At 38.9% G+C, this 144,179-nt stretch overlaps 1 protein-coding gene across 2 annotated transcripts; it reads left to right on the top strand.

Moving 5' to 3' along the window:
• The first annotated feature begins 33,045 nt into the window (after window positions 1-33,045).
• On the top strand, window positions 33,046-138,063 carry Vcan (versican). Of its 2 annotated transcripts, XM_051182942.1 has the most exons (15): window positions 33,046-33,563; window positions 43,923-43,998; window positions 49,698-50,072; window positions 54,970-55,144; window positions 55,224-55,351; window positions 70,653-70,946; window positions 77,014-79,947; window positions 92,349-97,478; window positions 100,560-100,673; window positions 101,242-101,355; window positions 106,711-106,869; window positions 108,087-108,169; window positions 130,700-130,844; window positions 135,632-135,814; window positions 135,959-138,063. In XM_051182942.1, exons 2-15 carry the CDS (start codon window positions 43,929-43,931, stop codon window positions 136,084-136,086), a joined length of 10,032 nt encoding a protein of 3,343 aa, XP_051038899.1. In that variant the 5' UTR covers window positions 33,046-33,563; window positions 43,923-43,928; the 3' UTR covers window positions 136,087-138,063. The 2 variants fall into 2 exon arrangements, with proteins under 2 accessions (XP_051038899.1, XP_051038900.1); XM_051182943.1 differs by lacking the exon at window positions 77,014-79,947 and having other exon boundaries at window positions 33,052-33,563.
• Window positions 138,064-144,179: the final 6,116 nt, after the last annotated feature.

Raw genomic sequence — 144,179 nt, 5'->3', positions numbered from 1 at the left:
CTACAGGAGACACATCACATTTTGAAATAATATATGTAGCTATAGCTTGCTATTTATACTTCTCTATTATTCTATACAGAAACCCACAGAGACAGCTTACCTGAACAAGGGGGAGCTCATGGACCCCCAGACCGATAGATGGGAAACCAGCATTGGTCCGACTCAGACCCCCTGAAATGGGTCTAAGTTAGAAGGCCTGGGCAGTCTAAGGGACCTCTGACAGTGGAACCAGGATGTGTCCCTGGTGCACAAAAGGACTTTAGGAGCACATTTCCCATGGAAGGATACTCCCTTAGCCTAGAGATAGGAGGGAGGGCCTAGATCCTATTCCAAATGACTGACAGATTTTGATGATCCCTCCTAGAAAGCATCACCCTTTCTGTGGAGTTCAGGGGATGGGATGGGAGGTGGGGTCGAAGGGAATGGGAGGGAGAGGGAACTGGGATCGATATGTAAAATAAGAAAAAATAATATATATATACATATTAAGAAAAAAAAAGATTGTGATTGTTACTTTCACCAAGTCTACTTGGCACGACCTACTAAGCAGTCTTCCAGAACCCACATGCTCTTTTTCAACTTTATTTCACTTTTCAAACACATTGATTTTTAATTATCTTTCAGTTATTGAGATTACAATATAATCATATCATCTCCTTCCTCTAATTCTTCCCATATATCTGTTCTTAGTGGAATTTCAAACAGGTCACATTTTAGTTGCCTTACCTCAACCTTGCCTAAATTCTCTTATACATTTACATTGCTCTTAGAATAAAAATTAAAGTGTTGGTCTAAAAGTGAACAAAATAGAACCAATTGCTGCTGTGGTAGTCTTTTCACTATGCTGAAGAAGACTGGTATCACTGTAATAATCACAACAAATGAGAGAAGCGAGTGCTTCATGTGCTTACACTATTTTCTGCCTCACAGCTGTATCTCAAGCTCCCAGCCGATTTCTGCCCTCTAACTATACTGACTATTTTAACCTCCTACAGCAGCCCTCAAACCATTCTGTATTTGTGCATACTGTTCCCTTTGTTTGCTTAAAGCTCTTGCACTCACTCAGACAATCTATTCATCCTTTGGATCACTGATTCTTAACATTTTCCATCTCATTGGGGGCATTCTCTTACATGCATGTGTATATGCAGAATTCCTTATATGTAGAATTCATGTCTCTATTTGAAATTACACATTATTTCTTTTGATTATTGGGAAGCTATTGATCTTCCTCAAATAGAGTACAGGCACTGTAAAAACAAGGAATGCATTTGATTTTGTTCACTTTTCTAGTATAGAATCATATCACCTTGCATGCAAATAGTTGATTTGTAAGTATGTGTTGAATAGTTGAGTAACCTAAACTCTACATATCTCCTTTATAGTTAAAAGACTATACCATGTATTATTGTCCATGAACTATAATTATCTAGTACTGATAAACTTCTACCTACAGAAAGTAATGTCCCTTTGAAACATTAATGTTTCTGAGGTTGAAATATTTATTAGCTCCTACTGTCACATAATGAAAAACTTCCTCCTTTTAATCATTTGGGAAAGGTTTCTGAACATATTATATTCATTGGAATTCCTTGGGGGGGAGTCTCTTTGATTTTATGAAATGGCTATCACAATAGTTCATAAAATCAACTTTGAAATTGTTAACAATGATGAATGATACAACAATGAAATTTTTCTGCCCACAGTTATTTTGGGTAAGTCAAAAGTGCTCCATTATCTCAAAAAGAATCAAAACCATTTCTACACCAAGCATGCCATCTGATGGAATTAACCTAAAAAGATTGTCTCAACAAAGCATCAATCAGGCATATGACTTAACGTGATTATAAACTTTCAACTCAACTGTATTTCTCTTTGATCTGTGTAGATCTTCAGTTGTAACGTTGCTGAAATAGTTTGACTATAATGAATTTTGCAATCTAAGATTAGGCTTGCTGGGAAGAAAGAATAGAAATGCTGTTGCTTGCTGTCTTCAAGTTTTCAGGGCATTGATTTAATTTGGAGGCAGTATTTACCCTAACAGTGTGCTGAAATGAATATTTCATTTCTATCTCAAACCACATGCATAGTCATGTTAAAAATTAGTCTCAGTGGCTGAAAAGATGGATCAGCAGTTAAGAGCATTTGTTGCTCTTACAAAGGACCCCAGGTTTGATTTCCAGCTTACAACTATCTGTAACTCCATTTCTAAGGGATTTGTCAGCCTATTCTGATCTCTGCAGGAACCAGGCATGGATGTGGTACACAAACATGTTTGGGGACAAAACACTCAAACAAATAAAATAAATCTAAAACTAGTTATCAAAATCATTCTCAGTGAATCTGATTATTTTTGAATTTACAAAAATGTATTTGCTATTTGAAAATGCTACAGCAGACTTTCACAAGTTATATACCTGTAGGGCATGATTAAGAGAAACTTTCAGATCTATGTACTTGATATTAATTCAATTTTTGCATAATTTGAGTCTGAACGATGAATGCGTAGTGTATAGCATTTAGCAAAAAGTTAGTGAAAGCATCTTTAACTGACCTAATGTACATGCTCGTGCAGAATATGAAGGCTAGAGTCAGAGCAGATGAACATGAGCAGCTCCTGAGCATCTCCAGGTCTTCCTTGCGGGCAAGGCAGCATCCTCTGCAAGGTCAGAGTAGGGTGAATCAGTAAGGTAAGTACCTTTCAGGTATTCAGAGCCTCTGTGACATATATCATCTCAGGCCTGAAAAGTCTGGAGTTCAAAATCTTTGGGGATATAGAAATGCAATAACCACACTAGATAGAGAGAACAAAGGAATTTTTAAGAAGCTAAGAACTGGCTTCCAAGGCTGGTTTGCTGGAGTGCTACACGCTGCTAAGGAGACATTTTCTATATTCAGAAAGCTGGAGGCCAAGCAACAAACCCAGAGACCTTGGAGGTTCCATGAAGGTGCAGACCTCAAGTTTCACAAGGGTCAAAGTCTGGGTTCCCCCTTCAAATCATCTAGATATGGTGTTGAGCTGAGTCACGAGGTATGACAGAGCAGGGTGTTCCATACTCTAGGTGTAGAGGTAATGCTGGTCTCCACTGACAGTTACACATAACACTGGACATGCAGTATGGACAATTGAGTCAAGATTGCTTGTAATTATTTCCCCCAGAGTCAAAAAGAGAAATAATGAATGGGCTCAGTAAGATTGCAATTTATTTGTGTTTGCCTCCCTCAGCTCTACTGCAACCATCTCTCCATCTCTAGCTCATTACTCTTTGGAATCTGTCCCACAAATTCTAACTTCTTTGACTCTGGCACATTCTCTTCTCTGTTTCCTTTACTCAGATAAATCCAACATGGGTTTCAAGTTTCCCTTTTGTCCTCTCTCTGTAAACCACTTCCAATTATAAGCTCACTCCCTTGTATTGCTTTTGCTTACCCCCCCCCCCAGTGGAGGGCAATAGTCTTACAATGCTTATTGGCTAATGTCCAAGAATTATTATTTCACCAAATGTTATTTTTTCTACATTTGTTATTGTGTGTGTCTGTGTGTTTGCATTCATACACGTATACATACATGTCCATGCTATAACACATGTATCAGAGAGAGGATAACTTTCATTAATTGATTATCCTCATCTTCCGTGTAGGGCCTGTGGATCAAACTCAAGTTGTCAGGCTTGGCAGCAGAAGCTTTTAGCCACTGAGCTATCTGGCTAGCCCCCATTGCACATATTTTTGTGCACTTTCGAATTGTTGAAGATGAAAACATCTATCAGGTTTTTGTTAGTCATTACAGCTAAAATCAAAATCTGCTGTTGTTTTTCACAAATAAATCTAAAGCATGCTGTTGAACGAGAAGATGTATATAGAGTGATATGATATGATCCCATCCTTCGGAGAGAATTAAATGGAACCTGGAGCTTATGATTCTTACACACTTGGGAGCATCTGATAGCAGCAAAGGAAAAAAAAGACATCCCTAACAGAAAACTACTGCCACATGCCCTTCCCTTTTCTTTCGGCTAAAGCAGAAGTCAAGCTTCCCTGGAGGTAATCCACTCTGCTATCTTTATGATGAAAGCCGAGTGTGTCCAGAAAGGTTCCTGGATGCCAATGAACCCTTTCTACATGTTCTCAATGAACTTAGGCTAGGCATACCTGGGCGTGGTATCCTGGTGTTCCTTCTCAAACTATGGCCCTAAACTGAGCATGCTCAATAATATACATTTTAGTCTGAGTGTGCCTTGGAATGTGTCCTCCATCAAAGCGATTTCCTATGTAACAGTATAAGATCTGGAATAACATTCCCATAATGGTTTGGAGAGGGCACTAGTTTTGAAATAACACTGGTCCTCTCCATAGCTGCTACCAGTAGGGACCCTTTCTCTATTCTTTTATCATCTGGTGTGCTTATTTGCTTAGCCCTTATCAAGAGAATGATGAGAAGAACCCACTATGCTCAGTGATTACCTCTTTCACTTTCTTATTCTGTGCTCAACATCCCCCAGGACTCAAACACTTCATTATACTGCTGTAGCCAATTGTCAGTAACAATATGTCACAATGGCTTTCTTTCAAGTGCTGTGGAACTAGTATTAGGATTACAAAACTCAGAACGGACCTTATTCTCCATGGGGTATCAAGAAGGCAGATTTTGATGATGGGAAAGCAGGCTGATTGCAAAGGGGTGTGTATAACTAACAGGCAGAAAACAAATGAATAATGTTGTTGCTAGAACTGTAAAATCTAACCAGGAGCAAAAATAACTCCCTTTGACTTCCTAAACAAGTAGGAAAAAAAAATTCAATTCCATTTGAAATTGAGTAATTACATGATAAGCATGTACAAGAGAAGGAACCTAAACCCTGTTTCACTTATGTCCGTGCCAAACACACTTGGGAGGCAGCAACAAAACAATGGAGCTGGAACCTGGGTTTCTTGGAGCCAGGACAAACTGTCCATGAGTGATGGAATGTATTCTCATGTGTGTAACCTTCACATTTTCCAAAGCTCTGCCTCTGTCTTCTGCCTAATTTGCAACTTTTTGGAATAAAATAAAAAGGCACTAAAGAGTATATGAGGGAATTACTTAGCTATGAATAGCTGTTAAGCAAATTGACAGCAGAAGAAATTTTGATCTATGTGTCCTGACTTCCAACTGAAGGTTTTAAAAATTTAAGTAAAGGGTGTTTTGTAAAGTTTTTGTTTTGTTTTTTGTTGCAACAGAACACTTTAAAGGTCAGTGTTGGGGATTAAATTTCACCTTTTATTATTGTAAACATATAATATAATGTATTTTAAATGTTTCAGAGTTTTGTTAAATGCAAATAGTTTGGTCAAGAAAAATTTCTTTATAGTTCTTTGATTTTTCCAGGCTTTATTTCATTATCATGAATATTCAACCAAGAAATCCACTCCCTAGCTCTCTAAGAACTATTAGATGGGCAAGAAGCCTATGAACCTAATAATAGTTCATTCTTTGAAACAGGAAGCAAAATTTTGCCAAGATTAAACGAGCCCAAACACCAAAGGTTCAAGGTCAGGTTGAAACAGAAACCACAAATTTTGATTTGATCTACACTTGGCAGGGTAATCCTCACAGGATTGTTTCTACTATTGAATAAAATAGATAAATATTCACAGTTGAACAAAGAGAAGCGGGGAGACCAGTTTGAACTAGCAGGATGCTCAGGAATGGATTAAGAGCTCAGGTCTGTTAAGTGATGTGAACCTGAGGACCTGTGCTCAAGTCCCATTCCCAATACACCTGGAGAAAGTTAGCTGGGCGGTGAATGCCTTTGAGAAGTCAGCCAAGCTTTCAGAAGCAAATGTGCAGCACAAACATGTAAATATACCAAGTGCATAGTAATTCAAAGAAGGAGCATTCAAAACTGAGGGGTCCAAAATAAAGTTCAGATGTTAAAAAAAAAAAAGTCAACTTTGAATTACCATTTACATCACTGTAGTTAACTAGTTAATGTGGTCAAAATTCCTTCAGCTGCATATCAGAAATCTAAGGAAAGAAAAGTGTGTAAAATGTTTTCAAGTCACTAATAAACACACATACACACAATGATTTTTTTCTTTCTTTTTTGGGGTTTTCCAAGACAGTTTCTGTATATAATAGCCCTAGTTGGCCACTATCACAGTCTGGCCTTGAATTCACAGAGACCCACCTGCCTCTGCCTTCCTAGTGCTGGGACTACAGGCATGAGCCACCACTGGGCTCTTATATGTCATTATTTGACACTGTATATCAGCTTTCATATGTCATAGAGCTACAGACTGGCATTGCTAGGTCTGTACTCACTGTGTTTTCTGAAAGAACTTCCAGAAGCGGAGTCCAGAACGTTTCCTAAAACATTTACATTGAGGCTCTGAAGTGCAATGTAGAATGCAGGTATAAAACCTAAACACAATGAAGTATTATTTCAAAAACCAACACAGCTATCACATGAGCCAGGAACCAAAGTCATGTCAGTAATCCCTAACCCTTCTCAGGGTCAATAACTATAAACCCTATCTTCCAAACGTAATGTTCCAGATAAGTGACTTAAACCAACTTTATCTGAAGGTTTCTGACAAATGATTTTTTTAAAGCCAGGATTGATGTTCTGTTACAGTGAGACCATCCAGGCAAGAATACAATCGCCTCCAACAGAAGCTCAGCCTTTTCCATCGACGCTTTGCATGATATCATGCTGCACAGTTCTGACTTCCACCCAGAGGACATTCACTGCCTCTCTGGAGTCTGAATTGGTGTAGGAGTGGACCTGACATCCAGTGTCTAAAATTAGAAACCCTGGTTTCCTCACAGGTGGTTTCTTTCCTCTGTGTAGTTTCCTTCAATACTGCTGTTAAAATTTTGATAGGATAATATCATAGCCAAATGCAATGGCCAGAAAAGTGAACTCAGTATCTGTCTTTGGCTTTACTAGGAGTGAATGAATGAGTGTGATTCCACTATGTCTTCCATCAACAGATCCTTGGATACGCATACCTTGAAAATACCCCTCCTGCAGGTGAGATGTGTTGGAAGCTCTCTGAACAGGATAAATAGAATTCCAAACCAGATTCCTAAATCCTGGCTGGGTCACCTGATCAACCACTGCCCAGCTTCTCTGGTGTAGGGTATGAAATGTGCTATCCTGCTGTCTTTTTTGGTTAAAGGGTTAAATGAGACGGATACGATTTTATCTTGAAAGAAATTGTAAAGGTGCTATTTGACAGCAATCCCTCATGAGTCAGCACAATTCTAAAAATCAAAATATATGCTTTGGTTTCATGTGTCCTAGCAACTGCATAGTATTAAATTAGGCAACTGCTACAAATGTGCTTCTGAGATCTGGCCACTCCCAGTGAGGCATTGGACTCATTGTGGTCAGTTTTGAAAGATCCAAGGGATCCTGCTTAGTGTGCTGAGTTGCTTGATTTAACAAGGTTAAGCCAGTATTTTATTGAGTATTTTTTGCATCCGTGTTCATAGGCCCCCTGAACGGGGGTGTCAGTTAAGGAGGCCTTGCCAGTGTATGCGGCCTCTGCTTATGGATCAGGATTTATCCTTAGTGCATGAATGGACTTTGGGAGCCCATTCCACATAGAGGGAAACTCTCTCAGCCTAGACACACTGGGGAGGGCCTAGGCCCTGTCCCAAATGATGTGACAGACTTTGATGATCCCCATGGGAGTCCTCACCCTCTCTGGGGAGCAGAAGGGGGATGGGATGGGAGGTGGGTGGGGACATGAGAGGATGGGAGGAAGAGGGAACTGGGATTGATATGTAAAATAACATTATTTCTAATTTAAACAAAAGAAAGAACAAAAAAAAAAAAAAAAAAAAAAACAAGCAACCAAACAAAACAAGTCTAAGCATCCTTCTGCAAAGTCAAACCTTCTGTTTTTGCTGTACTTTGGGTTGTGTGGCACCAAGGAAAGCTCTCACAGCAAGCCTGACCCTTGGGTACTTGGGCTTTGTCAGCTTGTGTGACTCAAAGGTGAATCCTGGAGCAAGCCTGCTTATTGCATAGCCTCGTTTTTCACTTTTCCATTTTAAAGGCCCACTGGCACTTCGTTCCCAACTTTTGCCTTGTGTGATTCCCTGGGCAGCTTCTGATGCATTCTCCCATGCATGTGGCCTTACCTTGCTTCTCCCAAGACCTGCCCTGGCGTTGTCCCACTGAACAACCTGTTCTGGGCCTCAGGTAAACCGCATCACAGATTGCTGCTTGGTGTATGGCCCTTAATATCTGTTAGCTTCTTTCCCTAATTCTACCAGATGGCTTGGCTCCATGCATGTATCTTCCTGCATTCCCAGCCACCAGCTTTGTGCTCAGAGCTTTACATGAACACAATCCAGTTTGATGGGAAACTATTGCTGTTTTGAGTCTTGTTTGGTTGACTTGATTTGTTGATTCTGGAATCGAACTCATACCCCTTGGTCATGCTTTGCAAGCCCTATAATTAAGTTGTACTCACAAACCTTTTAGCATAAATAAGATAATTGAGGTGGCAGAGTGTCTAATACTGGTTCCCAGGGTTATTAAATTCTTAGTTATCAGTGTCTTCATCAGGAACACTAGGCTGCAATGATCTTTAGCAATGCTTTCAGTTCCCTATATCATCTTTGCTTTGGATTCACTCTAGACTAGGAATTCTCCTGGACTCATTGGATTCTGTGTTCTCTTGAGAAAAAAAGATGTTTACTGTCCTCCCTACTACTAAAATCTGTGCCTTAAAAATACATTTTTTTTTAAGTGAATGGCTTATATTTCCTTTTTCACCACTTAGCAAAATGCTTCTTACTGATGAGTATTTTCTAATTACAAAAACAATCTCAGATATGAAACGCCACCTGGTGGACATATGCTCAGGCAGGTCTCAGCCTTGCAAGAACAAGAGAGAGCTTTGTTCTCTGGCCAAGACATCACACTCTACTTTCTCCTTCCTTTAACCAAATCTCAGCTTTGAAATTGCCTTTGCTTTCTGTGAATCACATGAAAGTTTTACTTGTTAAAAGAAAATATATAGGTTTGGACCATGCTTATTTGATATTTATCTGCTTGTTTCACATTACAGTGTGCTAGGCACTATGAGGGAGAAAAGAGAACTCCAGAAAACTAAGACTGGGTGTTTTTAGTCTCTTATCAATTTGGTTTGAATACAATTCTTGAGCATTCAAAGATGCCTTGGCTAGACAGACAGACACACAGGCAGTCAGTCAGGCAGGCAGACAGACAGACAGCAAGGGATAGAAGAGTCCACATGTCTTAGAGCAGAACATACAATAGAACCCAGCCTTTTCTCTAGTGCCTGGCACTGGCTCAGCAGTTTACAATTTGCCTTGTTTCAAAGGGAAACCATTTAGAGGGTAATCTGCGGCCCTGCATTAGCAGAGTTATTTCAGTGTGAAGTGGAATCTTTGTCTGGATAATGTTTTCACTAAGTTGAAGGAAATCTAAATGACCTCCACTTAAAAGGAACTAAAGCACGTGATTATGCTGGTTTCTTTCTCCACCTCAGAGAAAAATATCCATCTGTGATGTCCACTGAGGTTCAAAGACGCTACGAGAAGGTGGTCATGGTTAATTAATGAAGCATCAAGAGGATTGCTACCAGCCTCCAGCCCTGCTTATGATGCCTCTAAGGTACTTTATTTAATTTTCACAGCAGAAACTCATTCATTTAACCAGAGCTAATGATTCTTTCCAGCAGCCCCAGGTCAGCCAGCTATTCATATTGTAATTGCATCACTGTCTCCCTGTATTTCAGCCTCTCACAAACACATTTTTCCCCTTTTCATTAGTTTTTCTCTGCCCTAATTGCCATCAATCAGCTTAGGACATTAAGATATTTCAATTTCTAGTTCCTGTGTCTACCAGCCTAATGCAGAATACGTGTGCTTCTTTGCAGGTTTTCACTTGATTTTCCGCTTTCAGACACTTCTTAGGATGTCTCAAAAGTTTTGAAATCTCTCTGAACCTGAAAAACAATTCCTCTACTGGCATAAGCACTCAAGTTGAAATTGCCTCCCTTCCTCGATCTTGTCTTCCTTCTTCCTTCCGCATAGCTGGACTGCAAATACAACCTCCTTGAGTTCTGTAAACACAGGCATTTCTGTATGGCCTCTGTCCTGAGACCCTCAAAATAGTGCATAAAAATCTCTTGCTCATATTCTTGTTTAATAAGGTTTTACAAGGTTTAATAAGCTGCCTCTTCTTACATGTACCTTTTCAAAAGAGGGCTTGGAGGTCAATCCAAATAATGTAAAGGAAAACTCCAGAGGAAAATGTAGAGATTTGCAAGCTTGGTGACATTTCCCTATTCTCTATCCCCAAGGTGCACTACAGTGTCATGAAAAACTGTCTTTATTCCTACAAAATAGTTCATACCTTTATGGAAAGCCCTACGGAGGTCATTCACAAATACTAACTTCACTGTCATTTGTATCAACAAATAAGCATGAAGTAACTATCTACCTGTATGTGTTAATGTATCTTAGGTATTGAGTAAAAATATGAATAAATATAAGGCACAATTTTACATTGTAAGGATTTAAGGTATTATTGGAGTTGCAGGATTGATTTCAAATCAAATTCTGACTGAGGGTCTAATGCTAACATTTTGTAGAGCTGATCACAAACAGCATGTAGAATGGCACAAATGTTCAGTTATTAGGAGCACAAACAGGGAGACAGTTACAGTTGGTGGAATGGTAGATTGACTGAAACTATATCCACATATTCGCCACTAGTACCTCTCAATATGACCTTATTTGGGGAAAACAAAGCACTCACAGATATAACTGAGGAGCCTAAGATGTGGTCATCCTAGTTTACCTGGCTGGGCAGGCAGTAAATCCTAAGAGAAGGCACAGATGCAGTGAAGTTAGTGGAGCATATTCAAATTATGCAATCACCAACCATGCAATTCCTGTACTCATCTGAAAGAAGTGACAGCAAGCCCCCCCCCCCGCCACACCCACAGCATTTGAAAGGCAGGTGGCTCTATTAATACCTTGATTTCAGGACTTTAGACAACAGCTGTAGAGAATACATTTTCGGTTGTTTTATACTACCAAGTTTGCGATACACAAGCCGTTAGTCTATTTGACTACTATAACAAACTACTACAGATGAGGTATTTTACAATAATGGGTTCATTTATTAGATTCCAGAGACCGGAAGGGCAAGATCCTGGTGCTAGTCATTTTGGTAAGAGTTCAGGTTCATTTCTGCTTACAAGATGGCACCTTGCTGCTATGTCCTTGAAAAGCCTGGATGCTGTGTCCTCACTTGGTTGAAGAACTACTAGAAGGGCAAATGGGCTGGCTGGTTCCTTCTAACCTTTGTATCAGGACATTAATCACTCTAGTGAAGGCAGAGCCCAAACATGCTACTTACTCCCAAGTGCCCTGTGTTAACACCATTGCCTTCCATCATTGCCTTCCACCATCATCTTCTGCCATTTTCTGCCTTCCACCATTGCCTGCCTTCTATCGCTGCCTTCTTGCATTGCCTTGGGGGTTATATTCACACACATGGATTTTGTAAACATATTGATACCACAGAATCTGGCATAAACCCCTTTCAGGAGGGAGTCTGGGTTACCTCAACTGTAATTGTGTTGAATTTTGAAAGACATTCTGATAGAAAAATAAACTTAATAATGTCTACCCAGAGTATGGTGACATCATTGACGTGATCTGAAGGTGGTGTTAAGGAGATGTAGCAAGTGTATTTATTTTCACCTTTTCCCTAATTTAACAACAATTCTAGGTACCACAGACATTAGGGAATCTGTTGCCTTCAAACTAATGTCTGGCCAACTTCTTGATATGTATCTACTTTAAACATTTGTTGTTTTTCTCATATGTAGCACAGTTGAGTAAACAACATCACAGATCTTTAAAATATTCCAACAGGTCCCTTTGAGTACTTTGATCTCCTGCAGTTTTACTTCATTCCTTTGTAATCCTTAAAGCTGAGCTTAGACTGGAGACTAAAGGCAATCATACATTGTTTAAATTTGGTTCTGAAAATGGATAATCAAAAGCATTTGTATCTTACTCCTAAGACAAACTTCTTATCAGATTGCAATTGTTTGAGTCATTATTTTTCCTTATTAGTCATCTTAGGAGAATTTTGAAATGCAAATATATAATAAGTTTAAGTCTTAAACAATGCCTATCACACAGAAGGCACTCAACAAATATTTGTTTAATGAATGGAATCTATTCACCCATGAATCTAACTTTATGTAGGTTTTTTTTTTTTGCTTGTGATGGGTACAATTCACATAAGCCTTCTGAAGTGGAAGGTATCTATAGAAAAGTTGAAGATAGCTATGTGTTAAAGGCCATATGATTCCCTTATACAAAAGAAACAGCTGTAACTCTCTGAGGGTATTGAACAAGTGAAACCAACCTGGACTTGAGAGAAATATAGGGACTGGACTTCCGTAGAGACTTGTGACCCATATTAAGACAGTAGTCACTACACAGCAGCAACCAGTTTTTGTCATGTAGAAATATGAGGCAAATATTGCTACTTGTCTCATATTTTTAGGAAACCCAGAACATTTGACATTTTAAAAGTTTTCAATGACCAGATGTGTGCTGAGTTTGGGGGTAGGCGGTGTTCATTCTGTGATGATCAAACCAAGCGCATCTGCTGCCAGAGAGGTCCACGTCCCACAAGTCTAGATCTAGAGGTCTTAGCATCTTTAACTTTCCTCTGATTTCCTTGAATTTCTTTCTTATTCGCCTTGGTTTATTTCCCTCCTTAGAAATGGCACCTGCAGTGACAGGATTCAGGAAGAATCCTGAAAGACCAATTGTGAGGTGCACAGTAAAGCTTCCCTTGAATGAGCCAGAACACAGGCTGTGAGCAAGTGAACCTAACCACAGCAGCCAGGCACAATGGATCTTTTGCAGAAGATTTGCCAGCAAAATATCTTCAGGGTTTTCCAGTGGGTATCTGTTGGGAACCAGCAGTCTGCTGACCCCACCCCCGACAATGGGCAGGATGCTCATGGCCATGTCATTGCTATGTCAGGCTTTACCTGGCTGCTCAAGCTTTACCTGGCTGCCAGAGGACTCAGTTATGCATATGCAAGCCCCCCTTTTAAAGTAAGTCTGCCAAGCACGCCTCCCCCCTCTTGCCCTCTCTCACTTGCTCTTTCTCTCTGGCTTTCTCTCTCTGCTCTTTCTCTCTCTTTCTTCTCTCTCCTCTGCTTTCGGTTGGCCACCAGCTACCCCCTTTTCTCTCCCCTCTATCAATAAACTCCATGTGGACGCTGAGTCTCCTCTTTGTGTTTCTTAGGCAATAGTTGTATCAAAAGAATAACAGTAAGTTTCTGAAAATCAGTTATGTGTTATAATACATAAGGTAAATTTTAGCAGTACTCCACATACCAAACTGATCTATTAGCACAGACACCAAAATGACACATTTTAGATTAAGCATTTCAAAGAACATTAGGACGCTTTTGTTTTAAGTATTTTAAACTTGTTTGCCATCAGTAGCATTCTCTTCAGTCTGAAATGCAGTCATGTTGGAATGCAAACTATAGTAATACTTTTTTATATTTGGTTCTTTGCTATAACTAGCAGCACTCTGCTCTATCTTGATGTCAATGACCCATATTTACAACTGTGTAACTAGCAGGTCTTTATTCCTACCTAACAAACACTAATTTAAGTTGAATTGTTCTTCACCTGAAATTCTTGAGAATTAAGATTTTGGGATTTTTTTTTTCTCTTTTGGATTTTGGGATGTTTTCATATACTTAATGAGATACGGTAGAGGTGGAACCCAAGTCTAGGCAGGGAATTAATTTATATTTCTTTTACATTTCAGACACATGGTTTAAAGAAAATTTTATATAATATTTTAGTGCCCTGACTTTTAGCTGTCACCTTTCATGAAGTTAGGCATGGAAATTTTTACTTATGGAACTGCTTCATGTTTCAAAGAAATGTAGATTTTGGAGTTTGTGGCCCTGGATGCTCAACTTATAGTCCTGGTAAAGGACAATGTATAAATAAACACATAAAAACCAACAAAACTCTGCAGAGATCAGATTGGGAAATCACATTGGTAAGTTGAAATTGTGCTTGTTCATTACCAATACCATTACACAGACAGACAGATATACAGAAACACACACACACACACACACACACACACACACACACTAGAATTTAAAAAAACAAAACAGTATAAAGAAAGAAATTATCCACATTAGGAGTATTTACACTAGGAAATCAAGAAATGCTTGAAATGAGGAATACCTCTCTAACCCTGAGAACTGAATGCTAAACAGCAGCAAAAGCTCTTTCTATCCATGCTGTTTATTAACCCCCAAGGAGTTCCTGCTGTCCACCATGCAGTAACAGAACGTTCCTTTTGCCTCTACCAGTGAGAAAATGCTCAGTTTGAATTAAGTGTAACTTGCCAAATGTTAAGAAAAGGAAACACTGAGAAAGACAAGTTTGTGACTTCATCTGCTATATGCACAGGGGATACTTTTCTCCACCTCGACTCCACAAGCCCTGTTGTCTTGTCCTTATGATTGTAACATGACTTAGGGATAGGGAAGAATTCACCATCTTGAACTATTTCCAACCTGGAATCACCAAGAACAACTAATGAAATATTTCCATTCCTCTTTTGTTCATTCTTTATGAATTGGCTTTTATTTTAGATTTAAGTTATTTATGTACCCAGAGATATTTTGGGTTTCAAATTGGTATTTTAGGAATACATTGAGGAAACACCGATGTCATATCATGTAAAAGTCCTTGACCTTTACTCATTGAGTTTCCTTTTTTTCCCATCACCCTTTGCTGTTGCATTCCTTTGCCTTCCCTGAAGGTCTTGGGCATTCAGAAAGCTAATGTTTGAAGCTCTTGTGAAGGAGGTGCATTTACTTACAGGCCTTTTATGCAGCAAGGATATTTTACTTAATAATTCCTCCTGCAGTTTGGACCTGCATTAGTGAGGTTTACTTCATCACCCTGGAGTGAAGGTCTACTCTGCCTCAGGACACTGATCCATTGGGGAGAGGCTGCCCCAGGAGTTGCCCAGGCTTCAGTGAACTGTTTCATTTCCCATGAAAGTGGCCCACTTTCCACCCCCAGTTCCTTAACTGCATACCTGCCAAATGTTTCACCAACTAGAGTATAATTTTCTCATCTAAGTTGACTTTCATTTAAAGTGTAAAGATGGAAGGCAGACCTGGGGAAGTAAGCACTAATTAGAACACACTCAGAACTAGGAAGCTGGTCTGACTTCTAAGGCATCCTGAAAGGGATGAGGGATAGGCAGGAGCTCCCATAAGAGTTTCAAGGGATAATCTGACTTTTGGGCCTGGGCTGTGGGCAGCTTGGTTTTTTTGTTTTGTTTTGTTTTTGTTTTTTTTCCTTGCACTGATTCCATGAGGCTAAGAGATATGCTCTTAACAGATGAAGCACCCACTGCACCCACTGACATCAAAACAGATGAAAACTGTAGCATGGCATGTATTAGTCATCCACAGAGTGCCCAGGGCAAGAGAGTCTTTACAAACCTGCTTAATGAGAGAGATGCTTAGTGAGCCTCATCAGAGGAGAAGTGGAATAAAGTAAACAACATTTCTCAGTATTTGTTGTGTGCAGCTCATATGTAATTGAGTTTCTACCAAACTATTCAAACGGGATCGATAGTTTTCATTTATTAATTTCTTGTTATTGAACCCATCCAGTGCCAAGCAATTATATTGTCCTTCTCTGGTGCTGATGGAAGTGATATGAAATCAACTAGCTGGCCATGCAAAGATGATCTTTCCCGCTTTGCTTTTCTCCAGGTTAACAGTTGAAAAAATTGCAGTTTGTTTATTTCTAATCTATTACACAGAAAGGAGTATTTAAGTGTAGCAAATATAAACAATGGACTGGCTATTTTATATTCATTGCAAGATGTGATATAATTGCAAACATAACATGTTTGCTATTCCAGTTAATGATTACATGTTTATCAGATTACCTGATAAATTTAACTGTTCACAACCCAAAAGCGAGGACACAGAAGACTTGGATGGAATGTTAAGGGTCTACTTCTATTCTCTGATCAGAAACAACGAGAAAAATGGAGAAAATGTCTTGGCAACAGTTTAACATGTTTTTTTGAGGGGTTTTTTCTTGTTTGTTTATTTTGTTTATTTGGTGGATATTTTCTAATCTCATGTACCAAGAGAGTGGAAAAATTTTCCCATAAGAAGACCGAAGTAATGTTCACAGCATCATTACTTGTAATTAACAAATGAATGGAAACACTGTAAATGAACATGAATACTGAATGGATAAACACACTGTGATATAACCCGCGCAATGGAATACTACCTTGCCCACCCCTGCACCCAAAAAAAATAAATAAGGGAATGTTCTTTTACTACAGCAGGATAGCTAAACTTAGAAAGGAGAAAGGAAGGGAGGAAGAGAGGGAGAGAGGGAGGAAGGGCGGGCGGGCGGGAGGGAGGGAGCAGCGCAGAGTAAGTTTGGATTCACTGACAAACATTCTAGGAAATATGTATTATTTTGTAGAGACAGGTTAGCGGTTGAAGTTAGGGGTGTGGGTGGTGAAAGGGTGGCAGATGGATAATGGCCTGAAGCAAAAAGATACATTGCATCTTTTGAAGATAATATACTCATAACTACTGTGTTGATGGTAATACAAGTGCAAACATACATAATGTGGACCAAATAGTGTATACTTTTGTGCATTTGATAATTATGGCATGCCATTTAAAATATTTTCTAAAATTTGAAAATTATGATTATAAAATTTATTATTTTAAATATCTTTTGTATTTATTAATATGTGCGTCAATACATACATGCATGCATATGCATGTGTCTGTGTGTCTCGTGTGTAGAAGTCAGAGAACCACTTTCTGGATGTTGTTCTGTGTTTCTACTGTATAGATTTCAGGAATCAAAATTCCAGTATGTGGAATTTGGTGAAGTTGCCTTTACCCTCTGGACCTTTTCACTAGCCATTATTTTAGTCCTTTTCTAAGGTTAGAGTTCAATGGGATTAAGTATATATTTCTGTGTATGCAGACATCACCACCATCCATCTCTAGAGAATTTCAGGCTTATCAAAAGTAAATGTATTTGCTATAGTTAATGAACTATATGTGAATCTAACATCTGAGTAGATGACGATGTATGCACTGCAAGTACCACTGTCTTTTAAAGATGAAGCCACAAGATAATGTTTCCCTTCTCTATCAAGGAGAACTACAGGTACAGAGTGGAGCTGCCCTAACCCTAAAAGAAAAACTATCAAATGTAGGTAGCAGAGTTGGAAGGGTGGGTTTTCACTTTGGACCCCAGAAGATTTTTATCATAAGACCCTGATGTTAGACAACAAAGCTTCAAGATTTGTTGTTCTCCCTACTAAAGTTTGGTTCAGGTTTGGTGTGACTGTTCAATTGCTCTGCCTGTTCTCCCCTTGTGGAGTGAGAGTGTGTATTCTGTACCATCTTATGTTAAAAGCACCTAAACTATTTTTATTTGATAGGATTTCAAATAAAAGGATTTGGACTTTTAAAAAAAAATGATGTTTCCATCAGGTTTAAAATACAAAAGTAAGTTCTTAGACTACTCTGATAAATGATTTATAAGGGAGAGCTACTAGGTGCTCAGCCTAGGACAGAACCCTGTGTGTATTTAAATCCTTTGACCTTCAGGAGAGCTCTCTGTAGTGTATAACATGGTGACCTCTACCTCACAGACCAGTAGATCCCAGATCCTTTGAAAGAGAAGGAGGAATCAAGTACGTATTTAAAGTATATTCACCCAGCAAAATGATGAAGCCAGAGTTTAAGCCCAGATGGCTAAATGAAGAAATCCAGGAATAATTTTCAAATGCCAAAACGTTAAGTGAACTAAGTTCTCTAGTGGGAAGTATCTCTGACATAGATAAGCCTAGGTGTGTTTTTCTCATCACTCACTTGATGGTGCCATTCTCAGTTGAACCCAGGACATCAAATGCTGCCCCAGAAGTTCAGTGTACAAGAAGAAAAACCTGCCCACAACCACCAGGCCAACAACTTAGAGCTAGGCTTTTAGAGTTCCACACAACTTGGAGATTGTACTACAAGGGGTGAGCTTGGAATGGAAGCTGCTCCTTATAAGAGATGCTAGTGGTAAAGTCGAAGGGCCTCAGGAAATGGGGCTAGTGGCCATTGACCCAACCTTTATCAAATGTTACAAATTTCACTCACGTCTGGAAGTCTGAAGTACATTTATTTTTCTAGCTGTGTAAAGGTGTGAAGCAAAGGAAAGCTCACAGACTAGAGAAACAATTTTTACGGAGGCAACCAGAAGACTCCCAAGAAGCAGCATGTGAAAATTTCTAGAATGTGAAAAGTATTCATTAGAATAATATAATTTCCGGGAGTATTTAAACATAAAGACCATTTTCTGCTGTGGCCTCTGCTAACAAAATCAGATGCACTTGAAGTTTTAATGTGTGACCCAGGATCCTATGGGCTCGGCATCTCTTTGTTTCTGAGTCTGTATTAGACTTTATGGTGGTAAGAAAGTTTACATGCCAAAAGAGCACCTTGAAGTTCCCTTAATAGAGAGTGGAGGTTCAGAAACGTGCTTTGCAAGGTTCACACATGTGCAAACTTGCCACGGGACCACTTTCCTAGCTCTCCAACTCTTTACAAATGCAGAGAACTTGAAATACCAATCCTGGAATGCTGATTCCCCTTAAGGAGTCTTACTCTTACCGGGGCATTTGTAAGGATATTTAAGCCTCTAATTTTTAACCCCCATAATTTACAGGTTTCTTAGCTATCCGCATAATCGATCCCTAGTTTTACCTTTATAGATCACTGACACAGTTTATAAAGATGGCATTAGCGTAGGAGAAAGTCTCACAGACTGCTTTTGTTTGGCTTTGACGTTAGAGGCCAGAGTTGCCTGAAGATTTTGAAGTTGCACTTTGTGTTTGTTATGACTACCTCTGAGGATGATAAGCGTCTGAGAACATGGGCAAAGGTCTTACACAAAGTCCTACTGTGCTTACTTCAAGACCACATCTATCTATGGGGACTGGTTCCAAGGCTGGGGCTATCACGCTGGATTACTTTGAAGCATACTGGGGCAGGGGGTGGAAAAAGCAGCACTTGATTGAGCAAGAGAAATGGAACAAGACACCAAGCAATTTTTTTTCTTTTTACATTTGTACATATAATTGAATGACATAGGAACAAATTTATCAAAATCCAAACAAAATCTTCCCAGAACAGGGTTTATCAGTGTGTCCTGGAGGAAGGGCTTACAAGGCACTCAAGCAGGCTGAGACCACTTGGATGTGATAAGTAGTGAGGCCACCAACTGCCCTTTCTTTTCTGTTAAGAGGGAGAGAACAGAGCTGTCTGGTCTGGTCTACTTCACTGAGGATGTGACGCTCCATGAAAACAGTAATAGCTTTCATTTACTCTGAAGACTCAGTTGTGACCTCTCCTTGGGAAAGGTCCAGGTCTTTGATCCAGAGGATGAGGGAGAGAATGTTAGTTCTATCCTTTTATTTTTTACTTTTTTTTTTTTCACAACATAGATGAAATTGCTTGCTATACTCTCACTTCTGCTCTCCCTACCCCTAATCCTTTCCTCTTAACTTCCCTTAGAACATGTAAGTACACACAGACGTACAAGGCATATAAAGTAGCGGTGCGGATCAGTCTGATCTCAGATGGAAGTAATTTCTTTCCTCTCGCAATTTCAATGACTCCTGGTAAAAACCAGGACAATAACATCCCCTGCTATATTATCATGAAGATTATGCTTGCCTGTGTTAAGTGTTATGTTTTTATTGTTATCGTTTTCATGCTACCATAATCACATTTGGAAAATGAATGAGATTTAGCGCTCATCTGAGATGGTGGCATCTTTTGCAGTGTTTTGGACAAGCGTGACCCCCAAAAGAAAATATTTTGGTTTTGATAAGAAGGAGATAACGTGATGGGTTGATAGAACCAAAACGGAAGGGAGAAATCAATGCCACCCTTGTGTATTTACTTTAACCAATTACAACATCCTTTTAAAGCCCTAATGCTAGTTGCTGTATCCAGCTTAAAAACTAGGATTGGCAGCAAACATTTCAGCATTTTAGGTCACAGTTGTCGTCAAATCATCATTGCACTGTTGTTAACAATTACTTTCCTATGAGAACCACGAGCAGTGAGCTTGGCATGTCCCAGGGTCTCCACTCAAGCACACAATCTTCCAGCTATTCTGCCTGCTCCTGGAAGGATAGGAGATCATCTTATGCTTACTTTTTTTTGTAGAAAATAAAATTAGACCTTAAAAATAATGGATCTTCCAATATCAAATATTTAAAATCTTCACTTTTTAAAAAAATCAAAATTGGACCCCCTCCAATAGAAATTCATTTAAAAACCAAATAATTACAATTAGAAATTGATCTTAGTAAGATCAATCACTGTGCTGGTACATATATGTGAAATATGCATATTCAGTTTCCATTTTAATAAATGCAAATAAATGGCTCTGCGTGTATAAATGCTGTCTACACAGCATTTAACCTTGGCCTCTGAGAATGCCAAAAATCTTTCAATTTAAGAATTGTGGTGGCACACATCTTTAATCCTAGCACTTGGGAGACAGAGGTAGGTGGATCTCAAAGAGTTCAAGTCCAGCCTTTTCTACAGAGTGAGTTTCAAGATAGCCTGGGCTGTTACACAGAGAAATCCTGTCTTAGTAAAAGCAAAAAGAATTGTTTTCACTTTTATATTTGTTTATATTTCTTACTTTTGTTTCTGATACCTATTTTTTCCATAAGAATATTAAGATATTATTGCATCTCATTTTATGATGAAGAAGCATATTTTAGTCCTCTGAGACTATAATCAAGTGAGCGACACATCTTTGAGATGTTCTGTTCTGAGAATTGGACAGAATTCTGTGAGGCCATGCACATACAGAAGTTACCAGCTGAGCACTGTGAGAATTACCTGGCCTGCACAACTGTATGTGCAGTTGAATCTAGACTAACTACTATGACCCAGAGGAACTCACCCATCATGAATCAATTTCTCTCTTGTGGAGTGATACATAGTTGCTTGTGAATAGATTAAATTGACATGGATGACTCATAGCATCAGGGATCTGGGATTCTTCTCTTCCCTTTTTTGCGATTCCTAAGGTGACCTCAGAAAGAAGATTCAAACCACAACCATGTATTTATGGCAACAGAATGGGTGAAGGAGAGAGGAAGCCTTACTGTCATTTTGATCTTTCTGATCTGCTTGCCACATTGGTCAGGATTTAGTTGTCTGATTCTTTCTTTTTTGTTTTTTAGTTTGTTTGTTTTGTTTTTCAAGACAGGGTTTTACTGTATTGCTTTGAAACCTTTCCTGGAACTTGCTCTGTAGACCAGGCTGGCCGTGAACTCTCAGAAATCTGCCTGCCTCTGCCTCCCAAGTGCTGGGATTAAAGGCATGCACCACCAATGCCTGGCTTCCCTGTCTGATCTCTATTTTCCTAGGAACTATGATCCCACTGTGGAATAAAAGGAGGAATGGCTGATTTGGAGAGGAATAACTAGCAGTGTCTGCCAGGGGTGAGAAGAGCCTCTTCCACAGGGAGAGATGCTCCTTGAGTTGTAAGGGGCTGTGTCCTGGTAAATGTATAACAAGTTGAAGGGATCTAAAGGAGAAAACGTGCTGAACACCCCTAGCCTCCTGAATGTTTCAGTCACACAGGACATTAACCATCCCCGTGTAAAAGTTGAAAGACAGACTGTTGCACACGGCTATTCATAGTAACTACCAAGAAAAGAATTCATTTTTATTCAAGCATTTCTTAGTGCTGTGTTTCACAAACCATCACTGTAGCCAGAAAAAATTGTAGCAGAAATTAAAATAGATACTTGGTATAATTTGTTGTATAAACTAGTTGATGGTTAGCAAATGATCACTGGGCTACAGAGGTCACTCAGTAGTTAAAGGACATGCTGTAGAAGTTTCAGAACTGAACTGGAATTTTGATCACCAGTTTTTCTAAATGCCAGGCCAGTGTGGTGGAATACATATAATTGCAATGCTGGGAGACTGCTCTGTGCATCCTGGAGCAGGAAAGTAATACTAATTGAATTGGCCAGCTTGCCTTCAAGAGGGAGACTAAAAACATAAGGGGGAAAGTGATGAAAGAAGACACTAACACCAATCTCTGATCTTCCTATGTATAAGCATGAGCATCCACATGCAAACACACATGCCATAACATGCATGCAAGCATAAAAACAATTAAAAATTACTTATGTGAACTTATGTATGTTGAATATAGTATAGCTTATTCACTGATAATTCTCATTTTCCCACAATTTTAACAGGAATCTCAGGTCATTTTTCAAAAGTACACACTCCATTTTCTGGTAATGCCATTAAGCAACATAATTCACATGCTGTACAGTTTATCATTTAAATTATACAACTAAATGAGTTTTAGTAAATTCACAGAGCTAAGCAACTGTCGCTGCTAATACACAGAATCTGTTTATAACCACACAGTGAAGCCTCCTGCCCATTAACAATCACTCTGGCCTGTCCTTTGTCTCCCAGCATGAGTCAGGCACTTTCTATTTGTATTGGCATGTCTATTGTCATATAAATGAAATCATTCAAGATGTGCCCTTTTGTAACTGGTTTCTTTCCCCTAATGTATTTTCAAAGTCTGTTCATGATATAGAGGGTACTAGCACTTCATTTCCTTTGAACACTAAATAATATTCCGTTCTCTAGATTGCATTTTATTTGCCCATTCATCAATTGATGGGCTTTGATTTGTTTCCAATTTTTATGTATTATAAGGGATGCTGCTACAAACTTTCATGATCGAGTTTTTATGTTCTCATTTCTTCTGGGTAAAACAGTCCCTTCTACACTGAACTTTTCAAAAAACTTCGCAATTGCTTTTCAAATGGGCCATAAGATTTGCACTCCACCTGGGAGAGGAGGCTCAGTCCCACTACTCTGAATTCTCATCAGCCTTTGTTATTATCTGACATTTTGACTTCATTTATCCTAGTATGAGTGGAGTAGAACCTCACAGCAGTTTTGAAGTGTGTTCCCTAAAAACAATAGTGAGTGTTTTTCATGAATTTCACAGTAATTTAAACACTGCATGCATGCACTCACACACACACACACACACACACACACACACACACACACACACATACACACACACACACTTTAAGGAAATGCTCACTTTAATATACCACTTTAAGATTGGGATTATTTGTCTTCGCATTATTAAGTTGTAGACTTCCTTTTATTTTCTGGGTATAAGTTTTTTTTAATCATATATGTGATTTGCAAAACTTTATTGTTAAATTCCATAGGAAACTTTGGAATTTCTTAAAGCTTCATTTTGAAATGCAATAGCCTGGTTTGAGAGAAGGCAGTGGCAGATTATGTTATTCCACAATCTGTTATGTAGATAGGAAGGCCTTAATCAAGCTGATGGCATAATCCCCCCAACTTCCAGACTATGAGATGAGTAAACCTCTTTGTAAAAAGACCTAGTCATAGAGAGTCCTTCATTAAAACAGAAAAATACTAATGGAACAAATAGACAAATTCAATAAGATCAGAGCATGCAGAATCTACATAAAAGCATCACTTATGGACTGGAGAGATCAGTCATTTGGTAAAGTGATTACTTTGCAAGCACCAGAACTCTAGCTGGATCCCCAGAAGCCACATTGAAGACAAAAGTCTTGGTGTGGAGTTTGTGCTTTAGTGCTGTGGAGGTGGAGACAGGTATATATCTAGATGCCTCCAGCCAGTGAAGGGCCATTTAAGAAAATCAGTGAGTGGCTCCTGAGTAATGGCTCCTGACATTGTCCTTTGACCTTACACGCACACACACATGCATAATAGCCCAATTTCACACACGTTTACCCATACAAATGTGTACCTGCACACTCATGAAAATGCACATTCACACATACAGCACAAATATACAACATCACTTAAATATAGTATATACATTAACAAGAAATTATCACCTATAGAGTTAATGCAATATATAAAAATATAGCAGATTAATATCTTTATTAGCTCACAGTTTGGTGACATTTATTTGCCTCTGCTGAGAGCCTTTTGGCTATACCTCACTGAGACAAGGTCGCATGTTGAGACTAGAAGCTTTTGATGGAGCCATCCTTAGATCCATGCATTACTCTTACTTCCTGTCTGTGTATATAGACCTCCAGACCTTATGGATAACTAGTGGCAAGCTCCATTCTCTGTTCTTCAGACAGGCTTTATCTGTACTAGCAAGATACCACCACATATACACATTTATAAGTCATGCCACTTACAATAACACAGATGAAACTACACAATTTTACACCAGCTGAAACTGACCAGCTATAAGAAGGCAAATGTGGCTTGATCTTCTATGCATGAAGTCTACAGAAGTTGAATTCAGAGAAGTAGAGAGGTGAAGGGTTGTTATCTAGAGTCACAGGGCAAGAGAAATAGTCAAGGGGTAGAGAATCTTAACTGTCTAAGGAGTGTGTTCCAGAAGCATGTCAACAACAACTAGAAAGGCTGCAAGCTGAAATACGCTAAATGGGTAGATCTTACACATATGTGCATATTAACTGATTTGATTGTGATGATAGCCTAATAACCTATATCAAAGTATAATGTATATTTTGCATATCTAAAATTTTTATTTGCCAATTAATCTTCAATAAACGAAAGAGGATAGAGATAGAGAGAGTAAGAGAGTAAAAGAGAGATAGCTTGAAAACAATAAGAATTAAGGATCAAGAGCAGTCCAAGCTGGTTGCAGCTCCTTTCCAGGGGGAGAGAGGGCAAGGGGGAGAACAAAGCACAACCAGCTAGATTCCCGCTCATTCTGTTTCATGTTCCTTGAGCAACAAACATGGGAGCTTCAGAGAGAAAAGGCTGTGACTAGTGCATGATGCCCTTTTAAACTAGGTAAAGACAGAATTTATTAGTTAAAAGTATACAAAGAGCTCCAGAATCTATTTAAGATTAAGGATTCCTAATCTCTTGGTGAGGTTGGGGCATCCAAGGACTTCGTTCAGTCATTTCCAGGTTCTCACTGAGTATAGTTTGTCAAATAACTGGTTTAAAGCAACAAAATCTTATATGCATCTTTGTTCTTTCCTACTCCTCCCACAGCTTCATCTGTCTCCAGGTTAATACTCTCCTCTTTCAGTTTCTGCATTTGACATACGTACCTTCAATCTTGATGAGACATCTGTGGGTATTTCAAGAAAGAGTGTCTTATTATAAGTAACTTTCTGGCTTATTCCCCAGGTCCATGCATTCTTAAAATCTGTTTTTCTACTTCTTCCTTCCCTATAAAAATACAATTATATTTCCCAGAGTGTATTGAGATTTTTGTTTTATTTACACCATAATGTGCCAGTCTCTATTTATAATGATTGGGAAACTGTTCTTTTAGTTCTGGGAATATAGTCTCAGGATATAAAATCCTGGAAAGCCTATTGCTTAAGACTGTCCATGAGAAGTGCAGAGTTAGCAGTGTTATTATTGAAGACTCCCTTAGAGAAATACAACCTCGAATGCTTTTTGGCTGCTACAATGCTGGCCTCCTCACTGCAAGGATTTTGTTGGCTGCCAGACTCAGAGCTCTGTAAAGCATAGCTGCTGGTAGCAATGGCTGAGGTTATGTGACCCCAAGAGAGGGAACTGGGCAGAGCTGGGACATCTTCTTGTCCTTGTCTCATCAGAAATGATCATGCATTGGTGTCTTCTCTAGCTTGAACTCCTCTCTCTCTCTCTCTCTCTCTCTCTCTCTCTCTCTCTCTCTCTCTCTCTCATCCTTTACAAACCTCTGTGGAACATACTATCCTCTTGGAGATAAAGATGTTTACTGATAAGGGAAAAAGATGGGGACTAATAAAAGGAGAGAATGAACAAGGGAAATAAAACAACTCCCTGCTCTTTATTTTCATATCGCTTGTCCCTGGATCATTTAAATTTGGGATTGTGCTCTGACATTTCTTAGGTAGGTGTTCCCACAATTAAGTTTTATTTGATTTGCTTAAATGTTTTAAGATCTTAAAGTCCTGGAGCAAGTGCTCCCATTATCTCCAGCTTGCACTGTGAAGCTTGCCACACTCCTCATGTTTCTGTTTTACTTCTCTTCCTTGTTTCCCATATTATACAAACCTTGTGGCCTCAGCTCAGCTGGGTATTGGAGTCTGCAGCCCTCTTAAGGCAGAAAATATGTTGTATTCCTATTGTCATCCCTATATCTAACAAGTGTCACAGGGCATAGAGTATTCTCAATTGATCTAGCCTTTCTTCACACACACACACACACCCACACACACACACACACACACGGGGTGGGGTGTGGAGAGAGAATAGAAGTGATTCCAAAGACTGTATATGATGCCATTCTATAAGTTGAGGTTGACTAAGTAAGAGGGAAAAGGGAGAAAGCCAGTCCCCAATGGCAGTTTCTCTTTCTGCTTCAAAACAACCAAAAGGTGGCAGCTGACCCTCATCACACACTTCTGTAGTCATAATGCTGTGCCCAATTGCATGAGTCTAAACAACCGTAGACAGAGCCCTCAGAAACTGTGAGCCCAAAGGAAACTTCATCGATTGTTTGTATCAGAAGCACTGTTACAGTGATGAGAAAAGTGTTCTTGTGTGTATAACAGGAGGAGGAGAAGGACAGGAGACAGAATATATACCCACTGTAAGAATCCAGGAGCAACATTTAAAAAGTATGCTTACAATTGGACATCACAGTATAAAAGACCTGCTTACAGGAACTTATAGTCCTTGTTTTTGTGTCTATGAATTCAAGATTCACTGATCTTTTCCAGGATAGTTTTCATGTGACAGCTGAATTGTTTTCCAGAATTGAGACACCTGGGTGTCAAGGTCTTGGTAAGGACTTCAGGCAGGGAGAGATTGGCCGAGTCTCAGGAGGTATTTGCCAATGATGTGCCTAGGTATGATTCGAGAACGGTAGCTAGAGGGAAAGTCCTTAAGTAGGGGGAAGATGGCTTATGCTAGGAGGAAGTAGCTGATGGATTTCCCTTCCTCTCTACTTATGCTAGGACTTTCTATCACAACCTGCTCCAACTGAATAAGAAACTCATTGTTGTTAGTTCTGCAACATTCTCAGCCTAGGTAGTGATGTTTTTAAAAAATTGGAATTACAGAAAATATAATTCACACTCTACTCATAGAATTTGCCCTTTGTCATTTCTATGTACATCAGCCTGGCTGCCTGCTGCAGCTCAGTATCCTCTTGCCTAGGGCACTGCCTAGTCCTTTTCCCTGTGGAAATAAAACTACAGCCCAGAAAGCTTTCCGCACAGGGCAGAAGTAGTATAGGATTAACACCCCTTGGAGAAGCTTTTAACCAAGTACACAAATGCTGTAGGCTATCCTCCCTGCCAAGCAACATTTCTGAGTCATCATCCCCTATGGACTGTATGCCTGTTCCCTGTAGTAAAAAGCCCATCTTCCCTCCCTTCCCTGCTGCCAGACTTTATCAATGTTTGGTGACCTCACCTCCTCATCTCCAGATTTTCTGCTGTGGGAATCCAGACTGAGATAGGCATTGTTCTGTTGAGGATGTAAAAGGAAGAGGTATATGCAGGCTCCTAAGCATAAAGGACACAAAATATCCCAAAACATTTGTGGGAACAGGGGGATGAGAAGGACCATAGCACATCCTCAACTGCATTTTGTTTTGTTTTCTTTTGAAAGAAGCTTTTAAAATTGATTTTTTAACAATCACATTATTTTAACTGCTTGATAGTGGGGTGCCCAGCAAGTTTCTTTTTCTTGTTGGTTTGTTGTTTGTTTTCCTTGTCTTTAATGCCTACCTGACCCTAGGAGCCCAGGGACCCTTCCTGTGTTTACTTCCTCTGGCCTTCCTTTCTTGTTAGCATGATATTTAGTGCTTTTCTTTCATTCCTTTTCTTCTTTCACATGCCACAACTGTTGTAGCATGTTGATGAAACTGTGATTTATCAACTATGGGAGGAGACATTCAGAAGTTTAAATGAGCCTTAAAGCTGCGTCATTTAACTGTTTTCCTTGTGCGCAAATAAGAGAAATGGCTCATGGAAGACAGTTTCCAAGAAAGGACATAGTTTTCTTCAGCAGCCATTCTTCCCTAAAACATGTATAGTCAATGGAGTGCTATTTATTTATTTTGCTTCTAAGTTAACTGCATAATAGAAATAAAAAACCTGTATTTTCTAGAACAAAACTGCATTAGAAGAGGTAAATGGCTTGTCACGCTGAACAAATAAAAGAGTGTTGTGAACAGTCTGTGACAAGTGTTTGCTGAGTCTTCTAATCCTCTGCTGTTTGCTTGAATTATTATAACTAATATTTGACTTCCATTTATTTGTGTATTAGAATGTGACTGTTCATATTTTGGGACAAGAACCTAAAGTCCATGGCATTCAACTAGTTCTACAGTTCTGCTATTCAATAGATTAAAAATAGGATACCTGGATTAAAAATGGGATACCTGTCTTTCACTTCTCTGTTCCGATGCCCACACTAGTATTCTCCAAATGTCCCTCTCTATATATAGAAATGTTTCCTGCTTTACCTCCTGAATCACTTATCATGGACACCAATGAAGCTCTCTCTTGTGGTCCTATCAGTTCAGTAGCTTTCATTAAACTCCTTGTTTCTGTGTCCATCTGTGGTCTAATTAAATAGCTAGAGATTGGTAGCCACTGAAAATAAACAGCAGTCACCAAAGTTTTGCCTCTGAAAACCTCTGCATTGTTCTCTGCTTGCCTCATAGATGCTAAAGTCTCTATGGCATCCTTGTGTTCAGTAAACAACTCTTCATTTCTTGGTCCAGTCAGAAAACCTTTTCTGAAAACTGACCCACATTTTACAGAGGACTGGGAAGGCAGGGAAAGAGTTTGAGAAAGTGAGTAAGGAGGGAATGAAGATGGAGACTAGCTGTGATTTCATTCAGTTGGACTGCTTTCTTAAGGTCTTGATCTTTCTCTTTGTAGCAAGGACAGTGTTTTTGATGCTTTGTCTGGGGCAGCCTCCCTGGGTGAGTGCAGATGTGCTGAGCCATTTGGCTGCTGTGTGGACAGACTCAGTCTCTCTTCTCTTTAATGAAGTCATCTCTGCCTGCAGCCCAGCCTCTCCCATCAGTCCATGCTGGAACTTGGCTTTGGCCTGCATAGTTCTGTTGTGATGTAGATGGCCTTCCAGTTAAGTTCTAGAGAAATCTATCCAGCCTTGCACAGAAAGTAAGAAAATAACTTTCTTACATTTTAGTTATTTCAAAAAGTTATCATTACAAAGTGACTGGCTTCATTATGACTTTTATGTATTTTGTTATTTAAAGTGGCATGGAGAAGACAGATTAAGGAGAAAAACTATTGCAAGACATACTTTACTGAAATGTCTGATTTAGGAGCTTCAGGAGACAAAGGCTCAGTACCTTTTTTTTTTTTTCTTGTTGTTTTTGAAAAATTGTTTTCTTGTAATAGCTGCTTTCTCAGTATATTTGTGCTCATTATATTTGAGTTCGCACACACACACACACACACACACACACACACACATACACTTTTTATGTGCTCCTATAAAACTTTTGAAAGGGTAGAAATATAAATGTTTGTCCTTAATGTAATTTCTTTTCAAAAATTCTGACAATCTTGAAGAACTGGTTTTCTTCTTAGAGTTAAAAAAAAATCACTGAGGTGTGTTTATAGTCTGTAGCTTTATTTAATGATCTAGGCACAGTATACTTGGTCTGGTTGTGCCTAAGATCTACAGATCAGGGCCCAGAAACCTGAACTCTTTGTTTTTTTTTTTTTTTAACTTGAATAGGACAGTCTGATCCAGAGCCCAGCAACAAATACTGTCATGTCTAGAAGCACTTCACCCAGTCAACAACAGGAGAACCCTGAAATGGGATCTCAACAGACCTTGGCAAGGGGTGAGGATGAAGATAATGGAACTCCCTGGAGGCACACCTGCCATCTATCCATATCTTTCTTCAAGTCCTTGGGTGACTGCTCCCAAGCTCAGCCAAGTTCCCTAAGACTAGATCACGGCAAGGCAGCATGGCATAGTGCTTCACGCTTTTAATTTCTTGTAGACCCCAACAATATGAATGAATACCTGGGATCCTGGAGTTTACATAACCAATATTTCCTGTACAAGGACATGACCTCAAGGGTCACTCACAGAATGAGATTTTTAATTACCATTTTATTTAGAATTGAATGTGATATAAGTGTAAATCTATTATCAGCATTAATAATTATAAAATAATATTTCTCAATTTAAACGTTCTGGTAATCTTGTCAGACGTTGAAAGAATCAAAAATAGTTGCTTTCTAATTTTCTCTAAAGGAAGATGCCCTTCAAGAACACTTACTTAGGGATTGGGACAATGGTTGAGCCACTGAAGTGCTCTCAGGACACAAGCAAGAGGACCTGAGTTCAGGTATTTGGCACCTAGACGAAAGAGCAAGGCACTATGGCTGTAATCCTAGAAACAAGAGGAATGACTTAGGGAGATGCCAGGTATATTAAGGTTTGGATTCCACTTATACACCTGAACATAGGGAAACACTAGCACACATATTGACAGCACACATTCACACATGCAAACACAGAGATAGGGAGACAGATATATGCACAAAGAAAGCACAAAGTTCAATATATTTATAAAATATCCCAATTATACCTGTTTTTCCTTTTTAACATGTTATCATGGTATTTTACATAGCCATAACCAAAGCAGGGGATCTACCCCCCAGAGAAATGAAATAGATATTAAGGTATGTTTCCCACTTTATTTTAGTTATTTGACGGCATAGTTTTATAAATGATAATTTTGGGAGCCAAGCAGGTGAGAAGTCATGCACCATAAAGCAGCTTCTCAGCATTGTCCATGCCTTGGTAAGGTCTGAGAAAGCACCTTTGCCCTGTAGACCAGTAAAGGATATGAAGAACTATAGATGGTGGCCAGCTAATGAAACACGTTTGGTAAGATAAAGTAAAACATCTTATGATAAAATATATCCAACTAATGACTTCTTATGATGCCCTATCATGTATGTTTATAGAAGGTGCTTGTAGTGAATAGTGATCGTTAGCATGTTTGGGAAATGGGTATCAATGCATTACCAGTGGCTTGCTTCTGTTCTATATCTTCATAGAATTGTTAGCTTGACTGTATTAGGAAGGGAGAGTAGCGTAACAGAGAGATGATAAGGCTTTAGGCCAATGATCTGTCATAAAGTAGCACTTCTAACTCAAACTAGATCCCCCCCCCAAACTTAAGAAATAGATTAATGATACACATCTTGAAGCATTTCAGAGAAAAATCTACCCCAATGCCTGGAATATAAATTCCAGTGAGAATTCATTATGTTTTATTTCTCTTCATTCTGAATGAATTCATGTTGACTCCAGAGTTGTGTTCTGATAAAAAAAAAAAAAAAATCTCTGGTTTCACTCTGTAACCTTGGGGACATCACTTTCTGTACCTGATTGTGCTTGTGTTAAATGCAGTGCTGAAGTCTGACTCCAAGCTGTGAGATTTCAATTTTAGTAGTGGCTGTATAACCATGGCCTAAATGTAAATAATTCACTGATAGCCAAACTGACTTCCAAGTGGCCCATGGGATAGTTATGTCACTCCTTGTTATGAGTGATAAATAAAAAGAAATATGAAAAAACACACATTTGAGAATGAAATCACACTGATAAATCTACCACACGTTTATCGCTTAAAATCTGTGGCCAGATTGAGTCTATAAATTGTAGAAGAGGAATCCACATTCTGAGGAGTCTAGATTACAAATTTAGAACTGTGAGATGAAGCCAATCTAATTAAAGAAATCCAGAGTAAAGACAAACTTTCTGTGGTAATCACTACTGTTTCTGAAGTTCTGTGCTTGATGTAATTTCCTAAGCAAAACATCCAGAGCCAATAATTACAAGGATATTTCCATATTAGCGTAGGAGGAAAAGTTAGTAATTGTTTCAGTACCCCTAGAGTTACCTCGATGTGCCTTGAGAACTTATTTTGTCCCTAATGCATAAAATCATACCAGACTTCAAAGCAATGGAAAATTCAAAGTCCTTCTTTGGGGGGCCAGAAATCCTTTGTGCTAACTGGTTGACCCTTTGCTCTTTAAGGTCCTAATGGAGGTCTTTTGTGACTCAGTGGAGGGTGCACTTCCCTGTATTGATGTTGTTTACATCTCTGGGTATGCCTGAGTAAAAGAAAAAAAAAAAAATACAAGCATGAAAGATTCCATTTCCTGACAACATGGAAGGACTGATAAGTGCACAGATTCTGTGTGCTGTAGAAAATTCTTTGAGAGGTCCGGTAAAAGACAGGGAAGGAGGAGGAAGTAAGAAAGCTGAGTGCCTTTAAGTAAAGATGCGGATTTATGTCAGAGAAAGGATTCTCTTTGAATGGGACAAGGGATTGCCTGGGGGATTTCCTGTCCAGCCCTTTATTGCCAGGGTCTTTGTGTAGGGCCTGATGCCTCAGGCTCCCCATTGGGCAGTTCCCTAGGGAGGGCAGTGGCAAATGCTCACAGTCTCTCTGGAGCTCAGGATCTCACTTTCTCTGTATCTCTTTCAGGTTGGCAGGAGCCTTGAGCCTGACACCTCTTCAGATGGGACAGGCATGCTCCGTGGGGCATTAAACACGTATTATGCAAGTTCTTTGCTGGTTTTATAGAGTCCCGTCTGCTCCTAAGAACTGACCATACTATACTTAATTGCTCCGTGCTTGCCTGCTCTCCCAGAGCTTGGGGACTCCTTTCCCCTACTTCAGAAGTGGCAGCACAGGGCGGGGGAAGGGGGTGGGGTGGGGGGACGATGGGAAGGCAGTTGTTTGAGTGCGCGCAGCGAGATAATACTGGGTGGCTGAATGAGGAGCGCAGGGTTCCCCCCAGCCGATTGGTACTTCTTGTCAGGAAGAACCGCTGAGAGGTGGGAGTGCCAGGCGAGGGAGGCAGGCGGTCCCCTCGGAGGGCGCTGGGAGCTCCTTTCCGCCCCTCCGCCTGTTTCCAAGCCTGGGCTCTTTGGAGTGGCTGAAGCTGCGAAGCGCTTCTAGAGCCTGTGAATGAACCCTCCTCCTCTCCCTCCTCCTTCTCCCTGAGTCTCCTCCTCGGCGCTGACGGTACAGTGATATAATGACGATGGGTGTCACAACCCGCATTTGAACTTGCAGGCGAGCTGCCCCGAGCCTTTCTGGGGAAGAACTGAAGGCGCGCGGGCGCAGCAGCCGCGGGTTATTGGGTGCTGGGGACAGACGCTGGGACAGGGATCTGCGGCAAGCAGCGCATCCTCCCTCACCTCCAGCTCTGTCCCGCACTCGCCTCATCTTTCCCCAGGCCACCGCGCTTCCTATGTGATCTGCCGGGGCAACGCGGAGCCCATCTTCACAGCTCAGCAGTGAATTTTCTCCCCCAAACTGCAGTACGCCGCCTTTCAAGGTAATCACGTTTCTTTTGTTCCCCATTTAAAGGAAAGAGGGTAAAACTTGTTGAGAAAAGAAAAACCGCCGGGCTTAGTTGGGGGTGGGGGGTACACTGCAATTGGAAGAGGGCTTTAATTAAAGCAAAGAGGACTAGCTGTAGGCGAAGTTAAGCAAATGTACACACTTTACAACATGCAGGTAACTTTGAAGAGGCTTGTTAAAGAGGAATTCAGACAGACCTTGGTGCTGAAAAAGATCTAGACAAAGAAGCCAGGGGTGGGGTAGAGGAAAAGGATGAACGGAATAGGGGGACAGGATTTTCAAGAGAAATCCTAGAAAAGTCATGCTACCTTGAGTTGGAAGAATAGGAGAGGCTCACACTTTGGTATTTTGTTGCGTTTTAATGATTGAGGCAAAAGTTTGAATGGGGACTCCCCAGACTTGTCCAGATACAGGTCCCTGAAATCACCTAAGGGCAGACCACCTGGTTTCCTGGCTCCTGGTGTGTGGTCAGTATCTATGGTTCCTGGAAAGCCACCCCTGGGTAGCTCCTGACCAGGCAGCGGGGTACTTTAACTACCAAGGACCTGAGAGGACAGGACCCCTGCCCCCCCCCCGTAGCCCCTCGCGCACAGACTAAGTGCAAACCTTTCTGACAGGGGTTGGGCAGGGTACTGGGGTTAGGTTTCTTTGATGACTTGGGGGCTGTCAAAGCTCCCTCATGTTGCCCCTGTATTCTTTTGTCCTGCGCGTGGTGCGCCGGAGCCAGCCGGGAAGGAGCAGTGGTTGGGGGTGGGGTTGTTGGAACACCCTAGAGGTCTGGGAGGCTCCTGGGCGGGAAAGCTCCCCCTGAACCAGAGAGATGTGTAGTGTTTTTCGTCCTCCCTCTGGAAAGTGAAATGGGGAGTTGTCGCCCTCGTCTTTAGCAGCAAACCAGGACCCAGAGCGCTCTCTAGACAAAGGTGGTGCAGAGATCCGAGTTAGGGACCAATTGGTCCAGTCTTGTCGCTTGAATTACCAAAGTCCTCTGTTCCCTACTACATCTTCACCAGCTTTCATTTCTCCACTTGAGTTGAGCAACTTTACCGGCTGGTAGAGTGGCTGCGGAGAGCGCGTGCCGGGAGTCCCCGGGGATGCCCTGGCTGAGAGTGTCCCATTGCCCCGAGTAAGCGTGGGCATCGATTGCAGAGACTTCTCTGGTGCCTGCAGACCCGGGACATCCCGGTTGTCCCGGCTTGTTCTCTGTGTCAATGGGCGTGGAACGGTCATGGGGTTAGACAGAAGAAATAGGGGTAAGAAAATAATGTCATAGCCTAAACTATTTACTCTCGGATCCAACTACGTACGCCTCCGCATATCCAGCTTGTTCTTGGGATCCTTCGGAAAGGGGAAGAAATCTCCCCTACCCCAAGCCAGGCGGCAGTGCTATTCTGCCCCGAGTACAGCTGCAGCAGAGTGTCACTATCTGTGTCCCCTCATCTTTGTGTCTCCTTCTCTGTCTCCATCTTCTCTGCCTTCTCTGGCCCCTCTCTGCCTCCTGTCCGCGTTTGCGTCCCCTCCCCCATGGCTGACAAATGAATGGCTAGTGTGAAATCCCTTCCTTCTCGGTCAGAGGAGGCAGGCCCAGAGGGAGGAGCAAGGGGGGCGGTGCGCTCCTTAAGATCTGCTTGTAGTTGGGTGTTTCCGACTAGCAGAACCCAGATGTCTAGGAATAGGGAGTTTTGTGGTAGGTGTGAGCTCCCCCTGATGGAGGAATTCGGCACAAGCGGAGAAAAAGAAGGAAAGTAAACCGTTTTCACATCCCTGTGTATACATCATTTGGTTCAAAGAGAGAAGATTCCGGCCCCCTTTTAATAGTCAGTTTTCCACTTCAGAATCTGGGACATGAATTTTGGGGTTTGGAGGAAAACGAAAGAAGGGATTTTGGCCGTCCCGAGAGCAGGGGCTTCTTTTCTTCAGTCCTCCTGGCTTCACGCGGCGCTCTGGGCGGCGCCTGCAGCTTGCTGGACTAACAACGCTGGCAACTGAGCCAGGTTTGAGGTTTCATGACATGCAATTTGCTCATCTTTAAGAAAAGTAATAGACGTACTTGCTTTGGCAAAATTAGCCAAGGTCCTTGAACACAATGCTGGGGCCCTGTTCCATGCTGTTGTAATAGAGTGCCTCCTAATCCAACTTCTTCAACACTGGGACACGCGATGCACGTGGAAACTGGGGAGAAGGTTCCTAGGGGCAAAGGAAAGGAGTGGAAAAGATAGGGAAGGAATGAGGACAATGGAGGATAGGCGGAAAAAAGAAAGGAAAGTAGACGAAACGGATGAATGGAAGATAGCCAGGAGCCGGGAGGACTTGTTTCGAAATATCGGTCTCAATTTCGTGCCCATTATGTTCACTGCGATAACAAGCGCATCTTTGCCTGGTGCTGGCCTAGGAAGTAACTACACAGCAGAGGTGGTCCCGCCCCGCCTACCTGAGTTTGTCCCGCTTTTGGGGAGGGACCCTGCTAAAAGCACTGCCTTCAGCAGCTGGGCTTTGCCATCCGCCACGTGGGCTGGAGCTTCAGCTCAGGGCGCGAGACGGGTGTGACTTCCTGGGCTCTCAGACAGCTGCACAGCTGTTCCGGCGATCCGTTCAGCCTAGGTCTCCAGTGGCTGCGGCCAACTGGGGCGGGTCTGGGCTGGACCCGGGTGGTGCCTTGGCTGGCTTGCCTCCTAGAGCTCCAATGGCTCTTTGAAGCTGGAGCGGGCCCAACTTCTGCCTAGATGGCACTAAAGGCTCACTTTAAAAGTCTTAAAATCCTCTTTTTCTTCTGTTTCTTGGGAGTGATATGCAAGGTTCGGGGATTTTTGCTTTAAAAGGAGAAATGAAGAATTACTCTTAGTCAACTCTTGGCACGAAAATGAGACAAGTTTGTGATTGCTCCATGCATTCATTTTTAAATACATTCACGTTTGCCTAAAGACCACTTTTAACCAGCGACAAAATTAATTCTGGTGTAAATGAGTATCAACCAGGACCCTTAGAGTGGGCAGGGGGTAGATGTTGGCCAAATGACTAATAAAAGACCTGGGGTGGGGGTGGTGTGTGTGTGTGTGTGTGTGTGTGTGTGTGTGTGTGTGTGTGTGTGTGTGTGTGTGCACATCCCCGGGGGATGGGGGGGTGGCTATGTAGACTGGACATTGCTACTAAGAGCTTCGTATTAAACTCTTCAGCTTCTAATTCGGAGGCTGTAGGTTTTAATGGTCTGCTTTCTCACCTTAAATACTATTTATAATTGGTCCATTCTTGGTTTTGTTTATCTCTAAAAGCTATGGCCAAAATCGTGCCAAGTACTGCTTAGCAACTGTGTTAAACTCGGGAAATATTCACATAAAATCCTAAAAAGGAACATTCTGATTTTAATAGAAAACAACAATCGGATGATTTTCTGAGGTGGATTGGGGGTTCCCATTGTCAGAGCAATATAGCAAGGAGGGGGGTCTTAAAGAAATCTGATCTGAGTTCTAATTCTGAGCACAAAGTAAGAAAGGGATCTTTGACAAATTGCATCTGCATGTCCCCACTAATACTGCAAAGGGTTCCAATGGATTCAGAAGCAATTGAGCAATTACTTCCTCCAGCAGGAAGTCCACAGTCCTTAATCTTCTTGTGGGTGGGGGAAAGAGGAATGGGATTCAAAACCATCACTTAGAGTTTATGTAAGAGTTCAAAGTTTCGGTATTTCTTCGTGGTTTAAAAAAAAATTAAGGTTCTTTATAAGTCTTTTTTTTTTTTCTTTTAAAAAAAAAGTTTGAAAAGAATTTTCTCAGGTTTATGGGTATTTATAATCAGGCTTCCCTCGTTTTTTGCTTTTGCAAATTGCAAGGAAATCCCTCTGCTATTCTGAGCTGTCTCAATCTATATTGGAGTAATTCTGTTTGGAAAGGATATAAAAGGCTAACTCAAAGCTGAAGATGGTTAATGTGAGTGATGCACCCATTGTTCTGTCTCTCCTTACAGGGTTATGCTTAAACACTCCCAGGTTAATGATTGGTCAGTAATGGGACACCCTGGAGCCCTTGAATGCACAAAGACCAACTGGCTCTGTTTTCCACAGTCATGTACTCATCTCTTTCTTTTTCCTGTTGGAGTTCAAACATTCTTGTTGACTTTATTCTTGGACAAACATCCACAGACACTACATTTTAGATGGGATATGACTCTGAGAGCGCAGAACTTCTTGGTGCTTTGTGGCAAAAGAATGGGTGCCCAATATTAGGTGGATTTTTAAAATTGCCTCCACCCACCCCGAGAAATCAGTGAGGAGACAAACACTCATTGTTAGAGGTTACTTGCCCTGGTGTGGAAAAATGTGCTGCCTGTTGCATACGTTTGGAGTCAGAACAAGGGGGAGGAAACACTTTTGACCAAGTTCCATTTGGGTTTGTGAAGGTTTGTCAGTTTCTTCTTATATCCTAAACTCTTTTGATCGACCTGTTATATATGGAAGGGTACATATATAGTCTGCTTGCCAGAAACGACCATTTTCAGCACCAGAGAGATCCGCACCAGCGAGATCCACAGTGGTGAAGTGTGTGCAGTAGAGTGCGCTTCTCTAGCAGAGGACTGGAGTTTGCATGCCAGGCTGCTCACAATCACTTTTAACAGAGAGATTTGACTGGTCTCTGCACTCACATGTAGGCACACAAGTGTGTCCATGCATACATACATACATACACACACACACACACACACACACACACACACACATTTTAAAAATAAGATCAGTATTTTAAGAAAGAAATGATCCATTTCATAGTAAACACAGAAGTAGTAAGTCATGAATCACAGCCTTTATTTTTTTACCATTAAGGCATTGTTTCAACCCGAATGAGACAGCCTGGAGTGACCATTAGACTTGGTAATCAGAAAGGTTGTGCTGCGTGCTCTAACTCGGAAACCAAGTTAAATGGAACTGCTGCTGGGGCTGCAATGTCAAATTTTACTACATGGATAATGTTACAATGTTTAGAAGACCAAATACCTATGAAAAAGCTTTGAGGAATGGAAAACTGCATAAATGAGAGATACTAATGTACTATGCCTACTAAAACCGTTAAATGTCAACTATGTCAAAAACTGGGCAAAATTACAGACTGGTAATGTTGTGAAAAATATGCTTTTGAATTCTGTGACAAAATCTGTTCATCTTCATTCATAGTTATAAACATAATCATAAGGGGCTAGACAGATTGCTCAGTGGTTATGGGTACTCGTTCTTGCAGAAGACCTTGGGTCAGTTCCCAGCACCCCTGTGGTGGTTTACAACCATTTGTAAGTCACATTTCCGGGGCTCTGATGCCTTCTTTCATATGTGTGCATCAGGCACACATATGGTGTACATATATGTGCACAGGCAAAGTACTCATATACATGAAGTAAAGTAAATAAATCTTTTAAAAAGTCACTAAAACTGAAACAACCACTGCTTAATTTTTTCCATCAGTCAGACAAGGAAAACAGTTTGGGAAATGTGTTGGTTGGGTTGTAGAGAACCGAAGTTATAAATTATTATAACAACTTCAATAAGTTCATTTCCTTGAGAAAATAATCAGTAAACATTTTTTTTAATATACCAGCGAGAGATATTGAAAAGTGTGCATTTTCTTTCACCTGAGAATTCTACTTAGAGATATTATGGTAGAAATATAACTCAAGATGGATAGATTCACAAAGAGTTTTCCTTGCAGTGCTTTATTGATGGACTGGTCTGTTGTAGGGAAGAGTCTGCATGTGTGGCAACTCAAGTCTCAGATTCCTTCTGGACCCTAGTTCTCTCCTTGCCTTTTAATCTTCTTGCTTCATCCAGCCTTTCCAGGGCTAGACTTGCAGGTGTGCCCTACTATATATGGATTAAAGCATATTTCTTTGTTTTTCAAGATCAGGCTAGCTTTGAACCCGCAGAAATCCACCTGCCTCCGCCTCCCAAGTGCTAGGATTACAGGTGTGCTTGACCACGCCCAGCTTGAAGAATACTTTTTAATAGTTAAAAACTTTGAACCATCTAAATATTCATTCCAGGGAATTTTCTGAGTAAACATTTCTACTATATTCATGGAAAATTGTATTTGCTGATTTGGAATGTGTGGCTTAAGTGAAGGGAGTAAAAGGGGAAAGTGTAGAGAAAGTGTATTTAATGACATAAGTAAGTACATACTCATTTTTTTAAAACAATTACTGAATGTCCTGGAGATTGTAGCACTCAAGTGAAGAAAATGTAGAGGGTTTTTTTTCCCTTAAGGCTTCTGTGTTGGCTAAAAGAGGAAGATAATTCTCAGATACATAAGCAAAGTGGTGCCATGTGTTACAGGGTAAACAGTGTGTGGAGAGGATGGAGTAATGAAACAAGACTATACCCACAGAGAACAGAGTGCTAAAGGGCATCACTAAGAAAAAATCTTAACTCAGTTCAGGCTCAGGAATCTCGGTGCAGGCTATGATAAATTCCTCTGGTACAGTTAATACTACCAAGTACTATAGTATAATGTTGTAATGATTACTATATCTAATTTGTAACTGAGGTATCCAAGACAACTAGTTGCCAGAACAACTGATTGGCAGGATGGTAGAGAAAGCCATTGTGTCTTCGTCCTTAGATTACCCTTTCTCCTCTAGACTTCCCTGAGAATGAGGGAGAATACTAAATATCTAGTTAATAGAGCCCTGGCAGTCTATCCCTGGTGTGAGGTGCCCCTCTTCTCTGCAAACATTTCGCAGGGATAGAAGTTCCGTTGACCTTGTCTTTTGTTTCCCAGGCAACTAAACAGCTGTAGTCAGCTGGGCCTTGATGGTTCGATGACTTTTTGCTATTTTTGACTTTACTGAAGTATATGGCTAAATATAGAGATGGCTGGCTTCCTTATCTCCTCAGACTTTCCATGTACAGAGATTTTCTATCACTGACAGACCACACAAGACAGACATTCTGGAGCAGAAGAATAGAAATGGGAGCTGGAGGCATGCTGGAAACAAAGAGTCAATTTTCTCACTTAATAGGCTCAAATGCAGAAAAAAGTGGGCTGTAACTTAATTAAAGGCGTAGGTGTAGGTTTCACAAAACTGGAAAAAGGGAAATGTATGTTCACCTATACTGATGATGGGACAATAGAAATACAGTTGTGAAACACCCAATTAAGAGCTCTCGGACATAGTTACCAAAGCCATGACTGACCATCCTTCAATTTGAGGGTAGCAAAGGTGTTGATGAGCAGGCATGAGTAGAGATAGAGGAGAGACCAGCTGGAACACCTGTGACCTCCAGCACAAAGCCCAAATTGGGAGGCTGCTGTATGGTTACTGCTTATGACAGGACAGCCAGAATACAAACCTATCACTGGACCGTCTGGGTCATTTTCTAATGCAGTGGGAGATCTGGAAATTAGTTTGAGAGCTCTTGTATTTACTTTGGAACAATTTATTCAAGCACATTTTTTGTAACTCATACCAGTGAATCCCAAACATTTTTCATCTGTATGTTTTTAAGGCATTGATTTTATTTCTTTAGTTTAGATTCAATGGGCAGGGTTGAATTCAATGCTGTAGAGTTGAAGACAGATTTTTCTCTTTGCTTTAGAAAAAAAAGACATGTTTATAAGCAATAAGCATATATAAAGAGTTATGTTTCTGAGCATTTTCCTGGGCAGGAAATAAGAATGCAGAGGATATACAGAGTCAGGATCACATCATTTTCCTTTGGTTTTATAACATTAGACTGTCTGAATATTGATGCGTCCCATTTTATTATTATGTATATTAATATTCAGCTGGACAGTTTCATGTGTTTCAAACCTCAATTAGCCCTACAGACATGCTCACATTCATAACTGGTACTTCAAAGTGGGAGTATTGATTACACATTTGGCCTACTAACCCTCTCCACATGGTATTGAACTTAGCTCTGTACAATATTGTATGGATTCCTAAGTAGCTTCGCCTTCTAGAAGCCTACTTCTTTGTAGTAGATATAAAACATATTCTATTACATTTATGTTTATTTATGGGTGTATACAAATGTCCCCAGTGAGCATGTAGAAGTCAGAGGACAACTTGAGAGAAACAGTTCTCTCCTAACAAGTAGTTAGGGGACAAAATTCATGTCATCAGTCTTCACAGAAGGTACATTTACCCACTGAGCCACCTCTTTGTAAAATATATTTTAAAGTAATAATTAAAATCAGTGATAATGATGGCAGTTTATTATAAACATAACATTATAAACTGCTATTATAGAGATGACCCAAAGTATGATTTTGGTTTCAAATTCTTTATTATTAGTGACATGAAGCAAATAATAGAGCATCTATAGAAAACTTGTTACTAATTTTGTTAATAACCAATATAGACTCACTATATTAGATATGAGTGAGGCTATTTCATGGGCAATATTTTCAGGTCTTTCAATCATTTCTATAATGCATATTAATGTTCATCCTTAACTATAGAAATAAATTTCAGAGAGGCATATCCATTTACTTATAATCTGAAAGTATAAGTAGAGAATGAAGAATTTGAATTCAAGACTGTTTAATAGTGGAGCCCAAACATTAAAAAATACTTTATAAAGCTTTCCTGAAAAAAAAGAAGAAGACTAAATGCAGAGGCCACTTTTTCCTTAAAGAAACAAAGTATTTAGAAGTATGATTAAGTGAAGGATTTCTATATGGATTAAATTAATATTTATTATTAATTTGGATTAAATTAAATACATAACTAAATATATTTAATATCATTTTATGATCCAAATGCTCATCTTGTCTATGAAATTAGTATCTCTTATTTCTGAACCACTGTCAGGCCATCAAGACACGGGTAAAGCTATAAATCCATAAGCTAAGCATTTTATAGTTTTGTTTTAGTTTGGTATAGCGTGTATTTTGAGATTTATATAATCAGATAAAAAACAGAATATTATTAAAGGAAAATGAGTACCTGTCATGGAGTATTAAAATATATTTGAGCACAAACTGGACTTGTATTCCTTTGTCATTTACTTATTCCAGTCCAGGTTTCCTACGTAATACAGAATTTGTTTTCTAAAGTAGCCAAAGGGGGTTCCATAAGGTACCAACTTACATATGAGCCAGTGAAGATATCTTTGGCTGCAAGTAACAAAATGTTCTTGAATATATTCAAACAACAATATGCCTGTGAGTCTGCTTTCAAGTCTAAAACAAAAAGCCTAGACAATCAACTTAAACATATAAGGGAGGTTTCTTTGACTACAGTTTTGGAGGATGAAGTACATGATTGATTGGCCTTGTTTGTGGGCCTGTGGCCAGGTAGCATATCATGTGTGGGAGCATGTGGTGGAATGAATGGGCTGCTCATGAGAAGCCAGTGGGAAAGTAAACAGCAAGAGGAAGTGATCCACAGTGCACATTCCCTTTGAGGACTCAGCATTGACTATCTGAGAACACCCACTAGGCACCATCTCTAAGTTTCTCCAACTCCAACAAAGCCAAGTTCAGGCCCAAATCTTCAAACTTCAAATTGAGATAGATTTAAATGGAAACACTAACAACCCTCAATCCTGGTACTTATCCTTACTAGGCCAGTTTCTGTAAATTTAGACATGGAAGGGCCCTTTTTTGACTCAGATTGTTAAATGTCTTTCCCAAAGCACACAGTAAATTAGTAGCTAATCCAAGGTCAGTGTTTCCCGACTTCAAGTGAAAAATATCTTCTTTCATTGTTTGCTCTTGAGACTTAAAAGCTGTTGAGAGTGCTTTAAAACTGGTCACTTTTGGAATTAGCAGCTCTTTGGCATACATTTATTTTTGTTTGTTCAGCCAGCTAGACAGTCAGTGGTGTTTGTGTTTCCACTACAACAAAACCTTTTGAAGGCCTCATTCTTGCTGGTGATAACATCGACCAGGGCCATCAGTCAGTTCCTTCTCACCACGGACTTGATGCAAAGTTTGGGCTTGCAAAATCTCCTCTGCGTCTTCGTCAGCATTTTCTCCTTCAGTTCACATCCACTATCCTCATTCTAATTAGATTCTGAGGTTATTTCATCCTCTTTATACCGGCTCTTCAGCATATGCACACAGACACTCATTTCTAATGTTCTTTCTGTGGCCTACCTAGCTCTGGTTATCCTGAGGTTACCTGTATAAGCCTTGGGTTATAAGTCCCCACACCAGGGGCTTGGAATTATCTTGGTAACTATTTTCTGAAGTGTAGTTCAAATTAATAGTTAGAGTGTTGTGATATCTTCTATTAGAAGCCCCTTGTTTGCACAGTCCGCAGAGAACCGCCTCTTTTAATGCACCCAGTGGTTTATGGCCTGCCACCACCATAAATACTTGTGGTATACTTTGTTTTTCTTCATTTCTAGGGCAAGATGTTGATAAATATGAAAAGCATCTTATGGATATGCTCAACCTTATTAGTAACCCATGCACTGCAAAAAGGTAAGTAGAGTAATACTTTCTGTATTAATATGTGGAAAAAAAACCCACTAGGGAATGGAATTTTAATATCGGATCATACAATGAAGAATCATTTTAAAAAATCTATGCATTGCTTAAGATTTTTACTTAAAGTATTAATGAATGTAGTATTTTCAATATGTCAATTAGACCAAAATAACAAACTTGTGAGTGAAGCATTAAGAAACCTCATAGATCACTTGTCTTGTTTTTTTGGTTTGTGTGTTTGTTTGTTTGTTTTTAATTATTTTTTGAGACAGTGTCTCATTATATAGTCCAGCTAATGTCAAATTCATGGTTCTCCTACTCCAACCTTACAAATTCTAGGTTACTAATATGTTTTATCATGTTTAGTCCCCCCCCCCACATTGAACTGTGTAAAAAAGCTCTTTCAAACACTGAGAATACTTAAAATTCTAATTTCTTCTGTATGGTTATTTAAAGACTTCCTTATACCAAAAAGAAAATTAAGCCTGCAATTCTAGAGTTTTAAGTTAGGAAAATTAAACAATGTTGCCAGCGAGTATCCTTAACCATCCCCCTTTGTCTTTGTTTATGGAAAGGTAAATGGCAAGTGTGTGTGCAGGCACTGTACTTCTTAGCTTTAACTTTATACCTAGTTAGTGAGGCTTCTATAATTCTCACTTTAGTTTTTGGTGTAATCAAGGAGACACAATGAAGAATTTGAAGAGCCCATGTCGAGCTTCATTGATTTGCTTCTACTTTGTATACTCTGCATGCTTAATTTCTACTTCTTCTGTACACTGATGCTCCAGACTTTCTGAAATAATTTGCCTACCCACAGACTTTTGTCTTTCCTCCTTCCCACATGTGATACCTTTTGCTTGACACTTCTTCTGTGGCTCTATTTAGTTATATTTTAATTAATTCTTCAGGACTGAAGGTTTAAACATCTCCCCATCATCTGTTCATTTATCCATCCATCCATCCATCCATCCATCCGACAATATTTTTGAATTCCTTCTTTGTATCAGGTATTATCCTATGTGTCGAGGGATATATCAGTGGACACTGTGAATTTTGTTTTTACTAAACTTAAAATTTATATGCACCAGAAGTAAACAAACAGATAACCTTCGTAGATATTTTCTGATGATGAAAACAAAGCAGAAAGACATCATAGAGAATGGCTTTGGTTGAGGTCTCTGAGAGAGTGACATGCAAGCTGAAATAGAATGAAGTGTCACCAACCGGCTAAGATCTGCCCTTAAGTTAAAAAGATAAACTTGTGTGAGCAACAGGAAAAAGTCACTCTTGTTGGACAGTAGAGATCAAAAGGAAAGTAGGAGATATAGGCAGACTGATAAGCAGAGATCAGCTGATATAAATAGAAGCAGCACTAGTCACGTAGACAGGATTCGCTGAGAGCTGGAAGCTATTTGAAGTGCTTAACGTTGGTTAACCAAAACATCCATTACCCATGCGCTATAAAGAGGAAACTGAAGTGCCAAGAAGAACAATTGCTTTCCACATCCAGTAAGTATCAGAGGGAGGGGCTGAAGAAGGCAAGCCATGAAGCATACATAGCCCTCACCATTGTCTCACACTTCCTATCTATCTAGGGCAGTATAAGTTTTTTTAGAAGATAAGATTTTATTCTGTCTGCACAAACATACACTAAAGAATTCCAGTCCACAGAGGACATGTAGCATTAAAGTCTTTAAACCTTTTGTTATTGTTGTGTAAAGATTTGATTATAGGAGAACAGGGATGGTGGCAAGGAATTGATTTGGATGATTATTGTGGCATCCTGAATGTAAAACTCATAAGTAACTTCTGGTGGTGGCCATGTGGATGGGGATCCGAGGCACCAGCATCTGATAATACCACCAAAAAATATCTTCTTAGAAGTTTCCAAGAAAGAGATAAAGAGACCAGCGAGGAAAGAGTAACAGTACTCAGTGGAGTCAGGGGGTAGAAAGGATTCAGAAAGGTTTGGGTGGCTAATAATGGAAGAGGGAGCACAGTGACCGTCACAATAAGATACCCCTTGTTTGAAATAGAGACTCACATAGTGAACAAAACAATGTATGGTGTATTTCCTTCATCGAATTAGGAAACAGTAAGAGCTAACAATATCATGTGATTACTACATTTGAGGCCCCATTATTTATAATATACATAATCAACTTTTAGCTAAAGGGGAATATTGAGTTCTTTCCTATGAGAGGCAGAAACAAAAAGTATACAAGTTTAAGATCCAAATAAAACACATTTCTCTAGTTCATAGCAGGACGGGCAACATCAACTTGCTGAGGTGATGCAGGCTTTTCTGTGTCTTGCTCTGGTAGGCCACAGGATTCTAAAGATCGGTGACTCGCATTAACGAACAGCATGTCATACTGATTTGTTGGCTTTAGCACTTTGCTTTAACAATGCATTTAACAATTGCATTAGCAAATCTTATTAATTACTGATAATTTACCCACTTATTTGAATATTCCTCTAATAGTACAAAATAGAATAGAGTGTTGTGAGGCCATGAATTGAACAAGAATGTAATAAATCCCAATATTCTCAATCTGATATTTGTCTGGGGGGGCCCTTTCTCCCTCTACACAGATGGAATTTACACCATTTTTACTGTGCAGTCTGTGCACAGGATAAGGAGTAATGGCTCATTCATTACACAGTGCTTTCTCCCATATGTAGACGAAAAACCATCTGTGAGAACAGTAAACATTGTTTTTGTCAGTACATTTTTTCCTAGATTCAGACAAGTTCTTGCATGTAGAAGATTTTTTCTAAATGTACATACTTCATCTACATTATATTTCAGACTACTAAAATAACACTTAAAATATTTAGATGTGATTAACTTGGTTCTTGTGACCCAGTGAATTCATACCCAATTCTTAAAGCTCAAAAGTTTTGTCCACATATCTTTTGGTTAATTTTATTCTGAAGATTGGCTTCTATGTAAGCTTATATTCATTTCAGAGCCAAGGTTTTAATATCTGTGTGTTTATGAATAACCAGAACAGTATACATTCCTTGAGACGTTGGCTTTTGTTCCAATGTGCCCTTCATCACAGCAGTAGTGATTAAACCACGTTCCATATTTCAACTCTACTTGATAGGATTGATTGAATCCCATGTCTTCCCCTATGCTTTTATAATTGTGAAAATAATTGTAATTTAGAAATGGCTATTAAGAAATTAGGGATTATCTACCCTATACTATTATAAAATTGTTTCTTTCTCTATTAAAAACAAACCAACATATTTGTGGTAATCTTACTAAATTTTATTTGTGTTAAGTGATTCTTTAGGATGGAAAGTGTGAACTCCTAGAACATACAATAAGTGTAAATTTAATTTTTAGGTACAGAATTCACAAGTCTTAGAATCCCTGCTCTTGATAGATAAGTAAACAAACAAATAAAACAGAAATGTTGGCATCCTTTTAATTGATTCTAAAATGAAGAAATGTGAATGAGTAGAGTCACTTTTAGCATGTCTTCCACAGACTTAATATATGAAAGAGACCATGAAACCACTAAAGGTCTCCATTCTAGCAGTGACTAAAGCAGGTGTCTAGAGAGTGAGACGAAATGAGGGCTGCCCATGTGGATGAATTTAGGGCCACGAGAGGGAGTTAATAAATGCCAGTGCTAAAAAGTTGTTTGGTTAGATATAATAGGGTCCGTGTTCTGGCTCAGGTGTGTTGCCAGCCAGCTGGAAGTTTGCCACTTCCTTTCAGGGGGTTCTCCATCAAGAAATCAGGTTCATTTCAAAGGGTGAACCTAAGTTAGAGCTTTTATTTTCTTAGCTATGGAAATGAGGTTGTTGCCTCACTAATACAATAACAAAAAAAAAATCTTAGCATTTTAAAGGGTAGCTCAGTGCAGCCAATAGCTCACTTCATTTTTAGTATTAATTTTGCTAAGTATCTTTTGGCTAACATATGTATGTATGTATGTATGTATGTATGTATATGTATTGGAATGATAAACTAGTCCTGAAAGTAACAGTCATTATAATTTTGGAATAAATGCATGATATTTATTATAAATACACCAGACATAATATTATATTAATCTTATTTTTGGGAGGAAGAGACAGGGTATCCCTTTTCAGTCCTGACAACTCTGAAATTTTCTGTGTAACATAGGTTGGTCTCCAGCTAATGGAGAGTCACTTATCCCAATGCCTCAAGTCTTGGGATTGCCAACATGAGCCACTGTGCCCACTTTAGGCCCAATATGTTTAAAGTTAAATTTTTGTCTTTGGCAACATAATTTTTTCTCAAAAGTAATAATATATTTCTGTAATTTTAAAAATGACTCAACTTGTCTACATGGGGACACATATTTCTCTGATAATTTGCATGATGTTAAAAAAACAATAGAACAAACATTTTAGTAGTTAAAAGTCACAGTGTCACTTAATTTTGGCCATCATTTTATGAAGTGAGCATTGCTTGTTTAAGAACAATAATGATTGCCCTTTCTAACACCTGGTTCAGCCTAGTTAGTGGAAGCTGGGAAACGGAAGAAGGGCTGGGGTGAGGGGGATGAATTCCAGGAAGCAAGACTGGGTGTTTTCTCTTTCATGCAGCGGTGTTAAATTGTAACAGCATACCCTTTGTCATTAAATGTTTAAGAGCTTAAGCAGAAATAAGTATGTCAGGCAGGTTAGGTGAACAGAAGCTGGTTTTCCCGCCCAGGGATAATGAAAGGCAGTGTTTCTCTGCAAAGTGATTGCAGCTGGAGTTGTCATTATGATGGAGCCCTTGGTTGAAACAAGGGTGTAAAGAGGACTCTTCAAACACTGGACTTGCCCTCACTCCAGTCTCATGAAGTACTGTTTGAAATTCTTCTTTCAATTTTTTTTTTTTTTTATTTTCTCTAAGGTAATGTGGTAGTTACCTTAAATGATTCTCATCTCTGACCTGTTAGTGTAACAAGTTCAGGCTGGCCTTGGAAATGTGCCTGCCTCAATTGCTGGCCTAAGTAGAGGGCTCTTAAAATATGAGCCTTGCTCTTTCTCTAGTCTTCCCAAGTACCGTTTAGAATTCTAACTTTGTCTTCCAATATTATTTTATATTATATTTTCCTAAAGTAATATATGTGGCAGTTGTCTTAAATGATTTCTCCCCCTCTGATCTGTAAACCTAAGTTTCCCCCACTTCAACTGCTTTTCTGAACACCAGCCTAATTTCTTTTCAGAGAAAGGGGGAGAGGGAGAGAGGAGAGGATTGATCTTTTTCATTGTGGTGTATGTTAGACTGCGATGCCCCTGCCTCATTCTCCTGAGTACTAGGATTATAGGCACAAGCACCCACCACCCGAGCTTGGTCTCATCTATTTTAGACAATGTTATTGATTCTAGCCTGCCCTGTTGTTTTCTGTCCTTCATTTTTACTTGTTCTTGCCTCATTCTACCCACCCCCCCACCCCCCGGCCATGTTAAATACCAAGTGACAAATGCTTTCAAATGAGTTCTGCATTTCAGTGTACAAAGATGAACATCATTAACCCCTATCATTGTTATAAAGCATTACTGAAGGGCCATGCTATTTTCTTTATATAAATTGGCTTTCCACACACTTGAGATGCAATGAAAGATCTCTAACTGTTGCCTATCTATTCACACATTCAATAGACTCAGTTTCAGCTTTTCAGGAATATTAATCTGATATGTTGTCTTTCCTCTAGGGAAAATGGAAAAAAGCCCACCTGTTAAAGGCTCTCTGTCCGGAAAAGTGAGCCTACCTTGTCATTTTTCTACCATGCCTACATTACCACCCAATTACAACATGAGTGAACATCTCAGAATCAAATGGTCTAAGATGGAAGCAGACAAAAATGGAAAAGACATAAAGGAGACCACTGTGCTGGTGGCCCAGAATGGGAACATCAAGATCGGGCAGGACTACAAAGGGCGAGTGTCAGTGCTTACACATCCTGAGGACGTGGGTGATGCCTCCCTCACCATGGTTAAACTCCGTGCTAGTGATGCAGGTGTCTACCGCTGTGACGTCATGTATGGGATCGAAGACACTCAGGACACCATGTCACTGGCTGTGGATGGTAAGGTTTCAGATTTGTAAAAACAGTTGGAGCATGATCCCCAAGAAAGGATATCTCTTGTTCAGGATATGAACAAGTGGGAAACACATCAATCCAAGAATCTTTGTTTTTCATTGAAAACAAACTTAGTCATTAAAGACAAGTAACTTTTCGGTTATGGAGGTGCATGCTTGTAGGATTTGCTGAAGGATGAGGAGGCAGCGGCAGGCAGCAGGAACACAAGTTCAAGGCCAGCCTGGGCTATACACACACACACACACACACACACACACACACACACACACACACACACATGCACGCGCGCATACCGAGAGAGAGAGAGAGAGAGAGAGAGAGAGAGAGAGAGAGAGAGAGCTGAGCGATGGTGGTGCACACCTTTAATGCTAGCACTTGGGAGGCAAAGGCAGGTGGATCTCTAGGAGTTCGAGACCAGCTTGAACTGCACAGTGAATTCCAGGACAGCCAGAATTGACTGTTTCACAGAGAAATACTGTCTCACAAAAAGAAAAAAAAAGATAACTTTTTGTGAAGCAGCTTTATTGATTGAGTCTAGGCATATACAATATACTGGAAATAATGAAAACCTCAAAACATAGTACATAGTTCCTAAATCATTATTTTAGTGCACTGGTCATTGCACTAGAATATTTTAGAGGCTATTCTTCACTTTAATTTTGATGTTGTGTATATTTGCTGTCTTAGTTGCTTTTTGATTGCCATGAAAAAACACCTTCACCGAGGCAACTTACAAAAGAAAATGTTTAATTTGGGGCTCATAGTTACAACGGGTTATAACCATCATGCCAGAGATCACACATTAGGCCCACAGGTCAGTAGGCCAGATGCTGGAACTATGGCTGGATGCTTACAGTCTTATCTTCAAGCAGGAGGCAGAAACTGATTAGGAATGGTGTGGGCCTTTGGAGTCAAAGCCCGCCCTAGCTACATATCTTCTCCACCAGGGCCACATTTCCTCGTCCTCAAACAGGTCCACAAACTGGGGGCAAAGGATTTAAACATATAAACAGCTAGGGGACATTTTCATTCTAAGTGCCAGATATGGGTGCACATACCTACATGGATGTAGAACTTTTCTGTTTTTTTCTGAATTTTCTTAGTGTGATATTTGGGTGTGCTGAAGATCAAACCCTATGTTTGCTAGGCAAGCTCTCTGTGAACTACAACCTCAGCCTCCTTACTCTGATCATGAATGAGCACTTCTGAGTTGGCTCAGCAGAAAGAGACTTGCTGCCAAGCTCAGTTTGATTCCTGGAGCCCATGTGGTAGTAGGGCATGGGTTTATCCATGCCTCCATGTCTGCACACACAGACATATTAACTCAATGTAAAAAAAGCCTTTGAGTTCAGTATCAAGAAATATCATTTAAAAGTTACATTGACAAACTATTTGTGATTTATATAATAATGTCTCAAAAAGGCAATCAATATTTAAATTTTCTGTTGGTTCAGAGCAAGAAATCAGAGTTTAAAAGAAATGTAATTTTATCACTAGTTGCTATCCATTAAGCGTGTATTAACACATTTTACCTTTACCCTCCCTTTAATGGTGGTTTATATGTCACATGAGCTTAAGTTAGAAGACAGAGCAAAGAGAAATTGCTTTAATTGGGCACATACACAATGCCACAGCGCTTGGAAGCAGAAAGTGTTGGCAAGTTATTAAGCAAAACTCGAATACCTAGGCATGATGGAACAGATTTTCCTCCAATTCTCAATTTACCTATAAAAATATTTACCTTTCAGAAATACATAAAAGGAGTTTTATTAAAAACTCTTTCTTGTTTAGCCAAAAGGAAATGGTTTAAATTTCAGGTGCCACAAACAAACCCTTTATCATTAATTCTGTTAATTCCTCTGTTGCCTGTTGTCCTTGTATCCACTAACTCTCCGAGCTCTTCTTATGCTTGATTTCCTCATTATTGATTTCAGTTTGCCTAAGATTGTACCTTTCTATATGTAGATGTATGTATATGTAGATGTATATCACACACAATTACTAACATTCTCAGTTTCACAGCTTCCTCCTTTTTTACCTTCATCATTAAACACTTAGCAATTCATTTGCCTCTTACTGCTCAGAAACACTGAATATCCTTCACCTAATCTTCTCAGCCACATGAAGTCATCAGGTTATTTCAACAATTGCAGACATTTACATATGGACTGATGTCCCTTGTCTTAGGCAAGGAGGTCCTCTGCTCTGTCCCTTCTTAGTACCAGTGCTCACCATATGTGGAAGATTTATAATTCCCAAGATTACTTGAAACTTTAGCCACTATAAACCAGTTAAAACCCATTCAAGTTCCTACTTAAAATTTAAAAGTTATTTTAGGGTATTTCCTATGCTTACTAGAAACATTGTATACATGTAATTATACACAATTTTAGAGAGGCCACATGTAAGGAGTATGGTTTTTTTCCGCCCGCCGCCAAATCTTGTCCCGCCGCCGCGCCAGCCCCAAATAATGCACAGAGACTCTGTATTTGATACAATGCTATTGGCCAGGTGCTAGTTTCTTTTCGGCTAGCTCTGTCTTAAGTATTAACCCATTTCTGCTGATCTATGTATTTCTCTTACTGGGGAGCTGGCCGGCATACTGCTTTCTCCAGACTCTCCATCTTGACTCTCCTTCTTACTCTCCTTCTTACTACTTCCTCTTTCCTCCTGGTCTCCTAGTCCCGCCTATCTTGCTTTCCTATTGGCCAACAGTGCTTTATTCATTAACCAGTATGAGAAACACATATACATAATGGCATCTCCCATCATCTCCTCTTTTCTGTCTAAATAAAAAGAAGGGTTTTAACCTTAACATAGCAAAATATATCATATAACAGTTATCAAATAAGAATCACAGTTAACAATATTTAGTCCATTAACATTTAGCAAGATTAAAATAAACTATTCTATCATCTATCCTATATTTGTGAGTCTAAAGTCATATATGTAACTTATCTTTAAGCCTAACTAAGGAAAGCTATAACCATAACTATCTGTCTTCAACTCCATCGAAGACCACAGAAGGATAATTTATAAACTCTAGAAATGACAGAGACAACTCACTGCCTGGTCACCCGAAGTTCTTTTGTAATCTTCCATCTTCAGCCCATAGGCCATAGTGTGTCTGGCAGACTCTTCAGCAAAGCAGGAAACTTTAAACTGTCTTCTTATATTGGTAGTTTGTCAGTCTCTTTTCTCTGTGTCCTGCAGACTGTCTGGCAGACTCTTCCATGAAGCAGGAACGCTGTAGCAATGTCCATCTTGAATCAGCAGTCACTTTTCTGTGGGTCCTGAATGTCCAGTTTATACAGCATAAAGTCAAACAGTCCAGACAAGAGCAGTATCTTGTCCAAATGGCTAGTCATGCCATACTGGAAGTAAACTCCATAAGGAGTTTCTTCAATGTCCATCTTCCTTTTTGATGCAGGTGGTGTTACCAGGAGCAAACTTGTTATACACTGTTTTGTATATAGTTTTGTATTAAGCCTAAATCTTTTCTTTAGACTAAAAGGGGAATTGTAGTGAAATAGTTCTTCTGTGGTACTGACCACGCCCATTGGGGGGTGGAGCCATGGGCAGAAGTGACCTGTGGAAGGAGGTCAGAGAGAGAGCTGGGAAAAGCTCTCTTTTTGGCGTGACTCGGACAGGAGAGCATCGGGTGGAATTCCCTGGTGTTCATCTGTCTAGGTTGTAAGTTATTTCTCCCTGAATAAACATTTGGCCTATTTGTTTATCTGATCCTTATTTAACTGCAATAGCCACATGAAGGTACAGATTGGTATTTGGTGACATTTTGAGACGCAAAAGATCAGAAACAGGAAAAGAAATGCTGCTTGCCAGTTACTACATCTGTGAGATACTATACACCTCCCTTTGTGTGGGCACTGATAACAGGCTTATCTGCAAGATGGCTATTCTGTTCTTCCTCAGTTCTTTTGCTGGCTTGTCTTGGGACAGAGACACAATATGAAGAACAACACAAGAGAGTCTGATAGCTAGGGTGACTGTGGAAGACAGATCTGTCAAATCCAGGAAATGACTAAGGAGTCAGAGAAGCGTGACGGATATCTTGAAAACCACAATTCATTTCAAACAACAATGAAAGGTGGTCTTGAATAGTACTATGACTTGATAAGATTTTACTTACAAAATTCAGTTAGTCCACTCTGTAGTTTGTGGTAACTTCCCCGACATATCAGTTAGACTCATTTTGATGAATCATATTTCTTCCTGATAAAAATGGATAGCATGTTGAAGTGAGAAGAAAGGACCAACGGTTCTGCCCCTTAGCTGCATAGTTTTTAACTGCTTCCTTAGCCGTATATAAAATATGACAAAGTGAAACGAGGTAAACATGCATTGCTTGTACTTGGGGATCGTGGAGAACTTTTTTTTGGACCTCTGTTGGCAAGGAAATTGTATATTTGTATCAGTCATAGCAGACACAAAAATAATATGAGCCAGGCAGTGGATATGGTGCATGTTTGGACAATGCATTGCAAGCTACCCAACCTTCAGATCAAGTAAATATTAGGTCTACTGGATAAGACAGGAGACCAAGATTCAGAGAGTTGGATTAGTTTATAAGCAAAGTGATGAGTGAAATAGGCATTGTCACACATATATCCTGGCATAGTTTCTATATTATCATGCTATCTGTGAAACTAAATGTCATAATGCTGCATGATTCAAGGATGTAGCATGAGGAATAGGACCCCTAGATAAGTGGCATTGAGTCCCTGAATCTACAAATTTTGCATAGTAAAACCAAGTAGCTATGATCATAATAATAATTGGTATGTTATGTCATTCTGAAATTTTGCACGATACAGTGGGGAATTTGAGCACTGAAGCAGTCTCTGGTTTGCTTTCTTTGCAGGAGTTGTATTTCACTACAGGGCAGCGACCAGTAGATATACTCTGAACTTTGCAGCTGCGCAACAGGCTTGTTTGGACATTGGAGCAGTCATAGCAACCCCAGAGCAGCTCTTTGCCGCCTATGAAGATGGATTTGAGCAGTGTGATGCAGGATGGCTGTCTGATCAAACTGTTAGGTAAGAGGCCTGAGCCCAAAAGCTTTTAAGTATTAATTTGCCAGTGTCGGTGCCACTTATGTCTCCTTTGCTTCCCTAGATACCCCATAAGGGCCCCCAGAGAAGGCTGTTATGGAGACATGATGGGGAAGGAAGGGGTCAGGACCTATGGATTCCGCTCTCCCCACGAAACCTATGACGTGTATTGTTATGTGGACCATCTGGATGGTAAGGCATTTAACCTTCTATAGCGTCATATGAATTGAGAAAACTAAGAGAAAACCAGAAGCAAGAGAATGGAGCAAGTCTCCAGGCTTGTTGCGCATCCCACATGGCAGCATGTGTTTCCACGACTGTGTGATGTAAGATAAGTCAAAGGTACAATGAAAAGGGAAGGAGGGCTTTGTAAATGCTTATGCAGGACAGAAATAACTTGGCCAATGGCAAGTTCTTCACAGCCATGTTGCCTTTTCAGAATGTTCAGAATAGAAACCTGTAAGGTGGCACCTATTCTAGAGAGAACCAGGTAGAAACCCTGTGGTGACAATCTGCTGTGACGCCATGTGTAGATAAATACAGCTCCCTGCCAAGGAAAACACTACAAACTGGCAAATGAGGTGGTATCAGATTTCCTCCCACACTTTCTTCTTCTTTGTCAAGTGGATTTCTCAGAAGAGTCATTCATCCGACCATTCCACACACTGAAAATCACCACTGTTGTAGGTGGTCTGCTATTTAGCAGGGTTGTAAAAACCAGTTTAGATAAAAACCTTTTCTGCTCAAGTTGGTAGAACCTGATTAATTTTAGCTCTTTCATTTTTCTCACCGACTAAAGAGTTCACGGGTGATAGTTTCTAAAGGGTTCGAGTAGTTTCCCAATGAAAGGTGCAAAGGTGTTTACCACGCAAGAGAGTAAACCTGGGAGGAGGGAACCAATAAATGAGACAGAGTAAAGTCTCATGCAGTAGTCAACTTTATTCAGAGCATCCGACATTTGATACTCTGAGGGTTAAGAGGAATCACACGAGTTCCATCACAAGGACAGGCTGCACATGATGGCCAAGGTGAAAGAGGCAAAACGTATTTTTACATACATGTATATAAACAAATAACAATAGCTAGTTGTAATGAATAATCTGAAGTAAACTCACTCCTATCTGATATACCTGGGAGGTGCATAAAAACACATTTCAAGAACAATTTCATGTTTTTGAAGAAACTGAGGTCACAAGACACTTGCCTTTTTCTTCTCACAAGCACTCACAATTCTCCTCATACAACTCCATTCTTGGACCGACCGTGTCCCAACAGGATAGCAGCTTGTATGACTTTTGAAATGGATTTTCATTTATAGTGGCAGGTATATTAGGAGTCCAAGTATATAAATCATGATAACAAATTAACTTATTCTTATAATTTTGACTTGGTATACCTTGTTTTATGTGTAATGGGGTTAGATAAGACAGTCCCTTGCAGCATTAGAATTTTGTAATTCTGCTTGTTTGATGTTTTTATTTGTTTGTTGGTTTGAGTCTTCTGTGTCGTCTCATATGCTTAGACTCAAAAGATCATGCTATTCGGCGTCTTATGTAGCCAGGGTCAGATGTGTGCTACTTTGTCAGCCTTTTGTTCTGCAGTTCTATTCACTGAATGAGTAGTTATAATATGTACAAGCTAGAATATAAGCAGCCCACATTTTCCTTATGCATTGATTAATTATACCTTCAAGGGCACTTTAGCAAAATATATATATTTTATTTTAGATATGAATCCCAGTTCCCGTACCCTCCAATCCTCCCCTGTCCCCCCCCATCAACCCTTATCCTGTCCCATTTCTGCTCTCCAGCAAGGGTGAGGACTTCCATGAGAAGTCTTCAAAGTCTGTCCTATTATTTGGAGCAGGGCCCAGGCCCCCCTGCATGTGTCTAGGTTGAGGGAGTATCCCTCTATGTGGAATGGGCTCCCAAAGTTCATTCATATAGTAGGGATAAATACTGATCCACTCCCAGAGACCCTATAGCTTGCCCAGTCCTCCCAATTAACACCAGGTTTCTCCAGCCTGGTGTTGACCCCTTTGCTCATCACTCCTCCCTGTCTCCAACTGGATTCCAAGAGTTTGGCTCATTGATAAGCTGTGGATGTCTGTTTCTGCTTCCCTCAGCTACTGGATGAAGGCTCTAGGATGGCATATAAGGTAGTTATCAATGTCATTATTGGGGAAGGGCATTTAAGGTAGCCTCTCTACTATTGCTTAGATTGTTAGTTGTGGTCATCCTTGTAGATCTCTGGACATTTCCCTAGAGCCAGATTTCTCTTTAAACCTATAATGGTCCCCTCTATTATGGTATATCTTTTCTTGCTCTCCTCTATTCTTAACCTGACTCAGTATTTCTGCTCCCTCATGCCCACCTCTCCCTTCCTCTTATCCCTAACTCCCTCTTCCCTCCACCATGCTCCAAATTGCGTGGGAGATCTTGTCCCTTTCCTCTTTTCCAGGGCACCACATATGTATCTCCTTGTTTCCTAGCTTTTCTGGTGGTGTGGATTTGTAAGTTGGTAATCCTTTGCTCTGTGTCTTAAAACCATATATGAGTGAGTACATACCATGTTTATCTTTTTGTGACAGGGTTACCTCACTATGGATGGTTTCCATCCATTTGCCTTCAAATTTCAAGATTCCATTTTTTTCCCCTGCTGAGTAGTACTCCATTGTGTAAATGTGCCACATTTTCTCCATTCATTCTTTAGTTGAGGGACATTTAGGTTGCTTCCAGGTTCTGGCTATTACAAATAATGCTGCAATGAACATAATTGAACAGATGTCCTTGTTGTATGAATGTGCATCTTTTGGGTATATGCCTAAGAGTGGAATTACTGGATCTTGAAGTGGACTGATTCCCATTTTTCCTGAGGAACTGCCACACTGATTTCCAAAGTGGCTGTAAGAGTTTGCACTCCCACTAGCAGTGGAGAAGTGTACCTCTTTTTCCACATCCTCTCTAGCCTTAACTGCCTTTGGTGTTTTTGATTTTAGCCATCCTGATGGGAATAAGATGGTATCTCAGAGTTGTTTTGATTTGCATTTTCATGATGGCTAAGGATGTTGAGCATTTTCTTAAATGACTTTCAGCCATTTTAGATTCCTCATTTGAGAATTCTCTAGTTCTGTACCCCACTTTTTAATTGGATTACTTGGTGGTTTTGGTGACTAGTTTCTTGAGTTCTTTGTATATTTTGGATATCAGCCTTCTGTCAGATGTGGGATTGGTGAAGATCTTTTCCCATTCTGTGGGCTGCTGTTTTGTTTTTTGACTTTGTCCTTTGTCTTACCGAAACTTTTCAATTTCAGGAGGTCCCATTTATTAATTGTCAACATCAGTGTCTGTGCTACTGGTGTTATGTTAAGGAAGCAGTCTCCTGTACCAATTTTTTCAAGGGAACCTACCACTTTCTCTTCTAAGAGGTTTAGTGTGGCTGGATTTACATTGAGCTATTTGATCCATTTGAACTTAAGTTTTATGCATGGTGATAGATATGGACCTATCTGTAGTCTTCTACAGGTCAGCATCCAGTTATGCCAACACCATTTGTTGAAGATGATTTTTTTTTAGCATTCTTGTTACAGTGACTTGATACCACTTAGTGTGTTTCCTAAGTAATAGATTCCAATGTCAGCAGCTGCTATTTTTGTATACAGGTAAAGGGAGACATAGATATTATCCAAACTACTGTTGATGAATATAAAATTAGAAGCTTTTCTTCCTCTTATTTAACTGCTTATAATATCTTTAAAATAGTTTTTAATAATAGTTTTTTTATATTGGAAATGGACAATTGGAAGACGTGGCTCCAGTAAATAGATTTTGTATTGCTATTTCACTAGGGTGAACATTTGTATAACAGTTTTAGCTTAGAATAAAATCTCTCAGGACCTCAATGCATATATAGGATGTTGCCATGTGTGCACCACAGCCAGAGGTAGTTTATGAAAGGTATTTGTGATGATCAATTTATTGGAAAGGACCTTATCAAATCTTAGTGATATGGTGAACATTCAGATCTTAAGCCAGACTTGTGTACTCAGGGATCCCTCTTTTGGGCTACTATCCAGTGTTCCTTAGAAGGGCTGTGAGACCTGTTTTCTAAGACTGTAGATGTTTTGAAAGTCTGGATGACAGATGTATGCCAGGGATTTCTCAGCCACATTGTACCAGTTGGGTGTTGCCTCGTTGCCTCTCACCGTCTGCAAGTGTCATTTTGGTGTTAAAGAATTAAATTCTGTCAGAGATCAGAGAATAGCTCTCTCTCTCTCTCTCTCTCTCTCTCTCTCTCTCTCTGTGTGTGTGTGTGTGTCTGTCTGTCTGTCTCTCTCTCTCTCTCTCTCTCTCTATATATATATATATATATATATATATATATATGTATGAAACTTACCACGAGGAAGGATTTATTAATCTTTTCTTTATTAAGCATGCTATGTATTCCAGATTGTACTGAAACTATAATCCTTCTGCCTTAGCCTTCCCAGTGCTGGGCTTACAAGCATGGGTTTGTTATTCTTAATAGGAGTCCCTTCCTACCTCTTCAATCATACTTAATTCCAAGGCAGGTGTTCTATGTAAAGTCTGCTTCTGTCCCAGTGGAATCCAACTCCACTGTATAATGTTACTTAGAATAAATATTTCACATCTTTGATGACTACAGACTTGTCATGTGGAATATAGCATGACAAAACCAACAGACGACTTTGAACCAGGCTGTTATAGTACATAAACGTTGGAAGAGAGAGAAAAGAATCAATACAAACAAGAATGTCACACACTGGCTAAAATCCGTGTCAATAGAACAGCAAGACTTTTATTTCATAGATGTTTGATGATTCTGGGGACACCAGCATGTTTATAATGACACTGCCTGGGAAGCCTTTTCACCCTTGTGCATTGCCCTTAGAAGCTGGAAAAATCTTCTGACACTGTTCTTTTCTCTGAGTTTGAAACTGGATTGGGATGTGAGTTAAATAAACGTCTATGGCCGGTGACATAGGTGGGAGGTCACAGTCATTCTTATAAAAGTCTGGCCTTTAACTGAATTAAATGAACAACAATTGGTAGGAAAAGTTGACAACACAAAATTACTTCTGTTTTTTTTCAATTGCTGTTCTAATAAAGGTAATATGAAAGTGAACCAGCATGATTATAGAATATATCTATTGCTGCATTCAAGGATTTAGTAATGTTCACCCATATTTAACTGTGCTCATGGAAGCCAAGTATATGAGAGCTGGTGAAGGCAGTTAAAATTGTAGATCCTGACACTAATTTTTCTTTAAATTTAGTTATTTATCATGAAAGATGCTACATTAACAAAATGTTAAGCATTTTTCTTTCTTAATTTAGAATGTCATATGTACACTGACATTTTTTTTTAAAAGTTAACTAATTATCTACATTATAACCAGTTTTCTGACTTTTCCAAAGTGTATTTATGGCATAGTGTAACATGAATATAATATTCAGTTTTATTTTGAAAAATATAGCTGAGAAACTATAAAAGGGTATATATATGTATACATACATACATATATATATATATATATATATCAACTATATACACTAGTGAGTACTTCAACATTAGTTGTGTTTTTAGAAATGTTCTAGATCTTATGATGTTTTGTTAGATATGATTTAGGATCAAAATGTCATTAAAAAGTCAATGGGAGCTAGAGTTTAAAATAAGAATACAGAAGTTAAGAGTCGTTAAATAATCATTATTATATGTAATCTACATTTTCCTATTAATTGACTTTGGAAAATGTTGAGATGCCCTAAAAGTAGAGCTGAGATTACAGAATGATTCAGAAAAATAGATAAAAGATTGAGACCTCAGAGGACCTGGATTTGTGATGAGGTTACATACCAATAAATCTATTATAAATTGAAAATGAATTTAATATGTAGCCTACAAGGTATTATCACTTAGCAAGATTAACTTGAAGAATACCAGTTGTTGCTCTTATCTGAGAGAATGACTGAATAGAAACGCTGGCTTATGCTGGTTCCAACATGTTGAGAAACTAACCTGCATATTATTGGTTCTATAATATGTCAAAACTGACAGTTCCTATTAAGATTCTGTGGCATACATTTCACTTTTACACCACTGGAAGTCTGATCATCATAACTCAAGCAGTACCCTACTAGGGACCACCAGTACTAAGGAAGAGTGAAGACCATGAAAAAAGCAGACTCAAGAGGCTGATTTGTTAAGAATTGTTTTTCTCTGCTGGTCTGGTCTCACTGCGGTGCCAGCCACAAATAACACACCGAGATGCTCTATTAGATATAAAGCTGTCGGCCAGTTACTAGTTTCTTATCGGCTAGCTCTGTCTTAAATATTAACCCACTTCTATTAATCTAAGTATTTCCATGTGGTCTCATCTTACTGGAGAGAGAGCCCAGTGTTCTACTCCCTCCATCCTCCATCTTGAATCTCCTTTCTACTACTTCGCATATCCTCCTTGTCTCTTAGTCCCACCTATCTTGCTTTTCTATTGGCCAACATTGCTTTATTCATTAACCAATACAAGAAACATATTTATAGAATGACATCTCCCATCATTGATCACCTCTTTAGCACCAAGAAAAGAAGGTCAAACCAGCCATTATATGGTCTGCCTTTAATCTCAGCACATGGAGGCAGAGACAGGAAGAGCTCTCTGAGTTTATGGCCATTCTGGTCTACATTGTGAGTTCCAGGCCAGGCAGAAGTATATAGTGAGACCATTAAAAAATAAAATAAAATCAATAAATGAAATTCCTTTAGTGAAATCCCAATGTTGAAAGGAAGGAGAGCATGAAATCCCTTTACCAGCCAAGGCACTATTGGCATTTATTATCTGCTTTGAGAGGGAAAATCAGACTTTATCAAACTCACTCTCAAGAGTAGCTGGACAACTCAAAGTGTACTTAATGGGAGTAGATATGGAAAGAGTTGGGAGGGAAGTAAATATGATTTATAAGTTCATTATATAACAGTTTTAATAAAATATTATTTAAAAAATAAATACCTTGGTCTAGTTCAGTTCCATCCTGCCATTCACTACTTTTCAGGTCATGGGTAAATGTTGCATTTAAAGCTTTAAGTGGTTAGTTACATTCTTGTGAAATTTAGAACAATTTAGAGTATTTACTTATGAAGCATGGTATGAAGATTGAATGAGATAATATGTGTAGCCTTTACTACATTGTATGGCACAAAGTTAGTGATGAATAAATCATAGCTGCTGTTTCCCTTGATTGGAATGTGGGGTTCTTTATTCCCACTACAGTCAGAGAAGAAAAGCATTTGAAGCCACATCTTCATGTAATAGGGTCAGTAGGAGGTGAATTTTTCTAGCCATGAAGACTGTTAAATGTTGAAAACATCTTTGGGAACTATGACGTTTCATCCCTAGAGATATCTTTAAAATAGACTTGATCTAAGGTGTTAAGAGTGAAATGTTCTGTCAAAGCCAGCTTAAGTCATGGCACTTGAAAGATAGATGAATCTACTGAAAACAGGGCATTGTAAAGACAGGATCATTTTGAAGGTGATTAACTTAATACTGGGACATTATTAAACAATTAAAAAATTATGTAATGGCAAATTAATGGTTTTATATTATCCTTCTGAATTTGTTTGAAATAAATTTACTCTGCCTGGACATTGACTGTCCATATCACAGCATTCAGGAACATTCTGGCCTCTACCTCTCCTCCACAGAGCCATGTACACCTAGACACATTACTATAATCTTGCCATTTGAGGATTTCTAAAGTGCTCTGTGATTTATTGTATTTCTGTGGTGAGGCTGGCAGTGGGTTAGAAGGTGTATGTGCCTAACTGCAGTTATGGCAAAAAACGATTCCCAGATGAGATAGGTAAGCACAAGCTGTAAAGAGCATAATGTAAATATTTCAGCTGAAAATACCTCAAAATTAAAAATCAACCACAACCAATCCATTTTAAATAAAAACATTTGTTTGGGCTTCTAATGGTAGCAAGTACTTGTCAAAAAAAGTTGGCTTATTTTTTTTTAAGCATTATATTTTCTCTGCAGATAATTGTGAAGGCAATGAATGAGATCAGAGAATCTCCCTTCGTGGTTGATTCATTAAGTTTCCTTGCAAACTGATCAATACTAGGCTTGCATTCAAACATGACTGATCATCTCAGAGTTCCTTCTCTTCTAACTGTAAAGACCTGTGTTCTGTCTGCTCATGGACTGTGTTTTCTATCAGCAGGGTTTTACCCACCCTGACAACCTTCTCTTTTACCTGTTGTCTCTTTCCTTGAGTTTCTCTAACCTTTATCATCCAGGAACCTTGAATGTATTATGGTAAATACCCCCTGAAAATACTTGCTTTCAGTTCTTTCTCTTGCTATTCTGTGGGTTCTGAAAAGGGAGGTCTCTCAGCACACAGGAAGCTGTTGAAGTAGTTTCAGTTCTACCTGGTCCCACGTCCACTTTGTCACAAATAAACACACAGAAACCTATAATAATTATAAAGTGTTTGGCCAATGGCTCAGGCTTCTTAATGGCTACCTCTCTCTTAATTATTAACCCATTTCTATTAATCTGTGTATTGCCAAGAGGCTGTGGTTTACCTGTAATCAGGCATGTTACTCCTTCAACGGCATGGCACCTCCTCTTTTTTTTTCATTTTTTAAATTTAATTTATTATTTTTCATGTCAATCCCAGTTCACTCTGCCTCCATTCCTCCTTTTTACCCTCTCTGCCTCCTCACATGCACCCTGACCACCCTTCCCTCCCATCCCCCCACCCCAATTCCACATGTAGGGCAATGCCATCCAGGTGGGGTTATGTAGATCTGTCAGGTCATTTGAAGTAGGGACTAGGGCTTCTCTCCTGTCTCTAGGTTAAGGCAGTATCCCTCCATGGGGGATGTGTTCGCAAGGTCCTTTTGTGCTCTTCCTCTTGACTCCTCTCTGCCTCTCCCCAGCATTCTCCTCTTCTGGTAAACTTGCCTATACTTCCTGCCTGGCCACTGGCCAATCAGTGTTTGATTCATCAACCAATAAGAGCAGCGTATATACAGAAGGACACCCCCCCCCCCAATCAGGAAGCGTCTGTGAAAGTCAGAGTCAGAACGGCATCAAGCTCCTGGAGATGAAGCATAAACATACATGATAGCTAACCAACAAATTCTTGATAGACATTGTATGTTTTCTTTAAATTTTATCCTCTCTCTCTCTCTCCCTCCCTCTCTCTCTAAATTGTTGGTCATTACTTTGTAAGTTTCTTGAAAATATTTCTCCAAATCTGAGAGGTGTTGTTTGAACTTTATTTGCTAGGACCCCTTTGAAGTTAAGAAGTTTTTATTTTTAACCGAATCGAGTTCGTTTATTGCTGCTGTTCTTTTGGTGTCAACAGTAAGAAAACATTGTTAAATCTCCAGTCATAAAAACTTTCCATTGTGTTTTCTTAAAAGAATTCCGTGACTTGTTTGTTGTTATGTTTGGTTTATGAGTCAGGGTTTCTCTGTTTAGCCCTGGCTGTCCTGGAACTCACGTTTTAGACCCGGCTGACCTCGAACTCACATATATCTTCCTGCCTCCTGAGTGCTGGGGTTAAAAGCATGTGCCACCATGCTCCACTGAATTTTATAACTTTTAATTCTCTTACTTTTATTTTGATTCACTTTGAGTTACTTTTTATATATACTGTGAGATGATTCAAAGTCATTCTGTTGCCCCAGCACAATTTCTCACAAGGTATACTTTTTTTCCCTTTCCCATTTAATGAGTTTTCAACCCTCTTGAAAACAAATCAAGAAGAAATATATTCATTTTTGGACTCTCATTGATCCACTTGTCCATCCTTATACCATTGGTATATTGTCTCCTTTCTTTCTGTTGTGATTTTTGAGGCAGAATCTCTCATACCAAAGGCTAGCCACAGAATTCTTCTGTAGTCAAGGGTGGCCTTGATTTCATCTTCATATTTCTACCTACAAGCTGAGCAGGTTATATGTCCATATCTTAATTCTTGGCTTACAGTGCAACATTGCTTTTATTGGTATAGTTTTGTAATAAAGTTTGAAGTTGGAACATGTGAGACCTGTTCTGTTCTTCTTTTCCAATGTAGCTGCTATTCTGAGTCTTTTGGGTTCCTAGATTAATTCTAGAATCCTCTTGCCAGTTTCCACAAGGAAGCAATTCAGTAGAGATTGCATTGAGTCTGCAGAGCAAGTGGGTGTATTTTGCTGTCTTAATAATTGTGTCTTCTGGTCCATGAACATGGGATGATTTTCTGGGGCAGGGTGTGTGTGTGTTAAATATCTGATTTCATGTAAGAATGCTTTTAGTTTTCAGAGTATAAAATTTACATAATCTTGTGTAATTTATTCTTAGTATAGTATTTTTGATGTGAATGTAAATGGATTTTTTTGTAATTGCTTTTTCTCATTATCTGCTTCAAATGTGCAGGAGTCGATTGATTTTTGTGTATTCCTCTGTCATTCAGCATAACTGTACCCGTCTATTAGTGTTAATTAATATATTTGCCTCAACCTCAGCCTAGAACAAGTGAGATTTTGGAAAGCACATGTGTATCTTTCTAGTGTCTTTACTCCCAAATGAGAAACACTGTAGCCTAATGCTGACCCTCGGCTCTGAGTGTGAGTGAAGTTATTCTGCCAACCCTTAGCATTCTTGTCACTGTTTGCAGAAGACTGTTTTTTTGTGCAGGTCAAAAGATCCCATCTTAGTGGAGCTGACACAGGTTTGCAGTATATATAAGTAGTGTCTCTTTAAGGAGTCTCTTAACAGTGTTGATGAGATGCTACTCCAAATACATATAGATAATTGTTACTCAGAGGATAATGAACATCCATTTATTCATTTTTAACAGTCTTATATGTAGGAGTATACATGTATTTTAGTCAAAATATGACAAAGAGTGAAATCCTTTGAAAAAGTTTAAGTCAATACTTCAAAGCAATAATTATGCTGAATTGCTGTTAACACCATGTGCTCTGATTTATTTGGCAAATGGTTTTGACTCATGGGTGCTCAGAATTTCATCTTCTCTGCTTACTTCCAATTTACCCATTTCAGCCAATGATAAGGTGCTCACATGTTTTACCCAAATAACAAAGTTATACATCATCTATAGACACACACATACACACGCGCACATGCACACACATGCACACACACACACACACACACACACACACACACACACATGCACATGCACACACACACATTTCATGGTGAAAGTAAAACCAAGAGCATGGATTTTGCTAGTTTACTGAACTGATAGTCATAACACATAGTAAAACAGGACCAATGAACACATGTGAAACAAAGAAACTTAGGATTTTTGATGCCACCTAGCAAATTCCCTGGTTCAGATGCCATGGTGAGGCCTCAGCCCTGAGCACTGAGAGAAGTCACCAACTTTACTTAGTATCCTAGGATTGCTCTGGACTTTTAACAGTTGTGTTGTGTCTCCTGGGAAGAGGTGTTAACATTGGAACACCAGGGATCATTTTTCATGCTGTAATTTGTTTCCTCATTGCTTGCTGTTTCAGTATGTGTCACCTGTTAGTCTGCCAAAAAGCGTCCTTTCCACCAGGCACTCCGAGGCATGGAAAAAGCACAGGCCTGTTCTGCTTTCAGGGAGTCTTGCCATAGTTACTAATCCAAAGAATAGTTTTCCTTAATATTTTTGATGATGTTAAGTCCCATGATTAAGAAAGTTCTAGTTTGTGCAATGTTAATAGAATATTAAGATCTAAATAAAATGCCTTCTTGTTCTTTCTAGACCAGTGGTTCTCAACCTTCCTAATTCTGTGACCTTTTAATACAGTTCCTCTTGTTATGGTAATTTTCATTGCTTCTTCATAACTGTAATTTGCTACTGTTATGAATTATAATATACATATTTGCTATGCAACATATCTGATATGAAACCTCTGTGAAAGGGACATTTGACCCCCCAAGGGGTTACTAACCACAAACTGAGGACCACCGTTCTTGACCATTCCTGGAGAGGTAATCAAAAGAAAAGTAGGTTAAATAGTGAAGCAATTAGCTTGAAAATGTCTGATAATATGGTGTAGGATACATAGGCATTTTCTATCAGAATACCCAAATTATCTTGTGTGTAAAATCCTCTGTCCTTCATTATATTTTATGCACACACTAATATAAATGTGTATGTATAAACCTTAAAAAATCCACATATCTGTTTTGATGAAGTCACTCCTAGAACTTTATAGTGGATTTTTGTCAAAGTATAAGAAGTCATTCTCCTCCTAGGAGGCACCTGTCTGCTAAATCTAAGGTTATTTTGATTATTCAAGTACATGTGTGTATGAGAAGCAATATAGCTAAGTAAAATTGAAGTTTCCTCCCAGAAGGCTCTGTACCTGTCTCCTGAACTCCAAAGATGGGTTTGGGGTACAAACATGAATGCATTTTCCTTATTTCCTGAAAGACATGTCCCTATTGTATTAAAGAGATAACCTCCTCCATTTGATTCATATTGCTGACTTAGACCTATGACCAGGGAACCCTACCATGGTCTACTTTCTTTACTTGCTGTCCTGATACAACCATGGGAGGCAGCTGGGTACAAGCTTGGGTTTTTTTTTCTTTTCTGCTTTGGTTCTGTATGCTAACTTGATTCACTTGTTCAGTTTCTATGAACAGGTTTCCTAGTATCTACCAGAATTTTAAGATATGTTTACTATATCACTTGTGAATTCTCTACTTCATTGAAGTACATGTATTTAGGGCACAAATTTCCACAATATTTCAAGAGATGAACCCATAAACAGATGTCCTGTCTCAATATTTAGAGACTGTTACACAGAGAAACTGCAGCTTTACATGTGTAGGCAGTGATGTTTGCTATGCATTGAGAATTAATTGCAATTGCAAAATACTAAAGGACAATATTATAGTTGTGTGATGTAGGCTTTGTTATATCATTAGGGCTTCAAGATGAGCAAAGATAATGTTTTTGCGTAAGCCATTAATTTTGGAGCAAAGTTAAAGTTAATATGTTTTCTTTCCTTCTTATTATTCCAAAATAACTATTATGCCACAGAAGATGAGTGACTTCATTTTTATCACTATTAATGATTTTTTTCTATCCTTGCCTTAAAATAAACTCAGACAATATTGTTTAATATTCCATTTTCATCCAAGTCTCATGCAATTCATGTTGATTTTTTTCAATGTGTGTGTGTGTTTTTTAAGTATTCACAGTATCGGGGGCTGGAGAGTTGGCTTAGTGTTTACTAGCACTTGCTATTCTTAAAAAGGACCAGATTCGGTTTCCAGAACTCACATTGTCTTGTCAGAACAACGTGTAGCTCCAGCCCTCAGGGACTCTGACATCTTCTGGGGTCTGAGGGAATTGACATGTACATGAACATTCCGAGAGAAAGACACATACCTGTAAATAAATATAAAACACAAAGTAAGTGAAAGGACACCTTTGTGAGGTTGGAAAACTTACAGATAATGGAGTGGAAATTAGTCAGCCATGGGATCACACAAGTTCAATTAGTTATAATTACTCTTCTGTGGATATCACAGATATGGAGGGAAGTTTTATCCTGCAAATGAGTGAAATCATTGATGTGAGGTTAGATTTGATAATTCTTACATGAAAAGTTTAGTAAGTAGCTCCTCATTGGTGAATAAAAATGACACTTCCCTTTATAACCATTTTTTTTTGGCAACAACTAAACATTTATTCATTTTAATACCCAGCCATATTTGCCCTTTATGATCCAGTTTTCCTGGGGCCATTATTCCTTATTAGCCATTTCTCTGATTTTATCTCTAGAAGTGGAATTATCCTTAATGAATGGGATTCTTTGGCTCAAACTGGCTGGCAGGTCACACTCTTGATAGTCTCAGGGAAGTACAGTTTGGCTTCAGAGCAGAGTGTCTAACAATACAGGACACTAAGATGCTCAGAGTGAGGTCAGATGTGATAACAAACCAATGTGTTCTACCTTTAACGGACAGGCATGGGCATGATCCCTCCCTAAATGTGCATCCATTTGAGGCCCAAGCCAGGTGTGGTGCTGAGGAAAGGGAGGCTGCGCAGGCTGACATCTTCCAAGTTGCTTTTGGCAAAGTCTATAGATGAAATTCAGTTCCATGTAGCACCAGAGTTAATTTTATTTAATTTGTTGCTTGACGAGTATGGGAAAAAACTTGACTTCTAACAAGAACTAGAAATGCCATTTATTGAACACATGTTACTGAATGCATACTGTGTAACTGGTAGAGTGGAGGTAAGGTTGGATATTGCAGAGTAGGGAGGGGGAAGTTGTTCTTCTTGTGTATTTTTGGCTGTTGGTTGCTGTTGTTTGCCAGTCTAGGTGAACCCCATGATGAAAATAATTTTATTTCTCTTTATCTAGCATCTCTTAGTGGGGATTTGGTTTATTTTTCCCCCATACGGATTTTGAATTTAGTAAGAAAAGCTGATATGTATATTTGGCCACTTTTTCTGATGACTAATTTTCTCATAAAATTATCACATACTTACACTAATGGCACCGTTCATCTTAAACAGTTGGCCTGTTCCATCTGGCTTGAGTCTATGGTAGATCATAGATTGACTTTCTAAGAACTCTATTCTTACTGCCTCATAATATCACAGATTACAGATCACCTCTCAGCTGTAGAAAGAGGACTCTGGCTTCTGGAATACTGGCCCGTCAAAATTTTAGCTTCCTCTCCATCTCATTTATTCTCCTTCCTGTTCAAGTTATATTTATTTGTGTGTTCTTCCACGCTTCACCTGACATTTAGCCATTTGTGCTCATATCTGAAACATATCATTTAATTTGAGTTAAATTTATTTTGGCAAATTGTTTATACTAGTTGCGCAAATAAAATACTGGTTTAACCAACTGCTTTTTCCAGAATTTTATTGTAATATGTTCACAAAAGTGAGCAGTCATCTCTGCTAATTGGATCTAGTGATGACCACAGAAAATGTTTAGGATTTGCTTGTTAATCGATCAGCAGGTATGATAGTCTATCCATTTGCCTAGAACCACTGCTGACATTTCTGGTGATCTTGTGAAAATTAAAGCATGTGTCTTCTCTGGGCAGAACAAATAGGAAAAAAAATAAGTGTGTGTGTGTGCTTGTTTGTGTTTGTGTGTGTCTGTGTGTCTGTGTGTGTGTGTGTGTGTGTGTGTGTGTGTGTGCGTGCGCGCGTGCGCGCGCGCATGCGCGTGTGCACATATATGCTCATCCACATGCATACACACATCAAAACCTATGTAGAATGAAACTTGTGTGATGTATTATTTCTATTACATAGTAGTAGTAGTTTTATCGAAGTAATCATTTTGCTATTTGCTTTCTCGCATGAGAAGCTGCCTCCTTACATACGGAGTATCACATATCCTTCCCACATTTATCAAAACAGGAAGAGAACGAATAAGCAAACCTAACGCTTTTCTCTTCCTCCTCTTTTTCCAGGCGATGTGTTTCACATCACTGCTCCCAATAAGTTCACCTTTGAGGAGGCAGAAGAAGAGTGTGAAAACCAGGATGCCAGACTGGCGACAGTTGGGGAACTTCATGCAGCTTGGCGGAACGGCTTTGACCAATGCGATTACGGGTGGCTGTCAGATGCCAGTGTGCGGCACCCCGTGACTGTGGCCAGGGCCCAGTGTGGAGGTGGTCTACTTGGGGTGAGAACCCTGTATCGTTTTGAGAACCAGACATGCTTCCCTAGTCCTGATAGCAGATTTGATGCCTACTGCTTTAAACGTAAGTGTTTGATATCTTTCTAAATAATATAGGGATTGAAAAAGCAAAGAGACTCACTGAGATTCCAGTAGATGTTGAGATGGACTCTGTATCCTGTACAGTGTGCATGGGACAGAAATTGTTCAGTGACTTAGGTGCAACAGACTTAGTACCAGCATAGTGGTTAAAACAAGGTAGGGAGTCTGGGGAATGTTTGTTTGTTTGTTTTGAGGAGATGGGAATGTCAGATTAGAGTCTTAGCTGCACACTGTTATACCAAGAATGTCAGACCACATCCTGAGTCGCCATTTCCTATTAATCAAGGCCTTTAAATGCAGTTTCATTTTTGGTATGACAGTGTTAAGCCAACAGCATTTGAGCAAAACATTTGAGTTCTGTTTATGTTGTCTTTGGTATCATTCTCATTTTAAAAAGCAGAAGTTTAAATTTAAGTCACTGCAGGTGAGTATTGGTGATGAAATTGGTTATGATTATGTTCATTTTCTACCTAAAAATGAACCATACTATCAAGTAATCAATATAATTCACATATCTCATTCTGTTATAAGTAATAGAATATGTGCCTTTTGGGTAATTTTGCTTTGTTTTAATTAAAGTACAATGTAGCCTCTTTGCAACATGTAGCATAAATTAGCTATATTCAGTTAGACTCACCTTATAAAATTAATTTTAAGTAGTACTTGTGCTATACATATTTTAATTTTTAAGGCATACTTAAATTATTTTTAAACATTAGTCACATTACATAGGAGTATAATTATAGAGTGCTTAACTAAACTATAACTAGTCAAAAGTTTTATGGTAGTACTTACTGCAGGGTCTGTATTATGTTAACTAAATGAAAAACACTTGTATTTTAGTGACCTGGTGTAAGTCTGACATTGACTAATATATAATTAAATATCAATAAAACACAGGAAAGTTGTGAACTAGCTTTCTAATTCTTTTTAGAGCAATAGGTAACCAAAATAACTAGAAAATATACTGTTTTTTATTAATTAATTAATTAATTAATTAATATGCAGGCATTTTTTTAGTGAGAAAGACAGAGCTATGAACCTGAGCAGTTGGTTGGAAAAGATACTGGATCTGTGAGCTGATAGAAATATGGGAGGGTTTTATTTCACAGACTTCTGTCTCCCTGCTAGGTTGCCTCTGCCTAAATCTCTGCTTTAGACTTGCTTTTCTGAGTGTTATAGCCGTATGCTGTGTATTAGCTTAATTCAAGCTGCTGATACATAAAAGGCCTAGCACAGGCTAGCTTTCTCCTTGGGCCTTGAAACAACAAAGTCCTCCATCAGCAATTTTTTTTTAGAAAAAATAATAATTATGAAAACATCTTATCCTAAATATATATGCATGTATACATACATGGCATGCTTATTTGTTTATGCCAAATTCTGTCCTTAGTGATATTCTTGTAAATCAGGTTATAAAACTACTTTCACATTAGGTTACCAACATGGCAAAAGAACAGGCTTGGCTGATGGTTAGAAGGGGATGGGAATGGGAAAGTTACAAGGAGTGATAGAGAGGCTGCCCTGACTATCTCATGTCACTAATATTTTCCTCCACTGTATACAATTAACACCAGGAAAAAAAATAACACATTTTCTCCTTGAGGGTAAAATGGAAACCCAAGCTTGTCTGTGGCCATAGAAAATATTATTAAAGAATTGTTCCAGGCAGATTTTGCATTCTTTATCTAAATGAATCTACATTGGTGTATAAAAAGTAAGGTCTTTAGACTTAAATAGATTGACAACATTAAATTTAATTTACATTGAATACAAAAGAAGTTGATACTTATTTTCTATTCATTTGAGTGTATAGAATTTTGGTATCTGCACACATATTTTCCCTTATGTACCCTGAAGTCCAGGTTCTCGTTTAATTCTTCTGTCCTTGAGACCATCATTCCTAGGTCATTCAGCACAGAAGAGTGTCACAGAGCCAACAGCTTTCAGTGCACTTTGCAATGCATCTTTTAGTATGTGTGGACATAAAGATTTAAAATTATTTCCAGGTGACTTGACTGATTTTCTGTTTTCCCATGTAGTCTAGTGATGACTCACCATGTCCTCAGCTGCAGTCCCCCAAGTGGTGTCTGTGGTGTTCAGTCATCATGATAAGTTGAACAAGAGATGCATGCATGTTGTAAATTGTTGGTTTTATCAAACACAGAAAGTGAGCTTTTAGGCCACATAGCAAATAAACATCCTGAATTTTATTTTGTTCTAACGATTTCTTCTTACAGAGCCAGTTAATAGTACACATACAGTGTCAGATAATGGGCACAGATAGGAATTATCTGGTGAAATGTATTTAAAAGCAGGCAACTAAATGCCCTTTAAAAATAACCAACCTGATTATTTTTCTGATGAAAACTACTTCCTAATTTTCTCTGACTTCAGGATTAAAAACTTTTAGTGAAAGAATTCAGCTCAGGCATTTGGAAGTTCATGTGAAATATCTTCAAATTGAAATCAATCAAAATTATTGAAGACTTTTGAAAATTTCATAATATGTGTTACTAAGTATCTCCAGGAGAGGGGAAAGGACATGTTTCCTAAAAAAAAAAAAAAAAAAAAAAAAAAAACAAAAAACATTCTAATATTCATTAGCCCGTACTCTTAGTTTGTTTTAAATCAAAGTTTTAACATTATCATTTGAACTATTTTTTTTAAAGTTGTTGATCAAATTCAAATAGCATCGTTTCTATTGAACATAGTCTCTCTGCTTCTCCTCGAACTGCAACAATTCCACTGATGACAGTTTTAATGTCTAAACTTTCAGTTACCATTTGGTTTGGTTTTGAATTTCCTTGTTTCTCCATCCTTCCTCCTTTCATTAGGTTTGGAACTAGATTCTAGAGCAGGCTCAATTGGTTCCCAACACTTCATATACTGTCATATATATTTGGCTCAGGTTTATAATTAATCACTTTATTGACCTTATGTGTCCTAAACAATTATGTGCCATTAGGTACCAAATGTGATAATAATTCCTTACTTTGTGTTACAAATGTCTCCTGTTTACGGGATGTGAATTAATTACCATCCAATCACATATAGAACTTTAAAATGACAGTTAAAATTCAAATCCTACTGTGTCCATGTAAACACTTTGAGACAGGACCCTCAAGTCATACTGTGGGACACCCACTACTTTTGTCATTTTGTCCCCTGTTTACAATCATATATGTTTCACATATAATATAAAAGTTGATTCAAAGTCAGTCGTTTCTCCAAAATGTAGATAATATAGGAGTTAAAGTGGCCGTTATGCTGATGACACGGGTTATTTTTGTTAGGAAAATCTGTCTCATGTTTCAGCATAGCATAGATAGTCCATAGCATGTAAAACACCATAAGCAATGTTGACGTAAAACATCTGTTTGGCAAACAGCTGCAAAGATTGGAAGGGAGTATTTGTGGGAAAAAAGCATGCTGGCTTTTGTTGGCTTCCTCAATAATGGCATTGAAAACCAATAGTAGTTTTCTGAAATGCAAGTGTCCAATGTGAATGAAAGTATGGGAGCAGTACTTTTATGGTAATCTAGAATTGTATTCTCCTCTTTATAATAATTGTCAGTAAAGTAATACAGTGGTTTTTATTCTGAGAACATTTCTTTGTAAACGGTGTTTTAAAGATCCTTTCCTTTTCCTTTTTTTTTTTTTTTTTTTTTTTTTTTTGGAATGGCTAGAGCAAATGGCACACATTATCAGATACACTGAGTTCTTCTGATGGCAGTCAGCTGTTAAACTGATGAGAAAAGCCACCCAACCCCAAAAGGAAGTCTGAGGTTTGCCATTCCAAGTCATAGAATTAATTAACTTAATTGTAAGCAGACTTTCTTAAACAGGGCTCTAAAATTATGAAACCCCTCCCTTTTCCCCTGAAAACCAAGACATAAATCCTGGCCTTATAAGACAGGCACCCAAGACTCAGTGCTATCACCTTACTGTGCAACAAGACTAGAGAAGAAAAGCATAAAACCAGTCATAATTGACAATGCCATGTGCTTATTTAATGCTAAAAATCAGAGTCCATTTTTAAAACACTATAAAAAATATTTCTATAGGATTATGTAGAGAGTTGGTAGGTTGAACAGGAGGACCTAATCCCCAGGCTTTCACTAAGCTCCAACACGATGTCACCTTCTAAGTTAATTTCCTTGGCCATGACAAGCGCTCTGAGGGAAAAAGTAAAATTACCATTCTGATATTATTATTAATAATAGGATTAAATTTTCTCTAATATGAAGGTGTATAAGAGTTTGTATTATGTTTCCATGGGAACATTTTCCATATGTATTTTTTACTATTTCCCTAAAGAATGAAGTTATAAGATAAACATGGAATCTGGCAGTTAAGTGAGGCAATGGTGATGGAATTTTAGAGGATAGAGAATTGAATTAAAAGAAAAACAGTTGGACACATTTTAGGTCTTTAAGTTGTTCATGTCAATCAAAATTGACCAATGTTTGTGCCAGGAAATAAATGCAGAAACAGCTTATTATTTTTTTTAAACAAGAGGAGAAAAATGTTCATATAATATACTTTGCAAGGTCCCAGTATTCTTTTGGGTTAATTTCTTTTTAAATGTAGAAGGATAAGCAGTGATGGATTTTTAAAGAACTTGTATTATAGTGAAAATGAACACCGTGTTTTCCTTAGAACACTGATGTCTTGGGACTTTTTGAATGGTTTGAAGAATATCAACAGCTAATAACAAATTCCAGACCCTTCCCCAATTAGAATTTATTATAGCCCTGGTCAGATTTAGAACAAAATCATACCATCTTATCAGAAGTTCTGACAGAATAGATGAAGCCAAAGGCACCCAATTTTGTTTTTCAGTGATTGTATTTGGAGAAGATACAAAGCTTTTAGATGGAACAGTCTACTGATGGAACAGTTTCTAACAGAGAAGGCCAGCATTGCTCATACAGCTATTTTGCATCATATGCAATGTAACAGGGTGGTGGACATGGATTGCTCAAACTGTTCCTTGTTCATTCACTGGCAACTAATTTTTGATTTTAGGTAGTACTATTTTTTTTTTTTAAATACAGTCTTTGTATGCCAAACCACTGCATTTCCTTTGTGTTGAGAAGAACTTTTACTTACAACATTGTCACTTTTATATACAGCTTAAATTTCCTTAAGTCAACCACTCTGGAGTCATTATAACATAGCATTTTATAATGACAAGGCTATTTTATGTAGCATTGCTCACTCTGTGATGATCAAGGATGCCCCAGGAATTTGTAGTAACAGGCTAAAACTGTCACATAGCTGCTTTATTTCCTATGTATTTGTGTTTCATGTTAAAGTAAGACTAAAATCAAGACCTATCATACGTAGAAACGCAGGGTGTAGATCATTCAGTAGAACTACAGTAAATGCCAACCAGTCTCTGCCAGACATGTTGTATGATCTGCTGGCAACACGCCTCCAGAGTTTAAAGGAAGATGAAGACAAATGTTTGACACCTGGGACCAAATGAAGAACGGGTATTAAAAGTTTAATATCCTGTTTTTATGAAAGTCTACATATTATGGACAATGTCATGGTTTATGTGTAACTTGGTTCCATTTGATGTGGCTTTTTGTTGTTTTGCAGTCTGAAACACTCTCTCTCCCCTGAGACACTATGCATCTTGAAAAGAAGGCAATATTTGGTGGAAGCTAGCATCGGGGACATCCATCTCCAGATAACAAAACCAAGTTTTCCTTAGTTTTATGTCACTACCGTAGTTCATTACAGATAACCATTTATGAAAATTCCATTTTAGCAACTTTTTGGCATTGACTCATCTTAAAACACATAGTGTTCTTTTTTTTGTGAGAACAATTATTTATACAATCAAGTATAATAACCCAACACAAAACAACTAACAGTTTGTGATTAGTGATCCATTATCTTCCTTTGTTTAGGATTTAGACTCCTTTGTATCACATATCACTTGGTCCACTTGAAAATACAGAGCAACACTTAAGCAGTGGTCATGCAACCCCTTATTAGTGACTTGTCTAATTAACTCTTTGAAATTATTTTTCTAGCTAAACAGAATATATCAGAGGCAACCACCATCGAAATGAATATCCTCGCAGAAACTGCATCACTCAGTTTATCCAAAGAACCATACATGGTACCTGACAGAGCTACACCAATCATTCCTTTAGTCACCGAATTACCTATCATTACCACACACTTCCCTCCTGCAGGAAATATTGCCAATTTTGAACAGAAATCTGTAGTCCAGTTTCAGGCTATCACAGACAAATTAGACAATGAACCACCCACACCTGCTGGGAGTACCAAGAACCACTTGCATTTGAATGACTACCTACCTTCTGTGTCTGCACCACTGGAAAAGCCAGATATATCTGAAATTAAGGAGGAAGGACTCCAAAGTACAACTGTCATCTCCCAACATGGTACTGACTCAAAGGATGGAATCACAGAGGATGTGCAGACACATGAATCTGTTACACAGATTGAAGAAATAGAAGTGGCCCCCTTAGTAACATCCACAGAAATCACAAAGCACATTTCTTCCAAGGAATTGGCAGAAACTGGAACAACACTGGAACCCACAAAAGTGATCCTGGAACAAAAACCTGAAAAGCCGACTGTAAGCACCAGTCCTGAATTGGCAACCACAAGTCCCTATGGGTTCACCATGAGAGAAGAGAAGAGTGAAGACAGAACACTGACAGTTAGATCTGATCAGAGCACCCAGGTCTTTAGCCAAATACCTGAAGTCATCACAGTATCAAAGACATCAGAAGACACTACCTTCTCCCAGCCAGGGGACTTAGAGTCCATTTCAACATCAACAATTGTTTTTCCTATAACTATGCTTGATGTTGACGAATCACTCATAGATAAAGAGAAAGAACAAAAAACTAATGGTAAAATGACTGAAGAACCTTTTGTTCAATCACAGCCTACAACTCTCTTTCCATCACAGCATCTTACAGAAGTAGAATTGTCTCCCTATTCTGGTGACATGATATCAGTGGAGGGAATATCCACAGTTATTTATCCCTCATTACAAACAGAAGTATCACAAGGAGGTAAAAGAACAGAAACACCAAGACCAGAGTTGAAAAAAGATATTCACACAGCTGATGAGAAACAAGAAAAGACCACCCAAGATCCAGTTATAGGTATAACAGAGGAAGCCTTCTCTGAAATGAAGCTCTCGCCATCTTCCTCGGGACAAATTCGTTTTACAGAGTCTACAGTAGAAGACTCTGTTTCCCCAGCATTGAAAACTGAGAAGTCAAGTGTGAAGCCAACAGAAGCAAGTGATATAGAAGAAATGACAACTCTTACTAGATCTGAAACAGATATTACAAAGTATTACAAAGATGTGACAACAGCTCATTTGACCCAGAGTACTTTCAATTTGGAAGTGGTCACTGTATCAAAATGGTCATTGGATGAAGATAATTCAACTTCAAAGCTTTTAGCCTCAACAGAACTTGTTGGCTCTACAAAATTGCCCCCTGTCTTACTTAACACTGTAGGAAAAAATGGAAAGGATAAAGAAACCTCGAGTTTCCCATATGTAGGAGACCAATATACTCTTTCCCCAGATAGTGCACAAAAACCATTAGAAAAGGTGTCTGAGGAAGACTTAACATTGGGGGAATTTACAGTTACATTTCAGCCAGCTATGTCAGTTGGCAGTTCAGAAAAGTCAACTTTGAGAGAGTTTGTAACTGAAGACAGAGTTCTGCCCACCGCAAGCACAGAAGACCAAGACACTAATGCAGTTGTGGAAGGAAGTGCTTTGGGCGAAGATATAGATGCCTCCAAACCACTGTTTACTGTCCCCCCATTTGCACACACCTCTGATGTGGAAGGATTGGCATTTGTTAATTATAGTAGCACCCAGGAGCCCACTACTTATGAAGACATATCCCACACTAGTCCTCTTTCTGTAATTCCCAAGACAGAATGGAGTGTGTTGGAATCTTCTGTTCCACTGGAATATGAGGTTCTAGGCAAATCTGATCAAGATCTCATTAAACAGACTCACCTAGAAGCAACCACATCTCCTGAAGCTTTGAGAACAACAGGACTCACACAGGGAGAAATCCAGGAAGAACCACAAACCACAGGGAGCTCATTTTCTGTTCTCAGTTCTACTGAATTAATGACCAATGAGACAACAGCATTCAGAGAAGAGGGGGAGGGATCAACATATATGATCTCTGAAGACAGATGGGTGCCAGGTTTTGAGAGAGTTCCAGCTTTAGAAACAACTCCAGTTGAAACAACTGCCCATGGTACATCTTATCCACCTGGTACAGTAACACAGCACAAAGTGGAAATGGGGACAATGGTAACACTAACATCAACCGTTAAGCCAAAGGCAGTTTTAAGTACAGAGGCAGAATTAACATCTGAAGGAGAAGGTAGTAGTCTAACAGAATTTGCATCAACTTTGAGGCCCTTCAGGACTCAAGTCACACAGCTTATGGAAGAAACTACTGAGGAACAAAAGAAACCATCCCTAGACTATATAGATTTAGGCTCGGGATTATTTGAAAAACCCAGAGCCACGAAACTCCCAGAATTTCCAGTTGTTCCAAGTGACGTCAGTGCCTTCACATTCATAGACAGCCTTCACAGAACTCCACCATTCAAGCCCTCTTCGCCCTTCACCAAAGAACCACCTGTCATTGAGGAGGAGCCCCGTGAGAAAACGACAGGGGACATTATGCTTCATAAAGAGTCTGTAACACAGCACCCTCCCACAGCTTTCACTGATATCATAGCTAAGGAAACGGAAACGGATGTTGATCAAGAGTATCACATGACTTCAAGGCCTCCTGTAACACAGCCAACAAGACCATCCACTGTGGAAAGAAAAACGACCTCCAAACCTCAGCCATTGTCTACTTCAGCACCCCAAGCAGGGACAAAATCCCGCCATGACATAAATGTTTATATTATTGAGGTCAGAGAAAACAAGACAGGTAAGTCTTTGCTCTCAAGGCAATCAGCATTTTATCTTGAAAGTTGAAATAACCATCGTACCAAATGCTGCCATTAGATGATAAAACTGGAGTGTCAAAAATGTGTTAGCTTCGTGCATCTGTACAAGAACTGGAAGGATCTGTTAAACTGTTTGCAAGAATGTTAGGTACAGTTTTACTTTAAAAGTCATAAGAAGCCCTGCTTTGTCATCTAATACAACCACTTCATCACTGTTGCGTCACTTCAGAACATGCAGAACAAAGTGTTTTAATTTCAATGTCTTTCCATACATTACTACTCAAGTGTAGCACTAGACTGTGTTAACATTCCATTGGTCTGCAACCATTAACCTCTAGCACTCACAATGTAGACAGCTAAATGATTTTTCATATCCCTAGGGTTGACCAAAAGATCTCTAAAGATTTTTTTTTCTTTTCCAGGACTTTGCACATTTATCACATAAGTTGTGGAATGGGTAATAGGTCTATTTTAATTCAAATTTAACAGTTTTTAAAGATGTTGACTCTTTTTTAATATATATATTTATATATATATATTTAATATATATGTTTAGAATATATATTTTTAGAACAAACACAATATAGCTAAGTTCCAAGAACTGCTTGGAGTTATTACTAAGTATAATGTTAGAAGGTGGATTTATAAACATTGCCTTTACTTCCTAAAACACAGGCCATGGTGTTTTTACTGTGATTTCATTGTCTCCTCTAAAAGATGTGTATTTGCATTGGCTGATTGCAGTTGTCATGATCAAATATGTCTTGTTCTTACCTAGAAGTGAGAGTATACCATCAGGTTAAATTTGAAAATCTGAGTTGAGACTACATAGCACATACTGATTGATGGATATTTCATGTTTTCTTGTGTCCTTTATATTTAGAGGTTAAGTCTACTGGTTTTCTAAATTGTTTGGTTCAAAACTAAATATAAGAGTTAGATGAATACATGTTCACTTTTCTGTGGCCTGGCTCAGAGAAGCCGTCTGGGAAGGATGCCTGGTTATTGGCTCCTTTCTTGTTATTGGGATATGCTCTGTTGGGTGTCACTCAGAAGAAAGATGGCATTTTCATTAGAGTGATCAGAAATACACCTGGTGAAAATGAACTGGTATCTGTACCATTGATTTAGTTAGTGTCCAGTGCTGTAGACAGAAACTTCATGGCTTCTATTTGCTCTTCTTTAGAATTGTCTTGGTGTGAAAACATTTGCATGGGACAAATAATAGTTTACACAGTCCTACATTACTGAACTCCTCTCTTCCCAGCATAGCTTGTTAGAGGTTAGGAATGGAAACATGCTTTTTTCTTTTTTTTTCTGGTATGATATTTTGTGAACCATAAATGATTTTCTGTCTTCTACATTACTTCTACATCTCTCAAAACTGGAGTTGAGAAGGGAAGAGTTACCAAGAAGTAGGAGTTAGGATTACTGTTAGTAGAATTAAAAGGAACAGAAAACTGTAGTTACAGGGTCTGGGGAAAATAAAGGCGGAAGAAATTTGGCATCAACCTTTGATTTCAGAAAGTAAAAAGTACATACCAACTCAATTTATCTTGCTCTGTTGGTCACGACATACTAAGTTGTATCAAATAGCATGACAGTATGAAATTGTATCAAACAATACAAAATCAGAAATATACAGAACCTCACACATTCTTCTGACTGGGAAATTGTATGTTCAGGTTAGGGCATTCAAACTACAAAATGGAAAAACGACTGAAACTTGAACCTGCTCCCCACTCCCACCTCCAAAAGGTGGCAGTCACTTTATAAATGGCAGTTCAAGTAAAGGGGCTTCCTAGTCTAACAATGTAACAGTTTATGAAGAGGTGTGCCTTTATAAGGGCCTGGTGGTCTCCATTCAGCTGGACCCGCATGATGTTTTCTTTCCTCCACTTCCAAAACCTCGGGCTATGCCGATGGCACATTCTGAGTAAACTGTGAACTATCTGGCTATTTCCAAATCAGGCAGGAGAATTACAGTATGTGCATGTCGGCAGGGGGCGTGGAACATTGGGGCAGCCTATTGTTTGGTTTCATGTGTTCTAGGCTTTCTTTCTTAAGAATAACAGCATGGATTTTATTTTCAGAAGGCAGTGAGTTTTACTTAGACTCAACTGCTCAGTTAACAAATTTTGCTAGTTTTCTAACAATAATGTAATTTTCCCCATATTGAACGTTGCTCATTAAAACCCTCACCCAGATGTTCAGTTAAATTCTAAGGTAGGTTTGTTAATGAGGGAAGCCCGGAAAGGCAACATTTTTATGTTTCCAGACTGGAAAACCCTCAGTGCATATATGCCATTGTATAAACCTACTCAACAGAGTGAAGTTGACCTTCACGTATACTGTGTATCCAAGTAAGTAAAAATGCCACCCAAGCTACACCGAACTAAGGCATTTATAACTTTTTCTGCACTCAGAGGGTGATATAAAGCTTGACTTTTATAAAATACTATGAAACAAAACACACTACTCAGTGCATGCTTACATCATACCCTCAGATGGATGTTAACGGCATTGTAGACCCTGCTGCTGGAGGGCAACTGTAGTTAACAATTTAAAAATCTGGAAGAACTTCGCAGGCTATAAAGGGTTTATGAGCTGAAAAATGCTTCAGGGTGTGGTTAACACTGGTTCAGGGGTGCTGAAAACTAGACTCCTCTATTTCAGGAGTAATTTGCACACCTGCACTTGGGAAAATCATTAAAAGGCTTTCTTTGTGAATGTGTATGAAGGCCATGGATTTGACAGTATGGGAAGAGTTTCTGTTATGTCTGGATTTTTGTTGTTTTGTGGGTTGTAAAGAGCACTCAGGCAAATTATCTGAAATGTTAAGCGTTAGCATAACAGAACTGCAAATGTAAAACAAACAAAAACAGACAAAAATCCAATGTATCAGTATCTTTAAGTCAAAGGGTAATTTAGAAATGTGCAGATTTTAAGTGCCAATGTTATGTCAGTTCTCACAGGTCAAACCTCCAGATACAGGAATATATATGATGTTGTTGTTGAAGGCATTCTTCTTAATTATTTTTACTGGCTTTCTGTCATCCTAAGTGAAAAGGTATAATACAGGTTTAGATCTAAATATTAGACAGAAATTATATTAATATGATACTGATAAAATTGTTAATGTAGTAATATGTGCATCAATTAGATTTTGGCCTGTATTTTAGAATTTGTTTGCATGGCTTCCTTCTTCAGAATTACGGTCCCTTATTGGTAATATTAATTGGAAATAACTCCCAACAGCTCGATTCCTTCTTCTATTTTTAAATATGAAAAATATACATAAAGCCATTGGCTTATTTTTGAGAAATTTGGTCTTGTGGGAAAGATGAACAATAAAAGATAGTAGGCTCCAATGAAAGTACTTTTTTTTTTTAATTTGAGGATCAGGATCAGATTCCATTCTTCAAGCAGCACCTTAAGGGGCTTCCATGTGTTATAACATAGTGGTTGTATTGGTTAATATTTGCATGGACAAGCCAGCCTCTGGGATGCCATGCACCTCAAATGCAGAAGAAAAGGGAATTGCACATATAACTGAAAACAGAGGAGAAACACTCTTCCTGAATGAGCTGAATATTTAAAGAGAAAATACATTTTCTTTTTCTAAACTCATTTTATTATTTTACCTGTATGGTTGTTTTGCCTACATTTGTGTATGTGCATCACTTTGCACACCTGGTGTTGCCAACAGGGGTCAGAAGTGGGTTTCAGATGCCCTGCAATTAAACTACAGATGTGTGTGAGCAGCCGTGTGGATGTGGATGCTGTGAATAGAACCTAGGTCATCTTGGAGAGTATTCCGTGCCCTTAACTACTGGATCATTGTCCAATGCCCCAAGATGTTTTCATAAGAATGATTATGACTGCCTTTAGCTCATATAAAGGTATGCATTTATTAGTAGATACCTTTGTTGTCTCTAGTCATTATGCTAAATGAAGCCCCCTTTCAATCTTGTTGACATCTCTGTGACATTAGATAATATGCTATTGTCATCCAATGAACCCAATAGAACTGTCGCTTGGTATTTTGGGGACTGAAAGAGCATGTTAACATTTTAGTCTCCCATGGTGCATGTTGGTTTACACTTGTGCCACTCTGAGCTGAGCATAACTTGGAAGCAGCTACAGTTCTGTTGTAATTTAACTATAGTGTTGATTCTGTATGGCCTTTGAGCAGAAGCCATCTGCTTCAAGCTCTTCTATGTGCCTGAAAATTGGGCTGAGGATGACAATAAAACGTTAATTCTATCTTCAAGAATGGCCTTTGACAAATTCTTTTAAATGTTCCCACTCATTGCTCTGCCCTTCTCCCTTCTCTTGTGTTTTCCCAGAATGTGGAGGCACTACCTGATATTGTCTGGTTGCTGTTGCTGTGAGGGAAAGCCCCAGCTCTCTACACAGAAGTGGTTTTCTTCTTCCTTAGTAGCTTTGCTGTAATCCTTTTTTTTGCAATGATTACAAGAAACATATGGAGGAGTCCAGATAGTGTTCTAAACATTTTCAGCAAGGGGCTAGCTAAGGGAAGAGATGCAAATGGAAAAAACCAGAAGGAAAAGAAAAACAAAATTCTCTGGAGTGTCATTTTAAAGAGATAGAGCTAGATTTTTTTTTTTTTGAGATTTGCCAAATTTGGTCATTTTGGAAATGCATAGAGTTAATTCTCAGGGGAGACAGTTTTTCAAATACAACTATGACTGTTCAATGGAATGATCAGTTCCAAGAATAGTGATGGTGATTAGTAAGGTGTGGGCCTGGTTGTAGTAGTGATGTGTTTCAGTAAAAGCTAATACATACATGTTCTCAGGTGTGTTGAGGTATTATGTTTTTCCCCAAAACAACTGACATGAGAAGAAATAAATCCTTTTGTACAAGGCCATCCCATGAAGGACTGAGAGCCCAGCTGTCCTATGTAAAATGGTATTCCTTGGAGAGGTGGTGCAATAATCTTTATTATGAATCAGGAAGGAAAACACACCCAGTAGCAAGAAGAGGATTTCAACACTTGTAAAGACAGTTTTGATCTGTTGGAGGGGAAAAGAAGAAATCAATAAGACCTGTATTACCTCTGAATGATCAGGGCCATGTGTAGTACTTCTCCATAAATGATAGAAAGCTTAAATAGAAGATGTTAAAATATAAAAAAAAAAATCTCTGCAGTAAGAGAGAAAGTTTCATGCTCTATGTCTGTGAAAATGTAGATTCCACACCAGTTAGACACCCTTAACTTTTCTGTACCTGTATATAATTAGTACATAGCAAGTTTGTGGGCAGGCTCTTGCAGAGTCAATGTTTTCACACAGCAGGAAACTATTCCCAGTGTCTAACAGAAAGTGAAATTTAGTTTCTGTAGCCACATGTTGTGAAGGTATTTGTATTGCTAAAGTGAGAAATACATATATTTGACTATGTCTCTAGGAATATACAGGAACACAGTATAATTCTCATGTTCACCCCCAATAGCTCACATTTCTTGGCTTTCTAGGGAGCCTATGCTACTATGTACAGATAAAAATCATCTTTTCATAATATGTCACATAGACATTCATTTGATTCAGTTGTTGTGTAGCTAGGGAATTGAACCAATATGATTTATAGTTTAGGTAGTTAGACAATTTTAATACTCAGCAAACGAGTATATAAGAAAAAGAATACCATGCTTTAACAAACACATAAGGAGAAGTGGGAAGTAGATCAGAAATGTCTGTACCAGGCAATCCTCAGAAATCATCTCGGAGAAAACTATGATGTCCACTCCATCCTTGAGCACTCTTGAGGTGTCCTGGGGGCCCACAACCAATCCAACCTGAGTTACCACAGGTGATCACCCAAGATGCTACCACCTGGCACAGTATGGTGGACACAGGGACAGTTCTCAATGCATAGTTGTCCACACTGTTTCGGCATTTGTCTGTATACCAGAAACCTCTAGATAAAGTTGTCACAGCTCCAACCACCCAATACTAATTGCTAAGTGGAGGTGCAAACATTGTTATTTATTTCCTTTCCCAAGTCTGTTTGAGATACTGTTCATATTTAACATATGTAGTCTTAAATGTTTCCCAAATAGTTTTGCTGAACAGGGCATTGAGTATTGAGCTCCCGACTCTCCAGTCCGCTGAGACGTAGCAGCTGCCTCCAGCCTTCATTGGGTTAAGCTGGACTCGACAGTTCTGAGGAAAAGCAGTATCTCTGATTAAGTTTTCTTCAATGAAGCTGTAGTCACTAGCCAGATTTCAGCAAGTATACTGTCTGTAACACATCTAACTATATCTTGATATCTGCAAGCGAGGGAGAAAAGGGAATGATCTATCTATGACGTAAATGTGCTTTCAAAGTACTAGGGATAATTATCACTGGATCCAAAGTAGTAGTGATGAATGGGCAGCACATGTTTAATCTCTTAGAACTGCAAATCTCATTTTGCTGTATCCATAAGTTTTGTCTGCAAACACAGGAACTGACAGTGATGCATTAATAGCCCAATAATTCTTTTTCTTTTTACTGACCAAGTAAATTTGTTCAATTCATTTATATTTGAAGAGAAGAAGAACTAGTATCCACTGCCTTCATAGAAACCTGCATAGATTTGTAAAGCCAATGAATAATTAAAAATATTGAGACTATGGGTATATATTCAGATGATCTAGATTTTCATAAACCTCAAATTTTCTACTATCTGTTTTTTTTATGTAATTCATTAGTTGTATCTTTACCCTTGAGCTGTAGTTGCCATCAAAGCGTGACTAATTCTTTGGTTGGATATGTAACTCTTCAAAGGAACTTCAGTACAATAACAACCTTTTGATTCTTAATGATAAATCGCTAGAAAGGTGTTCTTCCAATTGAAATCTCAAAAGGGGATCTAAATAGGTAGTCTATTGTGTGTTTTCAAGAGATTATCATATTCTTATGAGATCACATTATGCTGTAACATAGACCTTCGAAAAGGGAGGTGAGAAAATGAGGTTCGTGTGATGGTATAAACTTGTAATGCAGTGCTTGGGAGGCTTGGGATGACAGAAACAAGTAAATTTATACTAACAAGCTATATAGTGTAAGTCCTATGCCCCACCATAAAAATACAGCTATTTTCTGTGAGAAGGTACCATCTGTCTATCTAGCATCTGTCATCTGAACTGAGACTTCATAAATTGAAGGGCAATGTTATATGAAGGAAATAACAATGCCATCTTTTTAAAAGAGTCTGAAGCAGGAATGAAGGAGGTATTGAAATAAGACTCTGGACTTGCTGGTCCTCGGTGTGTAGGTCTAAAGAATGCCAATGGAGAGTGGAAGGAGTGGACTGATTGTCATCCACATATTGTGGCTTTTTGACTGTCCCATTGACAGGGCAAGGTTGAAGAGATGACTGGAAGCTCTTCACAGACCAATGACAAGATAGGGATGTGTTTGGTCACTGTAGTTTAGTGGATATAATTTCATGATCTGAGGGAAAGCTATATATACCTACTTATCAGAGACCTTTGCTGTTAGTAACCAAAGATTTACTTACTTTTAAGGTCTCTATTCTGACTCTGGTACTAAAGTATCTGGTAATATCTGTCTATGTGTCTATATCTATTTATATAATTGTCAGAGGACTTGAATACTAGAAGACTAAAGCAAAAAAAAAAAAAAGGATAATAATGCTCTACTTTATGGTTGATCTTTACTTGCTCTATTAAAAATTATTAGTGTTTTATGTGAATGTATGTCTGTATACCAAGTGCTTGCCTTGTACTCACAGAGGCCAGAGAGGGTGTTGGACCCCTTGGGACTGAAGTTATAGTCAGCTTTTGACTGCTATGTAGGTGTTAGGAATCTAGCCCAGATCCCGTGGAAGAGCAACCTGTGTTCTAAACTGTTAAGTGATCTCTCCAACACCTATTTGCTGTGTTAAATATTTTTTAAAAGTTTTTGAAAACTTCACAGTATTTAGTTATACTCACCTCAACTGTGCCCAGATCCACTTCCGCCAATCAACTTACCCAAATTCATATCGCCTTTTTATTTTATATTTTTTAACTTATCTAGTTGAATTTGTGCTGCTTAAATACTGTTTATGTGTGGGTCTATCTCCTAGACCATGGTCAGCCTAGCAGGGGGATTGTTTTGAAGCCTAAATTATTTCTTTTTCATGTAGATTTTTGTTATTATTTAGAAAATTCTCAAATGTCGCTGATTGCTTGCATATGCTAAGAAACCTCTTGCCCTTTTGAAATGGGACTGGAATGAACTAGGCCCTTTCCAATGAAGTAGAGATTAGACTTGTTGATGGCTCCTTAAGTGTACTCAGGCCAGATGACTTTATATAAACTCAGTCTTTGCACTTGAAAAGACTATATTATTTGACAGTTTTTTGGAAGCTGAAAAAAGATATGATACCTGTTTAGCACTCCTGTAACATGCCTGCCTCTTCAACGTGAGGCCATCAGAAGCAGCCTCATTATTTAGATATGTGCATGACCCTTTCTGGGTGTGCGATTTGTGAACAGAGAAATAGGTGCACTGCGCTCAGCAGACTATGGTTGTCAGTGTGAAACAACATGCTTGAGTGGTGCTCTGAGTAGGCTGCAGCTTAGCTAAGCCATAAGGAGATAAGGGTCACCGAACACAGTGATCTCCCAGCCTTTGATGCTGTTGACCTCTCCAGTGTTTGGGAGGACTGTATCCATAGCACCATCACATGCTACCTAGCACTGAGGGAATGAAGGAGCAAAGCATCTAATAACATTTGGGAGGGTATTTGTGTCATCAAGCTGGGACAATCTATAATGTTCCAAATTAAAAAAAATATGGAGAGTCTGGATATCTTAAGCAATTTGATTGAAAAAAATTACATATTTCCCCTCAAAGTCCTACTTAGTATTTAATTTCAATTAGTAACTGGGGGAAGGTGAGTAAAATGAAACATTTATTTCTTTCTGGCATTTGGACCTACATATTTATGATTGAAAATTTTACATTGTGTGGAATGTCAAGATTCTCCACTTTAAGATCTGCAAGCCCCTTTCAATTGCCTTCAGTGTGGTGATTTTATTTTTGGAATAGCACACCTGATATTTTTTTGTTATATATTAGAACAAATTCCATTTTAAAGGAAATGCAGTCTTAAATATTTCTGCTGAGTTGATTGCAATGACTTACATTTAGTTAAAGACTTTTAAACTTAAATTGTAAAACTCCCTGAAGAGAATCTGATCTTTGACCAGTTGCCTATGCATCGTAGCAACTATGTCTTGTGTCTGGTTACAGAATGATTGCAAGACTTGTGCTATGTCTGCAAAATTCTGCTGTAAAGTACTTAAAAAATACTTGGTGAATAGTTTAAGGCCAGTTAGCCATAAAGCCTTGTGTGAAATGTCATTAAAAAAAAACCCATTAACCACACGGTACTATTATATTCAAGTCAAGCTGTTAAAATACCCTCACATAAACATAGAAAAGATTATATATGCAGCCTACAGAGTTCTATGGTTTGACCCTTGAAATCTAAATAAAAGTTATATTATCCTTAGAGTAAAATTCTGAAACAAACCAGGCTTCTATAAAGGCTCACTCTTCTAAGAACCTGGGTGTCAGTCACTCAGTGAAGTCATTTCTGTTAGTGTGAAATAGAGCAGATCACTATTGTGCGATGAGACAGGACTTTGACAGTAGCACAGGTGTCCCCTCCCCCGCCATGTGCCACAAAGAAACTTTTCTGGTTTGCCATACTTATAGCCATTACAATTCTCTAATAATATGTGTGGTGGGTGGGGGTGGCAACAGCAAAGAGGGGTAAAGGGGTGATTTTAGGGGGTGAATAAACAAAGAAGACCAAGTAGGATTTAATGAGTTGTAAGAAGATTATTGATGGCAATTCAGACCCTGTGGCAGGGAAGAATTCACCCACGTATGCACACTGTAGATAGATTTTACATAAATGCTGACCTTGTTCATGAAGTGTTGAAAGTGTGGGACAAACTGAATATATATTCCTGACAGAATAAAATGCATTAAAAAATGAAAACTCAAAACCCTACGTAGTTAACATCTTCCCATCCTCAAATCAATGTGAATAAATCCAAGAAAACTCTTTGTAAGTTGACACGACCTGACTGATAACACTTGTCAGCATTCCTTTCGAAGAAGGAAAAAGTAACTTTCATTACAATTCTGCATTTTTGTTTTATGTGAGTCTTACTTAAAGTAGTAGAGAAATTTCTAGGAATCCACACAACATGAAGACTGTGGTTTGCATATTGTATTAGGGATTTCAGGTGCTCTTGTCATACAGAAAACCACATGGCATGATGTATGCTAGTTTGCTTTTCTATGTTAACCCACTCTACCATCCATAGATATATAGCAAATATAAAACACATCCAGTGACTTAAGCTGCCAAGAAAAAAATAACAGGATTAGCATATCATATATTAATGAAGCAGCACAAAATGAAACTGGTGGGAGTTGGAGCCATTTAAGAGAGATACATTTTGAACCCCTACTTCAATTTTCATGAATGTATGTTGAAGGTATAACTTAATGTGTTTCTTATTTAGCTATATCCAAATAGTAGTGATGAGGAGAAACTATTTGACATTTTATTTAAAGAGACACATGCCCAAAGGAATTTAAGATGTATCTTTCTATGCCTTGAACAGTGTGTTTACATTTCTCTTCTCGCAGTACAAAGTATATTTTCATTCACACTATCTGAAGTATTTACTGCATCTTCTTTTAAAGCTTACAATGGTGACTATAAGATCAGAGTAACAAGTAATACTGGACAGACATCATTTTAATGATGCTTTGGTAAAAGCCTAGGCATTTAATCATTTTCTTCAACTTGATGTTAAAGATTAGTTACAATGTATGTGCCAGAGATAGCTTGTAGTTGTTTTAGATTTTTATATTTACCAGAATTAGGTATGGATCACATGATAATAATTATTAATAATTTTTAGTTATTTGACAACCCATTTGCCTTAGCTTCAATAAATGCAAAATGAGTGTGTAAGTTAGGATGAATGGAGATATAAGAAAAATGTTAACACATCTGCAGAGTTTATTTTAGTAGTCCAGTCAGTGTTGTGCTGATGCACACAGGGGCTGAGAAAAAAACAAGATCATTTTGATTGTCCTCAACGAGATGTTTCTCTTTCTTTACTGGATGTTGAATAGTGATACTTCCTAATGTGGAAGAAAGCAGCTTGTAAGAGGAGCAGCCACCCGCAGAAAAGAATGCTTTCTTATTTAGAGATGGGTTTGCAGTGGCAGGGTTGGCTCCGTTACACGTATTCCTTCTGCATGTTTCTCAAGCTTTCCCTAAGCCTGTGTGTCAGGGAAAGCTAATTCTACAACTGCATCCCTCTGGGAGGTGGTAAGGACTGGAATAGTCTGTGCATCTTCCACAACTCAGTGTCTCCGCTGGCACCATTTTCACTGTGATGACACTGGAAATGAGCCAGCTGCAGGAGCAGGACTCTGTCATAGATGGGAAAATATTCTGGTGTGGGTGAAGCCTCAAATTCTCTCTTTTCTTAGAACACTAGCCTGGAAGTTTTGTACTTTTAGCAGTAGAAATGTCATCTGGCTTAGTGTTTCGTGCCATGTGACATTGAGTCCCAAGAATGACTTGGAATGAGTAACTAGAATATGTACATTTGACATCAGGATTGTCCCTGGTAAGATGTCAGGAATAAAATCAGTCTGGCTCTGGCATGTGTTATAAAAGCCAATGATGTTCAGGAGTGAAAGGCTCCTCCTGGTCTTTTCAGAATGACATAAATCCAGTCCCTTCCATCTAGGGAGTCCTGGCTTTCATGTATCCAGGCTCTCTTCTCATTGCTCCAGTGAATACATGTGACCATTGCATCCATGGGATAGAAGCAAACTTTCCTTTTCTAAAAATGCACACTTGGGACAGAGAATGAAAAGGCCAGAAGGAATCCTTTCCCCTTTCTTACTGAATAGAGACTAATCTCTTTTAATGTGTGGAGCAAGTACCAATTATTTCTATATATGGTCTGGTGAAATGGTCTTAATTTCAACTTTTGTTTTTCTGTAGCTCACAGCATCACCAATGGTGTGTTGCAGGACTAATATGTCTATGTTGTTTCTTTTTTCATTGTAAGAACCCTGTTGTCACCTTAAGCATGTTGAAGTGTTTTGGTATTTTATTCCTACACTCTTAATATGGAATTTTTCTTCTTATTGTAACTAGACAGCAACACATTGGAAGAGCCACATGGTGATTTCACTTAACTTGTAAAAGTTCAGCAGCTTCTGTGTCGTGTGTATGAGTGTGACCAGCCTGTCTTCTGTCATACCCTGCCACATCTTCCTTTTAAGTATTGTGAAAACTCTTTGTTTTTTTCAGGTCGAATGAGTGATATGGTTGTGAATGGTCATCCAATAGATTCAGATCCTAAAGAAGATGAACCATGCAGTGAAGAAACAGATCCACTGCATGATCTGTTTGCTGAAATTTTACCCGAATTACCAGATTCCTTTGAAATAGACATATATCACACTGAGGAAGATGAAGAAGGAGATGAGGATTGCGCAAATTCAACTGATGTCACAACGACTCCCTCGGTACAGTACATCAATGGGAAGCATCTTGTCACCACAGTGCCCAAGGACATGGAAGCTGCAGAAGCTAGGCGTGGCCAATATGAAAGTGTTGCACCTTCTCATAATTTCTCAGACAGTTCTGCAGGTGACACCCACCAGTTTATAATAGCGGAAATGGAATTATCAACTTCCATGCAATTTAACAAATCTAAAGAAGCCACCGAATTGATAGAAATCACATGGAAACCTGAGACTTACCCTGAAACACCAGAACAGTTTTCAAGTGGTGAGCCTGATATTTTACCTACAATCTCATCCCATGAGGGTAAAACTATTAAATTGGCTGAGTCCATTACAGAGAGCAGTCCAATCCTTGAAATTCCAGAGCATCAACAGCCTAAGCCTATACTTCTGTCTCTTGATGAGTATTCAGGAGAGGGTGCCATTGAACAAGTATCCCAAAAAACAGTCTTCTCTGGGACTACAGAAGTAACTTTAAGCAAAGAGGAGGAACAAAGTCCTACCATATCTACCTCTAATATACTTTCAAGTTCTGTGTCAGTGAGTGTTTTGGAAGAAGAACCAATTACCCTAACAGGAACCCCACAGACTGATGACTCCTTGTCTACTGTGGAAAACTGGGTAGAGACAATGCCTAGACAAACTGTAGAGTTCTCAGGGAGTTTTTCAGCCCCTATTACTGAAGGATCTGGGGAAGTGGAAGAATATAACAATAAAATCTTCACTATGGCAACTGATTTACCACAGGGAAATCCTACAGATAAATTCATCCCTTTGGATATGAGCAAAATAATGACCACGGACAGCCATTTATATAGTCCCAAAACCACCATTCCTTTGCATTCAGAGCTACCTTCTCCAGATGGAAGTACTACACAATTTGTAATTCAAACAGATGCTTCTGAGTGGGTTTCTAGTATATCTTTTGAAGGAAGGAAAAGGGAAGAAGATAAAGAGAAAACTACAAATGCAGCTCCCATCATTGAAGTACAATCGCCAGCACAAATGTCAGATCACATAATTTTACCTCCAGAATTAGAAAGCTCAAGTGTAGCTGCATCTAGTGATTTAGCTACCTGGGAAAGTTTTATGGCAGAGACAACATCCACAGGGTCTGAAAAGGAAATAGCAAATTCCACTCTTTCTTCTAGAGAAACAAATGATTTGATCAATTTGGAGGCACAGTCCATTAAGCACAGTAGTAGCAGTCAGCTCCAGGTCCAGGAAGTGCTGTCCACTCTCTCAGAATGGCCCCAATCTCTTTCTGTGGAACAGAGCTCAGGAGATGCTGAAGCTGATCCAGAATCCGCGACTGCTTCATTTTCATTAACTTTGGAGTCTGAAACCCCAGTCAAAAAAGAATTACCTAGTGCTCTGCCTCCCAGTGTGGAAACTTCATTCCGCTCAGAGGCAACAGGATTCTCTCTGAGTACTGTATTGGACAAAGGAGTTGCTGAAGTTGTGAACCAGGTATCTAAGGAAACATGGACTTCAGAAGTATCAGGAAAGCCAACACCCCAGGCAGAAGTAAGGGATTTTTCTACAGGTTTTCCTTTGGCAGAAGATTTCAGTGGTGACTTTAGTGAATTTTCAACAGTGTCTTATCCAATGATGAAAGAGGAGAGAGTGGGTATGGGAGATTCTGAGAACAAACAAGTTGGGGATACGCAGACTTCAATAACTATACCACCTACCTCAGACATTAACTTGGTGCCTGCCTCAAATGGACTCAGCAGTACCATGGCCAGCACCTCAGCCTTCCCCTTGGAAGAGTTCATGGCCTCAGCTGAGGGTTCAGGAGAGCAAATGGCCTCGGTCAGAAGCTCTGTTGGCTCAGCCCATCCCTTTGTTGTGGCAGAAGCAGATGCAAGACCCACAGCAGACACTGGAAATAATACAGAACTGACAGAAAATGGGGACATAAAGGTAAATGGCACAATTTCAGTGGAATTTCCCCAAACATTGGAGCCAGCCAAATTATGGTCTAAACAGGAGGTCAATACTGCAAAACAAGCAACTGAAAGTGAAATAGCATCCAAGGAAAAAGCGCAAGAACAAAAGACGTTTGAATCTCTCCAGAGTTCTCTTGCACCCGAACAAATAATGTTGGAATCCCAAACACTTACTGAAGATAAACCCCAAACTTCAGATTATTCTATGCTAACAACAATAAAAACATACAACACTAATAAGGAAATGGAGGAGGAAAACATGGCCATACCTCATAGGCCTACTCTCGATCCAGAGATAAAAGGCTCAGAACCATATGTTATTCATCCTGAAACAACCGGGAAACCACATTCTTTCATAGGTACTGCTTTAGTGACTGAATCTGTGCTAGCTACAAGTGTAGTCATGGATACATCAACTCAAGAGGAAGAAAGTACACAACCCTTCGAAAAGGATATGAAACAAACATTTAAAGAGTCAAGCACTGATCTCTCATTCTCTGGACTGGGATCAGGGGATGCCTTGCCTCCTCTAACTACAACATCAGTGAGTTTGACTGAAATAGAGCACATCATTAGCACATTGTATCCTGAGACATCTCACACGGAAGATGATGAAAGAATAGAAAATGGGTCAGATGAAGTTAGAACACTTATTTCCAAAACAGACAACATCTCTCAAGATAATAAGGAGACACCCAACACAACTTTGAGTGGTGCTGAAAGAGAAGGACCTACTACTTCCCCTCGCCGTTTCACCAAGCACATGGATATGGGGCATTCTCCAAGTCAGACCTTCATATGGGAAGAAGAAATCCAGACGCATAGACCACAAACTATGACTGAACAGATCTCTAGTGAGAATTCTTCATTAGCAGAGACTGGAGCAGCAGCAACCACTTCCACTGTTTTCCTGGATCAAACTTACAGTATCAAAATGACCAAAGCATTTGTTGCATCAACATCGAAACAACCTGATTTCTTTTATTCACATTCCGGAGAAGGATCTGGAGAAATGGACGCTCTTGATTTAATGTACACCTCTGGACCTACTCAGGCAACTGATCAAAGAGACAGCACAATTGCTTCTGATGGATTTCTGGGAAAGCATCCAATGGTATCAAGAAATGAGGCTCGAGCTACTGATGGACCAACAGCTTCAGCAATGTTACCGCATCACTTAGAATACAATGAAAATTCCCTGTATCCAACTAGCACATCGCCAAGCACAGTGCTGTATGAGAGTCCCACAGAAGGTATTGCAGATAGTTTTCAAGACCACATCAGATTTGAAGGTTCTACCTTGAAGCCTAACAGGAAAAAAACCACTGAAAACATTATTATAGATCTAGACAAAGAGGATAGTAAGGATTTAGGATTGACAATTACTGAGAGTGCTGTTGTTGAAATTCTACCTGAGCTGACATCAGATAAAAACATTATTATAGACATTGATCACACTAAACCTGTATATGAGTACATCCCTGGAATACAGACGGACTTAGATCCAGATATACCGTTGGGATCACATGGCAGTAATGAAGAAAGCCTTCAAGTTCAAGAGAAGTACGAGGCAGCTGTTAACCATTCTACAACTGGGGAAACAAGTGAGGGCTCTGGCGATGCACTTTTTGCTGGCTACACTCAAACAATGTACTCTGAGTCTGTAAGTTCTGAGGATGGAAGGCAGGCAGAGCATGCAAGCTTTAACTTTGTAACTGGAATCCCAGTTCCTAGCATGGAAACAGAATTAGATACTTTGTTTCCCACAATGTCAACCCTGCACACTCCTAGTAAGCTACCCACAGTTAGTCCAGAAGTTAGAAAACCCAAAATTGAAGCAGTATCTCTGGATGATATATTTGAATCAAGCACCTTGTCTGACGGTCAAGCTATTGCAGACCAAAGTGAAGTAATATCAACACTGGGCCATATGGAAAGGACGCAGGAAGAATATGAAGAAAAGAAACACGGAGGTCCTTCTTTCCCACCAGAGTTCTTTTCAGGAGCGGGGGAGCCATTGACAGGTCCCCCTGCATATGTAAGTATTGGTAGTACCCACCTCATGGCTCAGCATTTAACAGAAACCCCTGATGTGACAGAAGCATCTGACTCCACACATTACACTGAAGCAACATCTGCAGTTTTCTCTCTGGCAGAGTTGTCTTCCCAGACACCACCTTCTCTCTTCCCTGTCTACATAGACAGTGGAGTCTCTGAGTACCCAGAGGTTCCCCACACAAGTGAGCAGCCAGGTCCTAGTGCTGCCTCATCACAGAGACCTGGAGATGGTTCTTTTAAGGAAGCCCTTGCTAATATTGACACTACCATTGAGCCATCTGGTGAAGAGGATGTCCACAGAACTGAAACTCCAGTGTTGCCTCCTGACTCTACATTAGCTATTTCAGAAGATGAAAATAACCATAAATTGTTAGAAGAACTAGAAACTTCTCCCACAGAACATATTGTTGAAGAGGAAACTGAGACATTCCGAGATTCCCCAAAGAAAGCCAATGACCAAATTGTAGGAGAAACAATTGGAATGTCCCCCAGTGTCAAAACACCAGAAAGTGGACCCCTCATCATAGCTGCAGATGACATTGAGTTAGTAGGTGTCACCCATCAGCCACATTCTGCTTCTGCTTCTGTGGCTTTCAGGGTTGAGACAGGTGTGGTTCCTCAGCCCATCCCACAGAAGCCCAAGGAGCCTACCTTTCCTTCTTTGGAAATTAACCATGAAACATACACAGCTTCAACTGGAGAAGACTCCATAAAAGCAGCATCTGAAAAACAAGTGTCAAAAAGAATTCTTGATCACAGTAATCAGGCAACAGTCGGCACTCTGGAGCTAAGTACTGAGCATCCAATACCACCATTTCTCACTCTGGACAATTCTAATGAAACTGCTTTCCTGGTTGGCATTAATGAAGAGTCCGTGGAAGGCACAGCAGTTTATCTACCAGGTAAGATGTCAACATTGATGCATCTGTTTCCAAGGCTGAAATCAGTCCCTTGGTTCTATCATGTACATGTGTAATGTGAAATTCATAAAGACTTTTATATTGTTCAGGACAAGCCACAGTAGTGAGTTATAACTTGATGCAATGAATCTAAATATGAACATTTCTGTACTTTACAGAATACTTTGCATTTTTCCTGCGTCTGATAGATGACATACAGTTGTAACATACAGTTGTTGCTAATGTGAAATAATTGCCTAAAACTCAATGTGTTTTCATCTGTAGCTGAAATATTGCCATGTCGTATGTCCTATAATTACACATCATAGCTATGAAAATGGTGAAGATCAGACTTTTTTTTTTTTTACAAGTGCTTCCCTTTAATAGATGCTATTATGTTAGTGCCACAATTTAGCAGGCCTTTTACATCTGAGAACAGTAACTATTCCTTACAAATGCCTTGTGGTTGGTGCGATCAACTACAGTTTGTCTAGTGTGATTTCCTTGCTTGAAATGGTTTACACAATTGAAACTTTGCTCTTAGTCATAGTGTATTTAGCATATATTTGCATTCTATCTCTTGAAAAATTCTCGTTTATATACTGACTATAAAAAGCACAAATTTGATACTACTTCATATAGACCATTTCATTTAATCATCACAAAATGCCTTAAAACTCATCCTTTTACATGAGCTCAGTGTAAAAGGATAAGACATAGGTATTCAGAAGGGGTCAGTAATTTGCCCAAGGATGCACAGCCACACCATGATAAAAGTGGGATTTGATAAAACAGTCCTACTGTGAGGCCCATGGTCTTTTTACTGCCCTTTTATTGATTTTCAATATAGCATAAATTTAACAACTGACATTGAATAAATATAAATCAGTAAACTTGGAATATTTACTTAATAGAAATGATCTTTTTTTATAATCAAGCCTAAGAATGTTGAAACGTCAGCTCTTAATGTCTGTTCCTACAATGCTATTATTTGAACAGGAATAATAATGAAATCCACAAATAACTACCATCACCTAATGACTACCTAGAATGAAAGCAAGAAAGGAAGGGAGGGAGGAGGAGAGAGGAAATGAGGAAGGAGAGACAGAATTTTAAGTGCTGTGTTGGCTGAAAATAAGTCTCATCTTAAATACTGCACTTTAGGTCATGGCTATTAGAATGATTCTTCTAGTCATATTAATATTACTGTGACAAATATTTTACCTTGAGAATCAGAACACAGCCGCTTGTGACTTTAATAAAAGTCTTATAGTTGGAGTACTTTATGAATAAAATTGATTTAAGATAGTTGACACTGAGAGTACTTTGAAGTATCACTATATCAAATATATAATGATAGCCTAGTGATGTGACTAATATTTATTATTTTATCAGTAAACTGAAATGCACTTAAGGATGCGGAACTAACGAGCAGATGAAAGGGAATCTCTGCATTATCTAAACCACACTATTTCCTGACACTTGATGGTCTGTCGTCACAGGGCTATCCTTGTATTGTGATTCCATAGACAGTAGCTTGTGTGGGAGTGTCCAGCTTCTGTGTCATAGGATCAGTTTTCCCAGGCCCACACAAACTACCAAGGAAGAAGTAGGTGCTGAAAAGCAAACTTGTGTCTTAACCAGAGCTCCTTCAAGTTCACAGGAAAAGCTCCTTTCCTGCCAGGACTCATCATTTGGCCTCAGCATGGGGCCTGCTATCTATGATAGCAGTGAAAACGTGTCACAGTACCACCAGCATGGTCACCTAAGTGCCAGTTTGAGAGTTTGTTCCGTGTGTATGCCATTGGAACCTCGGCAGTGTACCTTAGTATGTGGTAAAACAAGACTGTAGGGAGGTTTAAAATCCTTGGAAATACAAGAGAAAGCATTTCAGAAAAATGAAGGCAGATTTTAGAGAAACTGAAATAAGCATCTGAACTTATCTCGTTTGAACAAAAATTATAAATGGATGTGAGGACTCCTTGGACCCATGTAGTTGTAAAGATTTTACTTAATGCTAAGGAAGGGCTGAGTTTGAACTTCTCATCTGGGAATGGATCATGTTCTTTCTAAAACCAGTGTTTCATCAGAAGTTAGACATCCTGTCATGTACAATTATTTCAGGATTTGGGGAGGTAAGATTTTTGAAAACACAGTTTACCCATATAGTCTATTTTATTTCAATTGTTTTGTAAAGCTTTTGAATTTCTGTTGGAACCTTGAACATTTTGAGGATTAAGCATTTCTGAAATAATATTAAAATTCTTATTAAAAGTACATATATCCATACCAATATGACAAAATAAAAGGTATAAAGTATTTTTACTTAGAAAATACTACTTAAACTCTTATACCAAACTGAAAATGTATAGTTTTGGCTTTTTCATCCATCTCCTAGAAGGGTTAGTTTATTTATATTTTATTAAGAAAACTGTAACAAAAATTGGGGCTTCATTTTACATGAGGATTTTGTACTTGGGGTTGCTTTTATACAGTAGCGTTTAATCCATGTGTTGCTTTTCTTCAAGTATAGTTTAAAGGAGTACATTGGAACGTGTTTTTGGAAAAGGCATGTTAATGTAGCAGAAGAAACTTCAGTGCACACTTTGGAAGACAGTTTCTGAGCATTAATTGGTAAAAGGCAATAGGAATTCAAATACTGGTAACAAGCCAATCTGCTAAAAGAATGCATGTTCTGTGTTCCCAAGTCATTTCACATGAACTAACATCGTTCAAAAGAATACATTTCCATTCACTGTGCACATATGTGTAATCATTTTTAACTAAAATCAATGCCATTATCATGCCAACTAAATCTGCCATAGAATATAATAGTGGTCAGGTGGGGTATAATGTATTGTTTACAAGTGATAATGATTGAATCCTAGAAATGAATAGATGGAATTTGTAGCAATTAATTATAATTTCAAGAAACACTCCAGAGTAAAGTTAATTTTATATGCAGTACCTCTAAACTGCTATGGTAAAGCTTCTATTATGGTAGCTATAAGTGACATTTTGTGCTAAAATGCCTTTAAACCTGGGAGGGGAGGCTAATTGTTCTTATTTTCCTGAACACGATAGGACCTGATCACTGCAAAACAAACCCATGCCTCAATGGAGGCACCTGTTATCCTACAGAGACATCCTATGTGTGCACCTGTGTTCCTGGATTCAGTGGAGACCAGTGTGAACTTGGTAAGATGTTCTTGGATGAAGAGCTACAGTACTTTTCCATCAATTACAGTGGGAGAGATGGTGTATTATGGAATCCATTGGCAATTTCAGAGAAATCTGTGTATAAATGAACCGTATATTAAATGGGTTAACTAAACAGGTTTTTGATGGTTGTGTCGATACAACCCATACCCACCAAGGCTTCACAAAGGACATCTCTGTCTTTTTGTGAATATCTGAAGTAATGGAAGCTTCACCATCAGACGTGAGATACTTTATGAGTTCTAGGGCTCATCACATTCACCAATTAGCAATGGAAATACCTTGCTTTGGAAATATTTTTGAGATTGTTTTGGGGTTTCTAATTTCAACAAAGAAACATTCGTGAAAGAGAAATTTAGATTGAAAATAAAATGGAAACTTTGGTGTGTGTGACACTGACCAAAATGTAACACATGATGTACTTTCCCAAGTTACTTTCATAAAATCTGAAAATTATATTTAGTTCCCATCATTTGCCTTATTCAGAAAACTCTCACTAAGTAGAAAAATTTTGCCCTCTTTGTTCACATTTACAATTTTATTTCAGATTTTGATGAATGTCATTCTAACCCTTGTCGAAATGGAGCCACGTGTGTGGATGGTTTTAATACATTTAGGTGCCTCTGCCTTCCAAGTTACATTGGTGCACTCTGTGAACAAGGTAAGACCTATTTTAGCATTTTTTTTGTAATGAACATTAACTATGTTAATTTTGAGACTTGCTGTATGAGCTTTATATTGGGAAAATTCACTGGTTACATTAGGGTTCCTAGGATGTGAATAGCCCCAAACATGTAAACTATATAGGGTCCTCACTGTATTTGTTTTGCTGATATGTTAGATTCATATGGGCATGCTGAGTTGAATTTAAGGACATCTAGTCAATACAAAAATACAGTTGCAAGTATTACTTCTGAAAACACAACTGTCTTTTATCATCTCATGACTTGAGTGTATATCAGGGTAATGGATTGCCTTCATTTTATCCCCATAAGCAGCTGCACTTGTGGGGCTTATGCTCACAGTCAGCCATGTCTAGAGAAAGCCTTGGTGCATGGTTACAGTGCATTAGCTGTGGCTTGCCAAACACTTTGTGGAAGAGGTTGCACAACTGCTTCCAAGAATCACCGCTATTAAAGAACCCTCTAGTTTTTCTGAATGAAAGAATGGCCCTAAATCTCACAATCCTTGTGATTTGCACTTCATGGCTGAGCTAATAGTATTCTGCAGGTGGTTCGTGGTAATCATGTTTATTTCATTGTCCAGAAATGGACTGCAGGCTCAGCACACTGATCTTCGGAATGCTGGTTTCCTGTTCCTAAAACCATGCAGTGGTTTGGCCTTGATAAGAATGCTCAGTGCCAAGCTTCCATTCCACAAAACAAAATGAAAATGTATTAGACACCCAGACACATTGGCCCACTCTCCCACTTCAGGGCATTAATCCAGATGTTCACTGCAACGAAAGCAAGAGGAAACCCAAAGTCACATGGACTGAAGCTACTGTTGTAGGGAATGGATAAGGGCTGCATTTTAAAGATTTATTTTTCTCGTTTAAAATTGCATAGACTAAGTCAGCTTTGGATTTTACATATGAAAACATACCAAGCTTATACTCTTTTGAAAAATTTTGGCATTTATTTGTTATTTAATGCCTGTTGGTACCTTGTCATACATGTGGAGGAGGACATCTTTTTTGTTGTTGTTGTTTATTTGTTTTTGTTTTTTTGAGTCAGGGTTTCTCTGTATCCTTGGCTGTCCTGGAACATTGTCTATAGACTAGGACACCTAGGAACTCACAGAGATCCACCTGCCTCTGCCTCTGCCTCTGCCTCTGCCTCTGCCTCTGCCTCTGCCTCTCAAGTGCTAGGGTTAAAGGCATGTGTCACCAATACCTGGTCCAAGCTCATATTCTTAAAGAGTAGAAAGCTTATTGCTTCATGAACACAAAAAGGGAAGACATAAACACTCCAATGCATTGAAATGATTAATGACATGCAATATACAGTACAGGGAGCAGGTAAAACAGAAACAAACAATAATTTGTCCATGTATTTATTGAGCGCCTACTGTTGTCCTGACATTGCAACACTAAAAATAAATTTTCAAGTAGGACCAACTTACTGATATTGGTAAATCAGGGAGACCGCTTGCATTGATATGTAATTTCAAGTGCTAACAACTTTGGGTTGTGTGGGAACTAAGGTTTAGAGAAGACTAGTGATGCATTCAAGGTGACACACAAGAGATATGATACTGAGTAGCTTACTGCTAATGTTCATGGTTTCCCAACATCTTCCTGCTTCTGAAGCAACCCTCAAAGACAGGGTTCTTACATGGTAAGCATCTAATGGATTGTGTGGGAGCAGATTGTCTGAAGGGCCTTTGGGCCTAGCTACCTCTCACTTCATCTTTGAAAGGAGACAGATTACTCCTTCATTAATGTTCCCACCTAACTTTCAGGAGCCCCTGTTTCCTCTCCCAACAAATCTAACCTTCCTGTGTTTTGTTTACTTCAGTCTGTCTACCCAGCTGTCTGCTCAGTACAGCTGCACTCCTCGTGCACGAAGATTTTTCTGTCCTTTCAGGTCGCCTAAGAACAAATGTTTTCTTCATTAACAGCAGTGCTGTCATCTAAACAGCTTTCTGTCCAAGGTTCCTATGACTGTGTCATTGTTTCTTCAGCTGACCTTTGCCCTGCATGAGTAACGGCTTAAGTCCCAGTAACTTTGAACAGGGGACGTATTTTGGTGACTAACCCAAACTCTAGAAAGGGCTTTTGGAATAGCAGAGAAACAGGCACAGAAAAATTGCTGTGAACCTAAGGATGCAGCTTGCTGGGGTGAGGGGTGTTGACAGTGTCTTAAGGCTTAGCAGCTCTGTGTCAGAAGCGCAGAAAAGGTCACCTACACAGCATATGGGACAGATGTTTATGGAGTGGTTTTAAGAGTGACTGTTTAGTGCCTGCAGTCATGAGCAGGAGTTGCCAGGTCTCTGTGTTGTCACTTTTGTGCCGTAAGTCCTTGAGGCATACGATGCCCATCTATAATGATGAATGATGTTTAAAAAAATATCATATACCGGGCCCATGACAGAGCTCAGAGTTAGAATGGCTGCCCAGCATATACAGAGCTCTGGGTTTGATCCCAAATGTTGAGGGTGGGATGGGGCATGAAACAACTAAAAATACTTCAAAGTGTTGCCTTTAAAAAAAAAGTAAAAGAGAAATCAACAGCAACAAATGAGATTATTATTTTAGATAAATTTGGAAAAACACCAAGAGCAATTTGTTTGTTTGTTTTTCATGACAGGGTCTCTCTGTGTAATAGCTCTGTCTGTCCTGGAACTCACTCCGTAGACCAGGCTGGCCTCAAACTCACAGAGATCTGCCTGCCTCTGCTTCCCAAGTGCTGGGATGAAATGTGTGGGCCACCACTGCTGGTCCCAAGAGCAATTCTCAAATGTCCCATGGAAATGATACTCTGGGAGATGCTCCCTGATTATGTAGTCCTTCATCATGCAGCTGTTAAATTCATGAGTACTAGAAATTAAAGTGATAAAAATGGATTTTGTCTCTACAAAAACAAAGGTGCCTTAATGGTACTAAGGTGTCTTCTTATGGATATTTACAGCTATAAAACTACTATGTTTTTGCAAGGATTTGTGGGACGGATTTATAATCCCACCTACTTGTGAGGTTGAGGATGAAAAAGAAGATAGCAAGTTCAAGGACCGTTTGGCTAATTGAATGAGATGCCACTTCAGAAAGAAGGCATAAAGGAAAGACTAAAGCTACATATCAATGGCAGAGTACTTGCATAGCATGGGTATAGCCCTAGGTTCAATTCCTAGTTCCACAATTTTGAAAAGGGCTACATTTTACTTAGATAGTATGGGTGGTAAATTCTCCCACCTTGGTATTAATACAAACTTAACCCATGTTCTTATAAGATGCTACATACTTATTAACTAAGGAAGACATTTGTCTATTCTGTTGTGTCTCCCTGATGCTAACAGCTTAATAAAGGGAAGGTATATATTTAATTTTCAGTTGTGGAGGCTGGAAGTTTAAAGCAGGGTAACTCTGTCTATTTGGTCTCTGATGGGGCCTATCTGCCACACCATGACACGGTGGAGAAGCAGAAAGCAAACCAATCTCATGCAGAAGGGAGAGATCAAAAGAGAGGCAAACTAGAGACCCTAACAGGGCAGACTTGCTCTTTTTATAACCATCTACTCTGAGACCTGAAATAGCATCAGTGTCACCAGGTGGGCCCCTTCACCTCCTTATCTTCCACTCAGGGTCATCACTTGCTCCTACCACCTCTTGATACACCAGTAACAGGGACCAATCTCCAGCACATGGACCTCTAGAGAGGAAGCCACAACCAAACTGTGAATGACACGGCCAAGCATTTGAATTTTATGGTTTTGCTTTTGTGGAAAAGAAAAACATAGTTATTGATAATCCATTTTAATGAGAAAAGACAGACAAGGAAAGCTAACCTGCCATCATTTAGTTTATAGAAGATAAGAAAGTATGCAAAGATTTGCTTTCTGATGTGTTAATCAGAAAGTTGGGTCCTAACTCTGCATGCCTTATCTTAATATAAATGGTAAATTGGGAGGTTAAGGCAAGCTGTGCAGTTATTATCTTGCAGAATTGGTTTGTCAGGAAAAGTGTTCTAAGTGGTTTCCAACCATCCTCCTGCATAGCGAACCTCACACATGGAAATTGATTTCTTCCCTGACTTTCCTCCATTATTGGATTCTTTCAAGTGAACTTTTCCCAAAGGCAAATTAATATCCAATTGACCAAAATTGTCTTCATTTATACTGAATCACGTAACTGTGTCATGCATTCTTCCTGTGAGAATTAGTGAGGTTCAAACAGTATCACAAGGCAAACTTCCAGGACACATTATCCAAAACAGTAAGTTGGCTGCTGCCTGCAACTAAACAGCAGACCTAATGGCCTAAATTGGACCTGTGACTGCTAGCCGATATGAGCCACATCCCTTACAAATTGTGACTAGAAATACTGAAGTCAGGGGAAAAATTATATATCTCAGGATGACAATCTCAAAACTATGCAAAAAGGAATCAATTAGACCAGAGTCATGCATTTGAGTTTCAATGGGGCTACCATGGATAGCATATAAAACAGGCATTGGAATTCAGTATTTTTCTTTAAATCTATAAATTTGTAAAATAAAAAATAGTAAATTTTATTTAGAGATGAAGAAGATCCTCCTTGGTGTTTAAAATTCTGTTAATGCTGTAGTTTTGTTAATGGACCTAGTTCAATGTATTTTGAAATATATTTTATGAAGATCAAAATTATTTTGGTACAGATAATTGAAGGACTTGCTTGTTCTACTTTTAATTAACTCAAAAGCTCTGTGTATTTGCATAAAACTTCCTAATTGTTCTTCTTTGGAGGGAGAAAGTACACTTTCCTAACTATGTCCTCAAAGCTGCCTGCTCAGGATATTTCTTCTTTTCATAAATCACACATGACAAGAGCTCCTAGCCTCCCAGAGAGCTCTCTGGGGAGTGAACTCTTCCAGAACTTTTGAAGTCATTGTACAAATAAAGTGTCCGTGACCCTGTTAGCGGGGATCGTCATCCCATCACTAGTGAATGTGTAGAAAAAGGTGCATTGAAGAGAACTTAGTGGCAACTATTTCACAAATAAGTCAGTTACTCTGTAGCCTGAGAGGTTTGGGGCCAATTGTCCTGCTGATTTTGCCTACTCCGAAAACTGTCTTTAATTAGAGAAACTTCAATTAGATAGTGCCTTTTCAGTCTTAAGATGTATAATGGCCTACTTCACTGGGATCATTTGGAGTTACTTTACAATGATGTCTTTGTCACTGTGACCATAGCTTATGAATCATTTACTTCAGGAACATTGCGTAGATATTGGTTTGGTGTCCTATGAACACTGGGACTGAGGAGTTAAGTTCAATCGACATAGATAAATTTATTAAGTCTTGACCTCATTTCTTCCCAGACACTGAGACTTGTGACTATGGCTGGCACAAATTCCAAGGACAGTGCTACAAGTACTTTGCTCACCGCCGCACATGGGATGCTGCTGAAAGGGAGTGTCGTCTGCAGGGTGCCCACCTCACAAGCATCCTGTCTCACGAGGAACAAATGTTTGTGAATCGTATGTACCAGATGTGAATTGTTTGGAAATTTACTCATCCGTCCTTTATCTTAGCTATCTTTGGATCCCAATTTAAAATAGTTCTCTATGCCTTCATTCAGTTTATGAAGTCTCTCACTTACGAACTGTGTAAAATAACCTACGTTACCATGTCCACTTCAAAATACCTTCAGATATGGTACAAGAAATGGTTGCTTAGCACACCAGAAGTATCAGGTGGATCAGTAGAGTATGGGTTGAATCATATGCAATTTCTGTATCATCTACTCCCGATACAAACGGGGTTATTTCTTATGGCTCAATATAGTTCTTATCATCATATGTTTAGTTTTCACCACCACCTTTTCTATTTTGAATATTTTCATGTGTGGACAAAGTTAAGTATAAGTTGCTTTGACTTTTTTTTCCCTGCAAATTAAAATAGAGTCATGAATAGCACCCTAATCGTAACTCTGTGCACACCGTTTCTCTTCCAACGGTCTCCTAATTTTAGATGGTCAGTTGCCTATCAAGATCACAGGCAGGGGAAGACTAAAAGCTGGTAAAACTTAGTGTTAGGGTTGTTTCCTACATCTTAACTCATAGGAAAGAGGGGGCAGCTAGTTTTTATATAGCACATGGCTAGAACTACTTTGCTCATGAAGCAGAGTTTGATGTACAACTAAAAGTAGCCCCAATGCCTTCTATCCTTCTAAGATAGTTTTGTTAATTTGTCATCTGGGTAGAGTGCATTGAACATTTATTAAATGATATTGTAGCTAGTGACTCATGCCATGGTAAATACCTTTGAAAGTAATTTTTTAGAACTATTTGGCCTTCATATTCACTGTTTTGAGAAAAGAGGTGTGCTTTCTCCAAGTGAGAGGGGAATATGTAAAATCTGGTATAATTCATTGGACCACTAAATCTCTGCCAGTGGTGAAGATTAACAAGAAAAGTATGAGGATACTTACTATCATGAGGGAAGATAGAAAAATATTTAGTTACAGTTTATTTCTAGGGCAATTACCTCTGATATATTATTCTTTTCATAGCACTTTAAAATGTGCTTGTTAATTTAATGCTTATTGGGTAGAAGAAGGACCAATTAGGAAAGATTTTTTTTATGGACAAGTAAGAAAAAAAATAGAGAAGAGGGTGCATAACTCACACTGAAAATGATTTTCTTTGAAATTGTGCTTGGAACAGAGGTAAAACACCTGTCTTCTATCACTTAGGTGTGGGTCATGATTACCAGTGGATAGGTCTCAATGACAAGATGTTTGAGCACGACTTCCGTTGGACTGATGGCAGTGCACTGGTAAGATGCTGATGAGAAAGAATGCATCAGGGTACCATGCCCTGTTCTTATGTTACAGTGTGAGAAAGGGACTGGTTAGGATCACTCCTTGAAACAAGTAAGGACTCTGTGTTTACAGCTAACTTGTATAGTCATCAGTGCTGTCTCCCAGAGCTGCAGTACTCTTAAAAAAGAGCAGAGCAGACTCTGTAGAAAGGAACAGCTAGACAATGAAAATTGTGCTGGGCCATCCTTTCAGATGGTTTATCTTTGCTTTATTAGCTTCAAAGCAAAAAGAGAAAGAATAAATGCAAGAGAGACAAGACAGTCTTTTACAAATACTTTCCTCTTACATAGTTGCAATGAAATTCCACTATAAAGTGTGGCTGACTTTTATGTAGGAAAAAGGTTCACTTTTTAATGTAAGGAAATTTACAATGTTGTAAATCTGATCCCACTTCAGTACTGCTGAATAGTCTTTATTTATTATTTATTTCTGTTTCTTAACATAAACATAGCTTAGAAATTCTCGCAACTCGGCTTAAAGTTCACTAGTTTTTGGTTTTGTTTGCTTTTTGTTTTGTTTCTGTTGATTTTAAGGAAGGGGCTCACCATGTAGGCCAGGCTGACCTGCTGCTCAATATGTATAGTACAATATGTTCTTAAAACTGAATGGACAAGAGAACCCAGTGTTTTAGTACAAGCCCAGCTGTGAGTTACCACACTGGATGTGCTCAGTGCCTCTCTTCATAACAGCCACTTGGGGAGAGTAATTAAACACCTTTCCCAGGCTCCTGTCCAGATGTATTCTAGCAAATCCTTCAGCAACAGAAACACAATTTCTATGTGTTTCTGAAATGCCATTAGCATTGAGATCCACTCAGTTGGACAGTAAGTATAAACCAAGTTTTAAATTTGATAACAGGAAAAATTATGAATAATTTTTAAGTTTTAGGTTTAAACTCTTGTATATGAATTACCTAAGTGATTAAGTTTTACTTACTACTTGTCAGTCATCTGGATTTGTGTTTTGGCAAAAGGTGAGGGTCTTTCTGGAATCCATCCTGAACTTCTCTCTACTTCTGGAAGCTCTTCTCTGTCTAAGGATTCCTGTCTGGACTCTTAGGGCTCACCATACATTTGGGACCAGATATCCACTGAGTTCACACATCTGGGTCCAGATATCCACTGAGTTCACTCATCTGGGCCTAGGTATCCATTGAGTTCACCTGTTACTCGAATTCTTTGTCCAGAGTCACACAACTGCTGTTAAGAGGCCAGTACTTGAGCTCAGGTCTGTGTCCACAGTGAGTGTTTCTTCTGACTCATCCATTCTTGATGTGTATAAACAGCATACTTCATTTGAGTAACTCCTCTCATCATTATGTCTGGGAAATTAGCACTACCTGTCACTGAAGTACATAAGAAGACTTTTGGCAAGAAACTTTAGTTTCCCTGAGATGAAAATGCATGACAGAAAACCTCAGGGAGGTTCTTTGGCTCCTATCGTGCAAAGAGGTCAGTGCAGGATATTTGATGGTGGGAGGAACTAGATGGTTCCTTGCAATATGGCAGCTTGGGAAGTAGAAGGTGGGTGACTGAACGCAGAGACTAGGTAATAAATAGCGTGCCAAGTCTCACCTTTAAACACCTACTCTGCCAGGTAGGTCCCATTTGCTGAAGGCTCCCCAACTCCACACAGATGATGGCACTATTGACTAGCAAGCAGTCAAACCACAGGCTTGTGCGGGCCATTTCAGAACCCAATCCTAACACGATGAGTTGGAACAGGCATCAGGCTTTACTGCTTCCCCTTATTGAGTTCTGGTGCACTAAAGAGTCCTACAGTTGTCTCCGCTCAAGTCTAGCTACTACAAATCTGCCCTTCTCACACCTCAGAGTGATGTGCAGTTCCTTGTGTGCTGCTGTCTTTAGCTCAGAAACTGAATGCTCAAGGCTTAGCTGGTCAAGTGGTCTTGGCACTCACTACATGTGTCATGTGGATCTGGGCCACTCTGTACCCCTCCCATGCTTTGATTTCTATCATATCTAGAATGAAGCCTCCTGCTTAGCCCTGTAAGCTAGTGTGATAAGGCCAGATTGACCTCTTTCTGGCAACTATATGGAGTGTGTAAAAATAACTTAGGGAGTGTACCTTCTCTGACACATACATACAGGTCAACTTGAGATAGCATTATTCTCCTACTCCCCAAGAAGGCAAACCAAGTCACTTTTGTTTGTGTTTGTCAGTTTTGTGTTTATTTATTAAGCATTCTTTGACAACCTCGTATATTATGTAATGCATAGTGTGCTTATGAATCTTACTGTCACCCTTTTTTTCTCCCTCCGCCTCTCTCTCTTGTCACCCTCCTCCTTCCCACGAACCCCTTTCTCACACTCACACCTTCTTTTAAATCTTGTTTTGTGACCTTTTGGGTTTAACTGGAGTGGCCTGTGTAACCCTGGGTTTAGACCTGTGCGTTGGAAACTGATGTGCTCACCACTGGTGAGCGGGGTTTAAATGCAGCCTCTGTCCTTTCGATGCTCTTACCACAACCCAAGAGACTGAGACAGCCCCTCTTCTTCCTTACAAGGGGTCACTCCCGCACACCTGCAGGCAAGCCCCTAGGATGTGGTGGTCATCACCGCTAGTTCACTGGCAAGGTACGACGCCACTACAATCAGTAGCCAACTGTTCAGCAGGGAGGAATAGCCTGAACTCCCATCTGTATGCACGCATGGCTGCCTACAGGCCCAGGCTTGTGAACGCCCGGTGTAGGCAAACGTAGTTGCTGTGAGATCACACATGTGATGGCTGTGCCATGCTCAGAAGATAATAGTTTGCAACTGTTTTTGCTATCCTCTCTTTCAGGTGATCTTCTTGCCCCATTTTGTGCCCATAAATTTTTTTATATAGGCAGAAATGTCTTATAAAGTTAATGTAATTATTTCTATAATCAAGAGTGACTCCAAATTCAGTAAAATAGTGAACATTGCACTTTTTCAAGAAAGAAAATATCTGCTTGGGGTATTTTGAAGGGAAGACAGAACAATGTAACATAACAACCACAGACCATCAATTGGAACCTTAGTTTTAATAATTCACAGGGATCATTAAGGACTCAGTACCAAGCCTTTACTAAAATGAATCATGTAAACAGGCAAGGTTTATAAAAAAAAAATGGCAAAAGTACATCCAGACTAAACTGATACATCTTTGGTTTCTTCTTAATCTAGTCTTTGTATCAAACAAATAAAAAAAAAATGGTAAGGAGCGTCCCCTAACTTTAAACATTTCGAAACAGAAGAGCAAAGCTGCCCACCAGCCTGCCTATGTTTGACTGATCTCTCTCTGGCCCACTTTTCTCCTTTAAGAACCACCCTTTCTTCTGTCTTTTTCCTGTCTGAGAACGCCTAGGTGGTTCCTGAACTCCCTCCTAGATCTATGAATAGTCCTCATCTCCTTAACAGATTCCATATGTATGCAGGCACTGGCTAAATTAGCTTGCTTTTGTTTCATTGTTTATTCTGAGGTTTTCTGCTTTTGAGCATGTCCTTTCTAGGGACTAAGTCTTCATCTGGGAAAATGGTACCTGCTTACACTTGGCAAAAGTGAATTAGCCACATGTAATTTTCAAGGACTTGGTTTCTGTATTCAACTGCTTTCTTGCCTCTTCTACTCTCTCATATTTTTTGTTTGACAGTTATTAGTTATTCAATTTGGTAGGTAAAGCAGTATCAAAAAGAAAACTACATTTGCTACATACCTGATTCTATCTTTTGCTATTTGGTATTCAGGAATAACCAGTATAATCTGGGGAGGGGGGAGGGAGAGAAATAGAAAGCTTTAAATAGATTTCAGTGTCACTAATTTCATTTATTGAAACAATTAAAGTTTGTTTCCAATAAGCTCACAGTATAGTCATATCATATTTAACACGATTGTATTTCATAGCTAGACTAATTCAATTCATCTACTTGTGCTTAGTTAGAGATTCTGTTCGGCTAAGTCATCAGAATTCCCTGTATTCCGCAGATTGGATGATCTTTACGTTCCATTGGCCTCTGTAATAAAATGTTGATGATACCGATAATAAGCCAAATTCTTGTTTATGTTATAGTGGAGAAATCTTTTCATTATTTACTTGGGGTATTTGCCTAGTAAATTTCACAAAGTATACTTCTGGATACAACAGCATCTAACATTCTTTTGTGATTTATGTTTTTATTACTTTTCTTGACACATTTCAGCTTTCACTTTGTTTCTTGGATTTTTCTTAGTCAGTTTCTCTTTGCCTTCAGTATGTCTGACAATAAAGCATACCTAGTGCTTTATTACTAACCCTGACAAATGACTTTGTCTATGAATTCCTTTCCTTGTCACCTTAGTTATATGTTCAAAGTCACTAAGTTAAATTCTCCAAGTTAAACATACATTAAAGACTGAGAAAGTGAACAAACTTTTCTTATCAGGTGTTTAAATTGTTGGCTGACTTTGAGGTTGTTTCTTTGACCAAATGTTAAATGAATGACTTATCTCAAGTGTTTTCCTGGCTGCCACTGACATTCCCTCTCGCCAGACAGTGAACTTTTTTTTTTAAATGCCTGCCTCTTCCTTCCTTCCTTCCTTCCTTCCTTCCTTCCTTTCCCTTGTCTCCTTCCTTCTTTCCTTCCTTCCTTCCTTTCTTTCTTTCCCGTTTTGCTGAAGACAGATCTTTTTTCTTCCATTTTATTTGTGTTTTGTGTATAGTAAAAGCTGTTTTATTTTTATATATTTTTTCATTTAAATTGGAAACAAGCTTGTTTTACATATCAATCTTAGTTCCCACACCCTCCTGTCCTCCCCTGTTCCCCCGACCAACCCTCCTCCAATCCCCATTCTGCTCCCCAGGGAGGGTGAGGCCTTCCATGGGGGGGGGTCTTCAAAGTCTGTCATATCATTTGGAGCAGGGCCCAAGCCCTCCCACCATGTGTCTAAGCTGAGGGGGTATTCCTCTGTGTGGAATGGGCTCCCAAAGTCCATTCATATACTAGGGATAAATACTGATCCACTACCATAGGCCCCATAGACTACCTAGTCCTCCCAACTAACACTTCATTCAGGGAATCGGGGTCAGTCCTATGCTAGTTTCCCCGCTATGAGACTGAAGTCCATGAGCTCCGCCTTGTTCAGGTTGGCAATTTCTATGGGTTTCTCCAGCCTGGTCTTGGCCGCTTTGCTCAAGACCCTCCTTTTCTGCAACTGGATTCCAGGAGTTCAGCTCTGTGTTTAGCTGTGGGTGTCTGCTTCTGCTTCCAACAGCTACTAGGTGAAGGCTCTAGGATGTCATATAAGGTAATCATCCATCTCATTATAAAGAAAGGGCATTTAAGGTAGCCTCTCCACTATTGCTTAGAGTGTTAGTTGGGAACATCCTTGTAGATCTCTGGACGTTTTCCTAGTGACAGATTTCTCTTAAAACCTATAATGGCTCCTTCTATTATGGTATCTCTTTTCTTGCTCTCCTCTATACTTTCCCTGGCTCAATCTTCCTGCTACATCATGCCCATCTCTGCCTCTTCTTTCTAACTCCCTCTCCCTTCCCCCCCATGTTCCCTACTTGCTTGAGATCTTGTTGCTTTGCCTTTCTCCAGAGGACCATGCATTTTTTTCTAACATAATACATCCTGATTACAGTTTTCTCTATCTCTACCTCTTCCAGTTCCTCCTTTCATCCCCTTCCATCCTGAGCTAGCCCCCTTTCTGTCTTTCATTAGAACACAAACCGGCTTCTATGGGATAGTAATAATAAGGTAGAATGAGATATAATGAAAACTAACACACTCGAGTTAGACAAAACAAACTAATGGAAAGGAGCCCAAGAGAAGGCACAAGAAACAGAGACACACTCATTCTCACATTCAAGAATCTCAGAAAAATACTATGACTGGAAGCTGTAATACATACAAAGGACCAACAGGGTAAAAAGAGTGAATTAAAAGAAAATATAAATAAAATACTAAATAATAAGATAAAATTCAAATAATACCAACACATACATACACACGGGGGAAGGAGAGACAGACAGAGAGAGAGAGAGAGAGAGAGAGAGAGAGAGAGAGAGAGAGAGAGAGAGAGAGAGAGAGAGGGAAGAAGAAAAGAAGAAGGAGGAGCAGGAACACTGACATGACATTATGAGACAAGGAAATTCCAAAGATGCTGTCGAGTTTATTTTCTATTGGCTACTGCTAGGCATGCAGCCTGCCGTTAAGAATAGTTTGTTTCCCAGAAAGACCTCCTTGGAAAAAACTTAATTTTCATTTGCATGTAGTTTTCCATTGGAGGTAGCTTCTGGGTTAGGGGTGGAGGCTTGTGTTCACTTCTGCATTTAGTTCTAGGGCCCCATCTGGTGCAGTCTTTGTGCCCGGTGCATCAGTCTCTGTGAGTTCCTGTGTGTCCTGATCATGTTTATTTAGAGGGCTTTTTTGGCTGTTGTTGCCCTCCCCTCTTGCTCCTCTACTCTTACCATCCCCCCTTCTGTGGGATGTCCTTGACCCTGAGAGGACTGATTTGATGACTTTACCCTGTTTATGGCTGTTATTCATTTCTTAAGACTCTTCATTTAGTGTCTTCCCTTGTTTTCAGTATAAAATTCTCATGGTTAGCACCTCAGACAAAGCACACTACATCCATCTGCTATATTTTAAGGTACAGTCTGTTAATCCCATATATTTGAGGAGAAAGACCACCAAGAATAAATCATGGCCAAAATTAATTAAAGCAAGCTCATTTATTCATGCACATGGGCTGCCTTTCACTAAGTCAGGGTTCAAGAGATCAGCATGGACATGGTGAAGATAATGGTTTTTATAACCGGAGTAGAAGGTTTCCAAATGGGGGATTTAGCAGGCAAACAGGTGGGGTTACAGAAGCAGAACATAAGCATAAGCATAACTAGTTGTTCATAGCAACCTACTGAAACAAAGGCATGGTTGCAAGGTGGTTGTGACAAGGTGGTCATAACAAGATGGTCATAACAACTTTTCGAAACCACAGGATGGTTGTCCATTCCTGGGACAGGCAGTGCAGAACCATTTGTAGTTCAGATAATAGGTGGGGCATAACTAGTCCTTGAGAAGCAAAAATTTAATCATAAGCACAAATGAATGTGGTTTGTTTTGGTACAAGATGCCTTTGCAGCCCAAGATGGAGGTAGACAGGTTTACCAAATCATTTAGTGAATCATGACCTCTCACTATTGTGATTTCCATACATTGGCCCTGATTCTCAGCATGCTCTCAACTCTTGCTCTGATGATATCAAGACATTGGAATATCTTACACAATACATTTCCTGTTCCCCCAACAAAGGGTTGGAAATTAGTCTGTGGGGTTTTGTTTTTTTTTTTTTTTTTTTTTTTTTTTTTTTTTTTAATGCTACTGCCTTATTTATTTATTTATTTATTTATTTATTTATTTCTAAATTTTTGACCCTCAGGAATAATATTCTTATAAGGGAAAGGGACTCTCTTTGGCATGCACTTAGGATCTCATTGTGGTTAGCCTGCTCCTGACCCCAATAGTGCCTACATCCATTCATCAGAGGCATGGAGTAAACTACAAAGAAATGTCACTTTGAATGGATGTCCAGGGATTAAGGAAGGACAGAACTGGAACTTCATTTTTTCCTACAAAAACTAGGAAACTTTTGGGAAGTTCGATTTAAAACAAACAAGCAAAAATCTTTTATTTCATTCTTAGGCAATTTCAACATGCCTTTCTGTTTTCTTTCTATCAGTACTGCCTTGTAGTCTTCTCTGTGGAGCCCTCAGAGGCTGTGGGCTTCTTACATGCAAGTTATCCTAGATGTCTCCTTTCTCTCTGCAGTCTCCTGTAGGCAAGATATAGAGCTTTCCTCAGATCTCCACATTTCTCAATGTAGTACTTCTAGGATAAGTTTACTGAATCATCCAGTTACACATGTTATACTTCTAATTCTAACCATCTCAGCTTGAAGGTAACTAACAGTGTGATTAATTTTAATGGAAAATTCGCTTAACTCCTAACTTCCTAACTCCCCCCCCCCCATGCTCCCTACTTGCTTGAGATCTTGTCGCTTTGCCCTTCTCCAGAGGACCATGCATTTTTTTCTAACATAATACATCCTGATTACAGTTTTCTCTATCTCTACCTCTTCCAGTTCCTCCTTCCATCCCCTTCCATCCTGAGCTAGCCCCCTTTCTGTCTTTCATTAGAACACAAAATTACTGAATCTCCTTCCCCATTTTAGTATGTGTGACTTGGTATTGTCAAGTTAACATAGCCAGGAATTCTGAACTCCCCTCTCTTCTTCACCAACCTATTATTAGAGTTGTGACAGAAGAAAAAGAAAAAGAAAAAAGCCACATTGGTGTGGGTTTGCCTTTACTTCCAGATATCTTCTTCCTTTTTTTTTTTTTTTTTGTTTGTTTGTTTGGTTGGTTTTTTTGTTGTTGTTTTTCTTCATAAAATAGATATGTAAGTATGCCAAATAATGCATTTTGAGGGAAAAATAGCTTTGAAATGAATAGAAATAATACAAATAGCCTATAATCTAGAGAGACATTCTAAAGGGACAAAGAAAAGTAGTAAGAAATCACAAGCAATAAGTCATTACTGGTTTTTTTTCTGCCATAATGTGACATTACTGTCCTTTCACAAACACCAAAGTTTCTGTCCTTTGTTTCCTATATATCTTGGGCAACTAAAGAGAACTAGGTGTGCTAACTAATTTGGAAATGTTTCCTGGACTTGTTCATGGGTTTCTAACCACAAGAAAGGTTGTATATGGTTTGCCAGAAAATGATCCAAGATAAACTCCTCATACATATATACATATGTATGTATCTATAATTTAAGTTTTTAAAGTGGTATTTTCTTTTAAAAAAATTTATTCATTTTACATACCAACTACAGTTGCCCCTCCCTCACTTCCTCCCATTCCCTTCACTTCCCCCCTAATCTACCCCTCCCCCATCCACAACTCGGCAAAGGGAAGACCTCCCATGGGAAGTCAACAAAGCCTGGCACATTCAGTTGAGGCAGGACCAAGCTCCCAGCTGCATCAAAGCCAAGCAAGGCATCTCACCATATGGAGTAGGCTCCAAAAAGCCAACTCATGTACCAGGGATAGATCCCGGTCCCACTGTCAGGGAACCCACAAACACACTAGGAAATTTCAGTCCCTAGGCTCCTCAACTGTTGTTGTTCTAGAGTCTATAAGCTCACACTAGCTCCATCAGCTGTCTTTGTGGGTTTTTCCATCATGCTCTTGACCCACCTTGCTCATATAATCCCTCCTACCTCTCTTCGAATGGACCTCAGGAACTCTGTCCACTGCATCTGTTTCCATTGGCAATTGAATGAAGATTAGGGAGTCACCAATCTGATTACAAGGGAAGGGCCATTTAGACCTTGTCTCTACTATTGCTAAGACTCTTAGCTGGGGTCATCCTTGTGGGTCCCTGGGGATTTCTCTAGCACCAGATTTCTCCCAAAACCCATAATGCCTATCTATCCATCCATCCATCTATCAGGATATCTCTTTCACTGCTCTCCCAGTCCATCCTTTCACCAACTCAAACATGCTTTTCCCTCATTCTCATCCCCCATCCCTTCCCTTAACCATCCAGTTTATCCAGGAGAGCTCATCTATTTCTTCTCCACAGAGTGATCCCTATGAACCCTAGTGTCCCTATGTCCCTAGGGTTCTCCTTGTTACTTAGCTTCTAGTTGGCTTATCCTTTGCTTTATTTCTAGTATCCACTTAAGAATGAGTACATACCATGTTTGTCATTCTGGGTCTGAGTTACCTCACTTAGGATGATTTTTTTTTCCTAGTTCCATCCATTTTCTTGCATGTCATTGTAATTTACAACTGAGTAGTACTCCACTGTGTAAATTTCCACATTTTCTTTATCCATTCTTCTTTTGAGGGTCATCTAGGTTGTTTCCAGGTTCTGACTATTATGAATAATGCTGCTATGAACATAGTTGAAAAAGTATCCTCCTGGTATGATTGAGCATCCTTTGGGTAAATGCCCAAGAGTGGTAATGCTGGGTCTTGAGGTAGATTGATTCACAATTTCCTGAGAAACTGCCATACTGATTTCCAAAGTGGCTGTAGAAGTTTGTACTCCCACCAGCAGTGGAGGAGAATTCCCCTTACTCCACATCCTATCCCACATAGGCTGTCATCAGTGTTTTTGATATTAGCCACCCTGACAGGTATAAGATGATATATATATATATATATATATATATATTGCAATTTAAGTTTTTAAAATGACATTTTTGAAAGTAACAGAATTTTGAGTTTTCACACAAAGATGGTAAATATTTTAGGTGATCAGTTACTCTAATGTGATTATTTCATGTTGTATTGTATTGAAATAGCATGCTATATGTTAAAACATGTATTATCTTGTGTCAATTAAATAGAAAATATTTTTAAAATTCTGCTCTCACATAATAGAGCCTTAAAGTTTGACATCCTCAACTAGTAAGTCTTAGAAGACTTTTAACAAAGAGATTTGTGCATGTTTCATCTGTGATGTGGTTTTTAGCTCCAAGCCAAATGCCCCATCTCTGTGAACAAGTCACACTGCATGTCAATATTAATTTAATTATGTTAAACTTTGCAGGCATTATTATATTAATCCAAAAGCCAAGAAAAACACATGCTCTTTCTTCAGCCTTTAACGTATTACTCATGAGTAGAAGACTGGAGATTTCTTTCTACCAAACACCACTACATTGTTAATGAAAAACTTTACTTCTGTTGTGGTTTAATTTGATTCCCATCAACAGATGTTTCTCCTGAACTTACATACAGGATATTATGAGTCATAGTGTAGTTCTAGGACATAAAACCCATGTCTATACCTTTTGTTCTCATTGCTCAAATGTCTAATGACGGCTTTAACTCGCTGAAGTACAGTGTTTGCCACCACTGGAAAATCATCTTGTAATTGACAAGTTTGTCCAGCAAGTGAAGAAAACTTAATGAATGCAGGGTGCCTCTTCCAGCACTGCCACAGGAAACTTTAGAATCACATGCACATGTTTAAATTTAACTGCTAATTAGTTTAAGGCGATGCATAACCATGGAAAAAGCAAAAGGAAAGAAGTTGAATGGCTTTGGCACTTTCTCTGGCATTTGGTTCCTTAGCATTTCATGACTGACTTGTGCAAACAAGCTTGAGTGGAGGAGCTTACTGGCACAGTGCTTTGCCTGGATTAACTGCATGTTGCTCCATGGGGCTCTGCCTGGGGCCCCTGTCTCACAGTGGTCTCACAGTGGGAGTAACTCTTGTCCCTCTGGAAATGCTGTTGATAATTACAGCTTTGTCAGGCAGTGAGCTCACACATTTCACAAGATTAGTGCTGTACTCAAGAGTGGCCAGATTGTCTTTTCCTGCACAGAACTTTGCCAGCTAGGAAAATAATGGGCACATTGCCATTTTAACAGCTATCTGGAGACCCCAAGTTAATTTTCCTTCCCTTCAGCATATTCAGTTTGGTAGAATCCAAGTGCAGGCTTCCAGTGGGTAACAACACCCAAACAAATGCCTCTTTCTCCTCTGAAACAAAGCTGCTCTTTTCTTTTTCAGTTGTGGGTTCAACTAAATGATAACAGAAAAACCATAACCTCCTGTAAAACATAAATAAATCAGGACCCAGACCAGAGTGCATGGATCAAATGAGGGTAGACCTACCTTGCAGGGAAGGCATTTGCTTCATCCAAGTAGAACAGTTAAACATGACCCCTGCAGACACAAACAAATGCCTATTGTGTGCTAGGGCTATCCAGGAGGGAAGGCATTTGAATGCTACCAAATGTTTTGATTTTTATAGAGATGGTGCCATTTCTCAGATAACCATTTGCACGGTGTTCAGAAAGACTGCAGTTAACTCTAGAGGCTACCTAGTGAAAAGCTAACTCTCTCTCTCTCTCTCTTTGTGTGTGTGTGTGTGTGTGTGTGTGTGTGTGTGTGTGTGTGTGTGTGTGGTGTGGTGTTGTAGGTAGATACCCATCCTCTTTCAAGTGTTTTGTGTATGGAATGTGTTTGTATTCTTGCCCTTGGTGGTGTGAACTGTATTTGGATTTTGTAGCTCTTGGAGTTCAGTACCGATATAATGGGTCCCCGGTGATAAAAGGAGTGTGCACAGAATTCTGCTTGGGATACATGTATGGTATTTTCAGATCATAAGTTTTCAGATTCATATAGCTAGCATTTCATATTTTGGTTTTGGCACATAATTATTTATGGGTACTGCTACAGAGATGTTTGGTGGATATGCTAGACGCCTATACTATTCAATAACAGAACAGGATGGGACTAGAAGTTACTGTTTAGCCCAGGTATGTCTTGTACTGAAGTCTTTCCCAAAACTGGCATGACATGCCACAGATGAACCCTTAATAGCTGGGAATCCAGTATGGGACTGACTCAGACCCCCTGAACATGGGTCTCAGCTAGAAGGACTGAGCACTCTAAGGGACCTCGGACAGTGGAACCAGAATGTATTCCTGGTGCACAAAAGGACCTTGCAGACACATCCCCCATGGAGGGGTACTCTCTTAACCTAGAGACAGGAGAGAAGTCCTATTCCCTACTTCAAATGAGTTGACAGATTTACATGTCCCCACCTGGATAGCATAGCCCTACATGTGGAATGGGGGTGGGGGGATGGGAGGGAAGGGTGGTCAGGGTGCATGTGAGGAGGCAGAGAGGGTAAGAGGGAGAGAGGAAGGGAGGGAGAGGGAACTGGGAATGACATGTAAAATAAAAAAATAAAAATAAAAAAATAAAAAAATAATTTTCACATATGTAGTTAATAATCTTAACTTTTAAATGCTGGCAAAAAAGGTAGGACCATAATGAGTGGTCTATGTCCCCACCTAGTGGCCACATTATATTTTGTATTTCAAAATGAACACCAGAGTATGCAGGACTGGTGTTTGGGCGTCTATATCTTGAAATGTCTAATGTAAACCCTGTAGTTAAGTGCAAAAGGAGATAAGTTGCAAGCACAGCAGGAAGCTACCAGGTAGTCACATGCTTGATAAAGTCCTGGCTGATAAGGTTAAAATTAGCCCCGCCATTTCCTGAACCTGCACTTTACATGCAGTGATAAAAACCAACAGAATGTCTCCCTTGGTTGCATTTATCACCAGGTGGCCTAGGAGCACGTCTGCGGTTTAGTGTGAAACCCCCACCTCCACCCCCATGAATTTGTTTATCTGTGTTTGGAGCAAAAGGATAGGTGAAGAACGATGAATACATTTTTAAGGAAAATAAACCCAGATCATAGTTGGAAGTTTAATAAATTTCCCCCCAAATAATCTCTGGAAAGTGTTTGAGATTACTATTACCAATAGGGTGCGAATGATATTTCAATGTTTTAGCAGCATCAAAATAGTTCCAAAGCATAGTCTTTAACTATTCTAGAAAATCCAAACTATAATGAATTTTATATAAAATTCAATGACATCTAAGTGGAAGTAGGGTCCTTTCAGTCACAAATTCAGGATTTACGATGCCAGTGCTATCTGAGATTAACAAGCAGCATACATTGCATCTGTTCGTCATAGGCAGCCAGCATTTACCTATGAAGTGTTTCATTAACTTTCAGGTCTTCATAGTAGACTGCTCTGACTCCCCATCTCACAGGGGATACTTCTGTCTACTCCTGGCCATTGTGGGTCTCCTCTAATACATTTCAGCAGAAGTTCATCTGCTACACAAGTCTGTATGACTAAAGACACCCTCAAATTCTACTCAAACCCATCTGAGTGCCAATAATTACTAGGGCTCTATGAGTAGACCCTTGTGCATGAGTGTGTGTGTGTGAGAGGGAGTATATGAATCAAAGGTACATCTCAAAGCTAGGGTTCACATGCAGATGAAATTAATATTACTTAACATCTATGACAACTCTGTTTCCTTTTCTGTTTCACATTGTACTAACTAGGAGCCAGCAGAAGAAAAGACTCCCGCAGTCTCTAAAAGAGTGATTAATTAGGAAAATCAGTGCTCATTGATTTTCACTGTGGTTATTTGACCAAGTTAAATAAGGTCAAGTGAAAAGAATCTGAAGGGAGGCTAGCTTCTGCTCAAATTCTTTTCAATTTTTTTATTCATTCTTCTCTCATCTATTACAACCTCACTGCAGTATAACCTCCCTCCATTCCTCCCAGCCCCTCCCTCCAACCCCTTATCCCCCAGGACCCATTCCTCCTTCTCCAGTTCCCTTCAGAAAAGACCAGGCCTCCCAAGGATATCCACCCAACATGGCATATCATGTTGCAGTAAGACTAGGTACATCCTCTCATATCAAGGCTGGGTGAAGCAACCCAGTAGGAGGAAAAGTGTTCCAAAAGTATCCAAAAGAGTCAGAGACAATCCCTTCCTATTGTTCTAATTCTCTTAAGAACACCAAGCTACCTCTTATATGCAGAGGACCTAACTTAGACCCATACAGGCTCCCTGAGCCTGTGATCTCTGTCTAGTTTTTCGGCTATGGGTCCTATCAGTTGCTAGATGAAGGTAGCCCCTCAGATGACCATTGGGCTAGGCCTGGTCAATGAGGAGTATAGCAGAATGCCACTAGAATTCATTCATTCATTCATTGGCCAGTCATGTTTGGTTCTTTCCTGGGTCCCTGGGCTTTCCAGCCTGTGGTGCCTGGCTCTCTAGGCAATGTGAGCTGTGGGCTCCTTCTTCTGACATGGGCTTCATGTTACTTTAAAGGCCTTAGTTTTGTTTATTTGTTTTTAAGTTTAAATTATTGATTTTATGTATATGAGTGCTCTATCCGCATTTATGCCTTTATTCCAGAAGAGGGCATCAGATCCTGCTGTAGATGGTTGTGAGCCACCATGTGGTTGCTGGGAATTAAAGTCAGAATGTCTGGAAAAATAGCCAGTGCTCTTAACCACTGAGCCATCTCTCTAGCTCAAATGGTGTTAGTTTTGAGGTGACGATAAAAGAGATTTAAACCAGGTATTTTTAAAAGTTTTGTCTCAGATTTATTTTTATATGAATGAATGTTTTGTCTGCTTGTATGTATATGTACCACATGCATGCCTGGTGCCTGCAGAGTTCAGAAGGGGGCGGACAGAAGATGATGGCTGACCTCCTAGTATACCATCAGGTTCCTGGGAACCAAGGGTCATCTCTAACCAGTGCTCTTAGCCATTGAGCCATCTCTCTAGCCCCTTACTAGACACTTTAGTGTTCTATTAACCCTTTTCCCTTGTGTCTTAAGGGTTTTGTTCTTCAAAATAAAATTCATCACTTTTTAAGATGGAATTTTACATTGCATATTGCTACATTATTAATGCTTTGAGAATTTTGTACAATGTGTTTTGATCATATTAACTCCCTCCCTCTCCTCCCAATTAACTTAAAAAACTTCATACAGGGAGGTGGTGTGTTTAGATCATATCCATTCTTCCTCCAACTCCTCCAAGACACTACCTCCTTCTCCTGCTTTTTCTCTCAAGATTTCTTTTTTTTTTTTTTAATCCTAGTGTAGACATAAACAGCAGCAACAAAAGAAAACCCTAAGTAATATTTTGGAGTGGTTCATAGGGGAAAGAAGTGAATCAGTTTATGCTTACGCCTGTCTGTGGCCCTCCCTACCCACATGTACACATCTCAGTGGTTTACTGGTCTTTATTTGTGTCAGCTAAAGACTAATCAGATATGCCAACCACCATAGCAGCAGCTAGTGCCTGAAAACCTTGTTTGCTTTCTTTCAGTAAAAGCAGTACTTAAAGTTGAACCCAAACTTATTCCCCACGCCCCTTTCTAAGGAAGAGAGGAAAGTTCTTGTTTATTTCCAAGTCTTAGAGAGATCTAGAAAAAGGGTATTCAAAGCCCTTTATAGAAAGGCAGTTATGTATTTGCTTATATGGAAAGGTAAATTGGGTACATCAACATATATAAGTTTGTTCAAATCCTTGGGATGTTCATTAGTTGCTGGGATTTTGGTACTACTGGTCACCGGTCTTGTGTTACATATTTTAAAAGATAAAACATCACTTACTGAGTAAATGGATGTTTTGAATAAACCATTTGCCTTGTACTCATTATAAAACAAACAAACAAAAAAACCATCACTTACTGTGTATGAATGGGTATTCTGACTTCCATATAATCAGAGATTCTCCTCATTGCACATTATTGAAAACTGCCAAAAGCCAACTCATCCACCTTTCCATCCAAGGCTACCCACCTACCACACGGACTGAGTCAGGTGGGAGAATTGTGGAGCCTGGGAAGAGAAGTAGCTGCACCCATTGGAAGAAAACCCATTCAGTTTCTTTGCAATCTGAGGTCCCTCCATGAGGGTGTGGATGTTGCCAGCCAGAGAGGTCACATGACCTGCAGAGAACCTGCAGGGTAATTTTGACAAGAAAGACTATTTGCAGCAAATAACTAATCAATTATGATTTGGTAGCCTCAGACAAATAACTTCAGTCTGCTCTGAGTTTTCCCCCCGCAGCATTAGGGTTGGTTTGAAAGAGCTTTCCTGTTGGTGGAGACAAGTTTTGTAGACTAGAACTATAGTTATTAGCTGTTGGAGTTCATCCAAGGGTTTTTCAGCCATTTTATTATTTTGGCAGGTGATATATTTGAATTCGTTTTTTTGGGGGGGGGGGTTATCAGAAAAGTAACTGAATTTAATTTAATTGAAATGCTTGCCATTTGAGAACTTGTTTTGCAGGTATGAAGAGCTAACTATTTAATTGGAACTCCCAGAGTAATTTTGTCATATGATACAAAGTATTAAGCAATTTCATACTGGGTCAAGCAATTATCTTTTAATAAAACAGAAGAAAATATCCATGTCAGTTGGTATTCCTCTACTTTAGTCCTTTGAGTTTTAGTCATAGTTTTCCTTTGCTGTCAGAAAATGAAAGAGCAAAATACTTTCAGTATTCTCTTTCAAGGCAATGTGAAGGTTTGTAGGGAGAAACCCAAATCTCAGAGGCATAACTATGCAGACATATGGCCAAAACTTATTCTTGTTAAACATTTTAAGGAGAATCTTCTCAACCCATTCTGCCATCTTAGAATAACTCCTCCTTTTCCATTCCAGCCCTAGCAATGGGCTGAGTGAGGTCAGTTCATAGAAGATCATGCAATACTACAAATTAAGTTTGAAGCTGGCCTGGGCTATGTAGAGACAGCTTATTAAAAAAACAAAAAACAAAAAAACAAACAAACAAAAAAAAAAAAAACAAGCAAACACCAACACGTAAGATGCTTGTTCATAAGGAAAGGATTTCACATGATAGGTGAGGTTTTCTCTATTTGTTTAAAGAGTCTTTATTCTGTTGCTAGAGATAGTAAAGATGAGCGCTTACATTATTATAACTGGATTGATTTCCTCGGGAAGAATTTCTTCCTAATATTTAATATTTATGAAAAATGCATCATGGAATCTACAGTCATGCTTTTATTCATTTATTTTCACTCATTCATCATAAAACTTAAATAAGCCTATAAAAGTGTTAAGGAGGAAGTAGCAATCTGGAGTTTCCTTTACTGAGTCAATTTGGCAATGATGTAAACAAATTTGAAGCATCCTAACTAAGATAAATAGCACAATTGAATTATCAGGAGGCAACAGTATGAGATGCCTGTAGGCATTAGATATTCTTTTTTGATAATTTTTTATTTAATTTGACACAAGTTTGTTTTACATGTCAATCCCAGTTCCCACACCCTTCCATCCTCCCCTGTTCCCCCCCACCAACCCCCCTCCAGTCCTCTTTCTTCAAACTTCCATGGAGAGTCTTCAAAGTCTGTTATATCACTTGAAACAGGGCCTAGGCCCTCCCTGAGGGAGTATCCCTCTATATGGAATGGGCTTCCAAAGTTCATTTGTATACTAGGGATAGTACTGATCCATTACCTGAGGCCCCATAGATTGCCCAGTCCTCCCAACTAACACCACATTCAGGGATTCCTAGCTATCATTCTGGACTCCAAGAGCTCCCCCTTACTCAAGTCTGCAGTTTCTGTGGGTTTCTCCAGCCTGGTCTTGACCCCTTTGCTCATCACTCCCACCTGTCTGCAACTGGATTCCAGGATTTTGGCTAAGTGTTTGGCTGTGGGTGTCTGCTTCTGCTTCCGTCAGCTACTAGATGAAGGCACTAGGATGGCAAATGAGGTGGTCAGGGTCATCCTTGTAGATGTCTGGACATTTCCCTAGTGACAGATTTCTCTAGATATTCTTATACAAACTATAAAACTAAAACTTGGTCCTACAAAATTAAGCCAGATCTTTGCCAAACAACAAAAACACACATTTTGAAACACTGCTGGGTGCCAGATGCAGTTCTCCTCAATCCTATATCATTTGTCAGTTTAAGCCCCAAGATATGGTTCACTGGCACAGAACTTGAATTCATTCGAGGGTGAAAATGGCACAGGTGCTGTTCAGACCAGTAGGAAATGTCAGCTAAAGAGTATAAGCTGTTGAATGTCTTTGAGGATGGGAAGTGGCATCTGCTGAGGCTAGCTTCAACCAGCTTAGCTACTTTTGATAAATGTGTAGGTACTTTCATAACATTTACATTCTACTTTCATAAGAAACAAAGCAGAATTAGGAAATTCATGTTTTTGTTGCTGGTGAGTAATTAAGCAGGGCTTTTGAAATAAATGAATCAATATAGGGCAGAAAGCTTGTTGAAGTAGGAGGTCATAGAGACATTGGCAAAACAGCATCTCAGGACATGAGAGGAACATTCTCTAATGAACTCATGGTAGCTGTGGTTTCCTGAAAAATATCTGGGCAACATCAATCCCCAACACTCCAGCATGGGTGGGGGAGGCACATGAGCCCACATCTCTGCTAAGGAGGTATTGACAGTTGATTGCTGTTAAATGGTAGGTCAGTTTTCTTTAGGGATATGATCTATGGTGGGATAACTATGTACTAGTGGATGGCTCCTCATCCGTGTGTACATGGTCAGTACTACTTGGACTCTGTGAGTGTGAGTGACATTGTGCCATCTGTCCTCAATCATCTCTTCCATGCTGTTCATCTCTAGTAGTTTCTACCTGACAGTCACTGTATTTGAAGATATTACCCAACTTACCTATTGGCATGATACTAAAGAAAAGCTAAGCAAAGAGGTTGAAAGAAAAGCAAGTCTTCAAATTTTGTGTTATTTTACTTCCAAGCTACCTTCTCAAAAATCCAGAAGTTTACCATTTTTAAAAGTTCTTAAAATCATTTTTCTTTTCTAAGAAGAAAATTATAGCCTTTCTCTATCATAGTAATGAAACTTCCACCAGTTTTTAGTGTAGGGTTTATTGGTACTCAAAATTGTTTCTTAAGTAAAGAAATATTTTCTGGAATATTCTCAAACACTGGTGTTTGAAGATTAAAAGCTAAAAAGAAATGTTTGGTGAAAAATACTGCAAGCATACAACCCCCCAATGGTATTTGAAAGTGAAATAGGTCTTAAATATGCATATTTATAGTAATAAAAGATACTAGTAGGATTAAGTAAACAGAAAGACTTTGTAATATACTATGAATTCAGAATTATTGTTTTTAATCCTTCAATTTTTCTCTGACTATATTTCATAACTAAAATATTTACTCATTTTCAAACCAAAGATACGTTTAAAATTTAATCTAAGGAAAGACTAAAAGATGGGTGTGCCGCTGGCAATAGTAGTTTAGGTGTCCCATAAATCTGAGCCTGCATTTCCTACAATGTTCAGGTAGCTTCTTAGCACTGCCCCTACTCTTGCTACACATGAATTAGTCCTATTGTTGAGACACATGATAAGACACTAGGGTAGACAAAGCCCAGCAGAAGCTTGGGGGAGTGAGCAATACTCCAGTTGAGCTGGAAAGATGGGAAATCCTAACACATTCATATTAAGAAGACCTGAGTCTACAGAGTTGCCCTCTGGTGATAGTCTGATGATCACAAAGATTGCTTTTCTTTTTTCTTTATGTTGCTTTATAACTATATTTATTTTTATTATTTTAAATTAAGTATGCATGTAGGTATGTCTGTCTGTGCGTATGTGCAGGTGAGAGCAGGTGCCCCAGGAGCGCTTCTCAGGAGAAGTATGTAGGAGGCTATGAGCTACCTCGTGTGGGTGTTGGGAACTAAACTTGGGCCCTTTGCTGACTCATCTCTCTTCCTCCTCTTTATTTACTTAGTGTATATGGTCATGTACCCACATGTGGGCTATGACATGCTTGTTTAAGACAGAGAATGACTTACGGGAGTCGATTCCCTCTGAAGTGTGGGCTTAAGGCTCGAACTCAGGTCATCAGCCTCAGGAGGAAGCACCTTTGTCCACTGAATTCTCTCAGCAGCATCCCTTTTTCTGACAATACCTACACACTTTCAGTTTTGCACCATCCACAAATAATTTTTATTATCTGCCTATTTTTCTTTATATTGCCTTAAAAAAGCTGTAATAAGTTTAAAGAATAAAGAGGATGTTAGAATATGACAAAAATCATTGGTTTGGTATGCTATTTCTATTGTTTTTTAAATACACAATTAATACAAAATTTAAAATACCTGTCCCTGGCCTAAACCTCATATCCCTTAAATACCACATCAATCAAAATTTGGAAAATGGTGGCATCTTGCTCATTGCAAAGATGGGGAATACAAACTTTGCTATATTGTAGGGTAGGCCAGGAACACAGCCAGGACTGGAACCGAGATACCTACTACTCCTGTTGAGGACTGGATTCCCACATTCCTCGCGGCATGATTGTGCCCCCCCCCCTTTCTGTCTTGCTCTCCCCTCCTTCTCTCCCCTTCTCTCACCCTCCTCTCTCTCTCTCTCTCTCTCTCTCTCACTTACTCTCTCTCTTTATGAGAACAGGCATGTATGTATATACAAGAAATAGACTGTTTTTTTTATATAATTATTCACTAACATGGGGGCAACATATTAAGGTAGGAAAGGAACTTAACCCAGGGAGTTCTGAGGCTATTGTTATCAAATTGTCTCAAATTATTATAAGAGGTAATATGTACCAAATATCTAGAAGAAATCTTTATCCAGTATTGATGCTAAATAAATGGTATGTAATACTATGATAGAGGGCTAAAGATATTTTGTGTATGTGTTCAGGCAGGAGCGTGCACGTGTGTAGAAAAGGGATCAGCAATAAATATTACTAAAAACATAAATTCAAAGGTAGCATAAAACCATTCAGATATATATCTGGACACCTTGCATAAGTGACAAATATTTATAGTTTGAGGCATTTTGAAACCTAGCTGGGGAGCCCCAAAGCTGGCATATGTGGGAAGTTTTACTGGAGGAAGGGAAGTGGACAGGGGAAGGGAAGGGAGGGAGGAAAGGGAAAGAGAGAGACAGAGAGATGAAGAGAAAGAAAGAGGAGAGAAAGAGAGAGAGAGGCAAAAACCTGCCTTTTTAGATGGACAGAGGTGGGGGGGGGAGGGAATAGGTGGAGCTTGTCTCATAAAGGGACCCTTTGCACAAAGACAAGGTACTGTCTGCCATTTGCACAGGCGTGAAGTACTCTGCCAAATTACCAAGGGATGGGGTCCGGGTGAGTCTGGATGCTAACATCGCTAATGTTAATATATATAAATTTGATAAATGCTCTCAGTAAAAGATTGGGACAGAAAGCAAAACTTGACTGTACTATCCAAATAAGAATAATAAATTAAACACCAGCCACAGTGATTCTGGAATGTTGAAAAAAACATAAATACAGGCATATGAGATAAACACAAATAAATTACAAATATCTTCAGTTTGCAAACTCAAGCAGTGGATTTGGATAAAAGTACTGCATTAAACAAAAAACATATTGTATAGTTAGAAAGTAAGGAAGTTTGCATTACAAACTAGAACTATATAAGACTGTATTTGCTCACAAAGTCTAAACAAAACATAATTAAGAGATTGTGAAAATTTTCTCTATCATATTTATATTGTTATTACATTTAACAATATGATAAGGATGAAATTTCATAAGTTGAGGACAGATTGCATATTTAGGAATCTGAGTTAGTTAGACCAAAAATTTTCAAGGACATTTATAATTGACCAAAAAAAAAAAAAAAAAGTATTTGTTAAACAAAGTCTTTGATATACATGAATTTCCCATTAGGGTTTGAAAATACTTATGATGAAAATAATTTCAGTTCTGTGGTTGAATAGCAGTTATTGAGTCCTGTAGTGAGATAGTCCTTCTGTAGCACTGACCACGCCCATTGGGGGGTGGAGCCATGGGCGGAAGTGACCTGTGGAAGGAGGTCGGAGGGGGCCAGGAAGGTGCTCTCTTTCTGGCATGACTCGGACAGGAGAGGATCGGGTTGAATTTCCTGGTGTTCATCTGTCTAGGTTGTAAGTTATTTCTCCCTGAATAAACATCTATTCAGCCTATTTGTTTATCCTGATCCTTATTTACCGCAATAGAGTCCATTCTAATCAGATAGCCACATGGTTCCCTCTGACTGTTGAGTGTTTATCTTCTCTCTCCCTTTTACAGCAATATGAGAACTGGAGACCCAACCAGCCAGACAGCTTCTTTTCTTCGGGAGAAGACTGTGTTGTGATCATTTGGCATGAGAACGGCCAGTGGAATGATGTTCCCTGCAATTACCATCTCACTTACACTTGCAAGAAGGGAACAGGTAAGGACTGGAGCTGCCTGGTGCTAAATCTGCATCTTAACTGGCAGCAATTGTCCAGGAGCTGCAAATTAGACATGTTCTGTCCTTTCTTGTTGCCTAAGGACATTTTGCTGTTTCAATTGAATTAAAACATTTGTTTTCAGTACTATCCTCAATTTAGACTTCCCAGGTGCTTATGATGAAAAGGGGGCTTTTATACAGGAAAGCTGCCCAGTGGCACCTTTAAGAAAGAAATTGCTGGCCAAGGACCCACAGACATTTTTTTTTTTTTAATGGTGAAGGCAATACTGAAGACATTGCCAGCGAAACTGTTGGCTGTGTCATGTAAGAGTCAAGTTTGATTTTTCTTTTTATAAGAGGTACACTTGGGTCATATTCAAGCTTTTCATGGGTTAAGGATGAAGAACTGAGAAACTGCTCTGGGAGAGGGCTAAAGGCTCATATGCACCACAATCTTCAACCAAAATGTTCACTGTTTTTACTAACTGGTCTTTATGTGTGTTTGAGTTCTTAAGCATTCCCTTAGAGGTTTATTTTCTGCTTGTAATCCATGAAACGAAACTACCAGCCCTGTGCTTGTAATTGAGTACCTTCAATGATCAATAAACCGAGACATCTGTAAGGAAAGTTCCAGGATGAGAATTGCTTGATTAGTGTTAAACAAGAGCAAAACAAATTACCAAGAAAGCTGAACTTTTGGTTTACGTTGTGTTTGCCATTGATGAATATCTTTGAATATTTGTAGCATGGAGTATGGCTGTATAGCCACCCTCCTAAAGCAAAGGGATATTCCAGGGAAGAATTTTAACATTTATTGTGATAGTGATTTTAAAGTCAAATATCTACTTTTTAGGCCAACCAAGACAAACTACGAATGCAAAATGTAAAACTCATTTTATTTCCTTGATATAAAAATACTAGGACACGCACATATGCATACACATACCTATGATAAACATGCTAGGCAAGAAAGACTTTAACACCTATAAAAAATTGTATAGAGGAAGAGAACATTAAGATACACACAGTCCTAGACTCAGAGGAAACTCAGTTGCTTTTAATGACTACTTTGCTGTTCTTTCATCCAAGGTAGAACTTACCCACAATGCATTACGCCCGTAAGAAGCTTTCCTGCCTGTGTTTCCTCAGCACTTCTGCATGGAACTGGTAAAAATAGCAAATCAAGTTATTTGCTGTTTTTCTTTTTCCAGGAACAAGTCTTTAATAAACTGTTTGTCTTTGTCTAAATGTCATGTTTGCCTTCTGTGACCTCAAAATGGTCCCAGAGTCATGCTTAACATGCTATCTCTGAAGCTAGTTTGACTTCTAGCAGTTTCCCAACAGCAGCACTGGTGATATTTTGAACAGGGTATCATCTTTATGATGATAGACTTTCCAGTGCATCAAGGATACTTAGCATCCTCCCGACCTCATGTCTCCATATTCCCTCTACATTGTGCCAACCAAATGGTTCTACATTTGGCCGTATTCTCTGGGGTGGTTCAAGTTTATAGAGGAATAAAACTTTGCTCCAAGATGAGAATTTTACTTTTAGAGTCAAGAAAGATTCACATCATAATACAATTGTATTTTAAATCTGTTGAGTTTTGAAAGATATTAACTTCATTTCATTAAAGAATGGATTCTTTTCTCATAGCTATAAAAGAGCTTTATAATGTCCATTTTACAGTTTTTTAAAAGGTAGTCTCTTGGATACTTCATACACCTTTAAGTATACCTGCCCAAGTATATCTTCAGATTATTAACTACAGGAAGGAAGAGATGCTTAATATATAGAAAAGTGGTGGTTTTAAAAGAACACCTTTGCTTCATGCCGTCCATTCATCTTTGGGCCATCTTGTTGGCATTTCCTCATCAAAATCCCTGCCAGTGACAATGACTTGGATCCTTTGCTGTCCCCTGTAGTGTCCCACAACAACAGGTTACTTGTTTCCAATTCTTTGAAACTTATATAAGAATCAGATTATATGTAGTTTATGCCTTTGCTTCTTTTGCTATATTGTCTTGTTCAGATTCATGTGTGTAGCTATATGTAGTTACATGTTCTCTGCTTTTACTGTGTAAGTGGTTCCTTATATACAACTATATTTTATTGTTCTCTTGACAGTGAACTGTGTTGCAGTCAGTTTTTACTGTTATAAGTAATTTTTCTATGAATATTCCTAAACTTGCTCTTAGTAGACTTTCACAAGTTTCTGTGGGATCTATTTCCAGGACTGAAGATGCTTAGTTATAATAAACCATCCCATTTACTGCAAACAGGAAATTACATCCCAAATTTGTAGCATGTGTGAGAAACGCTGTCACTTTGTCTCTTCTTCAAGATTTGATATTATTGGACTTGGGAAATTTTGGGCCAGTCTGGTGGTTATGAAATGTTATCTTTTGTGACTTAATTTACCTTTTGTTGGATATTTATTGAATATATTTCATATATTTATTTCTAATCTCTTGATAGCTACATAGTTTGTAAATAGCTTCTAGTTTGCAGTGTTTCTTTCATCTCACACTATGGTTTTGGATGAAGGTAACTCCTAACTTTTAATGTTTCTTTATTATTTCGACTTTTTCTGTGCTTTAGAAAGTCTTTATGAACTCTAAAATCATAAAGATATTTGGTATTGTTTGCTGAATGTTTTATAACTTTGCATTTGTGTTTGTGTGTTTAAGCTACCTAGAAGTGACTTTCCATGTGTTCCATGAGGTAGGGAAGCAAATATATTTTGCCATGTGATTACCTGATAATCCATGTTTTAAGATTGCCTTCTTTCCTGCTCTGCCATGTTGTTCTTGTCAAATATCAAGCTTATATGTTTGAATCTAATTTCAACTTCCTTCTTTAGCCTTGCCACTACCATAAGTTACTGGATTATTTTTAGCTTTTTATAATCTTTACATATAAATAGTTTTGAGAAAATAATGTAATTATATCCTAAAAATGAAAAAAATTAAATTCAGCTTCCAATTTGTCAATAGAATACAGAATTATATACAATCAATTATCTTATTGATTATTTTAATCTTCTGTACCACTGTAGCCTCATTCTACCCAATCCTTGTCATTATCTGGAGCCTGTTTTAGATTTAATATCATAATAAATGCAGTGTGCAGGTGCAATTTTGATAAAGCAGAAGTAAATTGAAAGAACTAAATATTACAATCAAACCCGAATTTTTCATTGAAAAACAATGTACTTATAAACAGCCTTCTAATATGTAAACAAATGTGATGATTATAAACTTTTTAATATATTAAGGTTTTGAAGTATAAACACCCAAATTCTGGTGTTTTTCCACTAAAGAGTCATATTATTTCATAGGGCATCATGGTGTATGTTATTAGCATGATGCTGAACCTGCTAAAATGGGGTCATAAATAACATTTAGAAATGTCATCTATGCCTCTATTAGGGGTAGATAGCAAAATATAATAGTTGTTAACAGTTTTAAAAATAGTTAAAACAGGGGCTGGAGGGATGGCTCAGCAGTTATGAGCACTGGCCGCCCTTCCAAAGGACTCTGGTTCAATTCCCAGAATCCAGCTCACAACTGTTGTAACTCCAGTTCCAGCGTTCCAATATCCTCATATAGCCATACATACAGTCAAAACACTGATACACATTAAATAAATAAATCTTTAAGCATTTATTCATGCCCCAGCACTCGAGAGGCAGAGCAGGAGGATCTCTGTGAGTTCAAAGCCAGCCTGGTCTACAGAGCTAGTTCCAGGCAGCTTCCAAAACAATACAGAGAAACCCTATCTTGAAACCCCACCACTCCAAAAAAAATGTACTCATGCAAAGTAAAACTGAGTGAATACAAATTCTCATCTTCTTGGGTTTTCACATAGTGAGATGTCTTACATCTACTTCTTATCATGTCTACTTATAATTTAGTGTGATAATAGCTAAAGTTTTCCACTGTGAATTAAAATACAGCTTTGTTCTTATTACTTTTCATAAGAATTTAAATACATATTTTAATCAAAATAAGAAACTGAGGCATGAGGGGCTTCAAATTCAGCTCAAATACAGCACTTGCTTAAGTTCAGTCCTCTTAAGCAAGTCCTTGCAGCTTCATAGAGCATATGCAGTAGCACGTGTCTGAAATATCAATGTGTGTGGAGTCGAGTCAGCACGATCAGGGATTCAGTGTCATCCTTATCTACATAGTGAATTCAAGACCAGCCTGGGCTGCATAACATCTGCCTCAAACAACAAACAGACAGACAGACGGGCAAACCAGAGGCAAGAACACTATTCAGATAACATTTTATTTATATTTAGAAATATATGTCTATATTTCAAATTATTGATGTTTAAGATTATGCTTTTCTTTTTAAGGAAGGATAGTTAACTGTTGCAATCACATCATCACCCCACCAATATGGTTGATAAAAGATGAGAGATAAAGAGAAAGAGTATCGGTAGGCTACTTACTGCTGTCAGACAGGAGCTTTTAATCAGAAAGTATTTTAGAAAAGTAACTTTGTAGATGGGTAGGTAATTGTAGCTATTTAATGATAATTGCATTTTAATGAAAACACAATTAAAAATTATCTGAGATAAAAATCTACACCCAGAGCCTGAACCTAAATATTTTAAATTGTTTCAAACTTTAGATTCTATCTAAATGCCTTTTTACAGAGGTATATGGTTGAGGTTCGGGGAGTGTTGCAGTGAAAAACACAGCGAGGTGAGTTTTATGCTAACACTAACAAAGCACGTGGATTACTTGGAAATAACACAATTTGCTTTTTTTCTTAGTTGCTTGCGGCCAGCCCCCTGTTGTAGAAAATGCCAAGACCTTTGGAAAGATGAAACCACGTTATGAAATCAACTCCTTGATTAGATATCACTGCAAAGATGGTTTCATTCAGCGTCACCTTCCAACTATCCGGTGTCTAGGAAATGGGAGATGGGCTATGCCTAAAATAACCTGCATGAACCGTAAGTGGTCCTTTAGACAGAGTGGACGACCGTGTTTTAACAGATACTAGACACCTACATTTTACAGCTGTGGTATCTGTAGTTTAGGGTATGGAGCAAGTAATACTGTTGTGTTTTCTTTGTTTGTTTGTTTTTTCCATGTAGCATCTGCATACCAAAGGACTTATTCTAAGAAATACTTTAAAAATTCCTCATCAGCAAAGGACAATTCCATAAACACGTCAAAGCATGAGCATCACTGGAGCCAGAGGCTGCCGGAGTCGAGGCGCTGATCCGTAAAATGGCGACCATTTGCTTCATCATTCAGCCAAAGTCCTGACCTTTCCGTGCCTTTCCTAGCACCTCAACAAGTATTAGCAGTTGGTTTGGATTTGGGGACTGCCGTCTGGTCATTTGGGGTTGCTGTGCTCTTAAAATCTTTTCAATGAAACATGGAATTCAAAGTGAATAAAATGAAAGAAAATGAGGGAAGAAAGTATCCATTTCCAGCCTACCTAATTTCTTTAGTTTCCCGTCTGCCTCCAGTGCAGACTGTTGCTGTATGCCAGCCTACTGTACTATTTAAAAAAGAAAAGAAAATGTAAGTTCAGCACCGATGGCCATGTAAATAAGATGATTTAATGTTGATTTTAATCCTGTATATAAAATAAAATGTCACACCGAGTTCGGGCATATTTAATGATGATTATGGAGCTTTCTAGGTCTTTAATCATTAGTTTGGCTGCTTCGCTATAGCTTGTTTAGGCTGGAAATGGTTTTGTCTGCCCATTGACTGTCATCTAGTTTGAAGACGGCTTTCCTGAACAACCAGCAAACACAGTCTTGGAGGCCTCTGTCTCCATGGCAGCTCAGGCGCTGTGCTTGCCCGAGCTGATACCCGGCGAATGAGAGACTGACGAAACTTGGAGCTGCAGGGTGTGGCCCTGCTTTGCCACGTTCCTTTTTCTTCACTTATGAGAAGGGCTCGAATGGAGGACTTTTCTATGACCTGGAACATTTTTAGGGGTCAAAGTGCTAATTATTAACTTAACCAGGATTCCTCTGTAATGGCTTTCTTAACACTAATGCTGGTATGGCAATGGATCAAGGCATTTGGAATGGATGTAGACAAAGGGTATACGCCTTGTTGTGGAGGGTGGGGGTTCTTAAAACAAAACACTCATGCAAAAAAGAAAACAAATACCCTCCATCTTGTACATATAACCATTTTAATCCTTTATAAATTTTTTGAATGTTCATGTATGAATGCTGCAGCTATGAAGCACACCTAAATAAATGAAGTAAGCCATACGGATTTAATTTATTGGATGTTATTTTCCCCCAAGACCTGAAATCAATATAGTACACTAGTAATTTTTCAATGTTAGCTTTTATACTTCCTTCATAGTTTGAAACCTTCTAATATAGGCACCCTGTTCCTGATTCAATAATGTGATGAATAGAATGCTTCAAGTGTTTATTACAGAGAATGGAAAAGCTTTTAGCTTTCAGTAAGTGGGATCTGCCCATTCCAAACAAGAGTGTAAGTGTAGAAATAGTGTGGACATTTCTTCCAGCTAGGTGAAGTGCATATGCATTGAAGTTTTTGCCTCTCTCTCCACACCCCATTTCCCTCTTGCATTTGAATAGTGGTCACTAAAGATGACATTGAATCTTTACCCAGATATTATAAGGTTCAAAGATAAAACCACTAATGGAAAGAAGGCATTTAAGGCTTTTTCACTCTTTCACAAAGTTCAACTTTAAGAAAAATTACCAATAAAAAGTAAACAGAAACCAAACTTTAAAATTATACAATGTATACAATGTATACAGTGAACCATCATAGGGTGTCCCATTAATATGGACAAATTTTGTTTTACACATGAGGTCAGAGTCAATGTTCAAAGACAACAAGAATAGAAAAAGAGAAGACTGGGCTGTCCCTGTGGCGATTGTTTCTCATGAAACTGCTTTTGGCATAGAAGGAATGACTGCTCAAAAGCAAACATAGTGGCTTAGGAAGATCCTGGGTCTTTGCAGTAAGTGTAGCCCATCTTTCTGTGTTCTAAAGCACAGCAAATCACGGTGTTGACTTATTAAAACTTTCTCCTTTTTCATTAAAAAGCACATAATCCTTCCCTGTATTTATATTATAACATGTATAGTGTAAAATGTGAATGACTTTTTTGTGAATGAAAATCTAAAATCTTTGTAACTTTTTATATCTGCTTTTGTTTCACCAAAGAAACCTAAAAATCCTTCTTTTACTACATTGTGACTTGTCTGTTTATTTCCAACTTTAAACCCTAATACATACCAAACTTTTATAATCTGATCTGGTTTCATCATAGGAAACATCTCCTTGCCTGGATGATTTAATTTTATGTTTAGTGGCAAAATGGCTCAACATACCTTCAGCCAGTGAGCTAGAGAGTCTAGCAATGTGCTGATGTCCCCACTGTGCATGAATCTCCGATATGGAAGAGATGTGATTAGAAAGTGACAGCTCAAATTAGGCTACTGTCTTGTGAACCAGCTAGGTGTTCACATGGCTCACTTCACAATAGTCCAATGGTGACCATAATTGCTTTTGGAAAGAGAACTGAACATTGAGAGATGAAGTTCTTTGTCCAAAGTTACACAGTATGGAGTGAAAGCAGATAATCTACGGAACCTGTGTAATACACTCAAGAGAAACTTAGAATGTTATGTTCCTCACTAATATATATCTAGAAGCTTAATTTAGAGAGTACATGATCATATCCAATTATCAGATTATGTCAAACCAGTAAGTTTTCATATTTTCAGCTATTCATAGAGATTCCTTCAAGTTTTATTCCTTTAGTTCTTGTTAAGCACTTACTGTATTCCAGGCATGGTCATAATCTCTGAAGATTCAGGAGAGAATATCTTTGCCCAGGTAAAAGTTTTTATATTAGATACCACACATGGACCCATTTTACTCAGTACCTTTTCTGATAATGTGGAAGAATGATGAATTATACTCACATGCAAAGAAAATAGCATAGACATTTTAAGATCAAGTTATTTTAAGAGCTTTCTCCTGGTATATTGAATCTACACATGAAATTGGACTTGAATAGTACAAAAGAGATTCTCAAACCAGACATGATGGTAATCCCAGAGATTAGGAGGCCTAGACAGGGCAATTGGCATTAGTTGGAGGCCAGCCTTTGTTGCAGAGTGAGACCCTGTTTGAAAATAACATGAACAAAAAAAAAAAAAGACTGTTTTTCTTTTTGAGTTTGTTGCATGTCTTTTACACAACTTTAAGTGGGATTTAATATTTTTCTGTCTACAACAGCTTTTTTTTGAGTAAGCTAGGCATGACTAATTAAATTGATAGGATGTTCTATACTGGGAGAAAGTATGAGATTTGCACTATTTAAAGACAGTATTAAGTGGTTCTCTATACTTTTAAGGGCCAAGTCACATCAGTTGGGAATATAAACCTTGACAGCAGGGATTGCTTAAGAAAGATAGAATTCCATGCTAGCAGAAGTAGAAAGTGTAAGAAGCTGTGGAAGAAGGGTTGTGTCCTTATAATGTGGCAGAAAGGAGATCTTTGTTGCTCTGAAGTGATTTCACCTGAAGCACAAAAAGTAACAGATGGACTAGCATGTACTATTTGCCCAGAAATTAGATGTTGTGTATAATAAATGAATTTACTTTTCATTTAAGTTTATTTGATTTGTATTTATGTGGGGCATGCATGTGCAATGGGGGTAAAAGGATGACTGCTTCTCTCCTAACAGTTGGGGCCTGGTCATAAAACTCAGGTCATAGAGCTTGGTGGCAGGCATGCTTACCCTCGGAGCCATCTCACTGGGTCAAACTTATGAAGTTAAATGAGTAAGTCAAAAGAAAATGGATTGCAAAAGATTCAAAGTGGTCTTTGTCCATGTGCTCTGCAGAACCATTTCCCAAGAGAAAAATATCTCTGAAAGAGAATGTTCCAGAGCAAGAGAAACAGTATTATCAAGTAGTAGAAAACGTAGTAATGTCTATTTTTATTGTGTTTCTCTTTAATTTTGTCTAACATTACAAGGCCAGAGAAACTGCCTTTGAAGCAATGGACCCACAGTGTGGTGTTAGCATTGAAATTTGGGCACCATGCTTTGCTCTGTGCTGCAGCTCATATTTGCTAAACAAACCAGGATAATTCACTCGATTTATTCTTTTCTAAAACAAGCTTAAGCAGAAAGTTTATATAGGACCCTGAATGAGTCATTTGAGACTGTGTAATCTTTTCCCATTATTACTCATTCCAGTATGTTTGCATCTCAGCCAGACAAGAAAGAGCAAATGCCAAAATAGAACAAGAATGAGTCTGTTGAGGTGTTTACCCAACAAGCAAAGTCTGGGTTTTAATCGGACTTTAATTCAGAGCTTGTGTGAGTCCATCAAATGATCCCTGGCAAAGATCAAAAGTACCCTGCTGTGGGAATTTACTATTAAATGAGTTTTGACAGTGTACATTCTAAAATAATGTTTAAAGGTAGGTCCTCCATAGATATCAAGTCTCAAGAATTTTATCACAATGAAAATAAGAAAAGACTATAAATGAATACTGTTTCATCATATTTTAAATATTGCAGTTCTGAAATAAACATTTTACATCATTCCACATATAAAGTGTGTGTGTGTGTGTGTGTGTGTGTGTGTGTGTGTGTGTGGTGTATGCATATATGTATGTATGTTTATGTGGGCATGTACACATATGGTTGTGGAGGCCAGTGGTTGACATCAAGTCTCTTCCTCATGGCTGTCCACTGTGTTTAAGATAGAGTCTTTCACTAAATGTAGAGCTCATCAATTTTGTAGGTTGTCTGACCAATGAGTTTTAGGGATCCACATGTCTTTTGCACCACCTCCCACCATGCCCAGCAGTGTGGTTAAAGATGTGTGGCACCAAACCTGTCTTTTACATGAGTGCTGAACAGCAGTTGTCATACTTGCACAGCAGGCCCTTTGCTTACACAGCTTCTCCAAATCCCAGCATGGCACCTTAAAACTCTCTATTCAGTAGAATCCAGAAACAACATTTTAGTTACCCTTTAACATTTTTACATTTATTTATTTGTTCATGTGGTGTGTATGAATGTTTTGCCTGTGTGTGTGTGTACCCATGAGTGCCTGTGCCTGTGGAGGTCAGAAGAGGGTGTAAGATCTTTTGAGCTGGGTTCCAGAGTTGTGAGTCACCATTTGGTGATGGGAACCAAATCCAGGTCCTCAGCAAGAGCAGCAAGTGATCTTCACCACTGAGCCAGCTCTCCAACTCCACTATCATCATTTTGAAAATGTGGAGAAAAGTTGTGTTTTTTGCTGTCGGCAATTTTATATTTTTATTTTCTCAATTGTGGACTCATTCTTCATTTTAGTACTACCACAAATTTTGTCCAGTATTAAACATATTCGTAAATGAAAGCTTTCCATTGACCAAGTTATAAAGTATATATGCATTAAAAGCTGTCATTGTCATTTGAAAATTAAATTTTCTTATGATAATGAAATTATAAAAGTTAACAATTTACCCAAATATATTTGATCAGAGTAATGTAAAGCCATTATAAAATTTTAAAGTTAATTATGTAAGTTATACAATCCTAATGGAAAAAAAAAACTGAATGAGATTATTTGAGATGGTTTTCCAGAGTCAGCTTTTATTTATTTTTTTGATAAATAAATCATCTTTAAAACTAGAACATGTCATGCTTAGCACAACATCCTCCTATTCAGTTTAATAGAATTACCACTATAATTAAATACTAGGAAAATGTGTTGAGATAAACAAATACATGGGGGCTTTTATTTTATTAGATGGTGCCACCCAATTAGTGAAGCTCCTTTTGCCACAGTTAACTCTCAGAACTTGCTTTTAACTTCCTCTCTGCTGATGCAGCAGTGGGGTTCTCCTATCTTTTCTTTTTCTTTGGAAAAGATTTGTCACACTGTCATCAAAATCACTCATCTTGGAAATAGGATACAGCTCAGTGCTAAACAGCCTAGCATGCACATGGCTCTTGGTTTTTTTGTTAATCTGAAGCCTGGGAAATCCTTGACTCTGTATGCCCATATATCCCTTGCAGTACAGTGGTGTACTTCTAAAGTAGGCAGGCCTGCTTTGGTGACCACTGAGATGTACAGTTTTTACAGGACATTCAGGTTTCTTCTGGACCACATTGGTAGCATATGCTTATCCACCACGAAGTGATTATATTTTCCAGTCTTTGAATGAGTCTGTGATTTCCCAAGAAAAACAAAAAAGACATTCACAAAAGAAAACTGAATAAAACAATATGATGAAAGTGATTATTTCGGAAAGATCTGAGGTGAACTTTTAAATGCAGAAAAAGGATGAATTTAAAAACTAAAGGCAAGCAGGAAAGATGCAACTCCCCCACACTCACTATCTGGGGAAAGGATGTTCACATGCTCTGGGAGTGATGTGAGGCTTTTAGGAGGGAGATCATTTTGGCTGATTTGATGTCAAAATTTCCCCAGTTCCTAGATCAGGCCACCTTCTCTCACGTCCTTTAGTCTGATTGACCTGAACATCTAGTTTACAGTTGCAAGACCCCTCATGGTGTAGGAACTATGTGAAAACAGGGGTACTATTACAAATGGACTGTTAAGAGTTTCCTTGTGGATGGAGTTACATACAGGCTTACGGAAATGATTAGGACGCCACAGTGGGAAGAGAAAAGACTTCTCAGATGTTGTAAAAGCCTTTATTCTTGGCCATGTCCTTGTTCTCTTTTCATCTTTGCTTGATATTGTTCATAACCACAGCTCAAATACTCTATGTATTATGATCTCTGGTTCCAGATGGTTGAATTTTACAGAATTTGCTTCAGAATAAATTATTATCTAGGTCCAGCCTTAGCCAATTCTCCGATAATTTTTCTTACTGTACAACTGAAAACTATGTTCTGGGTATCTAATAGAAGTTTGTTAACTAATGGTCCTGAAGGCTGAGACATCTGTGATCCTGGCCCTGGGGTCTTCTTAGAATCTGCTGGAGAGCTTCAGTTATATTAGGAAACAGAATAAGCTTGCTATCTTGAGTCTTCCTCTCTGTGTAAAGTCACTAATCACAGCAGGAAGAGCCCACCCCCATAGCCTCTCTAGTACTAAAAACCTTCCAATGGCTACACCTCTTAACATTTGACATAACAGCAATTGTTCTCATTTAGGGCATCCGAGGAGGCAAACATTCAAACCTTGGCTCCACCAATCCATTTGCAAGACTTACGGGCTGAGTTATTCTCCATCTAACCTAGCAGCAATATACAAACAAGTGCTAAACTATAATAATTTCCAGGGTTTTTGCTGCATTACTTATTTTTAAAGAGGTGTGTGTGTGTGTGTGTGTGTGTGTGTGTGTGATACATATGACATGTGGGGAAAGGAATATGGAGGCCAGAAAGGGACATCAGGACACTAGTCTATCACTCTGCCACATTCTTTTGAACCAGGGGTTCACTATATTGGCTAGAGTGGCTGACCAACACACTACAGTGACCCTCTGTTTTTTATTCTATCAACAATCTCAGAGTTTTGGTTTATTTCTTCAGGAAGAGTATGGCACTAACTTAACTCCTGCCCATCTAAGGATGGGTAAACTGCAATGCTTTGGAAGTCTGTACACTTATCCCCTCAGATTTCTGCCCTAGCAGCTTATTGTGTGCTTCTAGGAAGTTATGTCTTTAGTTTTTTTCTTTGACAGTTAGACATCTATAGATAGAGAATTTTGGTCATTTCAACCCCTCTCCCATTATTATTCTCTCTCATCCTCCTTCCCCTCCTTTCTTACAGCAAGCCTCCCTTCTCGCCATGTGGTTATTAAAGCTGTAAGCCATTTGTCTGCCTCAGCCGTGTGTAATTATCTGACTGGCTAGTCTTAATTCTGTGTCCTCGGGTTTAAAATTAATAAATAAAATGTGATACTCCTCAGCTGGAGACCACAGCCAAGCTCAGGTTTCATCATTGTTTTGTAATTGTAATTGGGAGCAAATGAAAGAATAGAAAAATTACATTAAGTAAATAACATTTTTTTCTGTGATCATGTCCCCACATTTTTGGAGTTCTGTGGATGTTCATGATGTGAGCAGAAGAGGGAGCGCAGTTGCCACTTTAAATAGTTAAAGGTAAAATTTTATTTTTCAGAATGACTAGTGTCCTTTATGTTTGGAAGATTCGGAAGTCATTAGGGGTCTCTAAGGTTGTTAAGCTCTAGAGCAAGTCCACAGATGGAAAGCTCTGCACTGTGGTTCGTGGAGATGGATGTGGGGACTGTTTGTTGCTGTTGTTTTCTTTCTCTTGTTTGTGAAGTAAGGTCCCCTTTATAATTCAGGCACTA

This window comes from Phodopus roborovskii, unplaced genomic scaffold (genome assembly GCF_943737965.1).
Source record: "Phodopus roborovskii unplaced genomic scaffold, PHOROB, whole genome shotgun sequence".
NCBI classification, from domain to species: domain Eukaryota; kingdom Metazoa; phylum Chordata; class Mammalia; order Rodentia; family Cricetidae; genus Phodopus; species Phodopus roborovskii.
This window is presented reverse-complemented; position numbering and strand designations above follow the sequence as displayed.

Bases quoted from the DNA above. Each gene is read 5' to 3' on its own strand.
- Vcan (XM_051182942.1), top strand. From the start codon at position 43,929: ATGTTGATAAATATGAAAAGCATCTTATGGATATGCTCAACCTTATTA. The intron at 50,073-54,969 runs GTAAGGTTTCAG...CTTTCTTTGCAG, and splicing joins CATGTCACTGGCTGTGGATG to GAGTTGTATTTCACTACAGG. The intron at 130,845-135,631 runs GTAAGGACTGGA...TTTTTTTCTTAG, and splicing joins CACTTGCAAGAAGGGAACAG to TTGCTTGCGGCCAGCCCCCT.